The sequence below is a fragment of the Dermatophagoides pteronyssinus genome, unplaced genomic scaffold (genome assembly GCF_027571235.1).
Source record: "Dermatophagoides pteronyssinus isolate colony J.1.1.1.1 unplaced genomic scaffold, Derpt_VIB-CSIC_2022.12 sq0054, whole genome shotgun sequence".
Classification (NCBI taxonomy): Eukaryota; Metazoa; Arthropoda; class Arachnida; order Sarcoptiformes; family Pyroglyphidae; genus Dermatophagoides; species Dermatophagoides pteronyssinus.
In genome coordinates, this window is record NW_027461576.1 from 1 (window position 1) to 124,669 (window position 124,669).

The 124,669-nt window shown below is 29.0% G+C and overlaps 15 protein-coding genes and 1 long non-coding RNA gene across 25 annotated transcripts; 6 read left to right on the top strand and 10 right to left on the bottom strand.

The window, feature by feature from the left end:
• Positions 1-124: 124 nt before the first annotated feature.
• LOC142646109 (uncharacterized) lies at positions 125-1,444 on the bottom strand. Of its 4 annotated transcripts, none has more exons than XR_012847102.1 (7): positions 1,427-1,444; positions 1,197-1,304; positions 989-1,082; positions 870-925; positions 723-817; positions 396-673; positions 125-339 (listed from the first exon to the last, which is right to left on the bottom strand). It is a non-coding gene; the product is annotated as an uncharacterized LOC142646109 (long non-coding RNA). The 4 variants fall into 4 exon arrangements; XR_012847100.1 differs by having other exon boundaries at positions 985-1,082; XR_012847103.1 differs by having other exon boundaries at positions 989-1,114; positions 1,427-1,441.
• Positions 1,445-6,054: 4,610 nt separating this feature from the next.
• Positions 6,055-9,244, bottom strand: LOC142646107 (uncharacterized). Of its 2 annotated transcripts, XM_075824200.1 has the most exons (5): positions 8,766-9,244; positions 8,548-8,660; positions 8,142-8,480; positions 7,036-8,059; positions 6,768-6,947 (listed from the first exon to the last, which is right to left on the bottom strand). In XM_075824200.1, exons 1-5 carry the CDS (start codon positions 9,199-9,201, stop codon positions 6,898-6,900), a joined length of 1,962 nt encoding a protein of 653 aa, XP_075680315.1. In that variant the 5' UTR covers positions 9,202-9,244; the 3' UTR covers positions 6,768-6,897. The 2 variants fall into 2 exon arrangements, with proteins under 2 accessions (XP_075680314.1, XP_075680315.1); XM_075824199.1 differs by having other exon boundaries at positions 6,055-8,059.
• Positions 9,245-9,373: 129 nt separating this feature from the next.
• LOC113791141 (uncharacterized) lies at positions 9,374-11,440 on the top strand. The gene is made up of 2 exons (XM_075824201.1): positions 9,374-9,519; positions 9,589-11,440. Exons 1-2 carry the CDS (start codon positions 9,430-9,432, stop codon positions 11,392-11,394), a joined length of 1,896 nt encoding a protein of 631 aa, XP_075680316.1. The 5' UTR covers positions 9,374-9,429; the 3' UTR covers positions 11,395-11,440.
• A 32-nt stretch (positions 11,441-11,472) lies between these two features.
• LOC113791167 (uncharacterized) lies at positions 11,473-15,175 on the bottom strand. The gene is made up of 3 exons (XM_027340904.2): positions 14,883-15,175; positions 12,670-14,810; positions 11,473-12,613 (listed from the first exon to the last, which is right to left on the bottom strand). The coding sequence occupies exons 2-3, from the start codon at positions 14,758-14,760 to the stop codon at positions 11,696-11,698; spliced, it is 3,009 nt and encodes a 1,002-aa protein (XP_027196705.2). The 5' UTR covers positions 14,761-14,810; positions 14,883-15,175; the 3' UTR covers positions 11,473-11,695.
• Positions 15,176-15,652: 477 nt separating this feature from the next.
• Positions 15,653-19,618, top strand: LOC113791176 (uncharacterized). Of its 4 annotated transcripts, none has more exons than XM_075824203.1 (4): positions 15,653-15,786; positions 17,914-18,195; positions 18,256-18,814; positions 18,885-19,618. In XM_075824203.1, the coding sequence occupies exons 2-4, from the start codon at positions 18,025-18,027 to the stop codon at positions 19,514-19,516; spliced, it is 1,362 nt and encodes a 453-aa protein (XP_075680318.1). In that variant the 5' UTR covers positions 15,653-15,786; positions 17,914-18,024; the 3' UTR covers positions 19,517-19,618. The 4 variants fall into 4 exon arrangements, with proteins under 4 accessions (XP_075680318.1, XP_027196715.2, XP_075680319.1 ...); XM_027340914.2 differs by lacking the exon at positions 15,653-15,786 and adding an exon at positions 16,467-17,012; XM_075824204.1 differs by lacking the exon at positions 15,653-15,786 and adding an exon at positions 17,552-17,657.
• Positions 19,619-19,793: 175 nt separating this feature from the next.
• Positions 19,794-21,782, top strand: LOC113791133 (uncharacterized). Its single transcript, XM_027340864.2, has 2 exons — positions 19,794-20,064; positions 20,143-21,782. The coding sequence occupies exons 1-2, from the start codon at positions 19,884-19,886 to the stop codon at positions 21,765-21,767; spliced, it is 1,806 nt and encodes a 601-aa protein (XP_027196665.2). The 5' UTR covers positions 19,794-19,883; the 3' UTR covers positions 21,768-21,782.
• A 118-nt stretch (positions 21,783-21,900) lies between these two features.
• LOC113791163 (uncharacterized) lies at positions 21,901-25,633 on the bottom strand. The gene is given in 4 exon segments (XM_027340899.2): positions 21,901-23,717; positions 24,057-24,098; positions 24,181-24,261; positions 24,263-25,633. Coding segments are annotated over 4 exon segments (2,676 nt in total). The 5' UTR covers positions 25,373-25,633; the 3' UTR covers positions 21,901-22,274.
• A 1,103-nt stretch (positions 25,634-26,736) lies between these two features.
• LOC113791164 (uncharacterized) lies at positions 26,737-27,748 on the bottom strand. Its single transcript, XM_027340900.2, has one exon. The coding sequence runs from the start codon at positions 27,373-27,375 to the stop codon at positions 26,992-26,994; it is 384 nt and encodes a 127-aa protein (XP_027196701.1). The 5' UTR covers positions 27,376-27,748; the 3' UTR covers positions 26,737-26,991.
• A 14,040-nt stretch (positions 27,749-41,788) lies between these two features.
• On the top strand, positions 41,789-49,617 carry LOC113791198 (phospholipid-transporting ATPase ABCA3-like). The gene is made up of 6 exons (XM_027340943.2): positions 41,789-42,280; positions 42,770-43,948; positions 44,048-46,962; positions 47,059-47,230; positions 47,300-47,716; positions 47,804-49,617. The coding sequence occupies exons 2-6, from the start codon at positions 43,066-43,068 to the stop codon at positions 49,147-49,149; spliced, it is 5,733 nt and encodes a 1,910-aa protein (XP_027196744.2). The 5' UTR covers positions 41,789-42,280; positions 42,770-43,065; the 3' UTR covers positions 49,150-49,617.
• Positions 49,618-51,799: 2,182 nt separating this feature from the next.
• ATPCL (ATP-citrate synthase) lies at positions 51,800-58,677 on the top strand. Of its 2 annotated transcripts, XM_075824206.1 has the most exons (8): positions 51,800-51,855; positions 54,015-54,050; positions 54,156-54,361; positions 54,420-54,542; positions 54,617-54,950; positions 55,022-57,441; positions 57,507-57,666; positions 57,734-58,677. In XM_075824206.1, exons 3-8 carry the CDS (start codon positions 54,212-54,214, stop codon positions 57,841-57,843), a joined length of 3,297 nt encoding a protein of 1,098 aa, XP_075680321.1. In that variant the 5' UTR covers positions 51,800-51,855; positions 54,015-54,050; positions 54,156-54,211; the 3' UTR covers positions 57,844-58,677. The 2 variants fall into 2 exon arrangements, with proteins under 2 accessions (XP_075680321.1, XP_027196671.1); XM_027340870.2 differs by lacking the exon at positions 51,800-51,855 and having other exon boundaries at positions 53,993-54,361.
• Positions 58,678-58,719: 42 nt separating this feature from the next.
• LOC113791166 (uncharacterized) lies at positions 58,720-67,310 on the bottom strand. 2 transcript variants are annotated; one of them, XM_075824205.1, is made up of 6 exons: positions 67,139-67,310; positions 66,791-66,921; positions 63,008-63,641; positions 60,173-62,944; positions 59,945-60,107; positions 58,720-59,886 (listed from the first exon to the last, which is right to left on the bottom strand). In XM_075824205.1, the coding sequence occupies exons 3-6, from the start codon at positions 63,456-63,458 to the stop codon at positions 58,818-58,820; spliced, it is 4,455 nt and encodes a 1,484-aa protein (XP_075680320.1). In that variant the 5' UTR covers positions 63,459-63,641; positions 66,791-66,921; positions 67,139-67,310; the 3' UTR covers positions 58,720-58,817. The 2 variants fall into 2 exon arrangements, with proteins under 2 accessions (XP_075680320.1, XP_027196704.2); XM_027340903.2 differs by lacking the exons at positions 66,791-66,921; positions 67,139-67,310 and having other exon boundaries at positions 63,008-63,785.
• A 15,592-nt stretch (positions 67,311-82,902) lies between these two features.
• On the bottom strand, positions 82,903-86,749 carry LOC113791130 (sodium/potassium-transporting ATPase subunit alpha-like). The gene is made up of 5 exons (XM_027340862.2): positions 86,135-86,749; positions 85,942-86,055; positions 83,591-85,849; positions 83,389-83,519; positions 82,903-83,307 (listed from the first exon to the last, which is right to left on the bottom strand). The coding sequence occupies exons 1-5, from the start codon at positions 86,639-86,641 to the stop codon at positions 83,085-83,087; spliced, it is 3,234 nt and encodes a 1,077-aa protein (XP_027196663.2). The 5' UTR covers positions 86,642-86,749; the 3' UTR covers positions 82,903-83,084.
• Positions 86,750-110,673: 23,924 nt separating this feature from the next.
• On the top strand, positions 110,674-111,465 carry LOC113791175 (cytochrome b-c1 complex subunit 7-like). The gene is made up of 4 exons (XM_027340911.2): positions 110,674-110,833; positions 110,900-110,959; positions 111,017-111,186; positions 111,247-111,465. Exons 1-4 carry the CDS (start codon positions 110,806-110,808, stop codon positions 111,343-111,345), a joined length of 357 nt encoding a protein of 118 aa, XP_027196712.1. The 5' UTR covers positions 110,674-110,805; the 3' UTR covers positions 111,346-111,465.
• PIG-S (phosphatidylinositol glycan anchor biosynthesis class S) lies at positions 111,401-113,202 on the bottom strand. The gene has a single exon (XM_027340910.2). The coding sequence runs from the start codon at positions 113,200-113,202 to the stop codon at positions 111,463-111,465; it is 1,740 nt and encodes a 579-aa protein (XP_027196711.2). The 3' UTR covers positions 111,401-111,462.
• Positions 113,203-113,261: 59 nt separating this feature from the next.
• LOC113791177 (surfeit locus protein 1-like) lies at positions 113,262-114,568 on the bottom strand. Its single transcript, XM_027340916.2, has 3 exons — positions 114,266-114,568; positions 113,727-114,203; positions 113,262-113,671 (listed from the first exon to the last, which is right to left on the bottom strand). Exons 1-3 carry the CDS (start codon positions 114,464-114,466, stop codon positions 113,384-113,386), a joined length of 966 nt encoding a protein of 321 aa, XP_027196717.2. The 5' UTR covers positions 114,467-114,568; the 3' UTR covers positions 113,262-113,383.
• Positions 114,569-114,712: 144 nt separating this feature from the next.
• LOC113791178 (uncharacterized) lies at positions 114,713-117,526 on the bottom strand. Its single transcript, XM_027340917.2, has 3 exons — positions 117,269-117,526; positions 115,286-115,640; positions 114,713-114,953 (listed from the first exon to the last, which is right to left on the bottom strand). The coding sequence occupies exons 1-3, from the start codon at positions 117,509-117,511 to the stop codon at positions 114,754-114,756; spliced, it is 798 nt and encodes a 265-aa protein (XP_027196718.2). The 5' UTR covers positions 117,512-117,526; the 3' UTR covers positions 114,713-114,753.
• Between the last annotated feature and the right edge of the window lie 7,143 nt (positions 117,527-124,669).

Here is a 124,669-nt window from a genome sequence, read left to right on the forward strand (position 1 = left end):
TTTTCAATTTTGGAGAGCATTCTCCAAAATTGAAAACCAACAATCGCATGCAGCGAATAATCGATTGTTGCAGGTTCTCCCCCTTTATTGCAATGGCCCCCATATTAATTTAATTACACATAAATTTAAATTTAATTATAATTTTATTGATAATTAAAAAATTTGAATCATAAAAATCATTAATATTTAACATCCCACGTTGATCCATTCTTGTCCAGTTCCAAATCGATCCAAAATTGAATATTCGATGTCCAGCGATCCGATTCATGTTTCAAAACTCAATGTCCATATTTGATCCATGAATTTGAATATTTGAATCCCATCATTCTCAGCGGTGATCTTGAATTTAAAAGAATATTAGTTGATAGTTTCGATCATTGGATTCAACAACTTACCATCATTAACTGCAAGTATCCATTCCAGTTTGAAAATATTCGAATGATATCATAATTTTCGATCGTTTTTTGGTTCTAAAGTCTCATCAGGCATCGAATTCAATAGGAAATAGCTCAGACCATGTTTCCTAATTCTAATCTAACCTAGCCTAGCCTATTGTTTAACATTGTCAAACTATTCTTGAATCAGATGCCGATGAACAATGGAATCGCCAAATCGATCGGGAACATGATAATCATTCGAATATTGTTTCGACATTCATTAGCAAAATTTTGAACTAAAGTGGAAGAATTATGGATTAGATTGTAAAGTTACTTTGAAGTTACCTTATTTGAAGTCCATCGATCCAATCAGTAGTTTTATTTTGGACCATGTATTTTTCTTACCAATTATCCAGTCTTTTGCCATGTCGAATGATATGCTAAGACGAAGAAAAATTGTCATTTTCATGTTACTCAAAATGGTAATATTACCTTTATTAATTTACTGGAAATGTTAATTAGCACCATAATGAAACTGAAAAAATAAACTGGAAAAGATGTGATTAAATGAAAATTTATTTAAAATGAAATATCATTTGATAATTACAAACTTGAATAAATGACATCGAGAAACTGATCATTTTTCGTCAATTGCATCACAACTCGTCCAAACAATTTTCATCAATTTGGTAGCCAATTTTTAATCTGAAGCAAATAAAAGCATAAACAAAGATAATCTTTAATCAATACGAGTGGTTGTTCCAAAAATTTGAACCAAAATTAATGATTAAAATGGAAAAAATAACTTATAAAATCAACCTGAAAAAAACGTTCGAAAAAACAACCGTCACCAAGAAAAGTTCGAAATAGAATGACGAGGACAAACGATTTTGACGACCGTTGAATAGAACTTTTGAAACTTGCATTCTGATTGGACGAAAGAAAAATATATAGAAAATAGTTAGCATTTGAATATGCGCAAAAGATCTTTGTCGAACTTTAGAATTTTTTGAAAAAAAGAATGCATTATTATTTTCCATAGACTTAACATTGACAAAAATTAATTTAATTATCATTTTTTCCAACTTGTGAATTGATGTATTTTAGAGATGATGAATCCTTTTGAATCGATGGACCACATAATAAAAATATTTTCAATTCCAAAAAGAACCAAGAGTGAATTAGGAGATATGTTTGACAACTTGTTACATATCAAAGATTCCATTCCAATTATCGATTATAACCAAAAAATTTACATTTTTATCATTAGCATCAATTCTAATTAATTTTCGTGATAAAATCTCATCGGAATCACTGTCGGATACATTTTTTTAGCAGAATTACCGAATTCCATCATTCGATTGTTTTCACTTTTCAATTTTGAATAGTGTTAACCAACGTTGAAGAATGTTATTCAAAATTGGAGAGTATTGATTGGAGAGCACTCTCCAATTTTGAGCAATGCTTACCAACGTTGAACAGTGCTCTCCACAATGCTCTCCAAATTTGGCTAACACTCTTCAAAGTTGGTAAACACTGCGCAAAATTGAAGGAAAAAACCTTCAATTTTGGAGAGTATTCTCCTTACTTTTTTTTGTGTGTCTGTCTTTCTTGGCAAAATTCCCATCATCATTATCGTTTTTTTGGAGAAAAAAAGATTTTCTCCTTTGGTCAGAATAATTTTCATGTCAAAGTTCAATAACGAAGAAAAAAAAGGGGTCAATCAATCAATCAATCGATCGATCAAAATGAGAGGTAATGGCGATGGCTATTTCGACTTACATCTCCAAAAAAATTCCTCACAAAATTTAATAACTCAATTTTTTCTCATCATCACTATCAAATATTTGGAACAACAACAACAAGGTAAGATTATCATCGTTATCATCGTTATCAGGTGTGTTTCGAAGTGATCATTAAATTCATTCATTCAGTCATTCAGTCAATCAAACACACACACATTGCCATTATCGTTTGTGTTGATGACTTTTTTCTTCTCATCGTTGTTGACCAATATAGATTGTCAGTTTTGGTTTTTGACCAGATGTTTTCTATTGTTATTTTATTTCGTGTTTTCAATTGAAATGCATCCATTTTCATTGTCTTTTTTTTGTTGTTGAAGAAATGATTTTCACGAATTTTTTTTCCAGAAAAATATAATGGATGTTATCCGAAAGTTGTTGTTCTTCAAAAGATAAACTTGATGATGATGATGATCGTGAACTAAACATTAAAAATTCAATTGAAAATTTCAATTGGTTTCCATTTTTTAGAGAAAAACAAAATTTTTTATTTTTAGAAACTTTTTTCGGAAATTTTTCAGAAATTCTCGAAAAAAAGTTCCCAGTTTATCCGGCGGAAAAAAATTAGTCCAAATGTGGACTATTTCGACGACATTGATCGATTTTGTTTTTTTAAATACTCAAGTTAATCTTTAACACGTGATCATCATCATCACTGTCATTATAATCTGTAAATGAGAAAAATACCTTTTTTCTCTTTTCTCGGTCGATGTTTGTTATCACCATCTCCATCTCCATCACCATTATCATCATCCTGGTTATATAAATTTGTTACAAATCTTTTTCCACTTTTAACAAATGACAAATTTTTTTCCTCCGAGCTTTTATCTTTTCCCATCAACAACAACAAAAGAAGAAAATTACTTGAAATTCTTGACGAAAAAACCTTTTTAAATGCATATTGCGCAAACGATAATCACCATTCACCAAACATCATCGAATGACAGTGAAATGATGGATGGATGATTCATCGATTGCCACGTTGTTGTTGATGATGCAAAATAATGGAGCAATACATCATTGCAGTCTCTCGATTCCATTTCATTACATTTTGGATGACATTGACATTCACCCCGTAAACAAAAATGGTTTTTGAAAAAAATAAAAAATACTTTTTGAGCATCGAGCATCAAGCATCATTGACTTTTGACCGTATGAAGGAAAAAAACCCATCAGTTATGCGACACAGGCCCCATATATACTTTGTGACATTTTAAAAGTTTTTTCTGCTGCTTTTTTTAAAAAAATTAAATTTTTCAATAAAATTTTTCTTATCCAACATTCTCCCCCTGCAGATTTAGTTGTGTTATTTTTACACTTGTTGTTGTTTGGTTCTTTACTTTTGTAACTTAATAATAATCACCACCACCATCATTAATGGTGATGATAATGATCATTATCGTTTGTCATTAACGATGGATGTATAAATCTCTTGTTTTGGACACTCTTTTTTTTGCAAAGACAATGTTCATTCTCATCATCATCATCATAATCATCATTTTGAAGAAAAATAATTTTTGTTTTTGCAAATAGATTATGTCAGAAATGTTATGTCATTTGATATCTTGCGTAAGAAGAAAGAGAAGCAAAATTGTTTTTCTTAAGATAGTTTCTTTTGGCTGTTTGGGTGTGTAGTATCATTGAAAAGGCAATTTTCTTCTGGCGTAATACAGTGGCAATAATTTTGTTGTTGAATAAAGAAGAAAACAACAACAACAACAAGAAGAAGAAGATTACAAGCTTGGAGAACGTAAATCTTGTTTATCGTTAATCCTATGATGTGAAGAATTTCGGCTGTAGATTTTTGCGAAAAACGAAACAAAATTATTGACAACTTAATCAAAATTGTAACTAAAAAAAAGTTATGTAAACTTTCCCGGTTTTTGTTTCTCCTATTGGAAAAAATGAATTTTTTATCATTTATTATTATTATTATTATCAATAATTCCTTGTAATTTCCAGTTTAGGTTTTATGAAATGCAAGAATGTTTTCTCCATTCTCTTCGGTTCACCCAACATAACATTATGTAATTATATTTTCTGCTGTTTTATGGCCCAATAAAAAGAATTTTTCCAAAGAAAGATTCTTTTGATCCTTGTTGATTATCAATCGAAAACCGAAGCCGAAACTGAAATAAAATTTTTATGATGATCACGAAAATGCGATGTGCGATTATCATGTGGAAATGAAAATTTTGTTGTTACTATAGAAACATTCATTCATTCATTTGAAGTAAATTATCAAAATGTGGCACGTGTGTTTATATATCCATAACGGAATAATAATAATAAAAAAACCTCAGGAAAAAACATATAAAATGAGAGAAGGAAATCTCCCCCCAAAATTTTCGATGAAAATTGTATTCGTCCAAAATGAAAAAATTATAATCAACCAAACAAAACCAAAATGACAAACAACCAACCAACCAAACAATTTATGGGATTTGGATCGATATATTTTGGGGTTTTTTCGGTTGTTTGTTTGTTTGTTGATCAGTGTTGATCAGATGCTGAAGATAAGTGTGGGGAAGGTAAATGGCCTCGAAATTAGATTTTTGTAGTTTTTTTCTGGAAACTTTTCGGCAAAAATATTTTTCTTTCATGAAGTTGACTAAATTTTCTCACATTGAGTCATTCAGAGCCAGAGTTGCATAATAATAATAATGATACCCCTTGGATGAAATCTATTTGATTACAAATGGCACGCAATCCAAATGTTTTTTCATTTCTTATTTTGGTTTTTCGTTTCCATTTCAAATGTGTTTCACATATGAAAAATATGAAAATTTTTTTCTTTCTTTCCAATTCAATTTATTTGATTAATTTTTTGGTCAATTTTTGTCTCTTTTTTACATGACATCTTTATGTACGAATACTGAGGATTTTTTAATAACGTTAATTATCATTGATGATGGTAATCCACAACAACAACAGCCGGAAACCGATGCGAAAATGAAAATTAATTTTTATTCATTAAAAAACATAAATAAATTTGTAACCGGAAACATTGTAACATTGAGAAGATGAATTTCTTTTTTCTGAATACCCATGTGATTATTGATGCATGAATGGCCGCCAAAAATATAAATAACACATCAGTACAAACCACATATCACATACATATCATGATGATGATTTGCCATTCATTTATTTATTATTCCAATCACAACCAAAATAACAACAAATCTTCCACCCATTTCCTAATTATCATCATTTGTTGTTATCATCATCATCAATTTCATTTTCTGGCTTGGAATATGATAATAGATTTCATGGACATTATCAATCAGTGTTTTTTTTCCATTTGCAACAAAGAGAAAATTAATTTGTCATCGAATGTTTGTTTACAAGCAAAAAATCAACAACAGAATAGATTTTCATTTTTCTCTTGTTGTTGAGATATTGAAGAAAATTGAGAAAACACAACAACCAAGAAAAGTGGGTTAAACATCAAATTGAGATTCGACCACCCAAATAATCTTGTTACCAGAAAAACAGAAAAAATAGATCCCAACACCAAAAAAACATGCATGCATATGGTCAAATTTGCTGATACATTTGATCGATGATCTGTGATTTGTTTAGATTTTTACATTTTTCAGAATCTGTTTTTAAAAACATGTTTTTGATTGTCTGGTCAAACAAAATTCAATGTTAATATTTTTTGTTGTTGTTGTTCGATTGAGAGATGTTTGATAATGAACTTGACTGGAGAAACAAACCAAACAGAAAAAAAATTTGTTTAGTTTTGGAAACAACACATGCTGAAAGAAACAAAAATTGAAGAATTTTTCAAAAGAAAAGAATTTTTTGTTTATAAATTCTTTTCGAAGTAACCTAAACACACACACAAAACAAAACTGCATTCGACTACATTCGTGTGTCAAGAAAGTGTTTATTTTTATTTTTTGTTTTGTTTTGAGAAAGAAAAAAAATTCAAAAATTCAATGTTTTAAAACAAAAAAGTTGATGATTTGTGTGTTTGTTTGTTTGGTGATTGATCTGGATTATAAATCAAAAAAGTTTCTTTGCTTTCGCCTATTTTTGATAACCATTTGGTTGTTGATTTTAAGATTTTGATTCGGATGTTGAATCAAAATCATTTTCTGTTGTTTCCAATTGTTTTCGATAATTTCTTTTACGTGAATTTTCTCTTCCACCACTTAATTTTTTTCTTCTACCTTTTAATTTTGTCGATATTGATTTTGTTTCAAATTCTGTTTTTGATTTTCGATTATTTCTACGAAAAGGAGAAGTTCTTCTTCCACCACCTCCTTTTTTTCTTTTTTCTTTTTTTGTTCTTTTTGGCATTCTGGTAGATATTGATGATTCTGTTACAGATTTTCGATTATTATTCTGATTCTGATTATTTGTAATGGTTAATCCACTTAATGATGATTTTGAATATTCAAATTCAGATTTTTGATAATTTCTATTATCATCGTTGTTATTATTTTTATTGTAATCGTAGTTATTTTTAATTGTAAAAGGTTCGGTTATTGTTGATTTTAATATGATTTTTTCGGTTGTTGTTGATGGTGATGATAGTGGTGGTGGTGGTAGTGGTGTTAATGAGGATTTTGGACGTTTTTTATTCTTATTTATAGACATAACACGTGATTTTTTTAAAATTTCATCAAATTGTTTCATAATTAACATTTCTTTCCAATGTTGTTGCATAGCATGCATTTGCATCATTTGTTGTTGTTGTTGTATTTTTAATAATTTTTGTTCTTGTTCAAATAGATTACCTTTACAGCAAAAAAATCTATAACATTTTTTTAATGTTATCCATACCAAATGATTAATATAGAAACAAATATAAACAGTACATAATATTAATGTTATTATCATACCAAATGAAACAAAACGATAGATTGGAAAATAAATTTCTTGATCATTATTTTTTATCATCGATGATTTATTATAATCATCAATAATTTTATCAGTTATTTTTTTATCATCCTTTAATGATTTATAATCAATAATAATACCATCTTTTTGAAAATTTAATTGTTCTAAACCTTTTTTTGTTGATAAACGATAATTTTTTTGATCATTTTTAGTTATAAGACGACATTTTTTTATAAAATTTTTATCATTCGATGTTATTATTGTATCATCATCACTATTAACATAATATTTAAACCATTCAAACATACGTAAACGATGTTTAGACATTATTTCAATTTTATCATCAAGTTTTGAATCTTTCCAACAATTTATATAATGTACAAAATCTAAACGTATACAATCGAATTGATAAATTGAATTTTGATTTTGAATAAATTCAGATAATTTTGTTGTTTTTAATATAAATATTTGACTACCAATCAATAAATGTATATATTTATTTATAAACATTGATGTTATTGGTAATGTTGTCCAATATGATTGTTTTTCAATAAAAAGACGACCACCATTATCAAAATAAAATATTTTCCAACAATATTTATTATCAATTTCGATTATTATTATTAATAAATGTTCATTATAATCAATTAGGCCGGTAATTAGACGGAAATTTTTTTCTTCTTGTTGTTCAATGGATAATTTTATATTCACTTTATCCGATTTACTATAAATACCATGTGTTATACTATATTCATACATATAAAATTGATTATTATCATATTTATCCATATAGATAATTAAAAATATTTCATCACCAGTTTCACCATAAATTAAATTCTGTATAATTTGTACATTAAATTTAAATGGATTTTGCGACATCTTTAGTTGATTATTTGAAACATTATATGTAAATAAATAACGACCTTGAAAAAAATAATAACAATTTTTTGATTCCGAATAAACAATTGAATCGATTAATGGCCAAAAACAAATATTTATTGGACAATTGAATATTGTTTTCATTGGCTATCATTTGCGAGGGAAAAAAATGAATTTGAATTAGTTTTTCTTTAGAAATGAAAATGAAATGAATGAAATGAATAATTACCAATGTTGATAATGGTGGATACATTTTAGATTTTTTACAATCACGACAAAATCTAATTGTTGAATATGATTGTTGTTGAAATAATATTAAATCAAAATTATTTAATCTATTTGAAATTTGTTGTTTAATCAGATAGATTTGTCTGATTCGATCATAATCGATATCTGTTTTATTGATTTGTGCAAATTGTTTTGGTTGTTGTTGTTGTTTTGGTTGTTGATTATTATCATTATTCAAATGATTTTCAAATAGAACTTCAAAATCAATTGTTTCTTTTAATGTCCAAACGATGAATGATGAATTGGATTTTTCTTGTTTCATCGGTATTAACATTGATGTCTGTTTTATAACGAAGGAAAGAAAGAGAAATGAGAAAACACAACCACAAAATCTTTCGAATATTTACCTTTATATGATAATCATTTAGATTTTTTCCAAACCATTTTGAAATATTTTTAAAATCTTTAAATTCATTATTGAATGTTATTGGTAAATGATCAACAGTGTATGAATATAATTCTGTGAGGAAAAAAAAGAATGAATGAATGAATGAATCCAGAGAATATTATTATACAGGAAAAACTCGAAAATCAATTACAAATTACAAATTACAAATCAACTTACTTTTATCATTAAATAAAAAATAATAAAATGTTTTATTCAATATAAATATCATACGAACATTATTGATAAAAATATTTGATTCATTAAAATGTTGACATAATTCTTCACTTGTTTGTTGACAAATTTGTAATGATTTATCATTTGATTGTATTGGACGAAAATTTCCTGTAAAACTATTTATACATGTATAGTTACATGTGTTTGATTTGTTACCATCATTATCATTATTATTATCATGATCATAATGGATAAATATACTGAATCCAAAATTCGAACCCATATCTAATATTAATTCAATATGACCATAACGATCTAATTGTTTACATTGATCTGAATCGGGTAATTGAATTGGATTCGTTGTTGCGGTACGATCAATGATGGTCAAAATCATCATTATCACCATACGAATAACGGATATTGAAATTTTTGTTGCCATTTTTTTCACACACCAAAAAACAAAATTTTCACCAAAAAAAACGAAATTCAGTTGACCAAATGTTTTTCAGTAAAATATTCAAATCATTTGATTGTTTGGTTAAAATTCGAGAAATTCGATTTGGTTTTCCAATCGGTATAAAATTCGAAAGAATTTTATCGTTATTTTTCTTGTATTTTTAATTTATTGATCGAAAATTATTATTTGAACCAAAAAAAAAAAAAAAAGATGTGTACGAAAAATTGCTGTGTATTAATCGTATTGTTGTTTATCATACCGTTGATATTCTGGAATTTATCATCGTATGTCAACAAAAAGGTATTTGTTTGATTGAAAATCTCCACTTTTTTCTAATTACAATTTCTTTGTTTTGTTTTTTAAAAAAAGTTTTACAGCTGCTTTTCAACGAGAGAAAATCTAAAATATAGTTCATTAAAATTATTATTATTATATCATGATAAAACAACTAAAACAAAAGAATATTATCATTTACATTTAATATTGAATGATACGCTTTATATATTTGAAACGGAATTTCGTATATGTGAACAAACCAAAAGTAAAACAATACATTGGTGTTATATTTATCTAAATAAATTAATTTCAACAGAAAAATGGTATGATGATACTAGATATCGTATTGATGGAACAAAATTAAGTAAAATTAATCAATTAAAATTGGAAAATGTTTTCAAACCAAACGATCAATTATTAGTTTATCGTTTTCGTATTAATGTTACAACAAGTATTAGTGTAATACGTAAACGAATGAAAAAATATCGTTATTTAATTAATACAAATTTACCGCCAATGAATTGTATTACGGATGCATATAATCCATCAACTGAAACATTAACAACAACAACAACAACAACCCAAACAACAACAACAATTCCAAATGATTCATCGAAAAAAGGTTATCTAATATTTCATTTGAATGAAGAAATGATAAAGAAAATTTTGGAAAAAAAATCAAAAAATATTTATGTTTCAACAACAGATTGTCCACCTGGTAGGAGACGTAATAGAAGAAATCGTCGTAGTATTGGTGGTGGTAGTAAAAGTAGAAATCGTCGTAGTATTGGTAGTAATAGTAAAAATCGTCGTCGTGGTCGTAATATTGTACGAAATCGATCATTTCGTGGTATACTTGAACTTGATTGTATATTTGGTGAAGATGATTATAATGATTATCAGGATTCTGGTGATGATCAACAACGAGAATCACCAACACCATCATTTACATTTAATGAAAAACAACAGCAACTTATTTTGGTTATCGATATGATATCGATTTCATTTACAAAATTAATCGAACAATCACCGGAAGAAAATTTATTTAATCGTAGACCAACATCATCAAAACCGGATTCAATTTTTATTGAATGGGTTATTGAAATATATACACAAATGTCAAAATCGATTATGGAATTAAGTGAAAAGGACAGGGATCAGGACCAGGATCATGACCATGACTACGATCATGACCAAGACCATGACCATGACCATGATAATGATGATCATGACCATGATCATAAAATAAATTCAACAAAATTTTGTTCCGGACATATACCATTCGGTTATGTACATCGATCATTCGTACATGTTTGGTGTGTTGCCGATTATTCTATATTAATATTCCCATATGGACAACAAGAACAAATGAAAAAACAAGAACCAGATTTATCGATAAAAATTTCAATTGATCATTATATTATTTGTCCATTACAATCATATTCATCGATATTATTATTTTTAAATGAAGATTATATTTGGTATATATTATTAATTTATTTTATATTAATTAGTCTTTGTATTGCTTGTATAACTGGTTGTTGTCCATATGATTATCCACCACCACCACCACCAAATCATCATCATCATGAACATCATCATAAACATCAACATAAAAGTCCAGAACAACAAAATATTGATCGTAAACGTTTTCATTTAAAACGTTTAAAAATTATAATGAATAGAATTAGTGGTGATAGACAACATTTTAAGGGTGATAAACCAAAACCACATCATGATCATCATCATAATGGCGATCCACACGGCGATCATCATGGCGATCCACATGATCGTCATCGTGAAAAACAACAACAACAACATGGTGATCATCATCATCATGGACAAAAAAATCAAAAAAAACAACATAAAAAACATCATCATATTCATCGTAAAAAATGATAAAAAACAAATTTTTGAAAAATAAAATCACAATATTAGTTTTTTATTTATTAGATTTTGAATTGAATGGAAGAAAAAAATGATGATGGAAGTTTTTTTTCCATTCAACAATATCATTATTCTTTTTCATTGAAATTAATCCTTTTTTTCAAATATTATAAGAAAAGAATATTATTAGTTTAAGAAGATTTTTATAATATGATTTTTGAATTTGTTGCTCTTTTTCTTCTTCAGAGGGCTGTTTGTTTACGAAAATTAAAATCATTCACAAATTCACAAATGCGCACGTTCAATTCGAGAATTAATCCATATTTAGACGAGATATTTCATTTAATAAAAATGATTCTTCTGAATCATTTTTTTCACCCGTTTCCGAATTATCACAGATTGTTGTTTGATGTTCAGATAATGTTGTTGTTGATGTTGTTGTTGTTGATGAACTAAATGGAACCGAATAAAAACTATGAAGAATCGTTTGATCTGATTTATTTGTACCAGCTTGTGGCCAAGGATAATCATATTTGGTTTTATAATTATTCATTATTACTGGATCGTCTGTTTTCAATAATATATCCGTTGTTGATGATGGTGATGATTTTTTTTCAACCATCGATAATGATTTTAATATTTCCTTATAAATTGAATAATAATCACGATGAAAAGCAAAATGTTCATCAAGTTCTTTATCACCAAAATCAACATTATCATCATCAGTAAATGGTTGATCAATTATTGATTGATAATTTGAAGGATCAGAAAATTTTGGATTCCAATCATCTTCAAACCAATCCGATGAATATTTATTAAATAATTCTGGTTGAAATTTTTGTTTAAATAACCATTGTTGTAGATTGTTTTTTAAACGTTCAAAATTATATTCAGATTTTGGATGTAAATACCAACAACGACTTGAACCACGATAACAAACATCTTTTGAAAATGATTCACATGGTTGTGTACGTTCTTTACAATCATGTAATGGTCTAGGTCTTATTTCATCTTGACCATGTGCAAAACAACATTGATCACCATATGGACATTCACCTATTTCTGATTTATAAATACATAATTCTGTTTTATAACGATCAAATTTTATAAAACGTTTTGATTGTGAATCACTGGTTACTGATATCGTATTCGAACGATTACGATTTGTTGTTGATGATGATGATGATGATGGTGGTATCGATATTATCGAATAAATCGAATCATTTGATGACTATTGAATAAAAAAACATTTATTATTGAAAAACATAAATAAAACAAAATTCTTACAATTGATGATCGACGTTCATGATGATAATGAAAATTTTGTCGATGATGATGATGACAGGATAAAAAATTATTTGTTAATTTTGGACTAGTTTCTGTTTGATGCATCATTGTTGTAGCCGAACATAATGAAAGACAACGATCACGAAATGGTGGTTGAATAAAATTATCCTCGCTATCCGATCCAAAATCAATCGAAGATTGTGTTGATACAATTTGCTGTTGCTGTTGTTGTTTTGGTTGTTGATCATTATCAGAATCATCTGTAATTTTAACAATATTTGGCGATTGTTTTTCAGCATCATTATCATCATCATCATTATGATGGTCAGCATCGTGATTATCATCATCATCCGAATTATCGTTGAATAATAAAGTTACCGATGAATGATCGCTGAGATTCAAATCCTCATTATCATCATCATCATCATCAGTGAATATTGATTCTGAATTTTTCATTACCAAACTTTCAATTTGATGATTTATCGATTGATCATTATTACCAACATCATCATCATCATCATCATTGGATGCATCAATAATTAAATCTTTTTCATCATCATGAATTAATTTTGTTACATAATCATTCAAAATCATATCATCATTTGAATGTGAATAATATAAATGATCATTCATAAATGATACTTGTTTACGTGGTTTTTCTATTGGACAATTTTCATCCACCGTTATTATTCTATCCGTTTGACAACGACGATCGACGATTATATTTGATTCATTATTCCGTAACGAAAATGGTGAATCGGATAATTTTTCTAAAAAATCCGATGATTGTTGTCGATCACTGTTGTTGTTATTGTTTGAATTGGTGGGAACGAAATCCAATGCATTCGGATTCAATGTAAGATTATTATTATTATTGCTGGAATATTGTAATGAACAACGATTAACATTCATTTCATCATTATTATTATCAATACGGTCCAGATAATGATTTATTATTGATGAACATTGTTGTATTGGCTGTTGTATTGGTTGTTGTAACATTGATAATCGTTGATGTTGTTGAAAAAAATGTGATTGTGGAATATTATTGTTCAATCTTGTCATCATTATCTGTTGATTGATACGTGTTTGTTGCCCTTGTTGTTGTTGACCACCAATCATTGATGATAATGGTTGTTGTTGTATTGATGGCCAATTTTGATTACCAAATTGGACATTATTATTTGTAGGATTAAAATTTGGATTAACAAAATCATATATCACAGATTGTTGATTATTATTTGCCGAAGATGATGATGTTGATTGTAGAGTTGGTGGACATCGTTGCGTCATCGATATTTGTTGTTGTTGTGGTGTTTGTTGTGATTGTTGAAATTGCATCGCCAAAGCTGATAACATTCGATTTAGATTCGGACATTTATGTGGATTTTTTGTAATCTGTTGTTGCATAGATAATGGTTGTACAATATTCGTTGATGATTGCCATTGATTTATACCGGACGTTGATGTTGTTGTTGGACCAAATCCAGGTGGTGGACGAATGATTGCTGTTGTTATTGCATCATTCTGTTGCTGTTGCGCCATCATTAAATGATGATGATGCTGATGGTGATGATTATTATTTGGATTCATCATCATCATCATAGGTGAACTTTTTGTTAATTGTTGTCGTTGATTAAATCGTTGTTGCAGCGATGGTGGTTGTTGTGGCTGTGGAATAATCGATTGTATCGATTGATAATTCGATATCGGTCCAAATACATTCGATTGAATTTGTTGTTGAAATGTTTGATAATTTTCCATTGGATTTATTGTTGATTGTTGTTGTTGCATCAATTGTGATTGTGATGATCGTCGTTGATGAACATTATATGGAAAACGACCTGTTGATTGTTGCGACTGTTGAAGATTTGTTAACAAATTTGAATTGTTCATTGTCGTTATTGATAAATTCTGTTGCTGTTGCTGTTGTTGTTGTTTTTGATCAATTTGTACAAATGTTACTAAACCGGGGTAAGAATTAATGTTTTCATTTTGTATTTTATTATTATTATTAGTTTCATTGTTATTATTCGAAACAAATCTAGGATTTTTCGATGATGATGATGATTGATCACCAAAATTCATCATTTCACACAATCAACGTTTCTTTTTTTTCTCGATGGTTTTATTCGTCGTTACTTTAAGGAGAAAAATAATTGACAAAAAAAAAGAATGATAAAACAAAACATAATGATCTTAGAGAATCTTACCGAATATTAATCGGATATCGATGAATTTCGACAAATTTTTTCTTTTTCGACAAACCAATTTAACAATCAAACATTTTCAACAAGATAATTGATTTGTTTCTTTCGGGTTTTTTTTATTTCTCTGTCTCTCTGAAAACGAAAATTTCTGAATTGAATATTTTTTTTTCACTCTTTTTATCGATTTCGAAATTCAAATCGGACTATTGATTTATTTGTTTACGCGCGTCTTTTTCAAGACATTTTAACTGGTCGGCTTTTTCTCCTCTCTCTCTTTCTCTGGTTGTTTAAAAACAAGATGAAAACAACATCATCATGATCATTCATCTTAATCAATCAATCAATCAGCAGATTGATTAATATGGGGCGGAACAATTGATCAAAACAATTTTAGCCATGAGATTATTTTTCCACAATCATCATCATCAGACAAGATTCATGACAATTTTAAAAAAAATGAATATTTTTCTCATTGAAAAAATCAAAATTTAATTTGATTTTTACAAACACCAGATGGCGTTACCTATTCCATAAAAATATTGAATCTTTAATTTTTTGAATTTTTGTTTTTGAATTTTGAATTTTGAAAAATTTTTTCTATGTTAAACATGAACTTTATTCTTTTTCCTTTTAAACTTTGTACATTTTTTTTTTTTGACAGAAAAAAAAATCCTGATGACAGTAGTCGTTTTTTTTCGGTCATTCAAAAAAAATTTTTTTTTATTAATCATACAATTCGTCACCTGTCATATGCCATTGATGAATTTTTTAAAAAAAAACCTTGATAAATACACCCACTACCAACACCACCACGAAATGATTTTATTCCGTTCCAAAAATTGATCCATCAAACAAAATTTAAGAAAAAAAACAAAATTTCCAAAATGAAAAAAATCTCCATTGCGTGGTATGTGGATGTGTTTATTTATTTTTGCATCTTGGATATCGTAGGCGTCTTTGTAAAAAGGAAAAATTTTTTCGTTTGATTATTTATTTATAAGCACCATCACCAGTAGCTCTAGTTTTTTTTCCTTTAAATAATTTTACCTTGAAATCGCATTTTTTCACTTTACTTTACTTTACTTTATAGTTTATCTGGATCAACAATGAAAAATTGATGCATTGAAAGATTGAATTCAATCAATCGATCATGTCCAATGGATTCCGATCAATTTTTGGGTTAAATAAATTATCATTTTCGATTGGAAGAAGAAGAAAAAAAAATTTCCGGAAAATTTCCTTCTGAATTTGATGTTTGGTTTTGATCGGTAGGGAATGAATGCAAAAAAAAACAATCGAAATTTTGAAAAAGAAGGCTTGAAAGTTTGTGAAATTGAGAATTGAAAGTTGTTGGAAAGAAAAGAAAAAACTTTCAAGCAACAAGACGACGACGACGACGACGACGACGACGACGAATCCTTGGAATTTTTGCTTGAAGTTTTTTTCCCTAAACATCGAAAGAGTGAAAAAGAAGAGAAAGATTGCATCGCCATTCTTTTCTTGAAATTCAATCCTGCTCTTTTCTTAAATTTTCGTTTCTCTCTTTTTTCTTTCTTCTTGAAGAAAGTTATTTCTTCATCGATATCGCGCCCTGTTCAATGTTCAGGGAGAAAAAAAAGAACGTTTTGGCTGATTATTGCGGCGACTGTTTTTCGTTGTTTGTTCATTTGTTTGTCATCGGCTATGGATGTTTAGATTGACAACGACAGATTCAATGTCCATTCATTTTTGTCTGGTTGTTTCAAATCAATATTCAAGTTAATTTGAAATAAGTTTCTTCTTTGAAAATTCTTGATTCATCGGGTATTTTTTTTGAAAATTCATTGTGCAGTGCGGTGTTCATTTGAATCAAATTTCTAGTCAAACGTGGTCGAACTTGATTTTCTTCAATAACAACAACAAAAAAAAATTTGTGATAAACCAACCAAATGACCAAATAATCGATTCTGATTGAATATAAAGATTATAATGATTTTAAATAAAAAAATTTCAAATTTACAAACTTCAATGGACGATAGAATAATAACAACAACAACAACAATCATAATGAATTCATTTCGAAATATTTTCTTCATAATTTACATATTTATTACGTTATCATCGTTAATATTATTTCCATCATCAACAACCGTGGTAAGTTCATTCATTCATTCAAACAAAAAAAAAAACAAAAGAAATTTTGATTAATTTTCCTGGAAAACAAACAAAAAAAAAATTCTGGTACATTCGAATCATTCGAATGGATGAACGAATCCCAAAATCGATAGAATCGATTAATCGTTTCGAATCATCCGTTTTTTTTCTGGAACCAAATGATTTTGTCATTTCGAAGAAAGAAAAAATTAATGAATTTTTTTTTCTTTAAAATTTTCATTCATTTTTTCGGTCGATTGATTTGCAACAAATTACGTAATCTTTGATCGTAATAAATGTACATTTCAAACGAGAAAAAAAAATTGTCCTAAATTTCGATCATCGATCGAACGATGATCGATTCTCATTATCAATTTTTTTTTCATTATTATTTTTGACTCGAGTGAATTAATTTTTGTTTGTGAATTTTTATTTTTAACATCAATGAAGAAAGAGTTTTTTCTTTCGCTTCTTAAATGAACAAATATGGGCAGATGGTTTTTTTGCTGTTGAAAATGTGATCATTGCTAATTTTGTGTGATGTCTGTGTGTGTGTGTGTACATTGAGCCATTTATGGTGGCCCACTTGAGAAAAAAGTTTTTTTCTTCACAATTTGATTTGAATTAGAAAAGACGACAATAATTGTGTGTGTGTGTAATGTTGTTTTGGCTACAAAAAAAACAATCATTGATCTTCGCCTAAGATTGATTGATTGAAGGCCAAATACACAATGTTTTTCTTTTCTTGTTGTTTTTCGTGTTTTCAAAATTCATCTTTTTTTTCACAAATTTTTGAATGATTGTTTGTTTTCTTTTTCGAATGCTGGTTTCTCTTTTCTTTTCTTTTTTTAAAATTTGGTTTACCACATTATAATTGATCTTTTAAATTTTTTTTTCATAGAATGGACAACGTTTATTAAAAATAGCACAACCATTACCGCCGGCACCACCACCACAAATAATAACGGATGAATTTAGTCCATTAATAACGGCAAGATGTGATCGTGGTATAATGTATATACAGATTGTAACACAACAACCATTTTATGGTGTTGCACATACACGTGATTATCGTAAATCACAATGTATGATTATTGGTGATGGTTCATATAATACAACATTAAAAATAAGTTTATTAGCACAACCGGATGATGAACTTTATTGTGGTATTCAACGTTTTAAGGTAAACATTTTTTTCTTGATAAAATTGATAAAATTATTATCATTCTCTCATTTCAATCAGGGTGAACGTTCAGTTGGATTAGCTGTACGAATGCATAAATCATTAGAATTATCTGAAGATCGTTTTTTCTATCTGACCTGTCAAAATGGTTATCAAAATATACGTGGTGGTACTTATCGTGTTAATTTAAAACTTATTGATACAAATACTGAACAACGTGCTGTACGATTAATACATGGACAATCATATAAATTACGTGCTGAACTTTCACCAAAAGATAGTATAACAACATTACGTATGAAAAATTGTTTTGTATTTACAAAATCAAATGATAATGTTGAATTAATTGATCGATCCGGTTGTCCAGCTATAACCAATCTAATAACACCATTTTATTATAATGATTCATCAACTGGTGAAGCATATATTGCTGAAATGTTTAAATTTCCACATGATTCAAAAGTACATTTTCAATGTGATGCATTATTATGTAGAGATAATTGTGTTGAACCTGATTGTGAAAATATTCATTCAGATAAACGTGAATATGAATTGGATGGTTATTCACATGTATCAGCATCTACATCGGTTTTTATTCGTGAACCAACCGATTCTGATGGTAAAAAAAATCATAGAAAATTTTCATTATTTTAATTTGAAATTTTTTCTTCTTCTTTTTAAATACTTAGCATTAATCGATGCAAATCAATCCGATGTTGAATGTACTGAATGGCGTTTTCCATGGCTTATTACATTGTGTATTTGTTTGGCAATAATGTTATTAGTTATGTTATTATTGAATCTATTTATGTGTTCATCATTAACATGTCGTTGTATAAAAACTGATGTAAATGAAAAAGAACCAACAGATTTTGATGATTATGATCCATATCGTGCCGATTGGACAGCACCAAATTCATTACAAGGTTCAAGATATTCATTACAACAAGCCCGACAACAATATCCAAGTGATGAAACATTACATTCAAATAATACATCAAATCCTGATTATCATCATCATGATAATAAAGGATTTATTCCTACAACAACAAATCAACAACAACCAACAAAAAGATCAAAAAGAAATGTTCAACCGCAACAACAACAATCCGATAATAGTAGCAGTATATCCGAATCGGATAATGAATCAATTGATCGTCATCATAATCATCATCATAATCATCATCATCCTTATCGAAATGATTATCCAATACAACAACAACAACAAGATTCATTACGTCCAATACGTACACATGATATTGATTATAGTTTTGATTCGCAGCAACAAGGATATCCAAAAACACATACGAAACGATTTTAAATAACAAACAAATTTCCTTATAAAAAAAAATTATATAATATTCTGTTTTTTTTCAAATTAACCCATTCTGGTCGCTTCTGATTTTCCTTATACAATTCAATTCAATCAATCGATTGATTGATTGATTGCTTAATTAATTAATTTTCAATTGATAAATAAATTATCTCAACATTTTTTGCCAAAAAATTACAAAAAAAAAAAAAATTGTCATGGTTATTGAAAGATTAGGAGAAAAAAAAGTGTATCGATTTTTAAGTGGTAATTTAGTTGTAATCATTTGATTTGTATGACAGTGATGATTGGTCATAGAAAAAAAAAATCATTGAATGGATATTTGGAATATTTGAGATTTGAAATGAAATGAATAATGGATCCAAATAAAGTAAATGAATCGTTGAATGATGAAAATGATTCAGATCAACAAGATGATAATTTCGAAGATGAAATAACCACAAATGAATTGACAGTAAAATCAATTTCCGAATTAACACCACATCGTCTACTGTTTTCAATTAAACCTGGTTTTCCAAGACCAAAAAGCTGTGGTGGTAAGTTTGTTTTAAACATTTTTTTTCAAATTCAATTTTGATCAAACAACAAAAACTTTTCATTCGAAAAATCATCAGGAAAATTGAATCAATTATTCGATACCGATGGAAAACCTACCGGCACCATCAATGATGATGATGATGATGAATCAAATGAAACGAAAAGTATACAAACAATATCATTATCATCAACATTACCACCACCAGCAACAACAACAACAACGGTAAAACAACCAATGAATCGATTACATTCATTAGTACAATTACCCGAACAATTAGATTCGCGAACAAAAATTCATTTAAAAATGATTGAAACAGTAACAAATAAACAGGAAATTCAACAACAACCATTGAATTATCGTTCAAAAATTTATGTTTATAATTTTTTCAATTATCCAAATTCATTTTGGTCATATGGTTATCATTTAACACTTGCAATCATTCTAATATTTTATCTTGGTTTAGTAATGTTTACATCACAAACAACATGGGAAGAAAATTGTTTTCTTTATCGTAACGAACATCGTTTTAAATCATATTTTGAATTGATAATTTTTTTACATTTTTTAATTGAATTTTGGTTAAGATTTTGGTCATCACGTGTTAAATTTCCATATAAAAATCTTAATATAAAACGTTGGATTTTCAAATATTTTTTCTATCGTATATCACATATATTTGATATTTTATTAGTTATTGGTGGAATTTTATCTACAACTTGTTTTATTTGGTCAAAATTACCTATTGATTTTACCCAGGATCTTTATGCATTAATAATGTTACGTGGTTTTCATCGTTTATTCAATGTTTTACAATGGACTAGTGTACAAAAACGTGATAGTCCATGGAAAATTCTTATTGAAGTTTTTCATGATGGTGGACAATTATTATTCGCTATGTTTTATCTAGTTTTATTAATAATATTCTTAGTTGCATATGGAATATTTTTGGCCGAAACAAATCCCGATCATGATCATAATTTAAATGATACAAAAATAAATAATCTTATGGATTCAATTTATACAACATCAATAACATTATTAACAGTTGGTTATGGTGATTATTCACCAATCACATATGCTGGTCAAGCATTAACCGGTATTGGAATATGGATTGCATTAGCATTGTTTGCAATACCAAGTGGACTGATTGCAACGTCAGTTGCATTAAAAATAACCGAACAGGAAGAAATACGTAAAGGTAAAATACGTAAAATGTTAGCAACAACATTAATACAACGTGCATGGCGTTTTGCACGAAGACAACGACAATATGAAATGGTTAAATGGTTGGATCGGATGAGAAAAAGTGGTCAGGAATCATCGATACCGATTCGTACACATCAAATATTATGGGATAAAATTGATCATGTAATTGAAAATCGTCAACAATTTTTTGCAACACAATTCATACAATTATTATCATTGAATCGTGCTCGACGAAAATTTCGTAGAATCATACGGCCAGATACTGATCCACGTCCAGCAATGAAATCATATCAGGTTAAAAATTCAGATACCATCGATATATTGGAAAATATTCATCAACAATTAGAACAAATAATTCAAAAACAACAAACAGCAGATATTGATAATCAAACAATATTGAATTTTTTCGAAAATAAACTTAAACAAATGGAACAAAAAATGATTGAACAGAATAATGTTTTACAGGAATTATTATTATCGATGAATTTTCAATAAAACTTTTTATTTTTTTCAAAAAATATCTTTTTTAATTTTTGAAATCAATATTGAACATTGATCGATTATCAACCACAAAAAAAAGGTCATTGTTATTAATAATCGATTGTACTATCGATAGTGATGCACACTTGACATTTGATTGTTGAGAAGTATTCGAAAACAATCAATCAAATAAATCACAACATTGATAAGATGTCAAAATTACTGTTGTTTTTTGTAATTTTTTTTTTTAAAATTTCATTAGGTGCAATCAATCAATCAATCAATCAATAGTTTTTTAAGTGATAATTTAATTCTTGTGAACAATTTAATTATTATTGCAATCAATTATCAAATTGAATGTCGGAAAAAATCAAAAATCAAAGAAAAAGAATCAATTTCCGTTATATAAATAGAAAATAATGGCGCCAACATGATAATAAAGATGATGATGATGATGATGATGATTACAAGGTTAAGAATAATGCACCGAAAATCTTATTGATTAATTAAATCAATCTATCGTTATAATGACATTCTTCTTGATCGATATTGATGATGCGGATGATGATGATGATGATGATGATGACCACTACTATGGTTTGATGATTGTTGATTTTGTTGTTGTTGTTGATTTGATGACATTGTTTGTTGTTGTTGTTGATTATTTGATTGACGATTTTCTTGCTGCTGTTGTTGTTGTTGTAATGGAAATGTTGTCGATGGTGATGGAATCGAAATTATTGGTCCAGCCGATGATGATGATACTGTTGTTGTTGTTGTTGTTGCTGCTGCTGCTGCTGCTGTTGATGTTGTTGATGATGATAATGGCGGTGGTTGTACTGGATTTGAATTGATCGAAGATCGATTATTGATGTTTGATGATTGAAAAAAATCATCATCATCATCAATATCAACAATATGAATATTATCATCATCATCATCATAATCATCATCCTGATCATCAACATCATCGATACTTGTATTACTACCTGATGATGCAATCGGATAAAGATATTTAGATTTTTTTAAATTTAAATGATTCGGTCTTGTTATCGTTGTTGTTGATGTTTGTTTCATCATATTAGCTGTCGGTGGATTCGATGTTGATGATAATTTCGATTCATTATTAATCAAAGATGGATTCTTCAATAATTTTGTTGTCGCGGTTGGTGTTTTCGAGCGATTCTGTGTCGATTGCTGTTGATTCGCAAACATTGATTGTTTAGTTGCTGCTGATGGTTGTTGCTGTGGATTTACCTGACGACTTAATGCAATCGATGATGTATGTTTTCTACCTTGTGTCATTATTGTTGAATTATTCTGATTTGGATTCAGATTCTGATTACGTTGATTATTTGAATTTGTTGTACGTAATAATTCAACTAATAAATGATTTGCCAGTAATTGTCGATGGCAACTTTCCATCAATTGTCGTATATGATCGATACGTCTTTCGAATGTATTTTGTTTGGTTTCAATTTTCATCGACATATTCGCCACTCGATTTTCAGTCATTTCAATACGACGTGATAATTCTTCAATCGATTGTTGTACTAATTTCGTTCGTAATAGTACTTCGGTTTGTCCATCACTATAACTTTGCATAACGGTTTTCCAATCAACTGGTCGTAATAATTCACGAAATTTATTTAATGCAGCTAAAAATTGTACTAATGCAATGAATTTTTGTGCCATTGAAAGATAATCATGTTGTTTATAGATTGGCATTGGACGTTCACGAAAAAATTTCGATACCAGTTCATAGGTACGATGTGCTTTCCACGACCGGTATGCACGTTGTATCAGTAATGCTGCGGCAACTTTTTTCCGATTACGGATATTATTTCGTTCAACTTCTTCGATTTTCAATGCAAGACCAGTACCAATAATACCGGCTGGTAAGGCAAATATAGCAACACCTAATATAGTGAACATTGTTGATATGATTTTACCGACCCATGTTACCTACGGTCAGAAATCAGAAACGAAAAAAAAACGAAACCAAAAAAAAACGAAACCAAAAAAAAACGAAACCAAAAAAACAAACAAGGATTATATAAGGTTATTTGTGAGGCAAACAAAGAAACCAATAAAAAAAAACAGAAAACAAAATAACTGGATTCGACCAGTTTTCTGGTTTATCAAAAATAAAAATTCCTTATCAAAAAAAAACATTTTTTTCTCCTATTTCATTGTTTTGATTTGGATTTTTGAATAAAAGAAATTTCTTTGTTTTCTTTGTTTTGTTTTTTGTGAATATTGATTCATTGATAAGATTTTTTACTTCAAAACGTTGACACTTACCGGCACACGATCACCATATCCTACTGTTGAAAGTGTAACAATCTGTAGTTGTTCAATTTGAAAAAAGAAAGTTTTGTTTTAAAAGAAGAAAATCTTATTGTAAATATTGAATGGCTATACTAACCGCCCACCACATTGCATCAGCAATACTATTAAAATTATCATTTGTATCTCTTTCGACTAGAAATGCAACATATGCTAGAAACACAAAGAACAATAAATTCTGTATAATAAATAATGAATAATTGTTCACGTTGATCATAAATAACTGAAGCTAAAACTTTCCATGGTTTTAGCGGACGATTTAATGTTAAAACTTGTGCAACTTGAAAAAAACGATGAAAACCACGAAATGCTGAAACGACAAAAACTTCATGTCCAGTTTTACTTGGATTAAAAACCAATACAATTGTTGTAAAACTCAATATGACAAAATCAATTAACCTTGATGGTATTGTTAGATAACGAACTTTACCCATTAAACCACGATAACGTTTTTTACATGCACAAGACCAAAGACCTAAACAAAATTCAATATTAAACCAAACAACAACAACTTTTTCTAACATATAAACAGATTTTATAGCTTTTTCTTGTAATGGTGCTTGTTGTATTGTTGCACAAATTGTTAATATTAAACAAACAAATACAATAACAAATACCATAACATGATATGTTATTGACCATGGTGTTGATGTTGATGGATGATTTAAAAATTGATAAATTAAAAATCTTCTACGATAAAGTTTTAATGTACCTGGTGCACCATTAGCCATTGTTGGATCATCCGGTACAATTAAATCATCTAAATAAGTCATTATATCCGATTTACGCCGGTCACGTAATTCACGTTTTTTCCGTACATCATCTAACATTGCCATTATACGTAATTTATTACGTGCTGCTGTTATTGATGAATTTGCACGTGGTCGTGGTGATGATGAACAATATTGTTGTTGTTGTTGTTGTTGTTGTGTTGGTGAATTTGGTTGATCAATTTGAATACTTGGTATCGATTGTTGTTGTTGTTGATCTTCAATATCATCATTATAATAATAATTATTCTGATTTTGATTAACATTATTTGTAACATATGAATTACGTCGTCCGCCACCAATTCCCGCCAGTCCGGTATTCCACCAACTTGGTTGCGGTGGTTGATATACAGGTGGTGGTGGTTGTTGCGGGGAATGTATTGTATTATACATTTGTTGTTGTTGAAATTGTTGTTGCTGTTGGGGTTGAAGATGTGCAATCGATGATGGTGTAATATTTAATGATAAACGATTAAATGAATTTCGATTCGATGTTGACATTGTTTTTTATGTTTTTTGATTTTTTCTCCCTCCTCAAAAAAAAATCTTAACCCTTGATGATCTTAACAGATCTACTTAGACATTCTTATTAGGATTTTTTTCTTCCCAAAAAAATCATCTACATTTGATTTGAAACATATTGAACACACACACACACACTGAGCAAAATGCAAAACTGACTTATGTAAAATATACAAACAAGAAGAAAAATGGCTAATATCGATTGATCAATCGATCAATTGATGTGTGTGATATATCGAGAAATATACTGGGATATCGATATTATTTTTGGTGTGATCGATTTTTGATTTTCAATTGATTTTTGATTTGATAAATTAATAATCAATGCCATATTTGTTTCCCCTACCACTACTACCATTATTATCTATCATTATTAGAGTGGCGACACTTGTTGATCAATGATTAATCAATTAATTTTTGTTGTTGTTGTTGTTGTTGGATGTCTTTATATAATGCATGGATTCGAGACTAAGAAGACGAAGAAGATTCAATGCAACTTGGTTTTGGTTTGGCTGAAAAAAAATGCAAAAATTACAAATTTTCAATGAAACACATTGATCATTGAATTTATCAAATCGGCCCGCCATTTTGATTTTCATTGATGTTTTCTTTGGTTTCTGTTTTGTTTGGTGATTAGTACTTTGGTTGTAATTTAATATCGATTTCATGTCAAGATTGTTGATGTTGTTGTTTTCGCTATTTTTAATAATGATTATCAGAAATAGCGAAAACATCAATAATTTGAAAAATCATTCAAGATTCATTTGAAAATGATTAGGTTAGGTTAACTGTGCTGGCCATTACGGATTTGCGCTAAGGTTAGGTTACATCATTCGGACATTAAATTTTGCATAATTTTTCAACAAAAAGAAAAAACGTACCAAGAAGCAAAAATTCACATCAAATACGGATACAAAATTTTTCGTTTCTTTTCCTTAATTTTTCCAGTTTTTCGTAATCATAATCATCTTTTTTAGCATCCAGATCACCTTTTTTTTGTTGTTATTTTTGATTGCAATATGGTGGCCAGGTTTTTTCTTTGATTGACTAAACTGACTAATCAAGGAAATGACATTAATTTCGTTATGATTAGTTTGCGATTTATTTTTGGTCCAAAAATAAAAATAAAAAAAGTTCCAAATTTATCATCACTTTTGATGTATGAATGATATCGATGTTGATATGAACGTTACGTTTTTTGGTTGTGTTTCACAACATTTCAAGCAAGCAAGCAGCAGCAGCAGATTATAAATTTAGTTACACACACAGAGAAAACAAAATGCGGAAATTTTTTTTTATAAAAATAATTTTATTTCGATAAAATCAGATTTTAATTTTTTTTTTTTTGTAAAAAAGGTGTGCGTTTTATGTGTGAATTTGATTTGGCAAGGAAATTTTTTGTCAGACTAGATAGTGTAAGTGTGTGATTTTTTGTTTGTTTGTAAAAATTTGTAATTTTTTTTTTTGTAAGTTTTTAAAATTACAATTTGGTTTTAAAAAAATTATAATGAGTTTTTTGGGAAAACAGAGAACTTTGAGGAAAAGAAAGTTTAATTTTTGAGTTTTAAAAAACGAGGTTTTTACGAAATTTTTTGTTTTCATTGATTATCCCATAATACTTCTTGATTACCATCATAATGATCAACATATTTACGAACAACTTTTTGTGGTGGCATATCACCATCTTTAACAAAATAATATTGTGAATCTTTATCCATTTCTTTGGCCAATTTTGCCAATGCAATCGGTAACAATGGTATCGGTATCGGTAATGGTATTGGAATTGGCATATATTTTTTACGTTTTTTCAAACCCAATAACATCATCAACATTGGTTTACTTTTTTTACTGATTAATTTTCTCATTAAACGATGACTTGCATCGGCAATCATATGCTGTTCGAATAATACATTGATCATGATTGAAATGATCAATATTGTACATAGGATACGTTTGGAACGTGATGATAATGACGACGACATTGTTATGGATGAATGAATGAATGAAACAAATTTTTAGATGCAGCACGTGTTTCGTGATGTTTTGGTAAAGCACTTTTGTTGTTTAATGAGGATTTTTGTTGTTTTGAAAAGTGAAAAAACGGACCATTTAACGTTGATCACTGACTAAACATTTAATGAAGATGATTTCATTGATTTCTTTCCGTTTTATCCTGGATGAATTTTTTCTTTTTTTTTGAATGTTTTTCTTATTGACTCTTTGCGGTTTTTTCTCACATTTTCTTCACAGGGAAATCAAATAAGTGCGTTTAGACAAAAACGACGATGAAGAAGAAGATAACCATAATAATTAGCTTATGGTCTTATCTAAATAATAATAATAATAATATCCATTTCTGTTTTTTTCGTGACAAGTAAGTCTGTTTTCTGTTTCTTTTCGTCGTTTATCCGGATTTTTTTCTTAAAAAGTTTCTCTATTGAAATGCAGGATTTTTCCAAATTTTTCACATTTTGTTTCGTTGTTTCTTGTGAAACCAAATAAGAAAAAAAACCAAACCATTTGACATGAGTAATTGATTTTTTTTTCGGGTAAACGAGAAACAAAAATTGAATATTTCCAATTTTGCCAGTGATGACATTTACGAAAAAAAATATATATCTAGTGTCAATCAATCAGAGACAAATCTTTTTTTGTTTGCCTCTCCAATCTTATTCAGGTAAATAAAACAAAAAAGGTAAAAATAACCAAAAAGTTGATCAACAGGTATCGTTGAGATACTGTTAGAAATGATAAAAAAAAAAACTAAATGATTAGTGGATGAATGATGATGATGATGATTCTTATTGATCAATGATCGATCGATTGATTGATAATCGATTTTTGATTGATAATCGATTTTTTCAATTTTCAATTTGAATATGAATCTGTTGAAAATATCAATTGCGCCATAAAAATTTTCAAAAAAATCAACTTTATCGCCATCTGTTATTGATGATTTAAAATGAAAAAGTTTTTAATTTTTTCATCAAAAGATGGCGAAACTTTTGATGAAAAAATTAAAAACTTTGGTTTTTTTCTGTATTCAATTGTCATCAACCTAACCTAACTCAACTACAAATCATAGCCATAGTCATCAACCTAACCTAACTTGACTAAAAGCCATGATCATACTCATCAACCTAACCTAACTAAATTGGTCACTTGGATTTTATGTTTTTTTTTAATTTTTATTTTGTTACTTTTTCGGTGCAAATAGGTACATTTCAATCAAACAAACAATTTGGAAATATATTTTCTTTCAATTTTTCAAATTAAAAAAGCGCAATCAATGCAAAAATAATATTTTTTTGTTTTTCTTTCAATTCATGTTGTTGTTGTCGTCGTTTTGGTCTTCCAAAAAAAAAAAACATCCAAAATGTTTATTCATTATTTTTTGATTGGAAACAAAAATATTTTTCAGAAAAAGAAATTTTTGACAGCTGACATCATCAATCGATCGTCACTATGATTATTTCAATCTGGTGGCAATCGAATGATCAAAAAAAAAAACGAAAACAAAAATCTTTAATTCTTTAGCCCAAAAAAAATGTCTTAATCCTGTTTTTTTTTTGAAGATGATTTTCATTTTCATTTCATTTTTCATTCCTCTTGAATATTAATAATTTTCAAGGTTTTTCACTGAAGATCTTGTTTATTGAGCAAAAAGAAAACCAATTATTTATTCATGCAAGTTTTTTATACGTCTTTTGGATTTTCTTTTTGCGTCAATAATGTTGTTGTTGTTGTTGCGATGAACTGATTTCAAATCAAATCAATTAATAAGATTTGTTTTTGTTTTTGGTCAAAAAAAAAAATGTTTTTTCCAAAATTCTCAGCATTCGATCATCAATGGTAATCAATCAATAAGATTTGAACGAAGAGAGTGAAGAATGAAACAAAAGTCATAAATATTTTAGGTTTAAAAAAAACAACAAAATTATCGATTGTAAAGATGTTGTTGATGATAGTAAAGAAGAAATAAATTCGCATTAATTTGTTTGTTTGTTGTTGTATCTTTGAAAACAAAACAAACAACCATATTGTTGATGATGATGATAATAAATTGAAAAAAAATGAAGAAGAAGAAATTAACGATAGTGACGGTTTGGCAAATGATAATGACCATTATTTTTCTATTGTTGCCTATTCTTGAACGGTCATATATCGTATTGGGAAAATACGATGGAACATGCTAAATTCATAAATATTTCTTGCCAATGATAATGATAATGATAATGACAACGATAGCAGCAGTAGTAAAATGGTCATTCTTCGAAGGTCAGATTTATTTCATTTTTATTTTAAAAGTGTTGATATATGTCGTGTGTGAGAAAATATCAGTTGTTTTTTTTTAAAAATATTTTCTTTTGGCTAAGCATCTAAATCAACAACAGAATAATCATCCATCATAATCGATCAAATGACAGTCGATTTTTGTTGGTTGGTTGCTTAGGTTTTCATTAACAATTTCTTCGTTTTTCTAAGATTCTTTCATAGTAAAATTTCCAGATTGTTTTTGTTCCACTGTAATGAGATTTGTAATAAAACATTTGTTGTTTTCTTATCTGTACTGATATGAGATGTAAGAATATCTAAACATATCTGTACGTCATCAGACTTGAAACAATAATCATTTTTTGGGGGGTGAAAATTCTTCATTCGACTGAATTTAATGAAAATCAAACAAAACAAAACAAAACAGAAAAAAATTCAATCAATCAATCATCAAATGATAATGAAAAATATGCAAATTTTTTTTCTTCAGATTTCTGTGTGTGTGTGTGTGAAATTACAATAATTTTTCATTATTGTTTTTTTTCTGTTTCTGTTTTTTATTGAATTTCGATTTATCGATGCAATATTTTAAATTTTCCAAAGAATTTCTGGAATTAATTATCACATTCTCGATAGGTGGTTGTTGTTGTTGTTGTTGTTGGCGAATTATTGATTGGAATGTTAAAGGGTCACCTACCTGCCTACCTGATTGATTGATTGAAATGGATGCTGATCAATATGCATATTGAAAATTTAAAAAAAAATGTGCGAAAAAATTTATCAATTTTGGCCAACCTTGTAATTTGATTGTAAATTTTCCAAGAAAGAAAGACAGAAAAAAACATTGTTTTGTTTTATTTTGTTTTTGTTGTTGTTTTCGTTGACCAGCTTTCGATTTTGCATCAATTGATGATGAGAAAATGTAAAAATTAATTTTCTGGAAATTTTCTGGAATTTTTTCATCTAATTTGTCTGAAACGATGCGAAAAAAATTGTCAAATCCCAAACAAAACAAAACAAAACAAAAAACACATCACGAGCAAGATTTCAACAGAAGAAGAAGAAGAAAAAAAGTGATTTTAATTAATCTATTGCGTGTATTTAATTACCATTTCAACCAATTTTCTCTTTTTTTCTTTGGTTTCGCTCATTTAATGTTTTTTGTCAAAAAAATTTTTCTTTCGAATCAAAAATCGATTTCCAAAATTTATAAAATTTGGAATTCAGAGAAAAAATTATGACATTTTTTGATGATGATGATGATTAACAGAATTGAAATTAAAATTAAAATTATTAAAAAATTGATTTCGATGAAAAAACTAATTGATTAAAGTCAAAGTTAATTGATTAGATTTTGATTGATTTTTCAATCATTCATTCTAACAGTCAATCAATCAATTTGATGATGGATCGATCAAAAGAATCCAGAAATCGAAAAAATCAAAAATCAAAATCACAGCCAATATTACCATCATAATTTGATTATGATGATAATTATGATTGATAATTTCATTGAATGGCTAAAAACGAAAAAAAAAAATCAATAATGATTTACAGAAAACAATAGAATCCATTGGGAAAGAATATATTTTTTTTTTCTCCACATTTTCTACATTTACATAATGCGAGCAAAAACACAAAACACTGTTGAAGCATTTTATTGTACAGAAAATGAAAAAATGAAATTTTTCATTATTTAAAATGATGATTATAAATTCATAATGATGATAATCATTAGCATTATGTTTTTATTTGTGAATGGTTGGATGGATGGATGGATGGCATGGCATTGACATTGAATATAATTTTTTTTCATTCTGTGTGAACATCATCAAGGTTAATCATAATAATTAACGATGATGATGATGATTGTTTTTATCTTCTTCTTCTTCTCCATCTTCAAGGATCAGAAAATTCATCTGGTTGGTTTGAAAAGAGTTTTAGGTGATTGGGAAAAGTTACAGTGTTTAATCATCATGGTGGTATACTGATAATATTTCAAATCAATCAAATGTTCAATTTTTGGTTTGAACAAAGAAAAGAAAAAATTTCCAATAAAGATGTTATATTCATTTTAGTTAGCTATTTCCTAAGAAACATTTTTTATTATTATTTTGACTTTGACATATTTCATTTGAAAAAAATTTTATTATTGGAAAATAGGAAGGAAATATTATGATGACGATGATGATATTATGTCATACTTGAATAATAGTTTTTTGTTGTGAAAAGAAAATAAAAAGTTTCATAATAAACATTTCATAATTTTTTTTTCATATTTCTTCTTGAAAATTATATTAGTGATCGATTGATTAAAGGTCATTTTTTAAAAAAAATTTTCTGGAAAAATTATTTCCCGAAAAATTTCTTCATTTCAATCAGGGTAAAAATGAGCTTGATTTTGACTCTGTTCCGGTTTTTTTTTCTTCTTTTACAAAACAAATACCGGACAAGTTCAAAAAAAATGTTTATGATTTTCAAATCAAATCAATCATTATACATGAAAATCGGTAATTTTTTTGGAAAACAACCTACAGGTTGTTTATCCATTCATTCATTCATTCATGGTTATTTTATTAATTTTGGGAAGCGAAAAAAAACGACAACATTTTTTTTTGATTTAATAACAACGATAATTGATAGTCAAGTTGGCTTGGCTTGACTGACTGACTGACTGTATATTTCCCGAACGACCATGGTCAATTATCATCATCAGGTTTTTTCTTTTGATGTATGTATTAGTTTCCGAACGGGCTGAAATCCCGAAACAAACAAACATCATTGAAAATTGAATTTTCGTTTTTTTTTAAATATTAGTTGTCCTAGTCGGACAACAACAACAACAACCATCAACCATCATTATTATTATATAACCATAAGCTTGAAATGATGCACTTCACCTCTCTTATATTCAATCATCACTTTTACTTTTTATTTTTGAAGAAGAAGAAGAAGAAAAAAAAACAAATTTTCATCTGACTTTAATGATTTCCCTAAACTTCTTCTTCTTCTTCATTTTTATTCATCTACAGTCATCAGTGATCCTTCTGGACATTTTCCCGTTATACGGACATAAACTTGATGTTGTTGTTGTTGTCGAATGATAAAATCGAAAATGTAAAGAAAACGGAAGTAAAATATTCGGACAGCATCGTGCTTAAATATTTTTTTATTTGAAAAAAAAACATAAACAGAACATATAATTTTTGTTTCTTTTATTTTATTTATATATGGAAAAAAAAGGTGAATCAACAAACCCTGATAGATCAATCAAAGTTATGACAATCAATTACACTAATCTTATGATAATGTTTTCATTTCAAAAAAATCTTTATTTTTTTCTTCATAAATCTCTCCATAAATTTTACCAAATTTTGGTTATGGTCGAAATTTCTTTGACAAAAACAAAAAAATTCAATTGCAAAATGGTAGCATCAATTTTTTTGTTTTGTTTCAAATATCAAACTACAATGGTAAATGATTAGTTGAGTGATTGAGAGAGAGAGAAAATTATGTTTATGTGTGGCCCATTAGATAAGTAAAATGAGAAAAGGAATGTGTCGACATAACAACAAAAAAAACAATTACCTTGTATGATGATAGGGACATAGGGAATATTGAAAACTAGAAAAACTTTACAAACAAACAAACAAAAAAAAAGAGTCAAATGAAACACATAAATTTCTGAGAAAATTTCTCCGAAAAATAAAAGAGAAAAGGTTTCATTTGATTATCAGGTTCCAAAAAAAAAAAAATAGACAAAAAAAATCATTTTTTTTTCTATTTCACCTTTGACTCTTTTCTTCTTCTTCTTCGATGCTCCTCCTTGTTGTTGTTGTTGTTGTTGTTCCAAAATATATTATTCAACAATTTGGAACAGTGGAACAAAAAGGGAAAAGACTGTGATGTTTTGGATCGCGAAAATTCAAAATCATATTTTTCTCTATCTTTCTCTGTGTGTGTTTGTTTTCAATCATCCACTTTCTTTCTCACTTACTTACATTGATTTTTCTCAATTTTTTTTTCTTCAATGATTTTCATTCCGGCAATATTTATTCATTTTTTTTTCACTGGAAATTTCCCCTTTTAATAATAACGTTTGATTTTGTTTGACTTTCTTTGAAAAAGTTTTTTTTTTTTTGTTTTCTCGGCCAGTTTTTCGTCATTTTTTGTAGTTGTCATTTTTTTTGCTGCTGCTGCTGCTGTTATGTCATCAAAAAATAAAATTTTTTTCCCACCACCATATCTTACAGTGTTCTTTGTGTGTGTAGCCCCCAAAACACTTTTTGTTCTAAGGTCTTTCTGAAATGAATCTTGTTTAATAATCGATTTTTAATAATTTTCATTATTATTTGGTTAAAAGTTTCAATAATGGATTGATTAAGGTGGTTTGTAATGATTTTTTAGTTTGTTTGTTTGTGTGTCCATTTTGTGTTTTGATTGTGTAAACCAACAATTTGTCAATGGCATCCGATGATGATGATGATAACAACAACAACAACAACAACATCGAAAACATCGACAATGATGATAATGAAAATTGGTTATTACATAATTTTTTTTTGGTGATTGTGTCATGTCATAATGTGAAAATTATCTTAAATGAACCGCTTTGAAATACAAGTGTGTGTGTGTGTGTGTGTTTTTCTTCTAGTCAGTATGGTTTTTTCAGTAAAATTTCTACCTCGATTCATAACTGTATTCATAACTGTGATAATGTGAAATATTTGTATAGTATGGATGATCCCAAATAATTGATTTCAATCAATCAAAAAACAAATGATCAACAAGTTTCAAACAAACATGATGACAATCATACATTGTCCATATTTTATAGGTGATTTTCTATATAAATTTTGTTTTTTAATTTAAAACAATTTTTTTTTCGGTCACATCATTGATTCGATCGATATTTTTCCAATTAGATTGGCTTTTTTTTTGTCCTTAAATTGGTCCGAATCAATTTCGAATTGAATTGACCTTTTTTTTTACATTCTTTTTCTATTGATTATTTATCGATTTTTGTTTTGTTTTGATTATTGAAAACAACAACAAAGACAACAGATCTAATTTGATTTATGGATATTTGTTCATTTGTTTGCATTGTGTTGACAAAACAAAAATCTGAAACAATCAAATCTTTCGATCATCATCATCATCATCATTTTGGGTCAATTTCAAAAAAAAATTGTTGTTTCAAGATTACAATCACGCAACATTCAAAAACAAAACATTCAGAAGAAAAAATTGTCATCCGCAAAATCGAGAAATTTCTCGTAAATATCAAGATTATCATCATCATTGTCGATAAATGAATGTTAGAGAAAAATTAAAAAAAAAAAAAGAGCAAATGTAAATGCCCAATCGATAATGATTTAAACTAGATATTTTCATTTTTTTCGTTTTGTTTTGTTTATTTATTTAAAAGAAAATTTTGCTAAATGAAAAAAAAATCCATTTTCATTTTTGAAAAAGAGAAACTTTCGAAAAAATTTTCGTGTCGTTTTGTTTGCTTAAACACACACGCACACACACATTGACCCCGCCGCTAAGCAAAATAACTTTTGAATTGCTTGGCCATCGATCGATCGATCGATTGATGATCATCATCATGATGCTTGTGTTTGATCAAGTGTGTGTGTATGTGTGTATTTGATGCAAATTTGCTAAAACACTTTCATTAACGTTGAAAAAAGGTGGGAAAACAAAACTGATGATGATGATGATGATAAAGAGGATAAAGATTCTTGAAATTAAAAAAAAATTTGGATCAAAAACAAAGTGATAATGATGATGGTCACTTCTCATTGAATTGTTATTGAATCAAAATTTTATCATTTTTAATTCTAAAAGTTTCCAATTTTTTTTCCCTCAGTTACCTGATAAATTGATTGATTGCGAACGAAAATCAAATCAAAATTTTTTTTCCCCATTCAAAATCACCCAGAAAAAACGAATGTTGAAAATGTTGAATTCCATCGATTCATCATCATCATCCTCATTGTTGTTAATGTTGATTGATCATTATCAATTTTGTTATTATTTACAAAGAGAATAATGATCATGTATCAAATTAAGTTTATTTATTTTAAACAAATTGATCAACAACAACAACAACAACAATCATCAACAATATTGATTGAAAAATTACATCATCATAATCATAATGTTATTGAATGTAATGGCCAAAAAAAATCCTATTCAACATTGAAATTGAATAATAATAATCCATTTATACAGACAAATTTATATCATAATCGTAAAAAAAAGAAAAAGAAATTGAAATTGAATATATTCAAATTGATTCACCTTCATTACTGCAACAACAACAACAACAGAAAATTTCATTTGTAACAAAAAAAGAAGAAAAAACATCTTTCTTTCGTCTTTCTTTCACCTCATCATCATTATCATTATCATTATTACAATCTTCATTTCATAAAACCATCGATAATCGCATTGATAATCAATAAATTCAATTAAGTTATCATTTCATTCAATTTTCCATTGTTCATGTGTGTGTGTGTGTGTATTAGTGTCAATGTTAATTGAATTATCAATGTTTCTTTTGTTGTTGTTGTTGTTGTTGAAATTCTTCAACATTGAATTGATGCGATAATAATAAAATATATTCAAAATATCTCCATGTGTAAGGTATCGTTTGATCCGGTTTAACCCTGCAAAGTTTATGTTTGTTTTTTATGTTTGTTCGCTTTTTCTCTATTTAAACAATAAATAAACCCATTTTTGCATATCTTCACACAAAACAAAACAAAACAGAAAAACTTGACAAAATTTCAACAACCAAATAAATAAATAAATTCAATCAATCAATCAATCAATCAATCAATCAATTGATCAGTTGACCCTCATCAAGTGAGATTCTTTGTTTTTGCAAAAAAAAAAAACAAAAAAAAAAACCTTAAATCTTTATGCCAACAAAATCTTTGTTTTGTTTTTTCATTATCATTGCCTTGGATAACCACAATCATCATCAACATCCACCAACAATCTACAACGAACATCTATCATCAACCAACGAACGAACAACATCTATGTGACGATCATGATTGAATTTGATGAAATGTTGTAATGTGTGAATATAGTGTGTGCATTTGTATTGATCACCTTGAAAATTTTTTGTTTTTTTTGGTTGGTTGGTTATTTTGGCATCCCAATATTTCATCTTTCTCTCTGTGTTTTTTGTGTGCATATGAAATTCAAATATTTTTGTTTTGAGGAGAAAAAATATGTAAAAAACCAACTAAAGAAAATAGCAAAAGTGAACAATGTTTTGATTGGCCAAACAAACAAAGAATTCTGAAGAAGAAGAAGAAGAAAAAAACAAGATAAAAGTTTTCTTGTTTTTGAAAAGTTTTATTCATTTTAAAAATTTCAAAAAAAAACCAATCAATTCAAATTTCGCGCCATTTTTTTCGGTTTAAATTTGTTTTCGTTGCAAAAAAGAAAAAAAATTACACAACCTGTTGAATACGTGTTTCATTTTCATTTGATGATACTGTGAATTAAATGAAATGATTAGAAATTCAAAACAAGAAATCGATTAAATGATAATGAGAAAACTAAAAAAAAATTGATAGAAAAACTGATCAATGTCAGACATTTTAAAAACAAAAATTTTATCATCATCTTTTTTTTTGTTGAATTCATAACGTTTGTCACACAATTTTTCTTCTTCTTCTTCAGCTAAAGATCGAAGTAAATAGAAAAAATCTCAAGTGTTACCTTTACACCTTTAATTAATTTCTGCTCAAGCTAAAAAAAACGTTCTCTTTTTTTTAAAAAAATTGATAATTTTGCATCCAAAAATTTTTCTTCCATGAAACAACAACATTAGATTTGATTCGATTTGTTCACAAACACTGTAACCATTTGATTGATTCCCAAAAAAAAAGAAACATCATTTGTAATTATCCTTTTTTTTTCTTTCCCGCTAAAATAAAATTGTGATCTGGATGTTCAGAATTTTTTTTTCTCACTGTGGTTCATTTCTTTCAAAATTCGTTGTTCTTTTTCGATCTCCATCTCGATTTACGCAAAAAAAAATTCATCATTATTAACATCAATAAATTCTACCGATAAGATTATCAGATTTCAACAACAAACTCTCTCTCTCTCTCTCTCTCTCTCTCTCTCTCTCTCTCTCTCTCTCTCTCTGCTTGTGTGTAGTCATCATCATCATCATCAAAATTACATAGTCAAAAAAAAAGTAAGTCAAATCTTTTTGGCATCCATTTCCATTTGTTTGTTTTGTTTTGTTATTCATTAGGTCATTTTTATAATTTATTTACCTTTTTTTTAAAAAAAAAATTAATTATAATGTAATGGATGTTTAGATGTTTAGAAATAATAATAATCCAAACATTAACATTAACAACAACAATCAATGTTGGTCCATATTAACACACAGAGTAAGTGAGTGAGTGTGAGAGAGATAAAAAAGATTTAACTAATTTTATCCATGTCAAGGTCATGTTATTTATGTATGGCCCTAAAAAAAGTGATTAAGATTGAAATAAAAGATTAAAATAATGATAAGGTATGTGTGTTTGTGTTTGGATAAAATCTATGCAAAAAAAAAAAAGATTTTCTTTTTTGGATAAATTTTTGTTGTTGTAAAATGTTACAGTGATGAACAAAAAAAAAAAAAAACAAGATATGTTGTACATTCAAGTTTTCTATAAACAGGATAGAGAGGTTTCTCTCTTAATTAATTAATTAATTAAGATCAAATGATGTAATTAAGGAATAATTTTTTTTTAACACTCAATTGTCATCTTTGTATGACATTTGTTCATTCATTGTTTTTTCCTGATTAAAAAAAAAATCCTAATCGATAATGATTTCGGGTCAAATCAATTTTTTGTTTCAATTTGTTTGGTTTTGTTTCCAAAGTATAATTTGTTGTTGTTGTTGTTGTTGTTGTTTTTCAATTGTTTCAATCGACTAAATCAAATTCGACTAATTGATTTGATTTCAAAGTTCAGTTAATGTTTCTGCTCTTAATTGATGATGATAATGATAATAATTAACCGATATAATAACGGATAACGGATGGATGAACGTTATGATCAATATCATCATCATCATCATCATCAGTATCAGATAATTATCGATCACTAATTATTGTTACTGATTTATGAATGAAGGATTAAATTTTTTCAGTTTCCCATCGTTATTGGTCTTTGCCATTGATATTTCTTACTTTTAAGTTCATCCAATCAACCACAAACGACAATGACAATAACTAAACAAACAAACAAAAAATCCATAATGTCTCATTGTGGATTTCGATCAATCGATGATCGATGATCATTGTCCATTGATCACCGATCATTCAAAGATCCATTGACCACAAATCAAATCATTTAGTCAATTCAGCCATTCAGTCAGTCAATCAATCAGTTATTCAAATTTAAATGCACCAAAGTTTGTTCAAGTGAATTAAATATGAAATTTTTTTTTGTTGTTGTTGTTGAAAAAAAACCAAGTTTAATTAACCCGGAAAGATTCGATCCAAAACAAACTAACATTCGATTTTCGTTTCAATTCAACAACAACAACAACAACAATTTCGTCTGTTCTCCTTTCGATCTCTCTCATTCGCTCTTCAAAAAGTAATTTTTCGAATAGAGTATGCGTGTTTTGAAGTATTTGAAGTATTTGCCAAGTTACCTGATTTCTCTTTTAAATTTCTGTAAAGTTTCTGTTGAAAATTGTCGACCTTTTTTTTCTCCAGTCTTTTCCGAAAAGATTTTTATGTTTTCCTTTACAACGAAAAAAAAACGGGAAAAAAAAATCATAATTCACAAAACCCGAGATATGCGAAAAAATGAAAACAGAACAATATCTTTTTTCCTGGAAAAACACGTGCCACATATGATTGATTGATTTGAAAACCTTGAATTTTTGTGTTTTTTCACCAATTTTTTCAACACCCTTTTCAAAAAAAAAAAAGAAAAGATCCGGTTGATTTAAAGTTTGTTTTTGTTTTGTACACTTGAAATTTTTTTTTCCATTTTAAAACTTGATGACAACCAATGAACAACCCTTAGGGTTTTCCAATTTTTCATGTTGCTTTGGCTGTTTGAAAAAACTTTTAACTGAATGAAAATAAAATGTCAAAAAGAAAAAAGGTGGAAAAAAAAATCCAGTTGTTACTTCGGTGACTACGTGAATAAATTCAATCTTTTATTTTTTTTGTTGACTTTGAAAATTTTTCTACATTTTCATTAATCTTTTTGGGTTTTAACATTGAAAATGAATCTAATTTTGATAATTCAATGATATGATGTGATGTGTGTGATAAATGTTAATGTTAATGATGATGATGATGATGATGATACCTGTACTTCTTATGTTTGAGTTGTGTACATGACAATCATCATCATTTACATTTTGAAAATGTACTCTTAGAAACGAAATTCCAGTTTCATGTTTTCTAGATTCTTAATAATGTAACAAACGATAATTCTTAATAGATTTTTTTCATCATCATCATCATCATTTTTGCTTTGGAGGTTAAATTTTTTGTTTTGTTTTTGTTGGTTGATTTACATTTCTTTCTGGTTTTTTTTTCGCTGACTCTCACACACAAACACACACATTCGATAATTGATTCTTGTCAATCAACATGAATTCATTTTTTCGGTTGAAATTTTTCTTGGAAAAAAATATATATGTGACACATCTCTAAACACCTTGAACACAAGACTTGAAAAAACTCTCTCTCTCTCTCTCTCTCTCTCTCTTCCTATATTTATAATTATCATTATTAAAGATGGATAATTGATAATTAATATTTAATTTTATTGGATTTCAAATTTTTGGAAGAAAATGTTGATTTGCAATGAGCTAAAAAAAATAAAAAATTACGCTAATGACGATGATTGCAAATTGAATATATTCAATCAATAAATCAAAGAATTTTTTCACTTTTTCACTAATTTACATCACCTCGGTGTTGTTTGCGAGTTGACATTGTAAAAATCAAGGATTCCATTTTTATCCAAAGAGGAAAAAGAAAATTCTTCTTCTTCTTCTTTGAGTTGGATTTTTTCTTGATTCAAGGCAAACATGATTAAATTAGTTTATTAATTATAAACGATTTTTTTTTTGTTTGCCATTACTTAATTAATTAATGATAACAGCAAAAATAAAATTCCTAGTTTTTTTTTTTGTTGAAAAAACAACAACAACAACACGTAAGACCGATGACGTCAAACCAAAATGGAATGATAATTTTGTTGTTGATTTGGTTGAAATGAATTTTTAAGAAAAAAAAATGTCTGAAGAATCGATTTCAAGTTGCAAAATTTTTTCTTCTGATCAATTTGGCCCAAATGACTATTTCGGCCAAAAGTCCAAAATTTTTTTTGCCTTACCTGTTGCGCGCAAGGTTGACAACTTTTTTTTTGCAACTTTCTCAAGATTTTTTTTTTTTTTTTTGTTGAAAAATTATCAATCAAAATTGACAAATTTTTTTTCAATTCAAAATCTGATTGATTCAAACGATTGAGTGCGTGAGACATTGACGACGACGAATGATGATGTTAATATTTGGAGACAATTTCGCTAATTTTAGCATTGAAGTTATTCATTTTCATTCTCTCCCCCCACTACACAACATTGAATAATTATCAGCATTTTTTTTCTTTGAAAACGAAAATTTTGATGCTAAATTCATTAATCCGAAGCAAAAAAACGGAAAAATTCAACTACCGGTTTAAATTTCCAAACAAATTTTACCAAAAAAAAAAAAGAAGAAAATTTTAAAACAATACAGATGTATTGATTGTCTATCTCTTTAGTGTTAAGCATTTTGATTCTCTATTGCCATTTTTTCATCTTTTCATCTTTTTTTTCCAATCCAATCATCATCATCTTCAATTCAATTGATTCGAATGTGCAACAAGTGTCTGTCTGTCGGTCGGTCTGTTTGCATGTTTTGAATCGTATATATTGAATATATTGAAATGGAAAATGTTTCGCCTTTTTTTCCAGAAAAAAAAACATTCTACCAATCTCATTCATTCTGAAGTAGAAACAAAAATACGACATTAAAACAACAACAACAACAACATTTCATTACAGACCGCTTATAAACATTTTTTAAAAAATCATTATTATTGATAGATTGCACACAAACACATTTGATTATTTGGTATACCGTTTTCCATTTTATGATGATCATCGTTGTTGTTTTTTTTTGTTCAATTTCAATTTCAAATGATAAATTATTGAATTTTTTTTCTGTCTTGTTCTTCATATTGATTTTGTTGTCATTGCAAGTTCTGTGTTCATCATGATGAATGATGATGGCGATAATGATGAATTTCAATATTTTCCTTGTTTACAAAAATGATGATAATAAAACATTCTTTTTGATTTGATTTGATTTTCATTACATTTTTTTTACAAAATTTTGTTTTGTAAAATTTTAAAATTTTTTTTTATTGCACGTTACATATGTGTGTGTTGTTAATTTTGCTCATCCTATCAGTTTGAACAACGTAAAAACATTCGATCGAACGAATTTGAAAAAAAAATTTTCGGAAAGAATATACAAGACCGGATTCGAGAAACTTTTTTGTAAGTTTTCATATTTTTTTTCTGTTGTAACCAAAAAAAAAAAACTGTTGTTTTTTTCGTTTTTGTTTGTGGAAAATTTTGTTTTTTAAAAAAATTTATTTGAATTTTTGTTTATTTGGTCTTCCGTTCCGTTGATGATCATCATCATAAAACAACAGCGACAGGATTGTTGACCTTTTTTTTCTGTTTGAAAATAGACATCGCGAATACAGATCATTGGCTTGTTTTTCTATTTAAAAAATGTTTTTTACAAATATTTCCTTCCTCGGTTTTTATATCTTGTTTCAGAATTTTATCACCAATCAGATTTGATTGATCAATAATTATCAATAACAACAACAACAGCAAAAATATTATCAGATCCTGTCGATCATTTTGTTTGTCAAGCTTTTTCCTATGAATTTTCCATATTTTGAGTACAAAAAATGATGACCAATGAAATTTTGAAATGTTAATTTTCCTTTTTCTTTCTCTTTTTTTCCGATTCAGATCATCATCATCATCATCATTTTATTCATCAAACAACATCAGCATTATCAACAATTTTTTTTTGTTTGAAGAAAAAATGGATCAACAACATTGACACAATCACATCATCATCATCATCTTAGTCATTTATTCAAATCAATTTTCTTTTCATTTTTTTGTTTGCAAAAAAGAAAACCAACTTTTTCTGACTCAAATGATCCAAAAACAACATCATATCTTCTAAATAATTCTTCGTATAATACTACTATTTTTTTTCAAGAATCTCATCTTGTCGAAATTCTAATCAATAATCAAAAATGGCTTACTCATTATCAGTCAGACAATTCGGGATTCTTCTTTGGAAATCCTTTATAATTCGAAAACGTCATTATATATGGACATTTTTAGAATTAGCATTACCAATTTTTATTGCATCATTATCAATTATTGCAAATTCCGGTGGTAAAGGTGGTACAAGTGTTGAAGAACCTATTCGTTATCGTCCTGTACCAGTGGAAAAATCATTACGTTCATATTATACAGTATTGTATACACCTGTAAATGAATTTACAGTAAATTTAATGTCAAGATTAAATGAAAAAGTTGATTGTCGTGGTGTTGAATCGGAAGAAGAATTGGATGAAATTATTAAATCAGAAATACCATTTACGATATCAGATTCGGTGGAAAAATTATTATTAGGTTTACAGGAAAATGAAACTATTGCCGGTGTTATATTTCATTTTAATGATGAATTTAGTGATACACCTGAACCAACAATCGATATTGGTAATGATACAATGGTACCACAAAATCTTCGTTACACATTACGTGTAAGAGATTTTGAATTACAACAAGATGCTTATCCGAAAAAACAAGATTTCGGACCATTTCCAAATGCAGATCATTATATTAAGAAAAATTTTGTCGCTATTCAATCATTAGTTAATTATGCATATCTACAATTATTAAGTGAATCATTATTTCAAAATGGAACCGAAGTACCATTTCCAATACCAGATATGCGTGATATTCGTGCACAACGTTTTCCATATCCAAAATATATTCGTCATCCTAGATTTCAGGTATCAATTATATCACGTTTTTTTCCCGGTGCAACCAAATTAAATACAATTCAATTAACAATGGAATATTGTACAATATTGGGTTTTGTTGTTATGATTGTATTGCTTATAAAAGGTTTGTTTCCAAAAATTTACCTAAAAACAAAAAAATTCATTTTGTTTTTAAAAAATTACTATTTTTTTTGTTCATTTTTTTTTTTTGTTTTCAAAATAGGAATCGTTGATGAAAAAGTAAATCGTGCACGTGCAATGCTACGTTTAATGGGTTTAAAAGATTTTATCTATTATAGTAGCTGTTTTGCTAATACATTTATTGTTATGGTTGTACAATCGGCTATTCTGACATTAATGTTTTGTGTTGGTAGTGATGCACAATTAAAAGGTGCATCAACATCATTAGTATTTTGTTTATTAGTACTTTATTCATCAGCATCAATAATGTTTGCAATGGCAATAGCTGTATTTTTTAAAAAACCAACAAATGCTATGATTATTGGTTTTATAATGTGGCTTTCCGTACAAGAAGTTATTGCAATGTTATTTGAAAAACGTGCCGGTCTTACTGAAACATCCGGTTTATTGCATATACCTGAATGGGCACATTTAATTATTTGTGCATTAGTACCAAATTATGCACTTAAAGTAAGCAATGAATTATTAGTAGAATCAGAAGTATATTCTGCATATGGAACATTTGTATCACAATATGCACAATATTCAGCACATTGGTCAAATATATTTCGTGTATTACCATTATATAAATATCTAAGTGTATTACGTGTTGCTGGTTCATTAATATTTTCCTGTTTATTCTATGGTCTTATTGTATGGTATATTGATGTTTATTGTGTTTATAAACGACAATCAAATGAAAGATATCAAGGTGGTGATGATGATGGTTATGATAATCCGGCATATGAAGAAACTGATCCGGAAGAAAATCGTAAAAAATATTTTGAAGCTGAACCGAAAAAACTACGTGTTGGTATTCAGGCTAAAAGTTTACGAAAAGAATTCGCTGTTAAAGTAGCCGTAAAAGATGTTTCATTAAATATTTATCATGGACAAATTACTGTTTTATTGGGTCATAATGGTGCTGGTAAAACAACATTTGCATCAATGCTTACTGGTCTTTATCAACCAACAACTGGTGAACTGAAAGTTGATGGAACTGATGCAATCAAAAATCCGGAATTTGCACGTCGTCGTATGGGTTTATGTCCACAATTTGATGTACTTTATGATGAATTAACCTGTGAAGAACATTTACGTTTATTTGCTGTTGTTAAAAATTGTCCACCAAAACGTGTTTCAATGGAAGTATCACATGTACTTGAACAACTTGGTTTAACATTTAAACGTCGTGTTTTAAGTAAAGATCTTTCTGGTGGAATGAAAAGACGTCTTTCACTTGGAATGGCAATGATAAATAATACAAAAATATTGATTCTTGATGAACCTACCTCAGGATTAGATCCAGAAGCACGTCGTGGTGTTTGGGATTTTCTTTTATCGATTCGTAAAGATCGTTTAATCATGTTATCAACACATTGGATGGAAGAAGCTGATGTACTTGGTGATCGTATTGCAATAATGTCACGTGGTCGTGTTGTTTGTTGTGGTTCATCAATTTTTCTTAAACGTGTTTATGCTGGTGGTTATCATCTTCGTATTGCTAAATCAGAAAAATTTGATTCAAAACATTTTCAAAAATTTGTTCGTGAAAATCTGCCTGAAACAAAATTAGAAAATGAAACTGGTAATGAAATAAAATTTACAATTGCACCTGAAGATACAAATAAATTACCCGATTTTTTTGAAAAATTGGAAAATGATAAACAAGAATTTGGTGTCTATTCTTGTGGTGTAAACGTATCATCGATGGATGATGTATTTTTAAAAGTTATCGAATTAGAAAATACAAAATCAAAATCATTAGAAGCAGCCGAAGCATCAATGAATCATGATCTACAAACATTAGCTGTTGCTCGTACTAGTCGTGCTAATTCGGTTATATCGATTTATGCAACACAACAACAGAATAAAACTAATGGTGATGGTCAAACTGGACAATTTAAAACAACCAATAATCATTTGGATGTATTTAATAATAATGCATTTCGTGCTGGTAGTTTTAGTACTGATCGTCCACTTTATAATAATAATATTGGTGATATTATACATCGACAAACACCAAAAGTTCCACCTGGTCGTTCATTAACCATATTGAAATTAAAAGCATTATTATCAAAACGTGCACATGATATAAAACGTAATACAAAAACAGTCGTTCCAATTCTTGGTATTGCAATCGGTTGTATTCTAGCAATTTTAGGTCTTATCGAAACAACAGTTAATGCAACAGATAGATTTCCAAATTGGAGTTTAGAAATCAATACACAAACAGCCGGTTATGGACATGATAATTTACGTGCCATTTATTTTGATCAGGAAAAAAATAATAATATATCATTTCGTAATTATTATGCAAAAGAAATTCGTCATGAACATTATGGTCTAGTACAATTAGATGATTCACGTAATTTGGCACAATTTTTTGGTATAAAATCAGTACACGCTAATCGTAATAAAGGTGCTTATTTGGATAAATTTTATCCGGATAAAGCTGAATCACATTCATCATCATCATCATCTTCATCGTCATCATCATCAAGGGTAGTACCACCACCATCAACAGCACCAGCAAGAAATTATTCACAAGCATCTGATCGATTATTAGATATTGCTTTAAGAGATTTAAATCTTTATCGTGAAAAATGGTTAATTGGTGCATCAACTGAATATTATCGTCGTCGTTGGTTATATTTTGCTTGGTATAATGGTGAAGCATCACATTCATTACCAATCAGTGTTAATTTATTATATAATGCATTATTAAAAAAATTAGTATCAAAAGCTAATTCCATATCGGTGGCAAATGGTGGTCCATCATATAATCCGGATAATTTTAGTATTAGTCTTGATCAGATTACATTCGAACATTTTAATCCACATTCAGCATTTTTACCATTTTTCGGACGTGTTTATAATGGAATATTTTTTCCATTTTCAGTTTCATTTATTGCTGCATTTTATGTATTGTTTCCAACGCATGAACGTATTTCTAAGGTATTTATTTTGTTGATTTTTTTTAAAACAAACTTAAATAAAATAAAATAAAATAAAATAAAATTCGGTATTTTTTTTTCATTTTAAAAATTTTAGGCAAAACTTTTACAATTAATGACCGGTCTTAGTGTACGATTATATTGGATTTCAAATTTTATATTTGATTTTACTGTTTATTTTTGCTATTTTGTTGCAATGTTTACATTGATTTTAATATGGGATCGTAGTTTTGGTTATGGTCTTTATTTTTCAAATCCATTATCAACATGTAAGTTTTTTTTGGTTTGGTTTTTACAATCAAAAAACAAATTTTCTTTTTTTTCAATCACTTTTCTAGTGGCATTCATGTCATTATTTTTAACATTTGGATTAGCAGCCATACCATTTGCATATGTTGCATCATTAATATTTCGAAAACCATCAACAGCATTCGGTATATTATGTTTAATATCGGTTATTACTGGTATCGGTGTTGGTGTTATTGCAACATTTTTCGAAACAATACTTGAAGAAAAATTAAGTGCCGAAATTCGTGGCCTATTCTATGCTGGAATGTGGTTTACAAGATTATCACCGGTTGTTGCATTGATTTTAGGCTTGCAAAAATTATTTACATTAGATTCAACACGTCTGATTTGTGCACAATTTCAAGCATCATTACGTGCCATTCTTTGTGGTATTTATGCTGCATCTCAACGAACCAATCCGGAATTGGAAGAGTTGAAAATTCTTAAACCAGAACGTTGTTGTGATGGTAAGTTTTTTCTTCTCTTTGATAAATTTATATTTTACAGTTTTTCATTGAATTTCTTTTCCTTTTTCGTTTTGTCTATTATTGTAGAGGTGTGTGGTAATGAATGTATATTTCAACATCCATTTTTTTGGTTCAATTGGCTTGGTGTTAATGATGAAATTTTTATGTTAATTTTGGATGCTATCTTGTATTGGAGTTTATTAGCATTATTGGATAACAAAAAAATTCGTGAATCTGTTTCAAAACGTTTCCGTAGTTTTTATCGTGGTACAAAAGATGTAATGAAAGTATCGAAAAATTCCAAATCATTTAAATTAGAAAGAATGGGACATGGTGCAGCATTCACTGATAAAGATGTTCTGGAAGAACGTGCAAGAACGGAAAAAATTTTAGCAGCCAAAAAAATGGATCAAGAAGCATTATGTGTTCATAATTTAACAAAAATATATTCTAATGGTAATTTTCGTGCTGTTGATCAGCTTAGTTTTGCTGTTAGTAAAGAACAATTTTTCGGTTTATTGGGTATAAATGGTGCCGGTAAAACAACAACATTCCGTATGTTAACCGGTGATCTACAATTAACACGTGGTAATTCATGGGCTGGTGGTTATGATCTATTAGCATCAACACAAGAATATCAAGCACAAATTGGTTATTGTCCACAATTTGATGCATTACTTGATCGTCTTAATTCATTTGAAACATTACAATTATATGGTCGATTAAGAGGTATTCCAGATGATGCTATCAAATTAGAAGTAAATCGTTTGATTAAAAAAGTCGATCTACAAGCACATGCTGCACGTATGTGTCGTAATTATTCTGGTGGTAATAAACGTAAATTATCATTAGCAATGGCATTGATTGGTGCACCACCTGTTGTATTGTTGGATGAACCAACATCAGGTGTCGATCCGGTTGCACGTCGTAAAATGTGGGTTGCCATTTCCGATATTCAATATGGTTCGGGTTGTAGTATTATTTTAACATCACATTCAATGGATGAATGTGAAGCATTATGTGATCGTATTGCAATTATGGCTGCAGGTCATTTTGAATGTATTGGTTCAACACAATATCTTCGTACAAAATTTGGTCAAGGTTATTCATTAATTATTAAATTAAATCCAGATATTGTTGCCGAAAATGATCTTTATTTAGATCAGGTACAAGAATCGATTGAAGATCGTTTACCAAGTGCCGTATTACGTGACATTCATCAAACATTATTATTTTATCATATTCCACCGGAATCGGATGTTACTTGGGCATCATTATTTCGTGCAATGGAAGAAGCAAAATCAAATCTACAACTTGAAGATTATCAAGTTGGTGATACAACATTGGAACAAATTTTCTTATCATTTGCAAAGAAACAACCACAAGAAAGGCCTAAACGTAAATCATTGGCTGATATTGCTGAAATGTTATAGTTTTTTTTTTCTTTCATAAAATAAAATGCTCTCACAATCGATTACATCCATATTATGGATTCTATTGCCTCAAACGATTCTCGTTCATCAAAAAAAAAAAAAAAAAAAAAATTCCAATTCATCTTTCATTCATCGAATTATTTTGACTTTTTTTACAAAAAAAATTTTTTTCTTCTCTACATTCAAAACAACAACAACAACAAATTATCAATTGTAAATCACAACTTATTAATCAACAAAGGGGGATGGCCAAAAAAAAATATGGAAAATAAATTGATGCGCACATCTTTTATAATGAAAAATACACATGCACACGCCTATTACTATTTTTGTGATTTTTGGTTCAAAACGATATCCTGACAAACAAAAAAACGTAAAACAAAATTTCTTGGTGGGTAGGGAAAACACACACAAACACAAACACCCATTTTGCTTTTACAAAAAAAAAAAAAAAAAGATGTGTTTTTTCTTTCTTGTAAGTAATACACAATAGTAAGTTTGTTTGTTTTTTTTCGGTGTATAAAAACAAAAAAAAAAATTGATTTAGTTTTTTTTCTACTTTTTTTTGATTTTGATTTTCGATATAAAATATATAGATAGTTTTGCTGTTCATTTTCTTTCCATTTTTTTTAAATATAAACTTTTTTTTTAAATTTCATTTTATAATTATAATTATATAATATTTAAATAAATAAATTTAATTTTTAAAAAAAATTTAATAAAATTACCAAAAATTTGTTTGTTTGTTTGCTGCATATAAAATTAGTTAGGTTTTTTTCAATTTCCATTTGGTTTTTTTGGTGTGAAATGAAATCAAACCATTATTTTTTCTTGGTGATTTTTGGTCTGTCCCAAATTTTATTTACGAATATCGATGATGATGATGATGATGATGATGCAGAGAGCAAAAGATTTTATATATGAAGAACCAGATGAAACACTTTATCCAATCATATTACCAAATATAATATTTCTTTTTATGTTATTATTTACAATTATATTTTTTTCATTAGTTACTGGTGTTATACTTTATTGTCTATTTCGACCCGGTGTTGATGAAGATGAACGTTTAAATTTAATGCTTAAACAACCTGGACAACCAATTGGACAAACATCACCTTTTCATTGATTTTTTTGTTTTTTTTTCATTTCTAATAAAAATTCGAAAAATAAAATAAAAAATAAAATTTGATTTTACAATTTGAAAATTTAAAAAATTAAATTGAAAAACAGCGATTTGATCGCCATCTTTTGATCATCATTTGAAATTCAAAAAAAAAATTACACAACATTTGTGTGCGTGTAATATTTGGCGGGGCGGGGGGAATGAATGACTGAATGAAAGAGAGAAAGAGAGACGCCTTATACAAATGGAAATTCAGGCGTGTTGGCACGTCAAATCGAATGAATGCAAAAAAAGGACACGACATGTGTGAAACTAAAACAAAAAAAAATTGAGCCAAATCTAAATCAAAATAAACAAAACAAAAATAAAACACTTGTCGTTTGTAATATTTTTGTTGTTGTTGTTGTTCCATTTGTCCATCTTCACCATCAACAACATCGTTAAATTTCGATAAAATTAACTAACTGGTGTATGAGGGTCGACGATTGATTCATTATCACCATCTTCAGCATTATTATTATGGTTGTGAAAATTATTGTTTTAAACATTTTTTTGATCTAAATCTGATTCGATTTTATTTGATTTTTCCATTAATAAACAACAACATCTAATATCGATAAAGGTAAGTTCCTGTTGCTAAAGAATTTCAAATTTTCCTATTCGGCTGTCCATTTTATCAAAAAATGTCACAAAATTTTCCCAATTTTTTTAATCATTTTTTTTTCGTAAAAAACATCCGTTTTTGATTAAAAATTTCTTTTCCTTTTGACAATCAGTGTCTGTTTTGTGTGTGTTTCAAACAATCGATTATCGATTTTGAAAATATGCAACAACAACAACAACAACAGTAAATTATCATAATTCGCGAATAAAAAAATGTCGAAAAAATCAATTACATCATCATCAAAAGCTAAGCACACAGCAACTTGTTTTCATTCATATTTCTCATTTTTAAATTACTAATTTTCTCTTTTCCAAACGAAAAACTCCAAAAGTTTTTCTTGCTTTTTGAATTTCTATTTTTATATTTTTTTTCTTGGCGAAGAAATTGACCGAGTGAGTGATTGAGAGAAAATTCAGGAAAATCTCTTTTTTCTTGCTCTCTCTGTGTGTGATTTGTTTGGTCACTTTAAAACATTAACATCATCATCATCGAGTCGAAGAAAAAAAAGAAAAATCATCGTGGTAGTAGCAGCATCAGGTTGTAAAGATTATTTCATAACAAGGTAACAAGGTAACATCATTTATTGATAAACATTTCGAAAAAGAAAAAGAAAAAGAAAAATACCTGACACATGTTCACATTGCCATCATCATCATCATCATCATTTGCTAATTGAATAATGTTTTTTTTTTTTTTTTTGCTTTTCAATTCAATTCATTTTAATCTCATGGTGAATGATTGTTTTATTTTTACACAAATATCGATTGATTCGATTGATTAACCTTATTGATTTTTTAACCTTATATTGGTAAATTAATTAACTTTTTTTTCTGCTTAATCATCATCATCAGTGAACAACAAAACAATTTTGTTTGTTTTTTTTCCTGTTTGGTTCTGTGGGGATCATCCATTCTGGGTAAATCTCTCGTTGTTTAAATCTTTTCTTTGAGACTTTTTTTTTGTGTTTCAATCCATTAATCCATTAATCCTTATCCTTTTAACGACATTATTATTTTACCTGCTAAACAGTATACTTACATATATACGGTGTATGCAGTGTTTTTTTTCTTATTTTGTTTTAAATTTTTGTTTGTTTTCCCATGAAATTTTTTCTTTTGCTTTTTTCTTACTTCATCTTTGATTTAAATTAGCGGTTCTTCTTTTTTATCATCATCCATTTTCAATGTCGTTTTTTTTCGAACACACACACACACATTGATTTCTCTCACCTTTTCATCATCAATAATCATCGATTATATTACCACACACACACACACATACGTAATTTGTTTACGTGTACTCGCGAATGAATGTGTAATTCGTTTCTTTTTGCCTTCTTTTCATTCATTCATTCATTTTTGTTGTAATTTATTTGATTGATTTATCTCGACAATTTTTTTTTTTTTTTTGATGTATAATCACTTGGCGCCAATCCTCTTGATTCAAAAAAAAAAGTAAGCGGTTTTTGTTTTGTTGAAAAAATTTCCCTTTATCAATTTTTCCATTTTTGTTTTCAATGAAAAAATCATTGACTTTTGTTTTTCCATTTGGTAAAAAAATAACAAAAATTTTTTTTTTTGGTGAAAAGGAAATGTGATTGATTGATTGGAAATGAAAAAACAAAACAAACATTTTCATCATTATCATTATCAATCAAAATTACGTAATTGTCATCATCGTCGTTTAAATTATGCGATTGTGTGTTGAATAACAATGTTGTACCGTTTTTCTGATGATTTTTTATTTTAAATTTTTTTTTCAGTTTGAAAAAATTTAGTTCATTTCATCATCATCATCATCATCATGGTAAACGTTAGTTAATTAAAAAGCAAAAAATTAAATTAAGTACTTAAACTGATTTAAATGTCCTGATCGCACATACACACAATGATGATGATCATGATCATGATCATGATGATGACGCCATTCTCTAATAGAAAAAAAAAACAAGTGAAAATTTCAAATGAAATTGAAAATTGATTCGTTATTGAGTTGCATCAACTCGAAAAGAAAGAGAGAGAGAGAGAGAAAATGTAAATAAAGTTTTTCTTTAGCATCATCGAACGAACCGAACAAACAAATTGATTTCAATTCAATTTTAAGCCGCAAGCAATGAAACGCAAAAGAAAATTTCCTAATCGTCGTACACCGTTAACCATTTGACTATCTCTGTGTGTTTGGCCATTTATTTTCTGTTTTTTTTTTGCATCATCATTTCTTTCTTTCTTTCAGTTTGATGATGATGATGAAAATAATAAATAAATATCATTATCTTTTCATATTTTAATGATGATTATGATGACGTTATATGATGATTGATTTCTTTAAAAAGAAAACATTTTCTATTTTTGGTTGCAATTTTTGTTTAATTCAATAGTTTTTTTTCCCTTGTTTACAACCAAAATGTTGGTTTGTTTTTTTTGCTTTTGCTTTTCCTTGATTGATTCTTTATTGAATTCTATCTAAATTACAATAGCTTTTGATCGAAAATACACCAAAATCGATCAAATTCTTAGATGATCGATTCTTTTCTGTTTTGTTGGCTGTTGATCAGAAGAAGAAAAACAAAATCGGATGACTTTTTTTGTTTTTTCTTTTCGGTTTTTTCGGTGGTTTTTTTTGAAAGATAACCGATCGATTATTATTTGTTTGTTGTTGCTTGTGTTGTTGTTAAGAAACATACATATTTTTCTCACACCAATATGGTCTGATTATTTTTTTATAGTAATCATCATCCGTTACTATTGGAAATCATCATAATACTAAAATAATAATAATGTAAAACGCGTGATTATTATGATGACATTTTTGTTTTCAGCCAAATCAAATTCATCCAGCCATCCATCACCCACAGTCAAACACATGCACATCTTTTATCTATGTTTTCTTTTCTTTCATTTGTCTGTTTGTTATTACAGTATAGAGTGGTCTGATGTCTAATTTTCCTCATATAAAAATCTTTAAAACCATTTTTTTCTTTCTTCTCCTTTCATCACCATTACAATGTTGACCATGATTATTTATAGTTAATAATTCATTTCTTTTTCTTTTTCTTTACTTTTTTCTTCTGTTTAGAGAAATTAACCATAAATCATCGTAGTTGTTGTTGTTGTAAGAAAACATCGAAATTTGTTTGTTTGTTGAATAAAACAAAAAAGTGTGAAATATTTTTTTCTTGTTTCATTTTTCAATTTTCTCATCGCAATCAAAAAAAAGCAAACAAACCAGACCACCAAAGAACAAAAAATAAAATAAATTAAATTTAAAAAAAAATGTCAGCAAAAGCTATATGTGAAGCAACCGGTAAAGATTTACTTAATCGTTTTCTGAATTCTACGGCCATTACATCACGTTTTATATCGGTGAATGAGAATGCAAATCTTAAAGATTTGGCCGTGCAAAATGCATGGCTTAAAATGGAGGTAAATTTTGATTTTTTGAAATTTTTTTTTTTTTGTTTTTACAAATATTTATTTGCAGAAATTAGTCATCAAACCTGATCAATTAATAAAACGTCGTGGTAAACTTGGCCTAGTTAAAGTAGGCACCGATCTTAATGGTTGTAAAGAATTTCTTAATAAACATATGTGCAAAGATATTCAGGTTTGATCTTTATTTTATTTATTTTTTTTGTTATTAGGTTTTAAATTTTTTCTTTGTTTGATCACCATTTATAGATTGGTTCATCAGTTGGTAAACTTCGAAATTTTATTATCGAACCATTTGTTCCACATACACCGGAAGAAGAAGCATATGTTTGCATTTATTCATATCGTAATGCTGATGTTATACTTTTTCATCATCTTGGTGGTGTTGATATTGGTGATGTTGATTCAAAAGCATTAAAATATGAAATTCCAATCGATGGATCGATTGATGAAAAAGAAGTTTATGATAAATTATTAATTAATATGCCATTGGAAAAACGTGAATTGGTTACAAAATTTATTGTCGATCTATATCGAGTATATGTACAATTATATTTTACTTATCTGGAAATTAATCCATTAGGTTTGTCATTGATTTTATTCATCTTAAAAATTGGGATTAACACTTGATACTTTTATATTTTTGGTTTATAGTGATTACCAAGGATTCCATTTATATTATTGATTTAGCGGCCAAACTTGATGCAACGGCTGAATATCTTTGTAAACAAAAATGGGGTGAAATTGCATTTCCACCACCATTTGGACGTGATGCATTCCCTGAAGAAGCTTATATTGCTGATCTTGATTCAAAATCTGGTGCCAGTCTAAAATTGACCATATTGAATAAAAAAGGTCGTATTTGGACAATGGTTGCTGGTGGTGGTGCTTCAGTCATTTATGCCGATACTATTTGTGAACTTGGTGGTGCATCAGAATTAGCCAATTATGGTGAATATTCTGGTGCTCCTTCCGAACAACAAACATATGAATATGCAAAAACAATTTTATCATTGATGACCAAAGAACGACATCCAGAAGGCAAAATATTACTTATTGGTGGTGGTATTGCTAATTTTACAAATGTTGCTGCCACATTCAAAGGAATCGTCAAAGCATTGAGAGAATTTCAAACCAAATTAATCGAACATAATGTATCGATTTTTGTACGTCGTGCTGGGCCAAATTATCAGGAAGGTTTACGTGTGATGCGTGAAACTGGTAACACATTAGGTGTACCTGTACATGTTTTCGGTCCAGAAACACATATGACTGCCATTGTAGCAATGGCATTGAAACGAAAAGAAATTCCTAAACTGCCTGAAACAAAATTGACAACAGCAAATTTTTTGCTACCAAGCCATATGGGTGCCGATGCTTTTTCACCTGGCTTTAACGGTGGTGGAGGTATGACATCACCATCGATTAATAGTAGTTTTTCACCTGTATTTTCACCACCACCAATCTCATCACAAACAACAAAATTTACTCGTCCATTATTTACATCACGTACACGTGCAATTGTTTGGGGAATGCAAAGCCGAGCCGTACAATCGATGCTTGATTTTGATTTTGCCTGTTCACGTAAAGAATGGTCAGTTGTAGCAATGATTTATCCATTTTCCGGTGATCATAGACAAAAATTTTATTGGGGTCATAAAGAAATTCTAATTCCAGTTTATAAAAATATGTCCGATGCTATGAATAAACATCCACAAGCAGATGTATTGATAAGTTTTGCATCATTACGTTCAGCATATGATTCAACATTGGAAACATTGAAATTTCCACAAATTCGTACTATAGCTATAATTGCTGAAGGAATACCGGAAAATCTTACACGTAAAATGATTAAATTGGCTCGTTCAAAAGGTGTAACAGTAATTGGACCGGCAACTGTTGGCGGTATTAAACCCGGTTGTTTCAAGATCGGTAATACTGGCGGTATGATGGATAATTTATTGAGTTCAAAACTTCATAGACCTGGTTCGGTTGCATATGTTTCTCGATCAGGTGGAATGTCAAATGAATTGAATAATATTATTTCACGATCAACAAATGGTGTTTATGAAGGTATTGCTATTGGTGGTGATCGTTATCCTGGTACAACATTTTTGGATCATTTATTACGTTATGAAGCTGATCCAGAAGTCAAAATGATGGTATTACTTGGTGAAGTTGGTGGTGTTGAAGAATATGATGTTTGTGATGCAATAAAAGATCGTCGATTGACAAAACCATTGATTGCATGGTGTATTGGAACATGTGCCAGTATGTTCAATTCGGAAGTACAATTTGGACATGCCGGTGCTTGTGCTAATTCGGATCATGAAACAGCTGTGGCTAAAAATAAAGCATTACGTGAACATGGTGCACATGTACCGAATACATTCGATGAACTTGGTAATGTTATTAATCAAGTTTATCAACAATTGGTTGAAGCACAGATTATTGTTCCTAAAGAAGAAGTTGCTCCACCAACCGTTCCAATGGATTATGATTGGGCACGTGAATTAGGTATTATTCGTAAACCTGCTTCATTTATGACAACCATTTGTGATGAACGTGGAAATGAATTAACATATGCTGGCATACCGATTACACGTGTGATTAAAGAAGAATTAGGTATTGGTGGTACATTATCATTGTTATGGTTTCAACGACGTTTGCCTACTTATGCTACAAAATTTTTCGAAATGGTTCTTATGGTAACCGCTGATCATGGACCAGCCGTTTCTGGTGCTCATAATACAATTGTTTGTGCTCGTGCTGGTAAAGATCTTGTTTCATCATTGGTTTCTGGTCTTTTGACTATTGGTGAAAGATTTGGTGGTGCATTGGATGGTGCTGCACGACAATTCAGCCAAGCATATGATTCGAATATAATTCCTATGGAATTTGTTAATCAAATGCGTAAAAAAGGTGAACTTATAATGGGCATCGGTCATAGAGTCAAATCTATTAATAATCCTGATATGAGAGTTAAATTAATGAAAGATTATGTTAAACAAACATTTCCATTGACACCAGTATTGGATTATGCACTTGAAGTGGAAAAAGTAACCACATCAAAGGTTTGTTTGTTTATTCGGAAATTTATTATCATCCAATATAATGATTTTGAAATTTTTTCACATAGAAACCAAATCTAATTCTTAATGTTGATGGTATTGTTGCCGTATCGGTTGTTGATCTTCTTCGTAATAGTGGCTGTTTTACACGTGAAGAAGCACAAGAATATTTGGATATTGGTGTATTGAATGGACTATTTGTTCTTGGACGAACTATCGGTTTTATTGGTATGTTTTTTTTGAATTTTTTTATTTGTTTTCAATTATTTTCATTTTTTACAAATTAATCTTATAGGACATTATTTGGATCAAAAACGATTGAAACAAGGATTATATCGTCATCCATGGGATGATATATCATATATTCTACCTGAACAAAGTAGTAGTAGCAATTCGATACAATAAATAAATGAACAAAATGAATTCCTGAATTCGATTAGTCAAAAATTTTGTCAATCGTTGGTGTCAATCTGTCTATCTCAAATGTCTTTTAAACAATATTTACAAATTATTTTTATTATTCAAATGTAATTCATAAATTATCGACCTAATTCATGTGTTGTGAACAAAATAAAACAAAACAAAACAAACAAAAAAATATGAAGGAAAGAAATTTAAAAAAAACAACAAAATCTCACTATTTAATTTTTAGTGTTTTTTTTCTCACTTTTTAATACAATATCATCATTATTATTATTGTTATTAATTAATTAATTGAATTTTTAAACATTATTATTATTATTATTATTATTATTATTTTGTGCCCAATTTATCATCTATTTTTATGTGTGTGTTTGTATGTTTGAATGCCTGTAATTTATTTCCAAATGATGATGATGATGATCCGAATTTGATTATAATTCCACCCATCATCATCCGTATTGACTTTTGATTACTATTACACTAAAATATTCTTTTTTTTAATTTTCAAAACAACAAAAATATATTTATTATTTTCCATTGTGTGCTGTTTTTTTTTGAACTAAATTTCAATTCGATATTTGTTTGTTTGTATAGTTTAGGATGATAATTATTTCTATAGAAAATTAACCTGATTGAATGATTTATTCAAAGCATTATCAATTTTTATCAAAAATCAATGGTTGTGACTTTTCTACGTGTCTCTGTGTGTGTGTATGTCTTGCCTAAACCGAAAAACCTATAATTGACCTAAACCTGAAATTGTTTTGGCTTAAATGAAATAATAATAATAAATGAATATTTTCTTGAAACACCAAAGATGATTAATAAAAAATTTTTGTTTTCAAAAAAAGTGGTTTTATTTTATTTTTGATATTTACATTGATTTAAAAATTTTTACATTATTATAATGATACAAATTATGTTTTTTTTCTGTTTCAATTATTTTACAAATGAAATTATTTAATAATTTTTTTCTCCATATCTTTAATTTTTGAATGATTTTCATTGGCAATGGAATTTGTTGTTGTAGTTGTTGATCGTCCTAAACTAAATGGTGCAATATTTGCTACCGATGGTATTGAATCATGACCATTGGTCATTCCAATAACATTCGATAAAGAGCTTCGTAATGCTTGTCCATGTGATGGATGTATTGGACGAAAAAATTGATTATGACCACCATCACCAATTGATGATGATGGCTGTGGCAGTGTTAAGTTTGTATATGAAGATGATGATTGTCCTAATGGCATCGTCTCCAATGATGATGTCTTTACATCATTCGTTGATAATAAAGTGACTTTCGTACCGGAATTATTTGATTTTTGATCATTATTTATCGATGATATTGATTGTGATTGATTAGAATTTATCGTTGTTGTTGAATTGTCTAAATCATTTTTACATTTTGCTTTTGTTGCTTGTCGTTTATTACAGAACCAAACACGTACAACATCACGATCATAATTTAATATTTCAGATATTTTTGTCATTTCTTCACCATTTGGATGATTATTTTGTTCAAAAAAATTATTCAATGCATCAATAGCGCTTGGTGTAAACGATGTACGACGTTTACGTTTTTTATTTGTTTCCATAAATGCTTTATAAATGTTTACATTCGATGATATCATTGCTGATGACGAAGACGATGGTGATGGTGATTGTGATGATTCTTTATTCATTGAATCAACAATGCCAATTCGTTGATCATTGTTGACATTTGGATTGTTGTTGTTGTTGTTATGATTATGATTTTTAGCACCAATATTGTTGACTAATTCTAATGCTGAACTTATTTTAAACGATGATAATGGTGCTATCGACAATGAAGACGATGATGATAATAAATTATTATCCTTATCTTTACAAAAATTATTTAATCCATTAACCAATGCTTCTGGTGTTACAACATTTCCAATAATTTTATTATGACGATATTTTTCTTCCGCTTCACGCATCCAATTTTCTAATACTGGTTTAATTTTTTTAGCACTTTTCAGTGTAATATCAAGTTTTTCAAATCTAAAAAAAATTGTCAATTTTAGTTCAATTTAAGCGACAAAATTAAAATAAATTTTACCTGCATATTGCACTTTGACTATAACAAGGACCTAATGCACTTAATTCTTGTCCAACTTGTGATTGTGTCAAACCTAATGATAATCGACAAAGTTTAAATGTTTTAGCAAATTCTTGTATTTCATTTGCCAGCTGTTGTTCTTCTGGTGTCCAAATAGCTCGTTCTGTAAATTTTTGTTTAAATAGAGAAAAATGAAATTTTCAATCAAGAAAATAATCAATCTTTTACCTTTTGATGAGATCAATGGTGGATTTGATGATGATGAAGATGATGTTGGTGTCGGTGTTGTCGATAATTCAGTTGTTGTATCAATCAAACTACTACCATTTGAATGAATAGAACATGGTGATGATATTGATGATGTTTGTATCTGAATGGATATTCTATTCGTTGTATCATTGTTGTTATTCGAAGACGACGACGACGACGATGATGATGATTGTTTTTCATTATTATTATTATTTTGTTTATTAACATTTATAGCTGATATTTCATCATTAGTTTGTGTTGATTCAATCGATGCAATTGTTAGATTATCATCTTCGCTACTCATTAAAATACGATTATTAATTAGATTATATGCAGCTTGTGTAAGACCATTACGACGTATTAATTTCATTTCACCATTCATTGATTCAATTGACAATTGTCCATTTGTAATTAAATTTGAGGCGACATTTACATTATCAGCATCATCATCTTCTTCTTCTTCATCTTCAGTATCGGTAAAATGACATGGTGAACCACTATAACTACTTTGATAACCATCTTTTGTTTCATCATTTGATTTTTTATTCAAATGTTGTTGTTGATTAACATTATTCAATGATTCTATTCGCGAATCGGTTATAGTGGCTGATGTTTTTTTCGTTGTTGTTATAGTCGATATAGTCGTATCCGATTCTTGTTTATTATTACTAACAGCTTTATGACTACAACAATCACTATCAATTTCGGTTGCAACACTATCAAGATCCATTTCTTCCGTTTCATCCGTACTATCATCATCATCATTTATCAAACTATCGATTGATCTAGCTCGTTTTCGACTTATTTTTACATTAGGATGTTGATTTTTTTCATCATTTTCATTTCCATTTTGATTCGATTTTTGATTATTATTATTTTCACCATTACCGCCACCATCATATTCATCCGCATAATCATCATCCACATCATTATCATCGTCGTCATCATCATCATCATCATCATCATCGTCGGCTATTTTCAATGAACCACATGATGAAGTAACCGATGATGGTCTTTGAATAATAGTTGATGATGTTTGACTTGGTGATGTTGCTAACGATGTTGTTTCTATCGATGGTGTAGGTGGTGATAATGATGATAATCTATTCAATTTTTCATCCAAATCATCTTTTTCCGTCGTAACAACAATTTTCTGGTCATTCACCGTTGTATTTTGACTATTTTCTTCAGAAGATGGCGTATTTTGATCATGATCATGATGATTGGCAGAAACTTTTTTTACATTTTTACTATCGAAATGTTCAACATTGGTAAAAGATAATTTGGGCGTAATTATTGTCGATGTTGATGTTGATGTTGAATTCATAATATGATTTTCTTCTTTAGTACATGCCTTTGATGGGAATCCAGTTTGACCAGAAGTTATTGTTGTTGTCGATGTTGATGATGTTGATGATGATGATGATGATGATGATCGACATCCATTCGAATTCAATGTTGGTGGACATTCTAAAAAACTTTTTTTGTTTATTGATTTGATCGATGTTGGTTTGTTGTGATGATGATGCTGATCAAACATTATCAATGGTGATTGTTGTTTGCCGGTATCACTTGTATTTGTAGCTGTTGATGATAATGATGCTGCGGCAGCAGCAGCAGCAGCATTTGAAGATGTAAAAACCATCATTGCTGTAGTCGATGTTGAATTGTTGTTGATGTTATTAACTGATGAATTATTATTGACCACCGAAGATGTTGGTTGATGTGGCAGATGATGACCACTAACATTCATAGATGATGATGATAATGATGTCGTGACATTTGTCGATGATTGTGATGATGATGAAGATGATGATAAATTCGTAATATTTGTAGGCGATGCTGTTGCAATCAATGTAATTGTATTTGAATTATTTTGTTGTTGTTGTTGATGATAATTTGCTGAAGAACATGGCTGTATTGTTAATTGATTGAAAATATTGGATGATTGTTGTTGTTGTTGTTGCGGTGAATGAATAATGGCAGAATTCATTGTTGGTAATGTTGAAGTTTGTTGCACTGGCGGTTGCGTTAAAAATGTTCCCATAATGTTCTGTTGTTGACCAATTGGAAATGTAAGATTACCGGTTGTTAATAATGTTCCATTTTGATGAATTTGCTGTTGTTGTTGTTGTATAGGCACCGTTATTGCAGTCGGTTGTTGTTGAGTTATTAATTGTCCAGCGGATGTTATCATCGATGTTGTTGGTTGTTGAAACATTGTTGCCGATTGTAAAAACTGATGATTTGATGGTAAAACTAATTGATATAGTTGTTGCTGTTGTTGCGGTTGATGCGTTGTCGATGTTATCGTTGGATTCAAAATAAACTGTTGTTGTTGTTGATTCAATTGACCAATCTGATTAGAAATCGATGATGGTTGTAAACCGATCAATTGATTTGTTTGAAATGTTATTGCACCATTATTATTATTGGTCAATGCACTATGATTTGATGGTTGTTGTTGTTGAGGTGTTGCTGTTATCACTTGAAATTGTTGTTGTGGTTGTTGTTGTTGTTGAAACAATTGCGTTTGGGCCGTAGGCGTACCGTTATTCGTAATAGAATTCGTACCAGCAGCCGTTTGTATATGAAACGTTGATGTTGGTTGTTGTTGTTGAATAAATGTTGGCTGTAATCCATTAGCTATTAATTGTGGCTGTAATATTGTTCCCTGTAATGTTGTTGTTGCCTGATTGAATGGTATCATATTTATCTGATGATTAGGTGCCATCAAATTGGATATTAAACCTGAAAAAAACATCCCGTTAAATATTTCAAATGGATAAAATCAATTGTAAAGAAATTACTTACCACCATAAGGTTGTTGTTGATGATTTTGAAGTGTTTGTTGTTGTTGTTGTTGTTGCAGTGTGGGTGTAATTATATATTGTATTGTAGCCGGCGTTTGTTGTGAAATATTTGATGCTTGTTGTAAAAATCCCTGATGATTTGTTGATGCGGCTAACATTTGTTGTTGTTGTTGTCCACCATTATTATTATTAGTCAACATAATATTTGTTCCGGATACAGGTGGTGTTGTTGATGCAAATGCCGGTATTGTAATCAATTGTTGTTGTTGTTGTTGATCAATTGAAACACCAGTAGCCGTTTGTTGTTGTTGTTGATTAATTGTTGAACCTGTTTGTTGTTGTTGAGGATTTGTTGTTTGAAATGTAAAATATTGATGATTTGCTGCAGCAGCATTTTGATTAGTTGCTGCTGCTGCTGTATTACCATTCAACATAACAGTTAATTGATTCATGATTCGTGTGTGTGTGACGATTCCGGCAATGTCGTTGTCGTTATCGTTTTTCACTTAAAATTAGGCAAATTAGATTAGCTGATGATCCAAAGATGATGATGAACTGATAATGATGAACGTGAACATCATCTTTTCATCTTCTGAATTACATTCAATATGGAATATGGAATAATTTAATTTCCACTGAAAGAAGAAAATGAAAATTCCATTAGAAATTTTTGGTTGTTGTTGTCGATGTCAAGAGATGATTTTGGTCGACATTTGAATCATGTGAATATATAGCGAAATGTGAAAAACAGAAAACACAAATTTTTCAATGAAATCTTGTTGACAAAGACATTTCCTTGTTGAATTCAATGGAAAATGTCAAAATTTGATTTTTTGATGAAAAATCCAGAAGTCAAAAAAAAACAAAAATCAATCAAAAATCATAGGTCACCAAACCAACCATCAAAAGGTCATACAAACACAAACATTTTTTCACATCTGAATTTAAATAATCAACAACCGAAAAACAAAACAAAACAGAAAAACAATCCAATTTCTTTGAATTGAATCTTTTTTTTTATTTGGAAAAAGATAAGATAACACCACGACAGACACCAAAAAAGCACAGGGAAGAAAAAAAACTGAAAAATCTGATCCAGATCAATCAATCAACAATGTCAAGATATTATAAACACAACAAACACTATACACCACCATCACACAGAAGATGATTAAATATGAAATTCAAAGAAAGAAAACCAGATTTCATAATTTTCCAAGAATTTTTCATTTTTCATTCAGAAAAAACTGAATCACTGAACTTCGACTGAATATCCAATCGAAAATACGCGGTGAAATTTTTTTCAAAAAAAACCAATCGAAAATCTATGAACATGTGGAAAAACACAAAATTTGAGATTTCGGCAACGATCATCACTGAATGAATGTTGGATTAGAACTGAATATTTTTTTTTGAAAAAAAGATTCTCATCATGTGTGCTGTTGGGCAATCAACCAACCAACCAAACGAATGAATGAATGAATGAATGAACGAAAATTATATGCAGCTGCTTTTTTACTGCATAAATATCTTCAATGATGATGATGATGATAATGATGAGATCCTACCACACAATCTTTTGCCTTTTCTCGTTTCAATTTCGTGTATATCTCTCTATATATATTTTTTCTCGGCTGGTTTTTTTCGGCTTGCATTTTTTCATTTGCTGGCATTTTTTCGATCATCATTCGTGATCGTCGTAGTGGTAAAATTTTTCAAAAAAAAATACCCGAACCTGAACGCCAGAAAATAACCAAACCAAACCAAACAAACCAGCCTTACAGATATGCGCGCATCAAAGTCAAAGTTAAATCAACCCAACCAACCAACCAACCATTCAAGTGAACCGAATAGCAAAAATGAAAAACATTAAGATTCGAAATACTTTTACAACACACATCCTCCCAAACAAAACGAACGAAACGAAAACATGAAAATTACATAACGAAATTTTTTTTTTGGATAAAGATTTTATTTGTTAAGTTCAATTCCTATGGCTGCCTATGATGATATAATTCATTGGAGAAATTTTTTCATTTTTCTCTCGTCTTCGTTGTTATATAATGAATGTGGATGTTTTGATTGTTAGAATCGGTTGAATGAAATGAAAAGAAATGAAATGAATGAATGAAACACAAGGGAGAAACAGGAATTTTTCTTCTTTTCGAAAGAAAAGAAAAGAAAATAGAAAAATCTTTTCGGGCATCGAAAAAAAGACAAGACAAAACAAGCCAAGCCTGCCAAATTCACATTATTTCTGAAAAAACCAGAATTATTATCATTATTTTCTCTTGTTAACTTTTATATAAATTAGCGAAAGGGAGAAACAGAGAGAATTATATATCTTTGTCTGTTCTCTATGTTTTTGATTATGCAATAGTTTCTTGTTTTTCTGTTCAATATATAATATTCTGAATTAGAATTTGCTGAGAAAATTGTTTCCAGAAAACATTTGCTAGAAACTTTTCTCAACAAAAAAAAATTCCTTCAGTTCCAAATGAATCAAACATTCTCCCGCCGCCGCCGCTATCGCCACTACTCTATTTTCAATCTATATAATACCACAATAGAATCAAATGATAGAAATGGATCATGGCGCCATTTGGTTTTGCTTTTATCAGAATATTTATCAGAATATTCTCAGAAGAAGAAACTGAAAAAAAATTCCACAATAAAATTTATGATTATTATTATTATTATTATCATCATATAAAAAGTAAAAATAATTTCTGGGTTGGCGTATAATAACATAACACAACACACACACGCAATATATATAGACTACATACATACATTAAAGTCCAGTTCATTCACATTTTCATTTCATTTCGTTGTTGATTCATTTTGTATCGATCATCATCATCATCATCATCAGGAGAATTTCTATTAAAAATTCAACAATTTAGTTGCAGTTTTCTCTTGACTGCCAATATTATATATCAATTTGATGATGATGATGATGATCATTCTGTTATGTTTGGCGTCTATTAAACAATTTTCTCGCCTTCATATTTTTGGGCTGGTGAATTTTTTTTCTGTTTTTGTTTGTTTCATTCTTTCATAGTTTTGTTGTTTTAATTTTGACATTAAGTTTAGCTAAAGCTTTAGCCAACAAACAAAAAATGTCCATCCTTATAGACAACACTATTCCCATATCATCATACATACAAATGATTAGTAGTTGAAGGCGGTTAACAGAGGTGTGACATTTTTCAAATAGCAAAAATTTTAATTTTTTTTAACACATTCGCTGCCAGCAATGCATATATGACATTTCATTTGACATTTTCACCAAACAAATCATCTTTGCTAATTTAATTAATTTTTTTAATTTTTTAATTTTCGTCATTTTTGCATTCACACTCAATGGCCAAGCCCTTTTTTCTCTGTAAATATCAACAAACAAAAAAAATATTTGATGGCAAAATCATAAAATGTTATGGATAAAGCACACACCATATACCAAAGCATCATCATCATAATGTCATCAACGAAACGCAGGTGAAAAGAAAAAAACAAAACATTACTAGGGTGTAATATATTCAATTCTATTTCACATTCATTCTGACACTGTTTTTTTTTGTTTTTCAATCGAGGAAAAAATTGTTTTTCCATAATATTATTATAATGATGATGATGGTCACAAAGAGAAAAGTCACAAAATAATTTATGACAAGAGAGAGAAAACCACCAATGCAAATTGGACAATATTTTCTAGCAAGCAAGCTTATGGATGATCATAATAATAATAATTATATTCTGTATACGAAGCACACACACTTACCTGGTTGATTTTTGTCCTGATGGTGGCAATATTTATGAATGATGATCATCATCATGATGATGATGATTATGATCCAACCGCAACGAAACGAATATATTTTGTAACCAATGGTAACCAAAATTTATGTTTTTCTGATTGAAATAATAAATAAAACGAGTATTACATAACCAAAGATATGAAACGTAAACGAATATTTCGATTGTATGTCACCATTATTTGAATTTTGGTTGGTTTGCGAAAAAAATATATGGCCCATAAAGTTATTGATGATTGTGGGTGAAAGTAGAAAACAAGCGGGGGAGGGGGAAACAAACGGGAAAGATTTATGATTTTTTTTCTTTTGCTTACCTTTTTTTTCTGTTTGGTCAAAAAAAAATTTTTTTTTCACAAAAATCCTATATAAATTATGTCGGTTGTCTTGAGGAAAAACTGAGCGAAAAAATGACCATCCTCTTGTTTTTGTTGTTGATAATTATCATCATCATCATTATGTCGCCAATCGAGAGAGAAAGAAAAGAAAACATCATAAGAAATCATTTTTTCCATTTTTGTTGGGTCTTAATTTCATCATCATCATCTTCATCATTGAAAGGAAGGACGATGAAAAAACAAAACAAAACGAAAAAACATCAGGGTTTATCATTATCATTATTGGATTGAAAAGAAAAGAATTCTTTCACAAGACGATAACAAAATGTTTCGAGGTCCATCATCATCATTTGTAAGATCCGAATAATAATAACAACAACAACAACCGGTAATTATGCGCGCACCAATCGATTATTTTAGTTTTTTTTCTTCTTTTAGTCGTTATTATCATTATCAACAACGTTTTTTCTTCTTCTTTGCTTCGTTATTGTAGGGTCAGGCCATGTCAAGATTGTCTTTTTCTTTTTCTTCTTCGATGTTGATGATGATGATAAGTTTTCTCTTTCTCATTGTTGGTAAAGAAATGCGAAAGATGATGATCATCATCATTATCATCATCATATTCGGAATAGTCAAAAAAGTCGTTAGTCGAGGTTTCTTCAGTGAAACGAAAATATTCATTTTTTTCATCATCATCATCATCATTCATTTTCGTATGATGATGATAATGAAAATTTTCGTTATTTTTTTTACCTTTCAATCGAATCAAACAGAAAAAAATTCAATTACATTAATGTAATACAGATCTTTGCTTACCAGGAATTATTATTTGAATCAAATGACATTTGAACAATCAAAAATGATGATGATTTGGGAGAATAATCATTTTTTTGCTTTTCGATCAATTTGATTCGATTTACGAGAAATTCGATGTAACAATCGAAACAATCGATTGTTGGATGGATGATCGATTTTTTTTTCGTTGATTAATTTGTTTTTGTTTTCAATAAAAGAGAAATTTGAAATTGATATTTTGGCCACAGAACAACAACCATCACCAAAATGATATAATAATCATCAGTGGTTTTATTTTGCTTGGTGGTTAGGGTGTAATTTAATTTCATCATAATCATCCGATGATGATGATTTTTGAACTAAACAATTTTCTCTCAAATTACATCATGATGATCATAATGATGATGATGCTAACGACATTAAACATGAATTTGAAAAAAAATAAACATCAATTTTTGATTGAAAAAAAAACAAAACAAAAAAAAATCAAATTTATCAAAACAAATAGAAAAAAAAGGTAAACATTCGATTCTATTTTGACTTGATCCGTCCTGTTTCGGTGAATGTATTTGTTTGTGTGTATGTCGGTTGTATATGAAGTCAAAATAGAATCGAATTCGAATGTTTTTCACATAACATCATCAGTAATTATTATTATGGCTACTGAAATTCGAATGATAATGATAATGATGATGATGAGAGGAAAAAACTTTGTTGTCGTCGTTGTCATGTCTCAATCATCATCATCATCAATGATGATGATTATTTGTTGTGTTGACGATAATCATCATCATCATCTGGTAGAATTATTGGTTTTTCGACCGGATGACCGACAAAACAAAACGAAATGAAAAATCCTCCTTCGATGATGATGATGATGATGACATTTGTCAAACATGCAAAATAAAAATTAACGAATAAAAAAACAACCGCAAGCATGATGATGATGATGATAATGATATAATCTAGACACCCGAAAACTCATGATGAAACTTTTTTTTGTTTCCAATTCAATTTTATGTGATTGATTGTGTGTTTGGTGTTTGTGTTTTGGAAACCACAACAAAATTCTGGTCCATTTGGATTTTTCGACACACAATTATCATCATCATGATCATCATGTGAACAAAAGGTGTGCATTTGTTTTTTTTCTATTTGGTTGGTTGCTTTTGTTTTTTTCTTTCCAGAATAATAATGATGATGATGGAAAAGAAAAAAGTTACCAAAGTTCATAGGTTGTGTGATCATCATCATCATCATCATTATTATTATACAAAGGTTTGCGTGTTGTTCCTTGATTCACCATAATAATAATAATAATAATAATTTTTAATCATTATCATTTCAGGATTTTTTCGTATGGCGAAAAAAAACGAGTGAAAAAATGACTATATGTCTAGTAATTTAGTGAAGCGAAAAAAATGAATGAATGAATGAACAGCACGAATTTGTTTCTGTTTTGGTCGGTCGTTTGGTTGTTGGTTTCACGCACACACACAACATTTATTCATCATAGAATCATCATAAATTATCATCATCATTCGAACAAAAAATATTGAAAGTAACCAACCCAAATTGGTATTTTGAAAAAAAAGAGAAAAATTTCATTCATACGAATTGCATCATCATCATTATAACTAATTATGATTATAATTATTATTATAATCATAAAAATGAAAATAATAATTATTTTTTTGTTCTCCATTCAAATTCAATTCATATAGGATGATGATGATGATGATGATGATTAACATTTTTTTCTCATCTAAATTACTAATCAAAATGACTTCTTTTTTTTTGTTGATTGATTAATAATCGATACAATCGATTATTCTAATTGGTAATCTGAATTTTTTCCTTTTTGTAATCAGAATTTCCAATTAACCGTGTGTTATTTTTTTTCTTTCCGTTTTTCCTATAGGACATTCATCATCTTGTATAAACCAATGACAATCCAATCGGTTCACATTTTGATTATAATGATAATGATGGTGGTGGTGGTAAATCATCATTATCATCAATGAAATGAGAAAAAAATAGCATTTACCTGTCACCCTACCCAAATTTACCAAATTTTATTGTGTGCTACTTGTGTTAACACAATTCTAAACTACCGACTGACTGACTAACAAACAAACAACTAATGATTTTTCATTCATCGGAAATTATTATTATTATTATCATTTTCATACAACAATACCAAATGATCGTTTGGTTAAAATGGGGGGAAATTATCGTTTTTAAAATGAAAATGAAAAAAATATTTGTCATTTGTCAAGGCCAAGGTCTAACCTTCTTCTTCTTTCACACTTTTTTTACTTACCGTAATTTTTTTTCGTTACTGGTTATTTATGTGACCACACACACTAGTTATCGGTGGAAATATAAATTATCCAAGAAAAAAAAATGGAAAAGAAAATGATGAAAACACGTGCCAAATATATAATTGAAGATTTTTTGTTCGTTTCGTTTTGGGATGTGAAAATTGTTTTTTTTAAATTGAAAAAACAACAACAACAACATTCAAACATCCCGACAATTTGACATTTACACAACAACAACAACATCAACAACTCCTCCCAATGAATTTGATCAAACAAAACGTAAAAGTTGAAAAGTTGAAAAATTCAGAAAATTAAACCATTTTCGCGGTTTGTCTTTTTTGTTGGCCAAATGTTGTTGTTGAAATTATCATTATTTCAACCGAAATATAAAATAGTTTTGGTCGAAGAAGAACAAGAAAAAAACAATTTGAAATCGATCGACCGATACCGATTTTCGTTCATTTCATTTTCAATTGTTACGTAAAATCAAAATGATGATGATGATGAAAACCTGTTTTATCGTTACCGGTATTGATGATAATGATTGTTATTTGTTTTGTTTTTTGTTTAACCACCATCCGACCAACCACATCCAATAAATTTTTTTTCAAAAAAAAAGAAGACGATAATTTTGCGGCTTTTTTTCAACTTCAACTTTAACAACTTCAACAACTTCTTCAGCCATAATGATGAAGCAGCTTGACATTGAAAACAACAACAACAGCTTTTTTGGCCCGAGCGAAAGAGATAAAAAAAACACAGCTGAAAAATAGATAACATTGTGATCTATAATTATCTATAATTTTGGTTTTGTTTTGTTTTAAATTGAAAAAATTGAAAAAATGAAAAAAATTTATTGATTGCTTTCTCCATCCCGATACTGGATTCTATGTTTTTGATTGATAATTAATCAATTTTGGAGAAAAAATTATCTCTGTGTGTTTGGCCAGTGTGTATGGTGGATAACCCTTGATTGGAAATTTTTTCCCAGTTTTGCAAATTGAAAATCCAAAACTCAGAAATCAATTAATTAAAAGTTTTTTTTCTAATTTTCGTTTTTTCTGATTGTCATTTTCAGTATTTGATTCGCCAAAAGTGATGATGATGTTTTGTTCGTGATTAATTTAAATTGATGCGACACAGACAGCCGAATCACGACGAAAATACCAGAAATTTTTTCTCCAAAAATCATTATTTATGACGATGATGATTATTATGACAATGATAATTATCATCGTTTGTTATTTGGCAATTATCTAATTGAAATGATGATGATGACAAGAAACGAGAAAAAAAAGCCTTAGGCTTGATTCGGTTTCGACTGTTTTTCATTTCATTTCATTTCATTTTTAACCCTAAAACAAAATTCTGTGTTATTTTTCCGTTTTGGATAAAAACAACAAAGGCTAATGAATTTGAACACGCAAAAGAAACTATGGTGGAAAAACTTTTTTTTGCTTTTTAATTCAAGAATTTTTCAATTATTTAATAACTTCTTCATTTTCGTTTCTTTAACCCTTTTGTTTCTGTGTTATCAAACATCATTAGCATTAATATTCATTAGAATAACTTTTAATTTGTTTTTACATTCATCGTCGTCGTCGTTGTCGTTACAATTTCGGTTATTCACTTCAAAACAGGACTCTTTCTCTCTAATTACCACAAATTTCGTTTGGATTTTTTTCTTTACCCAGAAATAATAATTATTTTACCCGAATTTTTAACCCGTTTTTGTTTCAATTAGTTACCAACATGTACAGTGTGTGTGTCATGTTACGTCATGTGCCCAGTTTTTCAGCCATTCTCTCACTCTCTCGCTATATGTTGGTAATTCTATAAAGTCTATTAAATCAAATGAATTTGAAATGAAATGAAATGATTCATTCCATTCATTTAGTCTAGAGAAAAATATTTCGGGTAACCCTGAATTTGAATGGTTTTTCTATGGCAGACTTTTTATTGACTTGAGTCTATCTATAGGGACTTTAATATTATTGTCCATTGAACGACTCCAAAAACATTCCTGATCCATTTGATCATCATCAATGGTTGTCGTTGTATAAACATTGGACATTCTCATTTTTCATTATTGGATGTGATGATCGAACGAAAGAAGAAGAAGGAAAAAAAATCATTTATCATCGGTAAATGATTGTCCAGTGTAACAGTGATAACTGATTTTATTATAATTTTTTTCTTCTTCTTCTTCTTCACCACCATAATGATATAATATGGCGACAAAAATCCGCATTCAAGTTAGTTTTCAGCAAGTTAGTTTAGTTTAGTTTGAGAAGCAAAACAAACCATCATCATCATCATCATAGTCATTATGGTTTTTTAATTAAATTCTTTCTCTTTTCCATTCAATTCCTACGGTGCACATATGGAGCAAAAAAAAAACCCGAGAATTTTTTCCTGATAAGCCTTTTGTTACTTTGGAATATTATCCAAGAGTTTTTTCCTTTATTCTTTTATCGTTTGACACACACACACACACCGTCCGACCGACCGAACAAAACCCATTTACAAAAGAAAATTCTGGAATTTATCTTCACCACCGCACACACAACATATTCTCGTTGGATTCTTTTTCATTAATTTCTGCTGAATTCAAAACAATAGAATTCTGTTTCCGTTCTTGTTAATTTTGGCTGGATTCTTGCCTTTTTTTTATTCAATTATACTAATTGCTTATTTTTACATATTATCATCACCATCGTCGTCATTGAGTGTTAAACTTGTTTTTGCTTCACTCCCCCGTTTGAATTATGATTTTTTCGGGTAATTCTGAAACAAAGAACGGCCCAAAAACTCAACCCAATCGAGCGATCTTATTTTATTAGCCAGGGTAGCGAAAACAACCAAAAAAACATATGTGACTGATTTCACCACAATGACGATGATGATGATTCAATGAGAGATGTCTTTTTTTCACTAATCCTTTTGCTACAATTTTTTTTCTGGTTGTTTCGAATGGAAACAAAAACAACATTAATGGATTTTTCATATATAAAAGAGAGGTAAATACTTACTTACTGAGTGATATGATGATGTGTCTGAATCGAATGAATGATGATCCTGTAGTAAAGTAAAGTGAAGAGACCAAAAAAAACCTGAAAATTCTTGTTGATGGATTCCATTTTGAGCCAAAAAGAATTCTTCAATTCAAACCAAAGGAAAAAAAAATTCTTCATGTTTTTAGGGTTCATTTGGGATTTCGCTTCGTTTTCTCGTTTTTTGTCAAATAATACCCATTAATGCTTTAATGATGTTCGATGTTCTTTTTTGGTGAAATGTTCGGCACTTATTCTTCACATTCTTTGCATCCATACACACAGACAGAATCCAGAGAGATTCACAATATGTAATAAGAATTATTATTAAACAACAACCAAAAAAAAAGGCTTGTCATTTGACATTTTTTTCTGTTTTTGTTCAATTCAATATCACCATTATTTGGAGAATAAAAAAAGGGCAATTCTTCGTTTTTCGTTGCTATTTTCACCCATTGTTGACACGTGACTATTTTTACATCATACGTATACAGATATATATTCACTCACTATGTCCTGTTTGTGTGTGAATAGAATCGAATGAAATGTTGAATTTTGAATGTTGTTTGTTTGATAATGATGATGATGATGATCATGATCATTATTATTATCCCTTTTTTTCGCTTTCTTTTTTCGTCGTGGCAACAAACATCCAGAATTCACTAAATCGATATCAATTATAATAATAATAGGGTTTTTTTTCTGATGTTAAAATGAAAAATTTCTTCTTCTTTTCGAAATTCAAATTTGTTTGTTCGTCAATCATTTTGGTGCATTCAACTCAATTCAATTCAATTCGGTTCGATTTGATTTGATCAGTGGCAAAATGAAAAGAATTTTTTGAATTTTTTATAATAATAATGATGATGATGGTGTTCTCTTATCACACATTTTTTTTCATCAAATGCGAAATACGAGAGAGATTCTTTTCAACAAACAAACAAACGAAAAAACGACGAAATTCACAAATCCTTCTTCTGTATTCAAATTTTGAATAAAAAAAAACGTAATTTTACATTCGCAAAATTCATTGCTTATCAAGATTTGCTTGGAAAAAAACCCTGCAATAACGGTGACAAACAACATTTGAAAATAAACAAAGTTTTTTTCATTATAAATCGCTAGACGACAACATCAACATCAACAACAACAAGATTCATTCGTTTTGGATTTTTATTCAAAACTAAAATGAAATGGATGCAATTTATTCTGCTGTTATAAAAAAAGAAGTCAACAAAAAAAAACTCAATTGAAGAGATTTTTGTTGTTGTTGTCGGGGATTCTGTATGCCACGAGCAATGTTCATTATTTTTTCCACTATATCCACACACGAATATGCACACACGGTGCAAATGGATTTTTTTTTGTTGTCGAAACATTTCCCATTTAAATTTTAAAAATTTAAATTTTTTTTCGAAAGAAAAAACAACAAATGTTCCGACAAACAAAACAACATCATTTTTGGTTGTCATTATGCTGAAAGTTACCGACGAAAAAACTGAATAATTTGTTGTTGTTTTTCTCGCTTTTGAAACATCATTAATTTTTCACTTTATTTTTCGCTTTATTTTGACTTTTTTCTCAATAGAAACAAAAAGATGCTTCTGGGTTGTTGTTTATCGTTTCACCATCATCATTGTTTTTTATGTTTTCAATTCCTGAATCCATAATTATAATTAATGTGGTAATTTTCTTTTCTTTGTTTATGGAAAATTTATTTCCGAAAATATTTCTCTAATGTTGTTTTCGAAAAAAAACGATAAAATGCCTTACCTATATCATCAGTTTTTAGTAGTTTTTTGTTGTTGTTGGAAATGAATAAGTATCGCCCATAATAATAATGATAATAATGATAATCATTATGTTTTGTTCGGGTTTTTCTCGTTCGTTTCTCTCTTCTGCTGGGTATAATGAACATTAATAAATTATTTGGTTCATTAATTTCACTCCCTTGATTTCACCATCAGTGTTCAGCCAAAACGAAAGAAAGCAAAGAGAATCTGGATTATATCAAAAAACTTTATTCATTTGATGATGATGATGAGGTTAGGTTTGGTTTTTCGCCATCATTTGGTTTCCGGATCATATTCCTTTTCTTTATCTTTTTTTCTGTGTGTGAGTAATAATAGCCATAGTGTTGTTGCTGTTGTTGTATATCGGCACAATGATCGATGATAGAATAATTTCATTTTCTTTTTGACTATTTTTTTTTCTCTTCATAAAATACTTCATTATTATTATTATTATTGGGCCAGAGAAAAAAAACGTAATTATAGTGAACAATGGATGAATATCTTTCACCATTGTAAATGAATGGATCCACTGAAAATGAATCGACTATATACACACTGTGTGCGTCTGTGTTCGTGAATGGCAATGGACAAATTGGCTAATACTTTATCGCAATATCTCAATGGAATTCTATTATGTATTGCTGCTGCTGTATCGATACATAATAGAATTGATGATCCAAATGAAACATTTGCTTTCGTTGTTGTTGTTGCTGTTGCTGCTGCATTATATATTGGATTCATTTCATGGCGCATTTAACCCTTTTTTTCTCTTTCTCTCGTTTCCAATATTGTGGCAAAATAGACAGAAAAATGTCAGTTTGTATTATTTGTGAAATTTTTTTCAAACAAGATTATGTTTTTGTCTATCTATGCGTAGTAGTTTAGTGCACTGTAGAATTCACTTTGTATCAATTTTTCTTTGTGAAATGAAATGATATGATGATGATGGTGTTCGATATCAATATCCAATAGATATCCTGATAGACTAATCAATCGATTTCAGTGATAGTGAAAATGTTATATACAGGTCTCAAAGGATCATCATCATCATCGGATGATGAAACTTGCATTTTCAGATGAAAATTTACAATTTTTCCTCTATTTGTTTGTTTGGAAAAGAAATTATCGAAGTGGAAATCAAAGTCAATATTATTACTTTACTACCATATAGTGGATGAATGAAAATGAAAATGTTCAACAATAATAAAAATTCATTCAATTCTGGATTTCGAGATTGATGAATTTTATTTTATTTTTTGTTTCTTTTCTTTTCGTCTGTTAAATCCTCTTCATATAAATCGGTTTGCATCGTTAGACACACATTCGTTTACAAAGCGAAAAAATATTTCATTCATTAATGAAGATCCTGATGATGATGGTAACCATGGATTTTTTTTTCTCCCTTGATGATGATCCATGATTCCGTAATGAAAATTCAAAGTTTATTTAGAAAATTTGCAAATAACTTTGCTAATTTTCAACAACCACCATGACTTGACGCTCGAAGAAAAAGCTCGATGATACACGCTCAACATTTTCATCTGAAATAAATAAAAAATCCAATGTTAATTACCATATAATTAACATTGGGATATTTTCTCTGATGTTATTTTGGCTGATGAACAAGATTTTCTCTTCCTCATCATCGAGATGATGATGATCAAGTCTTGTGCCCAATGAATCTAAAATCTTGATGCTTGTTAATGACAATTAATGTTTGTTGTTGTTTGCTGTTTGAAGAAATAAAAGATGAACTAAAAAGCTGAATATTCAACCGGAATTGGATTTTTTTTTCAAATTTTGAGTTTTTTTTCACAGAAACAAATACAAGTAGCAAACATCATCAACAGAAGCAGGCACCCAAATGATGATGATGATAGCTACTTGAATCAATGATGAACGATCATTGATGATGATGCAAAGCATCCACACTCTAAACCATCACAATGATGCTAAACACAGCAGAAACAGCAGTGTTTTTTGTTACTTTAGTGAATCGCGATATCTATTTGGGAGAATTCTTCCCTTATTTAAAGAATGATTAATTTTGAATTTATTCAAATGTTTTTTGCTGCGCCATCCATCCATCCAATCAAATTCCATTCATTGAATTTATTGAATTGAATTGAAAATTTTCTGTTTTTTTCGAAATGTTCAAAAGAGATTTATTCACTCAGTGTCAGTTGCGTAGGTTATTTTTCTGAATGAAATTTTTAACTTTTTTCGCCTGCTACCATCATCATCATCGAATGATGAATGGTTTTTGAACATCGTTTTGATAAACTCCCGAAAATTTTTTGATTTAATTTTCATTGATTTGGATACTTTTTTCGGAAAGAAAAGAAACGAATGAATCTCTATGACAGGTTGATCTTTCTACCTTTATACAGGGTGATTTTTTTTCTGAATCTTGATTTTTTTTTTTGTTTAATAATATTCATATTTTTTCTCTCTTGTCCATTATAATAATAATGATAATGATAATCAAATTTGCCTGCAGGGTCGTTGATGATGTAAAGGTTATTTCATGAAAAAATTTTATATTTACAAAGTTTGAATGAAAAAAAAGTACAAAGGTCATGTGTTATGTGTGTGTGTAGATGATGTTTTGGCTTGCTGTCAATGTCCTCATAATGATAATGATGAACATCGGACTAAAACAAGAGGAAAAAAAGGTTGTTTTTCGGTTTTCGGTTTGAAGAAGATGATGTTTCATGTTTGAAATGTTTCAATTCTAATTAGAAAAAACAAAAAACAAAATTGTTTCGTTTGATTAAGTTGTCATTTCAGTTTGTGTGTTGAATGATGATGGTTTGGAAAACTGAAAAACATTTTTTGGAAATCTAGTCATGTCTAGTGTGAGATTGACTGGCTGTTTTTGTGTGGAAAACAAGTTATGTTAAACACATGCAAATACGGCTTATGCAAATTGATTGCAGATTATTTTTGGGAAAAACGAAACGAAACGAAAAACCTGAAGAAGACATTATCCAATTGTGTTTGTTTGCTTGCTTGTTTGCTTATTGTCCATCCTGTCCATTCATTCATTCATTCATTCAATTTCAATTCAGAGATTAAAAAGCATTTAAGCATGAAAAATGAAGCTTTGAAACATAGATAAATGAAGTTACGTTACGTGTTTATCTTTGATCTATTTAACTCTGAATCGAATGATAAATATTATGCAGAATTTTTTGAAAAAAAATTTACTGATCCGACACACGATACACAGATGACATGACATGTTCGTTTGATGTCTTCATAATGACGATGATGAGGATTTTTTTCTGTTGAAAACTTTCTAATTGTTTTTCCAATGTTATCTAACCTTTCTTTCTTTCTTTCTGGATGGTAAAACGATAACAAACATTATCATTATATCAAAGCAATTTGCATTTTTTTTCATTCTGACTATTCATTTCTCTAATTATTTTTCTGTTTTTTTCGCTAATAATTATTGCTATGAAACGAATGAAAAGCGAAAAGAGAAAGAATAAAAACGTCATCTGTTTGACACTGTAAAAATGAAATGAAATGAAATGTCTATTGTTTTTTCCATTCTCTCTCTATGGCTATATAGTCCATTCATTCTGTCATTCATTCATTATCATCATCATCATTAGGCGAAAATAATATTCGCGATGATTCTCCGAATGACTTTGTTGTTTTCCACTGTTTTTTCCACTGATGTTTTTTAATTAGTCAAAAATGTTTTATGGACATTTTTTTGTTTTGCTTGTTAATAGAAAATAAGTGCTTTTTTTTGTTTGCTTGCATCCAAGAGAAAATGATTCACATTTTTGTTTGTTCAACTAGAAGAATTTTTCTGTTGCTGTTGATCCATTGAACATTTTTTTTTTTTTTTTGATTGTATTATGCAGATATGGTGAAAATAGAGAGAAAGTGATGAAAAAGAAATAATGATGAAAATGATAGATGGACATCGTGGGTTCGCGTTTGTATGTTTGTATGTCCATTTTATTCATTCAGTCTAAAAGATTTCAATAATAATAAGCATCGATCGATATACCGACTTTGTGTGAATATAATTAATGATCATTATTCTTTTCTGATTATTGATTTTTGATCGATTATTGATTTTCTATTTTCCGACTGGATCATTATTATTGAATAACAGCAACTATTGAACCAAAAAGAAAACGAACCAGAAAAAAATTATCAAATTCAAATGAATATCTGCTTTGCACTAGAAAAACAAACAAAACATTTATGCACTTTGCGCATAAACAAACACACACACACACATTATTCAATTTACAGTAAAATTTTCTTTCTCAATTTTATCATCATCATCATTTAGAACTAAAAAAAAATTCTCCATAAGTGTGAATCAATTTATCCCGAATGTTGTTGTTGATGACATTAAGACACACTTTTTTTTACTCATCTAGAATTTATTCATTGATAATGATGATTATGGTGAATGAATGAATGAATGAATGATAAACATGAACTTGCTCTTAACGAACAAAAGTTTCATTCATTTTTTCTACTTAACTTACATTTTCTCTCTCAGTCTCTCATTTCACTTATTTCGAGGATAACCGAAAAAAAATCTAGTCAATTTTGACTTGCTCGACTTGATTCAGTTTCGGTTTGTGTTTAATGGCGCGTTAGGTGAATCTGTTTTTCTTGTTTTTTTTTCTGGATTTAGGCAAACAAAGCAAACACACAGAATGATGCTAAACACTTCGCGCGCACTTTTGCATTTCATTTTCGTTTTTTTGACTGAATTTTGAATCTTGGTTTTTTTCTCTTATTTCACCACTGAGTGTCATGAAATTAACTTTTTCTAAACCACGATTGGTGGTGGTGGTTTTCCTGTAATGATTGAAAAATTTCCAAAAATCTAATTTTTCAAAAGTCAAACTTTTTTTTTCGATGCAAGAATTTTTTGCAAAATTTTAATTGCTTTTTCTCTGTTCTCCGCCAACCCATTCAGTTCATTCTATTTTAACTCTTTTTGTCTTTTTTTCAATCGAAGAAAATTAAACATCATTTTACGATTTGTCGCACAAAACATTAAGAAGAGAAGCAAGTGAATGAAGAAAATAAATGACAAAAAGGATGCTATTTTCGATAGGAAATTTGAGAATCATCATTTAACCCTTTTTTTTTTTTTTTGGTGGAGAGAAGAAAACAAAAATGAGATTTTCTTTTCTCTTTAATGAGTGACGATGATATTATTATCTTCTTATCATCATCATCAAGGATGTTTAGCAATTTACAGAAAGCAAAAATAAAAAAACGAAAGCATCATCATTTCTTTTCTTTTGTTTTTTGTTTGTAATTAATTTGCTGACGGATAAAAAACAATTTGCTATAAACAAAATCATTATCTTTGCATTGTTTTTAAACTTAACAACAACAAAACAGCAACAGCAAACCATTCAAATATAAGCCATATTTTTAGATTCGTCCATTGATCGATTGCAAAGAGGAATTTAATTCGATGACCATTATCATCATCCGGGCATTATCATAATCTACATTTTATTATCATTAATAATTTTTTCTCCATAATCATCATCATCATTATTAATAATAATAAATCCTATCATCATTAACATTTCTTTCATACAAACACATAGTTTTATCGATATAGGGTGATCGTATTTTTCTGTTTTGTAATCCTTTCGGTTCAATAATTTTCAAATTTGAATGACGGAAATGAGAACGGAAATGATAACGATTATTTTTGTGTGTAATTGGCAAAAAACGAAAAATTCATTTCCATCAAGGGAAAATAAATAAACATGGATCTCTCTGTACCGATGTTAACGACCAATATATTTTTGGGCTTGACACATTTGAAAAAAGGCAAAAAAAATGGACAACAACAACAACGACGATATTAACTCAATTTGCGAAAAAAGTAAAATTTCGCTGAATTATTTAGTAGAGAAAATGTTTGTTTGTTTGTTTTTCCAAAATGGCCAGCCGTTTTATATAACAGCCGGCTTGTTGGATAATATTCGTGTGTCTATCATCATCATCATCGTTGTCGTTTGCTTGTTTGGAATTTCTAGAATATTCTCTCGGTTGTTTCAACACCAACAACCGATGATGATGAAAAACTCCTACGCATATTTTCAGGTTCAACAAAAACAACATGGCTGTCACTCTGTTGTTGTTGTTTTTTTTTTGGTTCCAAGAGGCTTTGAAATCGATAAATCAACTTTCGATTTGTTTTTTGTTTTTGGTGTAGAGAAAATCCATCTATCAAAATTATATTTTGCTGTTGTTGTTTTTCTGAGGTATATTTTATGCAAAACAGTATTTCTAGCTGTCGATTGTTGTTGTTTGTTGTTGTTGTTGATTCTTCATTAATTATTAATTAATAAAAAAGTTGTTGTTGTTGATTTTGACAACAACAACAATAACAACAAAACAACAACAAACCCTGATACAAATGGCGGAAAATTCCAGCGGAAAAAAAACAAGGAAATTTTCAATATTTCAACGTTTTATAACCTAAACTTTTTAAAATTAAATTCTCCTTTGCATAGGAATGAATATAGTGGATGACATCTTTACCATCACTAACACACAGAACAACAGCAACCTAGAAACTGAGATGTAAAGTAATTTTCTATGCTGCTTTAGTTGTTGTTGTTGTTGTCAATGATATTGGTTGCAAATGAAATTTGAATTGACTGACTGAATTGACTGAATTGACTGAATTGACTGAACTGAATATATTTATTCACATTTAATTTTCCACATTGACTATCTATCTATGTGTTTTTGGTGAAAACATTGAGGGGGTTCATTCCATTTATTTCATTTAAGCTTTTGCTATTCTCTCTATTTACGCGATTCCATTATATTATTAACTTTCATTCATTTCATTTCATTTCAAACGACAAAATCTTCTTAACTTTTTTCGTTTCTCGTTTCTCTTCTTTTATAATATTGAACCATGTTGGGCTGAACATTGAAAAGAGAGATGCAAAAAACTCTTTGACTACTTATTTTTTCGCAGTCTGATCACTATGTTGTAATTTAGACTTTTTATTAGATTAGATTTTTTTGTTTGGGCAATGTGTTTCGATTCTTTTTCGATATTTTGAATGAATTGAACGACAACAACAACAACAGCAGCAACAAAAGAATGTTCACTTGGGTTCCAATTGATAATAATAATAATAATAAAAGCAGAATCGAGCTATTAAAATTCCAAAAAATGATCGAACGAAAAAAGAGAGAATTTCGAATGTATTGCAATACCCAATGACTGCTGAATGTAGTTGTAAGAGAATTCCGTAAATTGTCAATGTTTGGCAGAGAAGAATCGTAGATTCTATATTCTCTCTTTATTTCTACGATTCTACGCAGCGCTGTGGCTGTTGTCGATAATAATTAATTTTCAATACAAAACAAAAAGGAAAAGTAAAAGGAAATTATTATCATTTCGATTTCGATCATTTTCGAGCCAAAAAAAAATCTAATTTGATTATATCATATAGAAATGATGATGATAATAAAACCTTGCACCATTCTCCATTATTAACACCGTTTGCCATACACCCACGCACAAACAAACAAACAAACAAAGCGAAGCGAATGAATAACAAAAAGTGAGAAAATAGGAAATTCTTTGATTCCATTCTATCATTGTCGAAATAATATTATCGATCGAAAAACAAAGCGAAAAAATAATAACGAAACGATGTTCAAGTATGAATGGTTCGTTCACCTTTGTTCATTTTTTTTTGCTCGTCTTGTTTTATTCATTTTTCTTATAAAATTAGGAATGAAAATTAACATAAGGAATTTGCAAACAACAAGAAGAATATTCCGTTAATAATGATAATAATATGAATTGACAAAGCTGATTTTCTGATTTGTTTTCATTCATATTTTTGATTAGCTCAAGTCTGATTATGAATGAATGAATTCCAAGTTTCTGCTGCTGCTGTTTGGCTGTTTTTGTTTTTTAAGCCAATAATTCTTTACCAAAAAATGATGATGAATAACGACGAATAATCCATTTACGAAATTCTTCATACAGAAACATTAAAAACATAAATGGTAATGCCCATACAATACTTGGCCAATTAACTGGATTTGTTTGCATCACTTGATTCAATACAGGAGTATAGATGAATGTTGCTGCTAGTCCTGTTTCAAATATGATGCTAAAATTAAGTACCCAATTACTGATCAGCGAAAAAAAAATTGGAAAAAAAATTTCATGATTTTGATCAGAAAAAAATGAAATAGAAAAATAACTTAATCACCTCATTCCATGTCGAAAAATTGATACACGTCTTGTTTTACAAACAATAACATCCATCCATTGCATAACAATTATTCCGGCAAAATAAGCACTTTGAGCTTCGATTTGTATTGATTTTCGTTCCTCGAATGTCTGTGTAAATGTGTGGATTTTGTTGAAAAAAAGAATGAAAAAAAAATAAAAAACAAAAACAAAAAACAAACCGTTTGAATGTAATTCCAATGATATCTGGAAGATGTTTGAAAATCAATACGTGGTAATGTATCATTATGATTATTCCAACGATGTTGTGTACCAATTAACATTAATGGTGAATAACCATTAAAAAACATTGAAATAAAATAGGAAAAAAATGCAGCCGAACTAATCATAATTCCAATTGTTAAATATGCACGTTGTAATAATTTACTATCAACCATACGATCTTTTTTTGAATTTCTTGGTCCAATATTCATAATATCATCTTCAGATTTTTCATATGCTAATGATATTGCAGGTACCATATCAGTACCTAATGCAATTAATAATGCTGTTGGTGTTGAAATAGCTAATGGTATACCAATAATAGCATATAAAATGAATGGATAAATTGTTGTTACATTACCGGCTAAAATATATGATATTGTTTTTTTAAGATTATCAAATATACGTCTACCTTCTTCAATACCGGTAACAATTGTTGCAAAATTATCATCCAATAATATCATATCGGCTGCTTGTTTGGATACTTCCGAACCAGTTATGCCCATTGCAATACCAATATCAGCTTTTTTTAATGCTAATGAATCATTAACACCATCACCTGTAACGGCTACAATTTCACCAATAGTTTGAAATTGTTCAACAACACGTAATTTTTGTTTTGGTGATGTTCGGGCGAAAACAATTTCACCATAATCCAGAACTGAACGTAAATCTTCATCCGACATTTCTTCTAATTCATTACCAGGTATAACAATTGATCTTTGATTATTAATCATTGATGTTGTACTACGTAATGATGCAATTGATGTACCACGATGTACAGCCGAAATTATTCCACACATTTTTGCAATTGCTTGTGCTGTAATTGGATGATCACCTGTTATCATTACAACACGTATACCGGCTTGTCGACAAAGTTCAACTGCATTCCGAACATCTGGCCTTGGTGGATCAATCATTGAAACAAGGCCAAGAAATCGTAAATTTTCTAATTCAATAATTTCATCTAAATTTTTTCCATCAAATTGATATTGTTCATCAAATTCTTCTCGGGTATATTCACGATCACAAAAAGCTAATACACGTTCACCATTTGTACCATATTCACGATATACATCTTCAAACATCATTATAAAACTATTATCAATTGGTACGGTTTTACCTTCATCATTTACACGCCATTTACAATGTTCCAGGATTCTTTCTGGTGCACCTTTCATAACAAGAAAATTATTTGAAAATAATCCTGTATTTGGATTATTTCGTCGATGTATTGAATATTGATATTTTGTCAATGAACTAAATGGTTTTTCAGCTAATTTTGGATATAATTGTCGATATTGTTCAACTGAACCAATAGATTCTTCTAAAAATTTCATAATAGCTGTTTCAGATGCATCACCTAATGTTTTACGATTTTTTATAATAGGATTATCATCAAGAAATTCAGCTCTTGAACAAAGCATTGAACAACGTTTTAATGCCAACCAATCCAATCGTTGTTTGATTTGTTCATTTTCTTCTTCATCCAAACATAGCATTCCATTACGATTAGCATAACTATCTGTACCGAACCAAAGATGTTCAACTGTCATACGATTTTGTGTTAATGTACCAGTTTTATCAGTACATATAACTGATGTTGAACCTAATGTTTCAACTGCTTCTAAATGTTTTACCATACAATTTTTTGCTGCCATACGTTTTGCAGCAACTGTTAATACAACAGTTAATGCAGGTAACAATCCTTCAGGTACATTACCAACAGTAATACCAATCATTAATATGAATGCAGCAAATAATGTTTGACCAAAATAAATAGTTAGGCCGAAAAATAAACCACCACTTAATAATGATATTATTGTTATAATATTAACAAAAAATGATATTTCCCGTGCGATTGGTGTTGTTTGTTCACCAATATTCGATACAATTGATGCCAGGTCACCAATAACTGTATTATCACCGGTTGCAATTATAATACCAATACCACTACCATCAGTACAATTTGTTGAAAAAAATGCTAAATTTGTTGCTTCCAAATATGATTGATTTTCATTATCGGATCGTTCAATTGTACGTAGTAATGGTTTTGATTCACCTGTTATTGATGAATTATCAATTTTCATACTATCTGAATGTATTATACGTATATCAGCTGGTATACGATCACCTGCATTACAATAAACAATATCACCAATAACTAATTGTTCAGCAAGTATTTCTTGTTTTCTACCATTACGTAATACGAATGCATTCTATTTTGTTTGTTTTGTTTTGTTTTTTGTAGAAAAATTGAAAGTTTGGTTGGTTGATTGATGGGTCAGCAAACTTCTAAATAATAACTTACCTGTGGTGTCATTTGTTTAAATGATTTAAACACTTTTGAACTGGACATTTGTTGATAATAGGAAAATAAACCGGTCATAACTACGGTAAATATTAATGCACCACCTAAATATGCCTGAATTTTTTAAAAAAGTAAAAAAAAAGTAACGTGAGAAACATCTTCAAAAAAACACAACAATCAATGGACATCTTACATCTTCTTTTTTATGTTCAATAAAAAATGAAACAAAACTAGCCAAACCGGCAAACCAAAGTAACAATGCAAAACCACTGGTCATTTCTTTCAAAAACAAAAGATACCATGGTTTGGATTTTGGTGGTGTAAATGTATTCAGACCATCTCTTTCTAAACGTTGAATTACTTCACGTTCATCTAAACCATTTACCGATGATGTTTGATATTTTTCCATTACTTCTTCAACAGTCAAAAGATGATCGATTATTTTATTTTTTGAATTTTTTTCAATGTTTGCTCGGGATGTTGATTGTTGTTGTTGTTGTTCGGCTAATTGCTCTGGTTCTGGTCGTTCTACATTGATCACTAATGAATTTTCCAATCCATCATCAATACGAACACGTTTTCGTATTGGTGATGATCGTGAACGTTGTCTTGATGATAATGTTGTCGATGTTGTTGGTTGTTGTTGTTGATCAAATTCATGGATTTCATCATCGTCGAATGGATTCATCTTTTTGGCCATTTTTTCTTTTGCAGAAGATTCAAAAATCAATCAACAAAGATAGAATAATAAAGTCATCACATCAATCAAACGCCAAATGAAATGGAAAAACATCAGCAAAAAATTTTTCAAAAAAAAAAATCGAAAAAAACTCCCCTCCTTTGTCTCATCGATTTCAAAATGATAATCGATCAGTTTTTTTTGTGTGTTGGATCAAATCATATTGGAAACACTATGGTAACAAAACAAACGAAACACTTTTTCTTTTGCTTTGGGTTTCGTAATGAGAATCATCATTTCCTATATGGTTAATTAAAAAAAAAACATTATCTGTCTTTTTGTCTTTGCGTGGAGTGGGTGTAAATATTAATCAATTTTTTTCGTTTCGCTAATGAAACGTATCATATCAAATTACTACGTCGTCGTTGTTGTTTTTTTTTCGGGTCAAACATAAAGAATTTGAAAATTTTCTCACGGGTTAAGTTATTTACGAAAAAATTCATCTTTTTTCACTCAAATTACACAAGAAGATTCCATTTGACACTTGTTTTTTTTCGGTCATAAAAATCTTTTTTTTTTCTCAAACAACAACCAGAAGAAAATCATTTAGTTCAACTCTTTCCCACGTTTATTGGCGTGAAAAAAAATTGAAAAATTTCATTCAAAAAAACCAAAAAAAAAAAGATCAGAGTTAATCAAAGATTTTCTTGTTTTTCCTCCAAAAACCAAATTTTTGTTTGTTTATTTTCAAATTTTTTTTCCAAAAAAAATCAAACGCGTGTTTATTTTGTTTTGTTCAAAATCAAATCTGTAAATCAGAAGATTGCCTCATGTCACTAATGATGTTTATTTTTTGAAATTCAATTTCAAAAAATTTTCAATTTTAAAATTTTTCTATGTGTTATCATTGCCAATCACACACAAACACACACACACACACACAGACAGATATTCGTAAATGACACACGACATTGTTGTTGTTGATGAAAAGAGGATTTTTTTCAATTTTTTCAATTTTAAAAAAAATTGAAAAATTCAACGAAAAATTCAATAATCAACGAATGATGTCAAGCGTAACTCTCTGTGTGTGTGTGTGTGATGTAATGTAATGATGATTCCAGTAGCAACAAAGATCCTAGACATGCGCAAAATCAATCATATTTTTTCCCCTTGGTTTCTAAATCAAATCAGTAAATGGAGAGAAAAAAAAACAGTGCTAATTAATCATCATTTAATTAGTGTAAAATACGGTGGCGATGGTGAGGATGAAATGTAATTTTAGACAGGCCAGGGAAAGTTACAAATGTGAAATAAATGTGTTTTTGGGAAAAACTGATTAACAATTTTTATGCTAATTTTTTTCCAAATGTGCGCTATATAAATATTAATGATGATGATATTTGATCCAAAAGAAAGTTTCATTTTTGCCATCATCTATTTCATTTTCTCTCAAAATAAGATGTTTGAAAATGTTTTTTGTTTCCATTTTCCAAGCTTTTTTTCCGCAATTTCAGCAATTTTTCCCTAGGTTTTTCCTTCACTGTGGATTTAAACAAACGAAAGAAGCAGGTTTCTAGCATCCAATTTGAATGTGAAACAAGGGAAACAGGCGAAAAGAAAATCCATAAAACCAATTTGCATTTCCGTGTTGTTTTTTTTCATTCATTCATTTCCCTGTTGTGTGTATGAGCTTAAAAAACAACTGGGCAAAAAAAAAAAATGCGGATAAATATAGCATCCAACCGAGTTTTTTTCCATTGATTTTCAATTTTTTTTTCTCCAATACCCGAAATCGATTGTGTTTGAACAAAAAAAATACCGATTTTTTTTGGATCAACAAAAATCTGTTATTCAACAGAGAAAAAGTTTTCCCGGAAAAACAACAAAATCCTTATAACCCGGGTTTTTTGTTTTGAATTTCAAAAAATTCAAAAAACCCCTATCCAGTATTGACAATGCATCAATCAATTTTTCAAATGTTCCACCAACAGCTAAAACTTTTTTGGAACAAAATGGAACATTCCACGCACGCATTGGTTTCTATGGTTCCAATGCTTATGAGGGGAAAAAATAAGGGAAAAAAAGCAAAGGTTTACCGTTCGTTTCAACGACAACATCAAACACACATTTGACAATGACATATGACGTAATAACCGTATCACCATAGCAAAAAAAAAAATAATAATCCTTTAAAAAAAGGTTTTCAATCTTCATTTGATGACATGAACACAATTTGGTTCAATCTTTTATGTTCCATCGAAAGTAAGAAAAAAACTTCAATCAGTCGATCATCGTTGTAGAAAAGTTTTTCATTTTGAAAAATTTTTCACTGGTTTTTTTTCATTCAAAAAAACAAACCAGCGATGCTCAAGACCCGTTAGTCAACCCTGAAATTTTTTTTCTCATTGACTGAATGGGTGAGTCTGAATTGGAACTAAAAAAACTGAAAAAAAATTCAACAAAAACAAACTGATTTGAATAGACCAAATGGATGAATGAATGAATGGCTTGTGCACGCTATTCAAAAAAACATCATTTTTGTTTCCCCATTGATAACGACATCCTTTTTTATTTCGCTTTTTTCGAAAATCCCGAACCCAACCCGATTGAAAAATCTTTTTAATGAAAAGAAAATGAATAGAGTGTGTGGATGGGGAAAATGAGGGGGGAAGAAATTTGCATAATTTACATCACCAACGTTGTAGTTGCACAGAAAAAATCACATCTTCACTAATGAATTTCAACAAAAAATCGCAAAATTGGAAATTTTTGAATTGAGGAACATGAATGAATGAATGGAAAAAACATTAAAAATTATGCACAAAATGCAATATGCAATGAATTATTTCCCTTAGGCCCATAATAATGATGATGATGTTTTTTAGCCAGAATTGAATAAAGCAAAATTTCCATTTCATTTCATTTGAAATTTTCCAATTTATTTTAACGAGAAAAAAGAAAAAATTTTGAAATTAAAACAGCCGCATCCAAATACACTGATGTTTTCGAAATCAATGGCAAAAAAAATAACGGTCCCAACGGTTATTTGATTGAATATTTTCTTTTTTCACAGATAATTTTTCTGTTTCTCGGCAATTCAATATAAGCAATAAATTAACATTTGATTAGCATCTAGCCAAATGTCATCATCATTTGCATATTCAGCGCAGAAATAAGGAAACATCATTCACAGAGATGTGTGATCAACCAAACTATAAAAGAGAAAAATCAAAACTAACTGATTCAAGCAAAGTGAGTGTTAAATAAAATAACCACTGATATAATGATGGTGGTGGCAATTTGTTACCTGTCTTTGATAATTTTTCACATCTCACACTCTCTGGCTATACATCCATTGCATTTCGGCTCAATTTAATTTCAATTGAAAAAAAAAGTTTCCTGAAAATCCTTATCCATGAATAAATTATTACAATCAGATGATGATGATCAGCATTGATTTCTCACACAAGGATCGCACGCTCAAGAAAAAAAAACCTTGAAGATTTGGATTTTCCCAAAGATTTTTTTCGTTGTTTTGTTGAACTTGAAAATTATTTTCTTGTCCCTGACCTTCGCTTTGTTTCTTTATTCACACCGATCACACTTTACAATTGACAAAGCAAAGTCTGTTATGTCAAGAGTCATTTTTGGTTGGTTGGTTGGTTAGTGTTTTCTTGGTTGTCACATATGATATCCATTCATTGATTTTTCGGAAAAAAAATTTCCTTTTCATATTTGATTGGTGAACAAAAAAGCGAAAACCGAACTGAAACTAAAATTTGTAAAATTTCAACAAAAAAAAAGAAACTTTTCCCGCACTCTCAATCAATTGAGTTTTTCAAAAAAAAAAATTTAAATTTTAAATTTTTTTTTTTTTTGACGTATCGTTTTTATTTCATATTTTTTTTATTTAGCTGAATGGAATTGATATTACATAATGGAAAAATGTTGGTTGTTGTATGGTGCATTACATTATGCTTATGCTTATTATGAAATTGGTTCAATTTCAAAATATTGTTTCTCTCTTTGCTTTGCCTTTGCATTTCACCCTATGTGTGTTTTTTTTTCTGTTTTTGTTTCATCATCATTTTGAATGACATAAGCATCCGTCGTTTGCATCCGTTGTTGTTTTTTTTTCAAACAAAGTTTTGGTAAAAAGAAACGAGATAGGCAAAACCCCCATATCCACATATAGAGGATGTCAAAGAGATGTGAAAAAAAATGTGAAAACCAACACAATCGGACAGGCACTATGTTAACCAGGCTTCCATACTGTTATGTTATATAATAATTCAGACAAACAAAAAACTGAAACAACAACAACAAAAAAAGGGACACCACTTTTTTTGTTTTGTTTCTTTGGAACATACCCGATTGTTATTTTTTTTCGATGATAAAAGTTTTTTATCATTATTATTGCTGTGCATAGATTGCTGCGCATAACAAACAAACAAAGGCAAAAAAAAAGGGGAAAAAAACAAAATACAATATGCAACGACGATGATGGTAAATGAATAAATAAATATCCTTCATCCATTTTTTTTCTGAATGATGTATGAAGAGAGCTAGAGAGAAAAAGTGAATGAAAATGGATGGATAGAGAGAGAGAAAAAGTATTGTTTGTTTAATATTTTATTCATCATTATTTTTTCACTCTATCTCGGTTTAGATTCAAACGTATTTTTTTTTGTTCTGGTACGGTATGGTTTGGTCTGATTGATTCATCCGTTCAGTTTGTTATTTTTTTTGGTTCAGTTGGCCCCTTTTTTTTTCCTGTTTGTGTTTGAATAAATCCATCAGAGAGATGAGAAGAGAAGAGAAGAGAAAAAAAAAATAAATGGTCGGATCAATTGGAAAATTTTCATTTCCATTTCCATTTTCAATTCAATAATACAACCCGGTTATTCAATTATTATAATGATATGTTTTAACATTAGAATTACATTAGAAATTCTTTACATTGGCCTCAATAATAATAACCAGAAAAAATTTGCTTGCTTGCTTTCTGCATTATGAATAAACGATGATTATGATGATGATGATGTGTTTTGTTTTGTTTTTTTTTACTATACAATCGATCCATAACATCAGATCACATATAATATGTATTTTATACTGGTGTTTTATACGTATCCCTTTTATCATTTTGGATTGTTCTTTTTTCTGTTTTGTTCCACGTGGACTACACTGTTTTTTGAATTTGCTTTTGTTGTTAATGCAACAAAAAAACAAAACACATATTTGAGTGACATTAGAGTTAAGAGTTTACCATCATTCAATTCAATCCATCCATCCATCCATCCAATAATCAACATTATTAATATTGATGATTTTTTATTTCTGTGTTTAGTAGAATCTTATTGACCTTAATCACTTGCATACGGTTTTTATTTGCTTGCTTGGTCGTTTCGTTTACTATTTGATGAAATGAATGACCAGATGAGCCTAAGAGCTGGAAGAATAATTTTGTTATTTTAGGCTCTAGTCAATATGGCTAAATGGAACAACTACTAATTTGTAGTTTTTTGGAACGCTTAAATACTGGTCATTTGACACACACACACACACTTATGCATGTACTCTTTCAATTATTATTATTATTAGCAGCAAAAGTAACTGTAGTTTAATTGCAATCGTATCGAATTGAATAATCCAATGATAATTATCTCGAAAAAGCAAAAAATTCATATATTATTCATTGGAGGAAAAGGAAACAAAAAGCAAAAATCATCTGGGTTTTCTGGAAATATTTTCTCTTTTCTTTTTCAATCTTCGATATTTGATAATAATCATCATATAGATTGAATAATAACAGCAACTATACTCAGACCTGGACCTTTACTAAGAATCCTTGACAATCCACTTGACAATGTTTGTTCATCATCATCAACAAAACACCACTCTATTCTTTATTCATATCATCCACTCATTCATTTTCTTTCTTTCTCTCTATGTTTCCCATTGAGAAAATACACTGTATTCATTGTTTTTGTGTGTGTATTTTGGACGTTTGGTCCATATATAAAGTTGCTTGGTTTAGTTTTTTTTCTGTTTGTTTGTCTATTTGCTTGTTTGTTTACTTTTCATTGTTTTCCTAAGCAGCAGGTTTCAAACATAATAAAATGATAAGAAAAAGAGAAGGATTCTTGATGTCGAAAAAACTAAAAGTAAAAGTAAAGAGTCTAATAATAATAATAAATCAATATGAAAAACGAAAGAAAAAAGAAAGAAAGAAGAAAACATTTCATTTTTATTATTATTCTGTTTTCATTGTGTTTGTATTCTGCTGTTATTGTTATAAATAAATAGATGTTATGACCAGAATTATGACCAAAAGAGAACCAGAATTTGGAAATTGAATCTTGTTTTTTGTTGGTCATTATTCCATCTTTGCAGAATATATTCTCTCACTCAGAATATATTTCTATTTTATTTTTTGGGTAAAAATTTTATGAACCTGAACATATTATAATGGCCATTTTTCTTCTTTTCTGTTTCTCGTTTTTTACAATTTTTGCTCCATGATTTTTTTTATTATTATCCATGACCATGTTCGAAGCAGAATAGAAAAGAAACGAAAGAGAGATTCAAACATACTGATATCCAGAAGAGAAAAAATAAATAAAACCAGATCCAGCAACCAGAGCGAAAAAAAAACATTGATGATGATGATCCATAATGATCTCCAATGACCAATGGCTAATTTTATCTGTTGAATCTTCTTTTTTTTGTGAAATTTAGTGATCATTTTGATGATCGCCCGTATTAGTCAGTTTGACTTTCTGAAAATCTAATAAAAAAACGGTAACACCATTTACAGCATTCATTCATGATATTATCTTGTTGTAGTTGTTGTTGCCTGTTTTATCGTTTTATTTTCATATCCAAAGATAGATCCGATAGATTTTGCCTTTATTTAACGTGCGTTATTTCAAATCATTAATTCTTTCTATTCGTTTCTGTTTGTTTGTTTGTTTGGCTATATGATGATGATGATGATGATGAAGATACACGCGTCATTGGTCGTGTATCAAAGATAACCGAATACCGATTTATTATTATAGCCGAATATTTTAATAAAATATCCATATAGTGTACATTGGCAAACTTGGAAAAAACACAAAGAATCTTCTTCATCAACAACATTGTCATAAGTTTTTGTTTTTTTAAAGATTTCCATTATTAACTACGCCGTCGTCCAACGAAATATTCTTATTGTTATTGTTGTTGTGTTTTTTGGTAGAAAAACGATGAAAAACAAACACATTATATAAACCATAAACCTTGAATAATGTTTTTTTTTCTCTCTCTCTCTCTTCGTTTTTACTGTTGAATCGTAGAATCGCCATTGGAAAGCCAGATGTTTTCAAGTTTTTTTTTCTGTTTGCTTGTTTGCTTGATATCTGGTTTCAGTTTTGGTTGTGTTGTTCAACCCGAATATTCTGTGCACAGAATGTTTGATGGCAAGCCCGTGAGGCTTTTATTTATGAAGGGGGTGGTGGTGAGGATGGGGAAAAAACCATCTATGCATCTGCGTGTAATGTTTTTTTTCAAAAAAACAGCACACACGAATAATCGACCGCCTTGCTTAGGGTGGAATTTTAAAAAATTTTAAAAATTTAAAATTCAAGTTTTTTTTCTCATTTCTCTCCCATCATTATTCTGGAATAAATTTTTAATGAACACAGCCGTTATGGTTCTCGAAACGAATCGTTTGCTGAGAGAAAAATTCTTGTTGTTGTTGTTGTTGTTGTTGAAAAAAAAACATTATTCTGATGCCCGAATCTTGTAGAATACAGAATTTCCCATTTACCAATCATCAATTTGCAATGAGTGAAATTAGTTCCAGGCTTTCACAAACATCCACACACACACACAAAGAGCTTTTCCAAAATGTAAAATAATAATAATAAAAAAACAAACTAATGATCATCGATTGTTTGTTAGTTAAAGTTTTATATATCCAGTAACATCATCAGGAGAGCGAGCGAGAAAAAAAAACATGATTTTTTTCTGTTGTTGTTGTTGAAAATTTTAAAATTTTTTTAAAAATTTTAAAAAACCAGAAAAAAAGAGGCACAAAAAAACTTTTGTGTTGTTCATTTCGTCTCTCTCTCTCTCTCTCTCTCTCTTTCGCTCATTCACTCTTGAAAACGATCATCATTCTTTCCCTAATGATTATGTCATTAGTCGATGATGGTTCACACACACACACCAAATGGCCTAGGCTTAAACTTTTTTTTTCATTCGTTGAAAATTAAGCATCAATTTTTGTTTGTTTGTAATGCGCGCGTGTTCATTTTTCAAAAAAAAAAAATTTTAATGAAAAAAGAAAGAAAAATTCCTGAAATTAAACATACACGAAAAAATGAATCATCAATTTAAAAAAAAAGTGTTGGACAATTAAAGTTTCTGTAAAGTTTCTCTGTGTAAGAAGGCCATTTATTAATTCATTTGACGTTTGGTTGTCAATTTTGTTCCATAATCATTGGTGTTCCTTCATTTAATTATTATTTTCTGCAAAACAAAATCTATGGAATTCAATCAACTAAATGGTTTTTTTTCTAGCCCAGAAATGATGAGGATTGTCTCGTTCGTTTGTTTCTGGAACCCGTCATGAATACAAACACAAAGTTAGTTAGCGAATGATACAACAATACTGCAGCAGCAGCCGACAACAGAGAAATTCATTTATCAAAAAAAATTTCAATTTTTCAAAATTTTAAAATTTTGGCTTATCAAAATTCTTTTTTTTCAATTCATGATTCACATCGTTGAATTTTTTTTCGAACCAAAAAAAATTGTTTATCGCAAACAGCCCAAAGAAGAAAAATTCATTTTTGATCGATTCGTTTCACATGGAGAATAAGCAACAACAACAACAACGAGGAATACAGAATTTAATAAACGTTTGTGTCGCATGACTGAATGGATCGAAAGTTTTTAAAATTTAAAATTTTGATTTTTTTTTTCAAAAATGAAAAGAATCAAAATATCAATGACAGATGAAAGATACACTGAAAAAAAACTGTCACCATGTTTTGCTGCTTTTATATGGTTGATTGGAGAATGATGGTTGGTTGGAATTTAGAGATTTTTTTTAAAAAATTTCAAAAAATGTTAATTTTATCAGCAAAAAAAATGAATGAATCGAATTTGATGAATCGAATCTGCTTTCTGAAATTGTTTCTTCGTTCGTGATAGTCGGCATTTCACTGTTGTTTTTTTTCCTTACCACGAAAACATCATTATCATTATCGAGCGAAATGAACATTTTTTTCTTCTTGATTTTTTGCAGATCAGCCTGATGATAATGATGATGATGACGTTGATGATGGAAGGTGTGCATAAATTGATCTCAGATGAGCGTTTTCTTTGCTAGAAAAAAAATATAATGACTATAATGGCGCCATTATCATCATCATTGCCATCACCATCACCATCATCATTATCATTGGGCAATACCACAATCATCTCATTTACATAATCCATTTTCTCTCTTTCTCTTTCGCTCTCATTCTCTCTATAAATTATTCTCTCTACATTTGGCCATTATTTTGCTATCGTCATCAATTTATTCTGATAAACCAAGAATGAATGGAAGAAAGAAAAAAAACCATCAAAAACATAATAATCATCATCATCATCATTATCATCATGATTGATCATTAAATGGAATTTGGTATTCTCAGATCAATGTAATAATCATTAATTTTCTATCAAGTCAGCTGGTTGATTTTTTTTTTCGTTTGCACCATCAAGTGTTCAAAGGGGTTAAAGTTTTTTTTCTCTTTTTTGATTGATTTGATTCGATCAAGCGAAACTAAACGAGAAACGAAAAAAATTATGATTTTTTTTCGCTATTTCAAAGCAAGAAAAGAAACACGAAAATCTTTCTGCCATCACACAAGAGCCATAAATTATGATGATTAAATTCTTTTGCTGGATGTCGATGGTGGTGGTGGTGGTTGTGGTTTGTCGAGTTTCGTGATTTTCAATATAATTAATTACGAACAACAACAAGCGACTTTTTACGTTCCTTCACTTGACAAATTTCATCTTATCTTTTGATTTTTTGGTGGACGACAAGTCGCCACAAGGTGCAATTGATGAAAACACACAGCCAAACGAAAGCCAAACGACCACCACAAACATTTATTACATTTTATATATTTGGGGAAACACACGCATAAATCATCGAAAAAAAAAGAAAATTGAAAAATTCATTCATTTTGTCTTTTTTCTTTCCCCCTCCATATTATTGATTTATTATGTATACATAGTGTGGTTGGTTGGTTGAAGTTGGTTGAAGGCCTATTTGTACGTTGAAATGGCGTCGTCAAGACCCCCGAAGAAAATTGAAGGGGAGGAATTGAAGGAGAAAAATATGGAATTGGAAGAGAGAGAGAAATATTGGCCAATTTTTTTCATATATATTCAAAACACGAAATTTTCATTTAATGAATTGAAAAAAAAGGAAAAAGAAGAATCGAAATTATTATCAACATTTCAGAACAAAGAAAAACATCAAAGAATTTTTGGTTTTTTTGGGAAAAAACAAAAACATATTATTATCGTTGTGTGCCAAGAGAATTTGGAAAACATTGGAAAAAAATGATTTATGAGATGATAATAATAACGTTGTGTGCTGGTCAATTTTTTTCTGTTGATGAGAATTCTGAAGACATTTTTTTTTTTTTTGGATAAATTCTTGGTTGGAACGTGTAACAAACGAAACGAAACAAGATTTCAATCGATCTATATTTGTTTGGCTGTTTTTGGCTTATTGGGCTTTTTTGGTGGCTTTTGGTGGCTGCTTTTTGCTTTTTTTCTCCCTTGCTTCAAAATATCAAAGATTAATTTGACATTTTCTAGTTTTTGGTTTTTGAAAAATGTTCATCATATAAATCATCATCATAATAATTTCAAAAATATATATCGAATAACATTATGGTGATGTTTGTGGTTTTCGCTTTCTATTGGGTTTTTTTTCTCTCTCTCTCTCTCTCCGCTTAATCTTTCTACCATATTTGAAAGTTTTTCATTTTTTGAAAATTTTCAATGATGATAAATTTATGTAAATTTTCAAAAAAACTTTTATTGATCTCTATTCCAGGGAAATTATCATTTATATTTACTTATTAGATTCGGTTCATTTGAATGAAATGAAAATGTAACCAAACTTTATAGCGAATCAAACAAACAAAAAAATCATATGAATGACGAAAATGATTTGAAGAAGAAGAAGCCAAGCCAAGCCAAAGTTGTCATAATGTTTTTTATTGCCATTTTTTTCCTGTGTGTATTGGCTGATTCTAGTGTTTTTTTTTGAAAAAAAAATTGAACCAGAGAAAACCATTAAGGAAATTATGATTTATGGCCTGCCCGAGCATTTGGAAAGAAAGAAAAAAACTATTGAAAAATTCAATTCAAACAAACAAACAAACAAAATAACCACATACACATAGTGATGGTTTTTTTTTATATGTGTGACATAATTTTTGCTGTTTGTTTGTTTGATGCATCCAAAAATACATTCTGTGTTATCCATTGATTCTCAATACAACCACACGTGTTTATCGAATATTGTTGTCAAGAATGTTGTTGCTTTCTTTTTCTTTTTTGAGAAGCAAAAAAATCAATTTTTTAAAAAATTTTTGACAGATCCTACATAGCAGCAAATAATAACCGAAAATATTTTTTTTAACCCAGTAAAACATGAAACTTTTGATTTGCAAGAAGCAACAACATTCAGAAACCAAAAAGCCCATTTATCATCGTGAAAATAAAAAAAAAGATTTTCATAAATCTTTATCCAATGTTTCTGTTAACTTTTCTGAAATGTATTTATTTCACTTTACTTTTACATCATTCCCTCCAAAAAAGAAAAGCGTTTGACAGTCCAGAAATGTTGCTTGTCTTGTTCATTTTGCACATTTTTCGGATACATTTTGTCTCTCTCTCTCTCTCTCTCTCTCTCTCTCTCTCTCTCTCTCTCTCTCTCTCTCTCTCTCTCTCTCTCTCTCTCTCTCTCTCTCTCTCTCTCTCTGACTAACTTTTCTGATCATTTTATTATTGAGTAATGAAATACTTTGCCCTATATATAATCTTGTAAAGTGTTACCTGATCTGTTTTAATGCATTTTTCATACATAATAAACAAGCAGAAACAAACAAACAAACAAACAAACACATCAATCTAATCAAAATTAATGATTTTTCTCTCGCTTTTGTCCCGTCGTCGATATATATATTTATCAACGTCAACAATTTTCACCAGAACGAAAAACATCCAACAAAATGAAAATCCTATATGTAAAACGATGTATTTTGTGTCAAATGTCTTGTGTAATTTTTTTTCAACCAAAAAAAAACATCATTGGTTTTGATTTACCAGAGAAAAATTTTTTGTCTGATGTAAATTGACTGACCAAAGGACAAGGGAAAAAAACATCGAATGGACACACTTCAAAATTCCGGTCAAATATTGCTGTAGGCTTTGAAATAAGTGGTTGTGAGGGTGGATTGATAAGCAAAAAAAATATGATTCAATAATTTATCATAAACGAAACACATTGAAACACATTGAAATTATCCGTGGAAAACAAACCTATTTTCCAATTTTCCATGTGGCCATGACAATTTCATTTTTTTTATCAATATTTTTGCTGTTGTTGTTTTTTCAGGATGATGATGACCATCATCAACGATCGATATGTCACACACTGGTCAGCTGTTGTAGCCTGATTCGTGATTTTCGATTGCTTGCAATCATCAATTTGATGGTTGTTTGCTTGCTTTTTGTTTTGTTTCTGATCAAAAAATCATATATTTTATGTCTGTGTAGGTGGATGGATATTTTTTCAATTTTCCACTGATGTAGTGTGGACCAAATTATTTGATATCCATTCACTAACACATAGACAAACAACAAAGTCGAATTGGAAACGAAAAACATAGCGAAAAAGAAAAAAGAAGAAAAAAAATGGGCACCCACGCAATGTCCAAAACTTACAATTATTATCATTATAAGTGGACATTTTATTGTTATAATCACAATATGTATACAATATTGTATGTGACATCTAATCTCTCTCTCTCTCTCTCTCTCTCTCTCTCTCTCTTTCGTTTTTTACTTTCGATTTTCAATTTCGTTTGCTTATTATTATTGTCAAAAAAAAACCTTGTGAGTAAAGTATGTGTGACTAACACTGGATCAATGTAACAATTTTTTTTCGGTCCCAGTTTTTTTTTCTCCTGATCTTATGGATGTAGTTGATCAGGAAACAACAACAACCGCATAATGTATGTATGTTTTTCTCTCTCTTTCTCTGTTTAAATAACAACTATTTTTTTCCGATGGTCAATGGTCAAACGACAACTATCAATGTTTGACCATTGACCATTGGTCGGATTAAGAAAAAACAAGAGAAAAAATGTTTGATGCATGTGTCAATGTGTGTGAACAAGACAAAAAAAGAATATTTACAATGTGTCACCATCATCATCATTCTCATATCATATCTTGATAATAAGAATGTATTTGATGGAATAAATAAAAAATAGAAAAAATTATAACCGAAAAGAAGAGAGAAGAGATTTATTTTGTTCTGTTTTGTATAATTACAAGTTCGATTACATTGAATTATTACAATTACAATCCGAATAGACATCAAGTGTTATTTGTGTTGTCAAGATGTGTTGAAGAAGTGAAAAAAATCGAGAAATTTCCTATCATACACCCACGCAAATCGTACACAGCAGATGTAAACTTATTAATAAATTATTATTTTTTCACTAATCTAAACATATATAGAGAAATCTTTAGAGAAATAATAAATGTTTTCGGTAATCTGAATTTAATTTGATATTTTCGACAACAAACAGCAAATAGCAGCAGCACTTGAAAATCAATAAGAAATTTTGGTTATTTCATAATGAATATCACACCTTTTTTTAGTTTCTGAATGGATTCTTTCAATTTGTTTTCATTTCATTGAAAAAAAAACTTGATAATGATACTGATTATTAACACACGGTGATACACGTTTTCTATTGGAATTTCATTTCCCTCATTTCATTTTTATTTTTTTTTTTTGGAAATGTCATCGATGAACGTGTATCTTGTGTCTATGTGTATGTGTTGGTGTGTGTAATGTTAAATTGGTGATAAGTGTTTTTTTTTTTGGTATAATTTTCAGTATAATGGATATAAGCTAAATTGTTTAGCTAACACCATCATCATCAAATGTTGTTGATCAGAATTATTTTTTTTTCTCCATTAAATCCATTGAATAATCACTGGATACATTTGGACATAACACTAACACACACACACACACACACACATTAACCCTGGAACGTGACCTGAATGAATGGATATTTCATTTGTTTGTTCGTTTGATTGGAACAACCAAGAGAGAGAGAGAGAGAGATTTTATACAAAATGGTCAATTGGGATAATTTGTTGATGATGATCATTATTGTTGTTGTTGTCCAAAAATTGCTTGACCTGATGATGATGATGGCCGTGACATTGATACAAAATGATTGTTTTACAAGGGGAAACAAAAAAAAGATGACCTTTTACCAATAATGATGATGATGATGGTGATCCAAAATTATCATCATCATTATTATTGATGGTGATAATGGTTTTTTTTTGTTTTGTTTGATGCAACAGCGGCTATCCACTGCCGTGTTAATGAGCGATAATAATGATGACGGTGATGATAATAGGCTCTCACATCCGTATCCAATTCAAATTTTTTTCTGCCCAGAAATACTGAACACAGATGCTACAAATAGATGTTTGTTTTTTGTTTTTTGTGAGAAAATTTTCATTTTTATTTTGCTTGTTTTTCATTTTTGATACATACAAAAAAATTGTTGTTTGTTTACAACTTGAAACACTCTTAGATCCAGAAACTTTTCTTTCTTTCTTTTTTCAAATATAAAAAAAAGATTCAATGACTTCAATAACAAACATCCAGACAAACACACATTGCATATTGCATAATGTAATTTCAATTCAAACACACAAAATTTTTTTTGCTTTCGATATTTACATTATTCTCTCTATGCATGTCTATTTGGTTTCGGAATAATTTATTTATATATACACACACACACTGTATGCATTAGAATGTTTTTTATTATTCGTAAAAGAAAAAAATTTGAATTTTTTTTCCCAATTCGTTTGCTTGTTGTTGTTTACATAATATTATTACCAGCATCCATAAACAAGAAAAAACTTTTTTTTGGATATAGAAATTCACATATGGCTTTGGTTACCATTGCTGATCGAGAATACATTTATGATTATTATTATGATTATCATCATGTTTTTCACGTGTGGATGTGAATGTTGATGTAAATTTATTTTTTTTATCCATCCTCACACACACACAAACAATATTATTCCAATGCACGAAAACAGCATTTATTTTTTATTATTTTGTTGGTCGTAGAATGGATAGAAATCCATATTTCGTGCCCTGTAGGCTTATAATTGGAAAACATTATGGAATGATGAAACCAAGAGAAACAAAACCAAAAAAAAAAGAACAACCAAAATGATGCGGATAATAAAATTGTTTGGCCAGAAAATTGTCGCGTGACCATTATGATCATTACAAAATGATCTGAAAGTGATTCGATTTTTGTTTCATTTTCTCCAGGAAAATCGGCTTTATTTCGATCAATTTCATTCTTCATTTTATCAGATAATTAATTTGATTTTTTGATTTTAAACAAAAAAAAATTCCTGAATAAAGCTATAGCTTTCTCGACCAAAACAAAAAAAAACATCCATTAAAATCCATTAAGATTTCTCAATTAAAATTGAAAAGACGCGCCTTCCTTTTTTTTTTTTTTTGTTGTTCAAACGATGTTTAAAATAAAAAATATCAGTTTTTTTTTCTTTTTTTTCTCAGTGTTCAAAGCTCATAATAATTTTCTATGCTAATGAACATTGAATGAACATTGAATTGAATTGAATACACCAAACAGACAAAGCATAGTGTAATGTTTGCCGCTACTATACACCACCATCACATCCCTTATATATATGTGGTGGTAGCGGGTAGTGGTGGGATCTTCTTCTCTCTTTCATTTCATCACAAGAAGAAGACAAGATTTAACACGCACATACACACACACACAGGCACATAAGTCCCACCTTATTGAACCACGCCTGGATTGTTTGATTTCTGTATATATTGAATGGGAATGTTAACCATTATCAACATCATCAACATCAACATATTATGTATATTTCGAATGGCATCCTTTTTTTATTGCTATGCTGCTATCATCATCTGGGAATATTAACACTTTTAATTCTGGATGATGTGCCTTGGTTTTGTTGGAACACCATTCACTCCATTCTATATAATTTTTTTCCGTACTTTTTATTATCCTGGCCAGAATCGTAGTTTGTGGCAATTTGAAATTCCCCGCGCATGTACACCTGCATGTTAAAATGTCGATGTGGAAAAAAATCGATGCTAAAATCAATTCTGCTGTTCGATAATAATGATGATGATGATTACCTAATCATCAATTATCATAATAACATTGACGTATGTTTTTTGTTTTTTGTATTCTGTTTTCCGTTTCGTTGGAATAATCCAAATTATAATAATTGAAATCTGGATTTGATTGACATGAACAACTGACTGACTGAATGACTGACTGACTGAATTTGATTTGACTTTACTTTTTTCCATTCATTTATCCCATTTCCCCTATTTGCGTCACCCAAAAGAAGAAGAAAAAAAATGACGTGACATATTAAAAACTTTGTTCCAGCAAAAATTGAGTTACCAAATTGAGTTTTTTTTTGCCTGAAAAGCAGATCACGAAAATCAATCAAGCTAATGTTTTTTGGCGTGACATTTAAACATTTACAATTTTTCTCTAATAACCAAGCCAAAAACCGAAACAATCATTCGTTTTATTACAACTTTATCCATTATATAACAGGCTAGAAAATTTTTTGGTTTGAAACTTTTGTTGTTGTTGTTGTTGTTTCTCTCTTATCAACGATAATTATAATTCAAAAAAATGATGATGATGATGATAATGATGAAGAAAACCAATCATAAACATTGTCGCCGCCTACTTGTAAATTTTTTATTTTCAATTTTTTTTTGTTGTTGTTTGGTTACGAATAAAAATTATTATCAGATTTTTTTTGGATATAATTACAGGGTCTCTTCTGTGTGTTTCTACCTTTGGCGTTTTCATTTTTTCATTTTTCCCAAAGATCCGTGGTCGGATAATTTACATAAAAAATCAATTAGTCGATAGCAATAGAGATAGCAAGAGAGACTTTTTCTGGCGAAATAAAAGGTGTGTCTTTGTGGTCCTCTCTTATGAAGATAACGATAATGGCCTAATGGCCTTAGGCAAAAAATAAATATCGATATCGACCATCACCATTAAATCGATATTCCGTTTTTGTGGATGAAAAAAAGGACCAACCAAAATGTTCAGAACTCATCATGATCATGATAAATATAGAATAGAACAGAAAAAGACACTAAGAAGCTTATCACATCCATTGGATCAGGATTATGACTGAAAAAAAGCTTTCAACGAGAAAGTTATTGATGAAAATAAGCAGAATCTTCATTTTATGACCAAAATTCTTTGCCAAAATTTATTTATTTTTCTTGTAATTTTTCAATGGAAAAAACATTTTTATTATGGTTATTATTATCATATTAAATTATCATTATAATTTGAAAAGGGGGAAGGAAAATTATGACAATTTGAAAATACTGAGAGAGAATTTTTCAATGAAAAAACATTTTCAAATTTATTACATCAACAAAAATTGAGTTTGCCACGTGCCATGTGAATATCTCTCTGGCTTTCTTTTTTGGAAATTGTTTTTTCAATTTTTTCCTATGGATTTTATTTCTATGGATTTTAAGCAAGAAAAAAACTTTTCAGAAAATAAATTTCAGAAATCTTTTCCAATAAAATGAAAAAAATATTGATTTTATTAATCGAAAATAATAATAATAATAATAAAAATGAGATAAAAATAAAAAACAAAACTAATAAAGGATAATAATAAAATGTTTACGGCAATTTTCCAATGAAAAAAAACTTTTATATTTTTTGAAACAAGAATCATTTTACAATGTTTTTCCTTCTCTCTCTCTCTCTCTCTCTCTCTCTCTCTCTCTCTCTCTCTCTGACTAAATTATTTTATTACATTTCGGTAAATGATGATAATGATGGCGGTGGTGGCGTTGGTCATTGTCACAAATACGGATGTCATATGATACACACATGCAGAAACATTATGTAATTTGAATTGAGTCATCGTATACCGCGCACACACACACATTTGATGATGACAAAAGCAAATGAAAATCACATAGAAGAAAAAAGAAAATTGATTGCCTAAAATGTTGTTGTTGTTGTTCCTTTAGGAATAATTTCATTTTACTATAGCCAAAAAAAAAAAAAAAAAAGATTTTGATCAAAACTATTTTGACTCAATTTGATTCATTTTGGAACAACATTCTGTCTGGCTGGCCATTTGGGTTATTATGGTCGATCAATTCAATTGGATTTTTTTTTTTGTTTCCATCATCATCATCATTTGATTGAGATGTGTGTGTGTGTAAATTGATATCCTCATTCAGAAAAGTTTTTCGTTCTTCTACTGTTCCATCAATGTTGATGTTTTTTTTTTTTTGGGTAATTTTTCGCATAAAAAATTATTTGATGTTGTTGTTGTTGTTGTTGTGGTCAGTTAGTCAATTTGAAATCGTTTTTTTTCGGGTTCTGGTTTTAAATTTGGACTTCTGCCATTTTAGACTCGTGTCGCTAATAATTTTTCACTGATTGAAAATTGTAAAATTGAAATGAAAAAAAGCAACAAAAATTCAATCTACATTGATTGAATGAAATTGAATTTTGTTGTTTTTTTTTTTTTTTGATTTGAAAAATTCAACACCGGAAATTAGCTTTGTCTATTTCCGATGTTGTTGTTGTTGATTTTCATTTGATTTTCGTTGATTTGATTTGTGTGGATTTTTTCCATTTCAATCGACAAAAATTGAAATTTTGTGTTTTTTTTTTAAATAAATTTGGCAAAAAAAAAACATTAACAAAATCAATTTGACTGTTGTCATCATCATCGTTTGAACATAATTTATGGAATTTTCCTTTCCCAAATCAACATTAACGATGAAAAGTAATAATTTTCTTTTCAATCGATCGATTGATCGATAAACATTAAAAATTTTCTTTTTTTTTCGTTCATTTCCACCAAAATGACAAACATTGAACGACAATTCGATAGGTGGAGTAGGTAGAAATAGCGGATTTTTGGGGATGTTTTTTTTTTTTTGTTTTACTTCAAACCAACCAAACCAATCATTCAATCATTCATTGATTGTGAATAATAAAAAACAAGAGAAAAATTTGAAAGTTTTTTAACCCATGTGTGTGTGTGCGTTGTGTTATGTCAATACCAAATGTTCCATTATCATCCACACACAAAAAACTCCCTTTAAAGTTATATAGATTGGGTTGGTCTTTGTGTGTTTGTGTGTGATATTTTTGTTTCTTTGGTTTTTTTGATTGATTGATATGCATCATTGGATTGTTGTTTTCCAACCAAAACTTTTTTTAAACATGGTAAACACTTGAAAAAAAATGTTGATTTTGTGGATAATTTGTGTGTGTGAAAGATGGTTATGTGGAAATAGAAAACACAAAACGCAAACCACAGATAAATATTTGTTTGTTTTCAATCATAATCAAAGTGAAAAAAATAGTAATTCAATCCAATGAATGTGATTATCTTAATCCTACATTTAGTTCATGCTGCTTGTCTTTTTGGGTGATTGATGTGCCTGGTTCGTTTTGCTTGTGTGTAAAATACATCAGAAAAAAAGGAAGGAAACCGAAAAAAAAGATGCGCAAATCAAAAAGGCTTTACTTTTTTCCCCTCTCTAGCTATCTATCTATCCATACTGGAATCTGATTTAATTAACCAACCAACCAAAATGTACGTCGTTCATTCAAATCAAGAATTCATGGAAAAAAAATGTTGATATAATTTGTAATATACATGGAAAACCATAAAATCTTCTTCTATTCTGGTCAGGACAAAAACATAATGTCATTCATGAATTTGTTTTTTGATTGATCGATGATTTGTAACTACACACACACAAACTGATATAACCATAACAACGATAACGATAATCAAAACAACCAGAAAAATCCAAAAAAAGAACCAGAAAAACAAAACAACTTTACATTAGTCGATATCGTCTTTAATATTGGTCAAATTTTTTTGATTTATCTTTGCCTAGCCTGTTATACATGATGATGACATTTTTTTTTCTGGCTTGTAAGCCAAAATGAGATGAAACACACACACACAGCCAGTCATTACTTACGTACAAGATCGATGAACGATGGATCCGTTTTTCCACCACCAGCATTTTCATCTTTTTCTCATTTTACATGAGATAGATACGAGGAGAGAGAGAGAAAATGAAAACGACCACTTGATTGATCGATCACTTTGTACATGGCCAAAATATTATAATAATTTTAACATTGTCGTAGCCTAAACGGAAATGATGATGTATTTGGATATACCGTATGGATTGAGTAGGGATCTTTTTTTCGTGTTTTTCTTTCTTCAGTTCAAAAATGAATTACCCGCAAAATTCATAACCCGTGAATAGTGAATATCCGCAAAATGATAGAAAATAGAAAATTTGAAACAAAATTCGATTGATGAGCCCAAGCAACATTCATTTTTTTAAATGAAAAATCCAAAAAAATCAAAAATGATATCAATATCATCGTTGGTCATGGTCATGGTCGTTACCATCGTTATCATATCAAACGAAAAAAAGGTCACCAAATACACACATGCACGTGAATGATTCAAGTTCATGACCTTTTTTTGTTGTTGTTCAATTTCATTTCCATCATCATCATCAATAACTGCATCAAATTTTTTGCTGGTTGAAAACAACAACAACAAGATACCGGATGAAAATGATATCGACTGATTCATTCATTCATTCTTTGTCGTCATCGTCATTCGATTGATTAATGATTTTTTTCTTTCTTTTTCAAAAAAAAACTGAAAAACTTTTTCAAAATTTAATTTGTTAGTTTTCTTTTTTTTGAAAATTCCAAAATGTCAATGTCACTGGATCACATGTGCCAAATCGATAGTGATGGTGGTGGTGGTGACAATACCACCATCCATCCATCCATCCATCCATCCATCCACCCAAAATGATGTAACATAGAATTTGTTATTTTAAAAAAATACAGGGGACAGAAAAAACACACTCGGTTATCATGTTCCATTTCAATTTCAGAAAAATTTTAATTTTAAATTTAATTTATTTTTTCATTCGCTGGTGACACGAGGACAAATGGTAACAATGGCAGTAAAAAACCAGGACTGACAGGTTCGACACACACACACACTTGAGGCCAAGTTCGGTCATCATTGAATAACCGGGCCAATCGACCGACCAACCGTACGATATCGATCGATCCATATCTACACCAAACCAAACTTTTATTAGTCTCTTATTATTGATTGTCATCATCATTGGATTCTTGCTTTTTTGTAAATATTTTACTGGTGGCTTTCTTTCATTAATTCTTAGTTCAGTGTTAATACTCTCTGTGTGTGTGTGTTTGTTCATCCTATTGATGATCATCAGGATGATGCTAAGCCAAAATGTTGAATAGAATACGAAATTTTATTTTATTTTTTAACACTCAGTTAGTGAATGAAGAATTTAATTTTTAAAATTGAAAATAAACTTTTGTAAAAAAAAATGAAAATCCCAATGATTCATTATTTTGGTCAATTTGATTCAAAAATCCAGTGGAAAAATAAAATGAAAATTACTAGATTTTCGGATAGATCCAATTATTCCATGGATACAAACAGAAAGAAACCGAACCAAAACCAAAAACCAATTTGCACGTTTTTAATTTTTTGAAATCTCCTTTTGGCCAAACTGATCATGTGCTTTTTAAACGTGTCATCATCATCTTTTCGTGTTTGGAAACAATTGACAATTGATGAATGAAAAAAAAAATCTTTTTTTTTCACTGAATTTCATTTCATTTGATTGATTGATGGATTGATTTTAAAGCCGATTCGTTTTTTTACAGTTCGTTTTCTCTGTTTCTGTGATTCTGATTGTGTGTGTGGTATTTGATTGGATTTGCTTTTGTTTTGTTCGCGTTGCATCACTGTCAAACTGTTTTTTAGCATTTCTCGATTTTAAAATTAAATTAATTTCGTGATTTTTTTGAGGCTGACCAGAATTTCAACAAAAAAATCCCAGAAAAAAATGGACATCAAATGGTTAAATGGATTTCCGACAAACCAAAAACAGAAAACTTGTCCGGAAATGGACAAACACTGTCAGTGGTCATTGGTTTATTGGTTTGTTGGTGGTCAGTAATCGAAAAGTGAAAAATGACCCTTTTTTTCCAAAAATAATGATGATTTTCTATTGACTTATTGATGGCTGATATACAGTGTTAGTTTAGTTTATTTATTTTCTGGCTTTTATAAGCCATTAATAATACTAACACCCTACTACTCTTTTTCACTTATAGCAGTTGTCATCATCATCATCATTATTAATGTTATGCATTAAAACACTCACAATATCCACTCTGTTTGTATAGATATGAATGGAATGAATGGAAAACCGAAACCAATTATAACCCTTTTCATGTGCCATTGGGTTAATGGTTTCTTTTTTCTTTGGTTCAATTCAATATGATTTGAATTGAGTGAACATATCTTTTGTGTGTAATAATCACCATAAGAAAGAAAACCAAATCTAACACTTTTTTTCGGGAATAGTTTCCGTTATTTTATTTCGGAAATATTTCCCGAAATTTTTTCGTTTCAATCAGAATTCAATAAGTAACCGCACAGCAGCTTTTTTTCGGTTTTTGAATAACCGAAAATCCACATTGAACACCATTGATTACATCGATCGATCGATGAGTCAGTCTTGTCTTTTTCAAAAAAAAACCCGAAAGAGTTGTATTTGACAAGTGACAAGCTTACTTAGATTGTGACATTGATGGCAGACACACAAACAAAATGGAACACAATTTGATTAGCAATACACTTAGCTTACTGTCAAAGAATTTTTGTCCCAATAAAAGAAAAAACGTAACACGAAATGAAAAATTCGGTACGCATATCACCATCATAACATTTTCTTGTTTCTTTTTGAATGATGTTCAATATAGATAATCAAATTATTTATTTTTTTTGGCTGCTATAGACCAATCATTTTCCAAAACAAAAAAAAATTCATGGCTGTCATTTTATTGAAGATTTTTCTCCTATTTATGATGATAACCCTTGTTGTTTGGAATTCTTTATGTTTGGTGGTTGAAAATCGATATCCAGCCAAAATATAGATTAAAATAATGGCTGTTGTTGTTGTTGAAATTAATGGTTTTTTCTCTCTTTCTTCCCCATCCTTACCATAAAAAGGACACTGGAGAAAAACTAAACAGTTACTGGCTACCGACTTCTTCTTCTTCGTCATTGTTGTTATGTAAATATTTACTTTAAAAAAAATACTTTTTCAATGAATGAAAATTTGATGCATTCATTTTACTTTATGACAACAATAACATCAACAACAATGATTTGAAAATCATTTAACCAAAAAAGAAAATCAAATTACCCTCTCCTTTTTATAACCATTACCATCATCATTTTGGAAAATAAAATCGACAAATGTCGCAGTGGACGACCACAGATGTTCGTATACTTGGTTTTAGTTTACAATCTATAGGGATGAATGAAAGGATAATTTACTTAACAACCCATCGGTGATGTCAACAACTCTTTTTCTGGGCTTTTTTCAATTTTTTTTGAAATTTCAAATCTGTGAACACCAGGCTGCCATCTATTGATGAGAAAAAAAATCTGTTTACATTTTTCTGGAAAATTTCTTTTTCGAATTTTGAGTTTTTTCCGTTGGGAAATTTCCGACTGTCCTTGCGTGTATTCGAACAAACACAAACACACACGTCGTGAGAGGACAAATAAAAGTTTTTTTTTCTGGATTTTGTTTTGTTTTTCTTCAATTTTAGTTTGTGATTAAGAAAAAGAAAAGTAAGAAAATGGTACATCTTACGAAAACTCTTCGATGTAAGTTTTTTCAAAAATTGATAATCAATCAAATTACCTGTAATTATTCAATTTACAATTTTTCAGTCATTAATAATCCTGGTTTTCGAAAATTTTATTATGGTCTTCAAGGATATAATAAATATGGTTTGTAAACAAACAAATCAAACAATTTATTTTCAATTATCATTTTTCTTTTATCAGGATTGTATTATGATGATTTCTATGATTACACTGATCCAGCTCATTTAGAAGCTGTTCGTCGTTTACCACCTGATCTTTATGATCAACATACTTATCGTGTAATTCGTGCATCACAATTAGAAATAACAAAACAATTTTTACCGAAAGAACAATGGCCATCATATGAAGAGGTAATAATGAATGAATGAATATTCAATGGATAAGTAATATTAACTTTTTTTAATTTATAGGACATGGATAAAGGTCGATTTCTTACACCATATCTTGATGAAGTAATGAAAGAAAAGAAAGAAAAAGAAGAATGGGTCAACTTTTTATCAAAAGATTAAACAATTATGAAATGTATAGTTAAAACAAAGCAAAAAAGCATCCCCCACACATGAATATGAATTGAATAGATTTATTTAATCAATAAAAAAAAAGATTTCTTTGACAAAGAAAAAAAATCATTCTTGTTTATCTTTATCAACAACAACAACAATTGTTTTTTGACGATTTTTAAACATTTTGATTAAATGAAAAATATTATGTAATAATGGTATGGATATTGGTAAAAATAAAGGTAAATATATAGCATATTTTTGATCATCCGGAAAATAAAGTAATGATAATAATGATGGATGATAAAATGCTTGTTCACTATATGAATAAGCTGACCAACTTGTTTCATATGCTTCACTTATATCATCATTATTTGTATTCAATAAATCAACAGCATTCATTGACATTTTCATTGAATCATGAATACGATTAGCAATTTTTTCTTCAATAACCATATTGCTTACTTTATTCAATAATTTTTCAATCGATTCTAATGATTTTAATGTTTCATAAATATGTTTCTGTATTAATGCATGTATAATTGATTCAATTTCTAATTGAGTGAAAAATTCTTCAGGTAAATCACATTGATCAGGTAAATATAAAAATGAACGTATTAATCGACGAAAACCATTTGAAAGATCCATTTCATTATTAACAATAAGTATTGATCCACGAAATGGTGTTGTAATGAGGTTGGATTTATTTTGATTTTGTTCATTCAAAAATTTTATCGATGGTAATTCAGATGATCGTATATAAAGTACAACATGATAACTTTTATCATTATCATGTTCAACACGACTTGTTTCAATACGATTCAATATTGAATCAATTGATGATAATGGTAATAATCGTTCTTCATTTGATGACTGATTTGAATTTGTAGTTGATTTAAATAATTTTGATTGAATAAAATTATCACGTGGAAATACATAATGTAATACTTGTGTAATAAAATTTATACGAAAATATTGACTAAAATTAAAACGATGTGTATAAAATTGTTCCAATAATTTATCAATCTGTTTGATCCATTTTCGATGACGATTTTTTCTTTCATTTAAATCAAAATTCTTATCAATATAATCATCTTCATAGATAATATCGAATAAAAAATCAAAATCTCTTGCCATTAATAAGGCAATATTTTGTTCTTGTTTACCAGCTTGATGTGAATAAAAACGTTGAACAAGCATTTGAATTTGTTGAACATAACGATTAATTTGTTCACCTAAACATTCGATTCGATCCGATTGGTCACAAATATTATTATCCATATGATTTAAATCAATAAAATATGATCGATATCGACCAACATGTATGAAACGATCTGTACGGATATTTTTTGGCAGAATATAAAACATAATCGAATTGATTGATTGAATATTTTTAGCCGATAATAATCGATCTAATTTATTCAATTCAAATGAATTTGGATTTTTCACCGATTCAAATGCCAATAATTCATCATTCAATGCTGAACGTACTGACCATTCTTGTCGAAATGAAAGACTATTATCAAAGCTAATTCTTGTACGATAATTTGCATCAAGATAATTTCGAAGATCAATTTTATCGAATGAATTATCCGTTGGTTCAAGACAAACTATTGATATTTTATAACAATGTGTCAATGTTTGTGATCGTACCATTAACCATGATATATCTGGTAATGGCCATCGTTCAGGTGTTGTTGTACGATACCATATTGGTAATCCAATAAAAAACAATACGGATAAATAAAATATCGATGCAATCAAACTGGAACGATTAGGTTGTTTTTCCGATTTTTCAAAACAATTTTTCAATGTTTTTTCAATTTCTTGTTCCAAAATATTAATATTTTGGTCATTATCGGCCATGTTGTTCAGAAATTACAAAAAAAAACAAACTTTATCAACAAAACAAATGAAAAAAGATGTGTGAATGAAAAAGCTTCGAAAAACTTTCCCGGCAAAATATTAGCCGGTAAGAAAGAAAAAAGTTTCCAAAAGTTTTTTCAAAATTGATTTTATTTTTTTTGTTGAAATTTTTTATAAATATTTACAATCTTGATTTAAATATTTTTTTATACCATAAATAGGAAAAAATACCGGTTAAACTATACCAAGTAATTATATAGGATAAATGTTCATTACGAAGATTGATACGAGTTTGTCCACCAATCGGACTAATATCCAGTTGATCATTATCAAACAATAATTTCAATGAATAATTTTCAAATGCATCCAAATAAATTGGTTTTGTTTGTAATTGGTCGGAAATTTTTTCAATATCACGCCTTGTCCAATATCCTTGTGTAAATTCTTGTTTCGGTGTGAATGGTTCTCGCTAAAAAAAATTGGATGAAAAAATTTGAAAAACAAACTTAAATTTGTCGCCAAACCTTTTCAGTTTTTCTTATGACACCGATTAGTTCGAATTCTTCATCGGGAATTAGATTAACTTTATGATTTTTAAGAATTAAATTAATTTTATCCATTTTTTCACGAGGTATCCAACCAAAATTGACTAATATTTTCATTGAATTCATATCGAATCGTTTGTCTGTGATTACAAACGGTATAACTAGCTGTGCTCCTAAACCTTGACCACCACCTTTCGATATTAATGATCCTTGATTTGTGGATTCATCACGTTGAATCAGTGATCGTGGAAAAATAAATTGTGGTGCCGATGATCGATCAATGTGACCACGAACTTTTACCTTAACATATTCCATATCATTGATCAGATCTAATTGATCGGGAAAATCAATCGGATCATTATTGATTATTGATTCTAATTTTGCAATCAAATCAAGTTTCCATCGTAATCGATAGATTTGCCATGTACCCAAACAGAATGTTGCAACTGGAAGTAACTATCGGATATTTCAAGAATGATCAATAATTATGACAATAATGGATATTCGGAAAAACTTACGGCAAACAAATAACCAACTGATGATCTTGGCTTCTGATATCTTGACGATTGATTTGATGCCGATTTTCCAGCAATATTAACGGAACGTATTTGAAAAATACATAGTTTTTCTGATTGCCGATTAGTCGATGATAATTTTAATTGAAATTTCAATGTATTAATTGAAGAATGAAGACGAATTCGATTCAATATGGTAAACATCTTTTCGAATCATGACAACAAAAAAAACATGTGTTTGAACGCTTAAAAATTATTCCCTTAAATTTGGCTTCAAAGAGAAAGATGAACAACATCGACATGCGCACGAGTTCATGTTGTTTTTTTCCCAATGAGAGAAAAATATTGCGTGCACACACCACCACTTTTTTTTAGCAGCTGCTCCATTTTTGGTGATGGATGGATAGATGGCGACACATTTTTTGTAATTTTTTTTATTTTAAACTAAAAAATTTTATTTTATTTTGACAATTTAAAAAAAATGATTATTATTATACAACTTGCATTGCATAAAATAATCCGGATAAATTTTTAATATAATTTTCAACAATAATTGGATAACCCAAAACAGAAAGCCATTTCATTTTGTCACATAATAATGATATATAACGATCAAAATTATCATCACTGTAAAGTTGATCACGATCGGCATAGATTTTTGGATTACCCATCGACCAGCATATAAAGCCACCTAATAAAACAGAAACGAAAAAATGAAAAAGAAAATGAAAACAATAAGAAAATGAGAGAACCAAAAACATAAAAAGTCATACGGTTGAATGGAAAATGTTTACAAAGAAATAAAAGAAGAAAAAAAATGATTTCATCTGGTTTCAATTAACATTCTTTGGTCGTTTTCATTTTGTTTGTTTGTTTGTCTATGTCCATGTTAGACAATCAATTCATTCAAGCATTTATTAATTAGTTAGTTAGTTAGTTAGTTAGTTAGTTGGTTATTTGGTTGTGAATAACCAATTTTGATTATAAGGAGAAACAAAAACTGAAAGAAAAAAAAACAAATACCTGATTTAGTGATGCGTATAATTTGTTCCAATGAACGATAATCAATATGACCAGGACAAAATATACCAGCCATTATAATAACATCATATTGTTGATCATTGATTGGTAATTTTTGATCCGGTGTTACAATCGATTTGATTATATTTTGATAACAATTTTTTTCTTTTAATATTTTTAACATTTCATCATTATTATCTAATGCATCTAAATTATGATAACCATTTTTATTTAAAATTTCACCAATAATACCAGTACCAGCACCAATATCTAATATTTTATCATTTTTATTAAAATTCATTTGTAGAAAATATTTGGCTGCAATATGGCCACCATTATAATCCATTTCTTTAATATCCTGCATATTTTTTTTTTTTGGTTTCGAGATCAAATTTTTCAAAATGTGAAAACAAACGGAAATTGGAGAGAAAAAAAAACGAGAAAAAGAGAAAACCGCATTTAATATCATAGAGGTATATTATTGTTGATTTGAATTGAATATTTTTGAACAGATCAATAAAGAAAAGTTATTCATCAAAATACATCATTAAAATACATTGTTGAAATACATCTTTTCATTCATTCATCATGGAAATAACAAAACTAATAACATTTTTTTGTTTTGTTTGGATAACGATGATAATTATGACTACTACGTCGTAATTTGTTGCATATTTTCTTTTCTTTCTTTTGTTGTTGTGGCTGTTGTTTCTTATTAACCAATCAATTTTTCCAATCATCAGCCAAAAGAAAATGAACAGAAAATATCAAATCAATCGATTGATTGATTGATTCGATTCGATTTGATGTGTTGAGAATTGTAAACTTGCACACACACAAACACAAACACTTGATTGAATGATAATTGTAGACAAAAAAACGCCCCAATACAATTATAATCAATTTAAGAATAAACCACTTGTCGATTGAGTGTTGAGAAAAAATAATGTAAAATAAAATAAAAATTTTTTAAACGACAAACCACACAATCATCAACAACCGACAAAAACACATTTATATATGTGTTTTATCTATTTATTCAATGATTCAATGCAATCAAACATTGCATATGCAATGTTTGACTTTTTGTTTGTTTTGATTTTCTTGTGTTCCTCATCAAATTGTTATGGATATATCACACAGGATATTGATGATGATGATGTGAATCGATTGTGTTTTATTTTATTTGCAACAAATTTTTTTCCAAAGCTTTTTCTCTTTTCTACTAACAAAACTATGGCCTTCGATTTTTCTGTTTCAAAAAAACTGCCGTTTTTTTTTATTAAAAAAAAATAAATAACAGTAGTAGCAGCAGCCACATAATAATCATCAAATTATCATCAAGAAAAGAGAGAGAGAGAGAGAGAAAAAATCTGACGAAACACAGTGATGCCAAGAAAGAAAGAAAGAACGAAAGAAAGAAAAAATTGATTTTCAAGCCAAAATTGAGAAAATGAAACAAGTCATAAAGACAATATATGACCTTTGTTTGTGTAAAAATTCCATTATTTCATAATTTCTTTTTTTCATTTTCATTATGATGATGATAATGGTGATGGATATCATCATCGTTATTGTGTTAACAAACGAAAAAATAAAGCCTCAATCTAATAATCAGATGGATCAATGTTATCATTAACAAACAAAGAAAACAGAGTGATGATCATGATGATCCAATGATGATTAAATGGATTTTTTTTCTTGGTACACACAATGGTTAGCCATTTCTCTCACACTTGCACTCAATTTCTTTCTTTCTTTCTTTATTCGATTATCATCAATACAATCTTGATGTGAAACATTGTTTTTTCAAAGCGAGAAAAAAGAGAAAAAACCATCACTGAATTCTCATTTTGTTGTTGGAACAAAACAATGTCAAAATATGGCTGAATTAACGAGAATGATGGTGATCTTTGATTCAGCCTACACGCAATGATATTCACGCGGCTTATTTTTGATTCAAAAAAAAATAAAAATTAGCCTTACCTTTTCATAATTAGATGCCCAAATTGAATAAAAATCATCAGTTTCTTGATGATTTTTCGGTTTCACCAATTGATCCAATAATTGATCGACAGATTTTTCGCAATCTAAATTTTTTGTTAATGAAATTGTTTGGTTGTCGTTATTTTCATTCATTTTCGTTGTTTGCTGATGAATATCGTGATATCGATGATTTGCAGAAAATTTTTGTTTTCGTTGTTGTGAAGCGAAAAAATCTTCCTTCATTTTATATGGTTTTGGAAAATTTGATTTGGTTTTTTATCAACCGAAGAAGTGAAATGAAACAAACATCACCAAATGTATCTATAATTTATCAATAACATTATCAATTGTTTTTTATCATCATTTTGGGAAGAAAAGAAAAGTGGAAAAGAAAGTGGAAAAGAAAATCATATCTATAAATGCTTTTATCAAATAAAATCAAAATCCATTTAAGAGAAGAAAAAAAAAGTTTCAAAAAATTTCATTTTTTTTCGCTTTTGGCATTCGAGCCAAAAGAAAATTATTCAATCATTGTGTGTGTGTGTGCTCGTAGATAATGTCAATATGATTATAATGACAAAAACAGAAACGGAATTTGGACATTTCCGTTTACAGAATTTCTCTTTAAGTAAGTAAGTAAGTGTAATAAATCTATCTATAGGGGCTACCAGCTAAAAAAATATCAATAAACAACCAACCAGCCAAAACACAAATCAAATATTTGATTTTTCATGTTTTCTTTTCTTTTTGGCGTCCAAAGAATAAGAAGAAGAATCAAATATTTTCTCTCTGAATATGTTCTTATTGATATTACTCAATGATTTTTTCCGAATGCGCTTGCTATCAGGATAAAAGTTCAGAAAAAGTTCAGAAACTTTATGGGAAAACTTCTATTTACAATCACTGTCTGTTTTACAGAAAATAACAGTAATAGGAATAGAAACAGGAACTGCAAACATTGTGTTAACGTAACGACGTTAACCAATCGTAATAAACAGCAATCATTATTATTATGATTATAATAATTTAGTAATTTTGTCCACAAAAAAAACGATAATTGTTCGTTTGTTTGTTGTAAACATTACTTTTGGAACAGCAACAATAATAATAATGTGATTTAGGCAATCAATGATGATGATCCATAATCCATAAGGTTTTTTTTTTTGCCATAAAGGTTTTTTGCAAATTCAGCAGAATCAGCAAAAGAAATATTCTTTTGCTGCAAAAGTAAGAATGAAAATATTGAAATTAATGTCATTCGTTTATTACGATTTTTGTTTCGTTTTTGTTTGACTTAATCATCAACATTCCACATGAACATTATTATTATTCGGGTTTCCAGAATATTCTACATTTTAAAAAACGATAACTACGTAAAAGTTGACATTTTAAAATATGTTATTTGAACAAAAAAAAAACAGATGGACATCATCATTGTGCTTGTGTTCAAGTTTCACAATCAGAAAAAACAATTGGATGATTTGATGAAAAAATAAAATTTCAACAAACAATAACCCTAAGGGTTAAGTTTCTTGTAGAACAGAATGATATTTAACAAAAAGAAACTGAATAAAAAAAGTATTTTATTTCGTAATTTTTTTTCAATGAAAGATTAGTTTAAGAATTAACCCACACACACGCACCGACACACACACACAGACACACCACAGGTAAGTACATCATATCGATGAAATAAAACATTTTGAAAAAAATAAGAATTGATTCAAATGAATGCTTTTCACCCAAACAAACAAACATTTATATAGAAATTATCCGACATTTATATTGTCAATTTAACTGAATGCTTCTGCTTCTGCTTCTTTCATTATTGATACAGACAGTGAAAAAGAAATTTCTTGATGTTTTATTTTTTCACTACATTCTTCATGTTGAATTCCAATATACAATGTTCGTTTTGGATTGCCTATACACATACATATACAACCCAACCAACCAACCAAACAACAACAAGAATCAGTTAGATTCGACTGTTATTCGGCGACAAATTCATGCACATCCAGTGATGATGGTGAAAAGAATGAAACAGATTTTAAATATGAAAACCCATCATTTTGAAATATTTTTTTGTTTCATTTTTCATCAGTGTTTTGCTGTTTGTGTGTTTGTTCACTTTATTATTGATATTTGATTGATTTTGATTTTTGATTATCGAAAATTTTTTTTTCCATGTAAATTTTTGTTCATTCAATGATGATCATCATCAATAATCACAATGACATCATACATATGTTATTGATTTCGAAGAATTTTTCCGTTTGTTTGTTTCATTGTTTTTTGAGTGCAAAAAATATACAAAATAAAATTTAAAATGCAAAATTTTTGATGCCAAAAAAAGTTTGTGCTTTTTTCTGTTAGATTTCCGTTTGTTTTTTATGTTCGGTTCCATCATCAAAGGCAAAAAAAAATGTGTTTATGTGAATGGAAAATTTCATAATCGCAGCAACAAATTTATGAAAAAATTGTCAATTTTTTCGTTTTTCTCAGTATTTTTAGTTTTACAAAATTAAATTTCGTTGTTGTTGTTTGTTAAACGTCATGATTTTGTTTCGTTTTGCTTTATCCAATTGGAACAGTTCAACAAAACAAAGAGAGAGAAAGTTTCATTCAAATTGTTTTTTGTTTCGAAACATTTTTAAAATTTTCTTCTTTGATCAACGAAATAAAAGGGGTAAGTTGTTTTTTTTTCTCAACAAATTTACTTCACTGCCCAGAAAATCGATTTAGAATTTTTTTGCCCAAATCGAATGATATGATTGATTGATTTTGTCATTTTTGTTCTAGTTCCACTCTCTCTTTTATTTTGACCGATTTAATTTATCTATTTGTCATATTGTCATCAACAAAGAAAAAAAACGATAAAATAACTGTGTAAAAGAATATAGAATATTCTTCATTTTTTGTCTGAAGTAGAATAGAATATATTCAACAGCATTTGAATTCTGATCACATTTTCATAATCTGATAATGCTTTTTCACTCTTCACTTTTCTCTTGTCGAAATTGGTTACATAATATTATCATGGAAAAAATGTATATGGCGATGACGTTCGTTCGTGTATTGCAAAATATAGACCAGCAAACCAGCAAACTCTTTTTTTTTGTTAAATAATTTTGAGAAATGTTTCCGTAATTTTCAGAATTTTTTTATTTCTGTTTCTATCAAGTCAATGTTATCATTTCATTCCTGGGTGTGCTTGAAGGTGGTGTATCAATTTTTATCAATTTCCAAAATGATATTTCATTAGTGGTCGTAATTTTGACAACAATATTGGTTTTGAAATTTTTTGCTTTTTTGGTAATAACAACAAACAACCGAAAGAAAGAAATGACAATTGAAATTTTAATTGAAATCATTTCGGTTCTCATTGAAAAACTTCAAAAAAAAAGCAATTTAATTTCAAGTATCATCATTATCTGGGCGCGACAAATCACAATACATCCAAAACCCGAACCGATAACATTGGTTTTTTGTTGTTGTTGTTGATTCGGTAACGAAAAATGAAAAATCAATCGATTTTTTGTTGTTGTTGTTGTTTGGTTTGGTATCCTATTTCGACAATGAAAATAGACAAAAGACAGTGAGATTTTGTTTGTTGGAATGTCTTTTTTTGGCCAGAAAACAAAAAGCAAAAAACAATAGGGCCATCCATTATAAACGTTTTCTTTCGGTATCGATTTATTTTTTCGGTAATAATTATCTGAAAATTACCAAAAATGAAAACGATTTTTGTTTTGTCATTATTCACCATAATAATAATAATAATAAGGGGTGTATGCATGTATACATACAGTATGTCCGTGTTTGTGCATATCCATTTTATTCTGTATTCAGAATCATGTTTCTGTGTTCTGTTTATTATCTTTATATTCTCAAGAATTTCCAAAGAAAAAATCAAAAAAGAAATTCCAAAGTTTTCAACAACAAGCAAAGTTGACAAAAATTTTCTTTCCAAAACTCCAAACAAAAGAAATGTGAGGAAACAAGAGAGGGAGCGACTAATTTTTTTTTGTTTCAAATAACACATGATGATGACAAAGTTTTCATTATGGGACAAACAAAAAAATCATTTTTATGAATGTTTTGAAAAGATTCTTTTTTGGTTGTTTGGTTGTTTGGTCGAACAAAAGAAATATAACCATAGAGAATAAAGAATAAAAGGATTCTGTTTTTGTTCGGTGACCATATGATGATATGAAAAAGCCAAAAAAGAAATCAAAAGAATCATCATTGATATCCCAATTTTCAAATAATAAATGTATCATTTATGGATTTTTTCTGTGTGGTCATTTTCATTTTATTATTGTTACAAGTTTGCTACGAACATTGATAACATTTACGAATTTCCGAGTTTCTGTGTTTTTTGTGTGTTGTTAATCAGACCGCAAAAAGAAGAGAAAATCCTTTTCATAAAACATTTTTTCTTTCTTTCTAAATACAGTAGTTGTCGATAACAAGTATGATTAATTCATTTCGAAAAAACTATACAAAAAACATGATGATGATGAATATTGGATTGAATATCGTCAAAGCTTTATCTTTTTTCCCTTGTTGTTTTCATTAGTGATAATTATTTTCATTTTTTCTTTTCTTCTTTTCGAGTTTTCGTCATTCATGTTATTTTTTTTCTTTTGTGTTTTTGGACATGTGTTGTTGTTGTTGTTGTCGTTTGTAGGAATTGAAAAGAAAGGAAAATTGAAAATCAACCGAAAATTATACATTTGGAAAGTGAACGGAAATTTGCTGTTGTTGTTGCTTGTTTGTTGTTGTAACTTTTTTTATTTTTTAATCATCAGAAATGATCAAAATTGTTACCTTTTTTCTTTTTTTGCTGATGACGTCAATTATTTCTGAACCAAATAGAAAAAAAGAGAATAATTTCTGGACATTTTGAATGATAACCCGTTTTTTTTCAATTTGAGAATTTTTTTTTTCAGAAAGGGGGAGCTGGAGGGTTAATAATCAAATTATTCTTGTTGCTGTTGTTGTTGTTGTTATAATTTGATTGATTTTTATTGTTTATGAATGTCGAGTGAGTGTTATTTTTGTTTTGTTTTTTTTTCAAACGGGAAATACTAAATAATTCATCCGCTGGTCATAGAGAAGGAAAGCTGAAAGAAACTAAAAATGATGCTATTTCAGCAGCGAAAAAACAACAAAACGAAGAAAATTATGATTGGAAACACCAAAAACAAATCATAAAAGTTTGAAAAGCAAAAAACAAACAAGGAAGATTTAAATTTCTTTTTCGTTTGGTTGGTCGTAGTGTGTATCCAATATCATCAGATCAATTTACAAGAAACAACTGCTGCTGCTCGTACAATTGTAATAAATCATTACAAATTTTGTTTCTTGTTTTGGTTCAATCAATGATAAAAAAGTTTATAAGTTATTATTTTAATCTATTTTTCATTATAATTTATCTTTTATGTTCAATAACTTGAAAATTTATAATTCCATTGTAGTGGAAAATGGAAAGTTTTTTGCTTTCCCGATAAACTTTCCATTTTTAGTCTTCTGTCTTCTTCATGAACATAATTTGTACATTGTTGTTATACTGTTATTAAATCTTAACTTTGTTTGGCTAAGGAATTTATTTTTTCTGATAAGATGTTGCTGCTGCTGCCTGGATGCTTTTATCGAGAGAAAAAATGAGCAATTATATTTTAGGTTGTTTTTTCATTACACACAGTTATTTTAGCTTCAGGTAACAAAAAAAAAGAATGGATTCTTTTTTTCTGTGTGTGTTTATTCTGTGTATCAACCTGAAAACTATATACAGCAAAATAAACATTTGACATTTCAAATGTTTGTTGAATGTAAATTGATTGATTCAGAAAAGAACTAAAAAACAATGATGATGATTAACAATGAAAAAACAATGTTTTGTTTTTTGGCCAATCAATCAATTATGTTTTACTATAGAAATAACCCTTAGGTATTTTGTGATGATCGATTCTTCTTTTTCTGATATTTGTTTTCCTGTGGACTTTGGAAAACTTTACAATCCCAAAAAAAAACATTCAACCAAAATACCTCATCGACCATATGTGTGTGTTTTGAACAAGCAAAAAACAGATGATTCACTAATGATAAATCGATTTTTGCTTCACTCTCTCTCTCTCGGTTCACTCTGATAATTGTGAATAAAGATTTTCGACAAAACAAAAATTGATTTAATCATCATCATTAATTATGATAATGATGATGATGATAACTTTGATATTGATTTGATTAAACTTGTTCCAAAAAAATGGAAATGAAACTTTTTCTTCTTTCTTCTTCTTCCATATCATTCAAACATCTACAAAATTTTCAATGAAATTAATAACAAGAATTTTTCGCTTTTTCTTTGCAGACATTTGTCGTTTCTTCTCTCTCCATAATAATAAAAAACTACGATTCAATTTTGATTCGGAAAATTTTTGCAACATAATTTCTCATTGGACATTCTCGTGTCAGTGAAAATTCAATTCTTCTTTCTGGATAATAATCATCGTTATCATTATGGTCGTCGTTTGTCGGATATTATTATTGTCGTCGTCGTCGTTATTAGAATAATTTACATATAAAAAAAATTTTGTTCGTTTTCCTCTCTCTCTCTCTCTCTCTCTCTCTCTCTCTCTCTCTCTCTCTCTCTCTCTCTCTCTCTCTCTCTCTTCTTCATCATTTTTAAACAGAATATTTTTTTCCTCTGGTTAAATAATACTTTTGATGATACATTATGGTGGTGGTGGTGGCTGAATTTTATAATCATAAAAATGAGTTTGAAACAACAAAAGAACAGAACCAGAAAAGAACAGAACCAGAATGTTTTGATACTTTATTCTTTTCATTATAGCGTTATACATAGAATAATTCTCTTGTGTACCATTTATGATTATGGATATTTTTTGTTTTTTATGAACGGTAATATGGGTTAAGCAAATGATAGAAAAAAAACAACAGTGAAAAAAACAAATCGGAAGACATTTTTTTCTAGCAAAGAAAAAAACAGATACATTTTTTGCTTGAGTTCCGGATGATTTTTTCTTCTTTCATATATATGTCTCATAGAAAAAATGTGAAACCAAAAGAAAAAACGGAAATTCAAATTCAAAAACTGAAATAAACTTTATAATCCAGAGACAGTTCTTTGCTTCCAAAACTACCATCAGTCAGTCATATATGAAGAACATTAGTTAAAAAGAATATTCGATCAATTTTGGTTCTGTTGATTTTTTTAGTTGAAAAAATTTTGTCCAGAAACCAAAAAGACATAATGATAAAGTCAAAACTGATTAAAAAAGACGAAAAGTTACTATTACATACATTACATACCCATTGCCTTTTTAAGATGAAATCAAACATTTGAAAAAATATGATTGATATGTTCAGCAAAGA

Coding starts and splice junctions, on each gene's coding strand:
- LOC113791130 (XM_027340862.2), bottom strand. CDS start 86,641: ATGGCCAAAAAGATGAATCCATTCGACGATGATGAAATCCATGAATTT. Junction 86,056..86,134: donor TTGAACATAAAAAAGAAGAT/GTAAGATGTCCA, acceptor TAAAAAATTCAG/GCATATTTAGGTGGTGCATT. Junction 83,308..83,388: donor ATTTTTCGACATGGAATGAG/GTGATTAAGTTA, acceptor TTCGCTGATCAG/TAATTGGGTACTTAATTTTA.
- LOC113791167 (XM_027340904.2), bottom strand. CDS start 14,760: ATGATGAATTTTGGTGATCAATCATCATCATCATCGAAAAATCCTAGA. Junction 12,614..12,669: donor ATGAACGTCGATCATCAATT/GTAAGAATTTTG, acceptor TTTATTCAATAG/TCATCAAATGATTCGATTTA.
- LOC113791198 (XM_027340943.2), top strand. CDS start 43,066: ATGGCTTACTCATTATCAGTCAGACAATTCGGGATTCTTCTTTGGAAA. Junction 43,949..44,047: donor GATTGTATTGCTTATAAAAG/GTTTGTTTCCAA, acceptor TTTTCAAAATAG/GAATCGTTGATGAAAAAGTA. Junction 47,717..47,803: donor ACCAGAACGTTGTTGTGATG/GTAAGTTTTTTC, acceptor CTATTATTGTAG/AGGTGTGTGGTAATGAATGT.
- LOC113791141 (XM_075824201.1), top strand. CDS start 9,430: ATGTGTACGAAAAATTGCTGTGTATTAATCGTATTGTTGTTTATCATA. Junction 9,520..9,588: donor CATCGTATGTCAACAAAAAG/GTATTTGTTTGA, acceptor TTTTAAAAAAAG/TTTTACAGCTGCTTTTCAAC.
- ATPCL (XM_075824206.1), top strand. CDS start 54,212: ATGTCAGCAAAAGCTATATGTGAAGCAACCGGTAAAGATTTACTTAAT. Junction 54,543..54,616: donor ATATGTGCAAAGATATTCAG/GTTTGATCTTTA, acceptor CACCATTTATAG/ATTGGTTCATCAGTTGGTAA. Junction 57,667..57,733: donor ACGAACTATCGGTTTTATTG/GTATGTTTTTTT, acceptor TTAATCTTATAG/GACATTATTTGGATCAAAAA.
- LOC113791166 (XM_075824205.1), bottom strand. CDS start 63,458: ATGAATCAATTAACTGTTATGTTGAATGGTAATACAGCAGCAGCAGCA. Junction 62,945..63,007: donor TCAACAACAACCTTATGGTG/GTAAGTAATTTC, acceptor TGTTTTTTTCAG/GTTTAATATCCAATTTGATG. Junction 59,887..59,944: donor AGTCAAAGTGCAATATGCAG/GTAAAATTTATT, acceptor AATTTTTTTTAG/ATTTGAAAAACTTGATATTA.
- LOC113791164 (XM_027340900.2), bottom strand. CDS start 27,375: ATGTCGTCGTCATTATCATCACGTTCCAAACGTATCCTATGTACAATA.
- PIG-S (XM_027340910.2), bottom strand. CDS start 113,202: ATGGCCGATAATGACCAAAATATTAATATTTTGGAACAAGAAATTGAA.
- LOC113791177 (XM_027340916.2), bottom strand. CDS start 114,466: ATGTTTACCATATTGAATCGAATTCGTCTTCATTCTTCAATTAATACA. Junction 114,204..114,265: donor CAGTTGGTTATTTGTTTGCC/GTAAGTTTTTCC, acceptor AATATCCGATAG/TTACTTCCAGTTGCAACATT. Junction 113,672..113,726: donor TCATAAGAAAAACTGAAAAG/GTTTGGCGACAA, acceptor AATTTTTTTTAG/CGAGAACCATTCACACCGAA.
- LOC113791176 (XM_027340914.2), top strand. CDS start 16,848: ATGATTTTAAATAAAAAAATTTCAAATTTACAAACTTCAATGGACGAT. Junction 17,013..17,913: donor TTCCATCATCAACAACCGTG/GTAAGTTCATTC, acceptor TTTTTTTCATAG/AATGGACAACGTTTATTAAA. Junction 18,196..18,255: donor GTGGTATTCAACGTTTTAAG/GTAAACATTTTT, acceptor CATTTCAATCAG/GGTGAACGTTCAGTTGGATT.
- LOC142646107 (XM_075824199.1), bottom strand. CDS start 9,201: ATGGCAACAAAAATTTCAATATCCGTTATTCGTATGGTGATAATGATG. Junction 8,661..8,765: donor TTTTTTATTTAATGATAAAA/GTAAGTTGATTT, acceptor TTTTCCTCACAG/AATTATATTCATACACTGTT. Junction 8,060..8,141: donor ATCCACCATTATCAACATTG/GTAATTATTCAT, acceptor CGCAAATGATAG/CCAATGAAAACAATATTCAA.
- LOC113791133 (XM_027340864.2), top strand. CDS start 19,884: ATGGATCCAAATAAAGTAAATGAATCGTTGAATGATGAAAATGATTCA. Junction 20,065..20,142: donor AAGACCAAAAAGCTGTGGTG/GTAAGTTTGTTT, acceptor AAAAATCATCAG/GAAAATTGAATCAATTATTC.
- LOC113791175 (XM_027340911.2), top strand. CDS start 110,806: ATGGTACATCTTACGAAAACTCTTCGAT. Junction 110,834..110,899: donor TCTTACGAAAACTCTTCGAT/GTAAGTTTTTTC, acceptor ACAATTTTTCAG/TCATTAATAATCCTGGTTTT. Junction 110,960..111,016: donor TCAAGGATATAATAAATATG/GTTTGTAAACAA, acceptor TTCTTTTATCAG/GATTGTATTATGATGATTTC.
- LOC113791178 (XM_027340917.2), bottom strand. CDS start 117,511: ATGAAGGAAGATTTTTTCGCTTCACAACAACGAAAACAAAAATTTTCT. Junction 115,641..117,268: donor GGGCATCTAATTATGAAAAG/GTAAGGCTAATT, acceptor AAAAATATGCAG/GATATTAAAGAAATGGATTA. Junction 114,954..115,285: donor TATACGCATCACTAAATCAG/GTATTTGTTTTT, acceptor CTGTTTTATTAG/GTGGCTTTATATGCTGGTCG.